We start from the raw sequence: 144,179 nt of genomic DNA, 5'->3' as shown, positions 1-144,179 counted from the left end.
ACTCAATTGAGTGTGATACACTCAATTGAGTGTGATACACTCAATCCATTAGTGTAATACAAGGACCTACCTTCATCCCATAGAATCAACATTTTTACACATAGGTTAGAAAAAATAGAAAAGGGTTTTTTCCAGGTTATACATGATAGAATTCTCAGAAAACTAATGTAATTTTTATTCCTATATATGATATAAATAATTTAATATAAATATATTTCAAATGATTTAAAGCCTAGAATAAAATTTAATGGAGGTAGGTATTAATTACTATTGTAATGGCTTCAAAAGATATACATTTATTTTTCCAGTACATGATTAGGGATATGAGAGAGCAAGGAATGACAGTGAAAATTAAGGCTCTCACTGATTGCACCTGAGGAAGAGTCCCCACAGTAATGTGCACGAGAACTACAAATCAAAACTATCCAACAAAGTGATGGATGCATTAAAGAAATTAATGTAATTTCCATCTGTTCCAAAATAGAAATATTTTCTTTATATTTGGAGATTCTTTCAAAAAGATTAACTATCAAAACAAGAACATTATATTCAAACTTCAAAGATAATATAAAGAAATATACATTCAGATATGTAAAACAAGGCACCAAGAAGGATGTTGACTATGGAGAAAGTAAGAGATAATTAGAATGGAGATTCTTGGAAAAAAAAATATGGAAATCGGTATCACCTGGAAGACATGTTCTGATTCTTCATACAGGAGTCTGAAGAACAATAGAAAAAAAAAAAGGAAATGTTTGGATTGTAATAGAACTAAATTTCTTTTTAAAGAAACAGGGTACTTTTCATATAGAAAGAGTCCTGTACCATGAAATACTAAATAAAACATGGGTGGGACAACCTCTAGGTTCATAAAAGTAATTTCTGAATTTGATAAAATACTAGCATTTCTGACCTCCTAATTTTTTCCTTAGAGAAGGTCTTTTATGGCCTCCCCGGTGGCGCAGGGGTTGAGCACTGGGTCGTGAAACTGCCCGCTGCTTCTGCAGTGCCGATTCCATTCCTGGCTACTCCCCGGCCACCGGAGGAGGGTCCCACATGGCGCGCAGACCTCTCCTGCCGCCCGTGCTCCCCTCAGCAGTGTACTTCGGTCCTTCTGCCTGTTCTGCTCCCTGCTCTGGCTCTGGTGAATTCTCTCACCCTCCCGTGCTTCTGACTGTACCCAGTGCTTGTATTTGAAAAAAAAAAAAAAAAAAAAATTAAAAAAAAAATAAAGTTGTAAAAAAAAATAGGTAATGTTATAAAAACATTTTTTGATACAAATGTCACTTTAAAAAAAAAATTTATTTAGGGGCCTCCCCGGTGGCGCAGCGGTTGAGCGCTGGGTTGTGAAGCTGCCTGTAGCCTCTGCAGTGCTGGTTCCATCCCTGGCTGCTCCCTGGCCACCGGAGGAGGGTCCCACATGGCGCGCAGACCTCTCCTGCCGCCCTCTGCTCCCCTCAGCAGTGTACCTCGGTCCTTCTGCCTGCTCTGCTCCCTGCTCTGGCTCTGGTGAATTCTCTCACCCTCCTGCACTTCTGACTGTACCCAGTGCTTGTATAAATAAATAAATAAATCTAAATAAATAAATAATTAATTAATTACAAAACTCTCAAACTCTAAAAAAAAAAGGTCTTTTATATTTTTGAGAAAAGGATGACTACGCAATGAAATTATTTCAGTACCACTGGTAAAATACTCTCCCAGGACTACTACAATACTGATTATTTGGTAAGCAAGAACATAGACTCAGACATAAGTGAAATTTGCTTAGTAAGGAATCTAGATCATGTCACTCTTGCTGAGATTTAATAAAACTGAGACCACTATTTTCAGAAAATTCTCTGAGACAGTTAAAGTTCTGCATTGTCATCTGTTTCGTAGGCTTTTCCTGTGCCACCTCCAATATTGTGTGGGATGAAAATTTTTATGTTTAAAATTTTGTGGCAGAAACTTAACAGTAATTTCGCAAGGCATTTTCTCCACTGGGAGTTGGATGTCTCAATGAGTGGGTTCCAGACATTGGAATATAAGCTGAAACCTGGTATGAAACACCCCAACCAATTCTAGCAAACTCTCTGACAAATGACCTTCCATATGCCTCCCAGTGCAGTTCACTGGATAGATGGGACCACAGTGATTTAGTGATCAGATGTTACAGATATCAGAATCATGGGATGGAAGAGTCTAAGTATCTGAATTAGCACTTGGAAAAGATCTGTGGGCTGATGAAGAATGACTGTTTTTGGAATTTTCACAAATAAGAACTAAGTTTCTACCCTATCTGAGTCATTATAAATGTTTGACCATGTTACAGCATTTCTTATCATCTGAACCAAAATGGGTGTGTGTAGTGTCATGTCTGTGCCTAAGTTTTTGTCTAGTTTGAAAGTCATGGGGGTGATTCTTAATTTATTCATAATTCATGTATTCATAAATGTTCAACAAATTAGGAGCCCAGTTAATCATTCTTGTTTTTGACATAAGAATAATGTATTAATCAATAGATTTCCTTTGTATTTATAATAAATCCATTTGTTAATAATGTGATAGAAAAAATAATGAATCAGCCCACATTATGCAGCAGAAACAGGCTTTGAGGATGATCATACCTCCACAATAAAAACATACAAGGATTTTTCCCACAGCTGAAGTACTTTTCAACATAACAGTCTTGGGTGAAAACAGAACTGACAGAGTATTTTACTTTAGATCAGCTATGTCCTAAAATCAAGGAAGAGTGTACCATTAAGCAAGTAGCAAAGCTGTCTATTTTCTCCAGGACTATTTAAATATGGTAGTTACCATGTGAAAAGTTAATTTAACTTAGTATTATAAAAAGTAAAAACACTAAACTGAGAAACTGTGTTAATCAAAAGCAGCCTCAAACAAAAAAGCCATCAACAGAAATGAAATAAGGATTTCTTATGAGTATTATGCATATAAAGAATAATTACATAGTACATACTTTAATGATCAAACAAATAAATGAGGTAAATTATAAAGTCATTGAAACAAACAAACTTTACCCACCTAAAGTGTTATGCTGCCATTGCTTCTGTTTCAAACTATAACGTAATCTAACATCGAACAACAGTATACTTTGAATTTTACTTTCTTGATCCCCTGTTGAGATAGTAAAGGGGAAATGTGTAACAAAATATTATCTGAATATAAATTATCAACATCAAATATCTTGTAATTGCCATTTTGTGTATGCACAGGGGAAATGTTGTAAAAACTAGGAAAAAAATGAAAATAGACTGATCAAATTTTTAAATTTCAGACTAATCCATGCTAATTCAGAAAAGAAAAAAATAAATAAAATACAGAAACAGATATAACTTGACATCCTTTCCAAATTCAATGTCAACTAAGTTGTAACTTTTAAACAAATCCACTACCTCTAAGGTAAAAAGAGGAAGGTGTAATCTCCTTTAAGCTTTTGTTTTCAAGTTTATGCTATGAAAAAAGGCTAACATTAGGTAGGACTGCAATGCTATTTAAAAAAAAAATCTAGAGTCTTTTACTTGTATTTATCTACTTTAGTTATTAGTAAGGGTTAAACAAAAAAATATCAAATTTACAAGTCCAGGCTAAGTAGGTATAGCCAGTTAATGAAATACATTAGATGAATCAGCTTAGGTCAAGAATTTTCTTCTATGTTGCCACTAATTATCTATGGCTACCTTTGGAATAGTATTTAAAAGATATTTATCATAACTACTGACAGCACTTTCTACAGTATATCAATTTCCATTTTTACTTTCTCTCTTGTCACTTAAATGCATTATTTTAACTGTCTGGTAGGTAATTTTAGTTTACAAATTCCTTGTTTCAATTTCTGAAGAGGTGATTTTAACACATAAAACTGCCAATCCTGAGATGATAATGGTGATGTTATTAGAGAAAACTAAAACCCAGATGATTTTTTTTTTAAGATTTTATTTATTTATTTATACAAGCACCGGGTACAGTCAGAAGTGCGGGTACAGACAGAGCAGGGAACAGAACAGGCAGACTGATGAAGTACACTGCTGAAGGGAGCAGCGGGCATGGCAGAGGAGGTCTGCGCACCATGTGGGACCCTTGCTAGTGGCCAGGGATAGAACCGGCGCTGCAGAGGCTGTGGGCAGCTTCACAGCCCAGTGCTCAACCTCTGCGCCACAAGGGGAGGCCCTAAAACCCAGGTGATTTTTCACTCAAATTTCTGTTTTAGCTTTATCTGGAAGATGGCTGGCAAAATAGAAAGAACAGCCAAAATCATTAGGACAAATACTGAGTTCCAGGAAACAGCTTCCCCTGCTGTTATAAGCTGGTAGAGTGTGCTTCCTGCCTTAATTGCTACAAAAGAAGGAGGTGCAACACCTAGAAAAGTGCCCCAAAAAAAAAAAAAAACTTTCAGTGGCACATTTATAATAGGAGATATAATATTAATAAACCAATTAGGCAGAAATGGTGTTATCCTCAAAAATATAATGTAGTTAATGAGATGTTCTGTATGACGTTTGACCTGTTGTGACCATTTTTCTGCTTTCTCTCTTAAGTATTTGTGTACAACGGGCCTCCCAACTAAATGGGAGAGCATGTAGCAGAATGAGGCACCAAGTCCAGAACACAAACAAACAAGAAATAAAGCTAGTGGAAAGGGAAAAAGAAACCCTGAGAGAATGCTGAGAAATATGGAGCCCGGAATAGCAAATGTTTGCAAGAAAATATATGTAGCAAAATAAGCTAAGAGTACTTGTACATAAAAGGTGTCCTTATATTTGGATAAAACTTTTCCTAGAGCCTTGGCATCGTCCATATCTCTGGGAACCTTCATATTCACTCTTTCTTCTTCACTAAGCTGAGGAAAATTTTTATATACCAAAAACATAACAAAAGCTGCACATAAAGAAAATGGACACCAATACAAGAAGTGACTTTCTTGCTGACCCAGCTTCTGCACGGGCTTTTTTCTTCAAGCGGTCTCTGCTGTCTGGCACCATAGGACCTGGCATCCCCGCTGCCCTGTCCCCCACAGGGGTCGTATAGGGTGCCGCCTGCTGTGGTCACTTGTCACCTATGGCTGCAGAGAAGGGGAGCAGGAACACTGTTAATCATTCTAAAGGCATTCTATAGAGCATAGGCTACAACACTTGTTGTAAAGTTTTTCAATTGTTCTAGCAAAAAATATCAATTTGAATGAAATTTTTCAGTGTAATAGTTACTTAACAAACATTGGTTGCAATGTCACTATGAATTAGAGGTGGCCATACCTAGGAATATTCAGAACTGTTTAATTTCCTCAGATTCCCTTAAAGTCCAGGGGACTAAAAGGTGATTTTGTAACCAAAAATTATAATTTTATAAAAAGTATGCAGTTGAAAGTATTTTAAATACATTTAAGGCAGAGTAAGAGAGAATTTCAGAAATAGAAGACTCAACTATACATATGACCCAAGTGGAAAAAAGAGACAAACAAGACTTAGGGAAAATGAAGAAATTCTATGAGAAATATGATACTCAATTAGAAGAGGAAACATAAGGATAATAGGTAGGTAGTCCAGAAGGTGAAAAGAGAAAGAAGTATATAGAAAACCTATTTAAATAAATAATTACTGAGGAATACCAGACATAAGGAGAGAAATAAGCATGGATGTCTAGGAAGCAGACTGAAGAGTTCCTAACTTAGTCTAAAATAAAAAAAAAATATATAGTCTATATGAAATGACATCTACTTTATATACTACCATAGCTTACTTAACAAAAAATAATAATCAAATATATCATCATATACTAACAAAGTTAAGTACCATTTTAACCTCCTTGCTCCCCACAGAAGTGCATAATCAGACACATTCATTTCTAGGATACCTGGGCACATGGACATGCATACTCCAAAACTGTGAACATTTCCTACTTACCTGCAGCATGAATAGATCACATTTCTTCAAAAGTGAAAGTGGGGTCTCCCTGGTGGCGTGAGGGGTTAAGCACAACACTGTGAAGCTATCTACAGCCTCTGCAGCAGGAGTTCAATCCCCAGCCAGTCAGGGAGCTACCCACATGGCGCAGCAGACCTCTCCTGTCTCGCCCACTGCTCCCCTCAATAGTGTATTTCAGTCAGGTTGCCTGTTCTGTTCCCCACTCTGTCTCATGTGAATCCTTTCACACTTCCCCTCCCCAGTACCTCTGGCCCGTTACCCAGTTCTTGTATGCATAAATAAATAAAATCTTTAAAAAATAAAAAAAAAGTATGCAGTAAACGTTCTGGTTGACAATCAGAGGGCCCTGTGTAGATGGGGGTTGTGAAATACAGTAGAAGCGAGTGTGGAGTGACACTCTGGGTGTTCGAGAGAGAGAAAGCAAAAACGTGGCCACTGCTTGAATCTAGGTATTAGGGAGAAGTGCTAAGGTCAGCTCTGGTTTGACACATGCTTGATGGTGTGTCATTAACCAAGATAGGGGGAGGGGAGGAGAAGCAAGTGGGCAAAGGATGGCAAGTCCAGCTCTGGGCAATGTGGATGAAGGAACCAGTGTAGACAAGTGTGAACCTGTTCAGTAGGCACCAGCTTATGGGTAGTGAGAATTTGGGAAAGAGTCAGACTTTGCTAGAATAAACCTGAGAGTGAAGCTGCAGGTATGGCTTTTGCCAAATCAGAAACAGATTGAGAGAAGGTGTGGGAACAATCATTAAGAATTATTCACAAATATATGATACCATATATTTGTAATTAAATATCAAGAAAGATGTGAAACAAAAAATATCTGTGCTTTGCAATTGGCATCACCTGAGTAGGTAGAAACCTGTGCTTGGGGTTCTTGTGTATTTCAAGAAATTCCAGATTGTGGACTTGGGGAAAGATGGACATTAAAAGAGGCACTTAGCATCTGAAAAAACTTGACCAATCTGATGCATCCTCCCTGTTAAAAACACCTCCCACTTCAGCAAATGAATGACCACATAGACAGGACAGGAATTGAATTTTAATCCACAAAAAGGCCAAAGACTCAAATGCTAGGGGCACAGGACACAGAGGAAAACGGAGGGGGTGATATAATAGATCTATGATGGAGAGATGCAGGCCTGAGCCAGAGCTTAGGATGTTTGTAAACTACTTTGAAGGATGAAGAAATCAAATGATGCGCACAAAGACACAGGCCTAAGGTGAACATCAGTCCCCCACCTTACCTGAGGAGAGCTCCAGGTTCTCTGCTAGGTAGCGGTCATTTTCACGAATATAATTAATAAAAATCCGGCATGCCCGGGGCCCTTTAGGACGGACATTGTTTATCAAAGCTCGAGCCTTATCCTTGCCAGTTTTATTTTCATCTCTTATTTTCTCCATCTCTTCCTGGTTCAGCACTTTTTTCTCTAAAAGTTCATCCAGCAAGCCGTTGATGGTGCCTGGGGACACTGAACGGACAAACTGTGTCCTCTTCTCCTGGAGGACCTGGTCTGTTTGAAGCATGAGAATTCTTCAAGTCAGGAAATCAGCCCCTTCCCCCTTCCCTCTCAGCAATGGGGAATAGCCTCCTCCAGATTTAATCAACAGAATGTCCCTCTCCACACAGCTCAGTAATCCTGATTCCGGCCTTGTGGGGGGTAATTCTTATTACCCGCGTGTGCTCAACGAGAGCCTGCTGTCTGAGATGTGCATCTCCATAGACCACCTGACAGCAGGCACCATACTAACATGCCCATGTTTATTGATCTCTGATAATGAACCCCCAGAGACCATTGCGTCTGGGGACAACAATCGCAGACCCCTGTCCTCTCTGACTGTGCCCCCTCCATACACTGAAGTTTATGCTACTGTAGAATACAGGGGAGACAGCACGATGACAGCAGATTACCCCGGAAACACCTCTCTGCCCCCAATGTTTCCTTTCTAAAGTGTGATAGTCTTCCGGGCCTGGCCTGTCTCTTTGCCGGCCCTCTGCCATCTCGACCCACTCCCTCTGTTCTGCTCAAGGAGACATTCACAGAATCAACTTAATGACTTTCAAAAAATCCTGCCCCTTCCCCAGCTGTTTCTTTTCCCAACGCATGTCCTTGGGGGTAAAACTCACCCGCCATGGCTTTTCGTTGTTAAGCTTAGTGTTCAGTATGAAACTGAAAGCAGGTTCACCCTCCTTTTCGCAGGGTGTGAGTGTTTAGAAACCACTAACTGCTCTTTGCATGTCCTTTCCCCCCAACTTAAAGGCTTATTTAGGTCTCTTAAAGTTAGAGTGTATCAGTTAGTGTATCCTTGGGAAATACCTTCACCAGCACTTGGATAAAGCGTGCTTAGAAAGGGAATGGGGCTTGAGAAGAAGAAAGACATTGACAATATGTGTACAGTTAAGGGATAATGAATCTCCCTTTCATTAGGAAGTGTCATTGGACAGTAACTCATCCTTTCTTTTCTTAGTGCATCCAGCCTCCTACAAGAAACCACCACAGCCAGACAGGACAGCTGATGACCAAGACAAATTCATTTCTCACAGCTTTGAAGACCTGGCTTCCAGTTGCTGAAGTGAGGGACAGCCCTTTTAGTGTTACAGACTGCTGGTTTCTCACTGTATCTTCACATGGTTGACAGGATCATGTGGATTTTGCACTCATCATTTACTCACATCCCAAATGTGCCGGGCCCTTACAGTGCCTTGGGAATTAGATTTTCAGCAGGATAGTTTAGAAAGCGAGACACAGATATTTGATCCCAAAAGGATTGGTAGAACAGAACTGCTGAGTCCTGTGTCCCATTCCCTAGCTCTGGACAGTATTCTAGGAGCTCTGAGTCCCTCTCAAGTGGTTTTGCTTTTAAGAACAGATGAAGCCTTTTCTCATCTATAACTCTTCTTTTTCAGATGGCTGTTTTGAAGGGAACACTTCTAGAAACTGAAGGTGAGAATCTGGGCTCACATCGTTGTGCTTAACTTTTTTTTCAAAGATTTATTTATGCATACAGGAGCTGGGGTACAGGCCAGAGATGTGGGGGGTGAGAGGATTCACCAAAGACAGAATGGGGAACAGAACAGGCAGATATACTGAAGTACATTGCTGAGGGGAGCAGTGGGCGAGTTAGGAGAGGTCTGCTGCGCCAAATGGACTGCTCCCAGGCTGGCCAGGGATCGAACTTGTGCTACAGAGGCTATGGATTGCTTCATAGTTTGGTGCTTAACCCCTTGTGCCACCAGGGAGACCTGGTTGTGCTTAACATTTCAACCACCCATTCTTGACAAGGTATTGAACATTTCATGCTTTGGTTCCCCTATGAAAGAAATAATTTCTTTAATAGCTCCGACCTACAGTTTTGAATATCAAGCACTAAACATGTGGAAACCACATAGAACCTGGCATGCACATGGAAAACACACACAGTAAGTGAGATGTTATTTTTATTTTTTAAGATGTATTTTATTTATTTATGTATAGAAGAGCTGAGATAGAGGCCGGAGGTGGGGGCAAGTGGTAGAGAGGTTTCACCAGAGATAGAGCGGGGAGCAGAACAGCAGACTGACTGAAATCCACTGTTGAGGGGAGCATCAGGCAAGGCAAGAATGGTCTGCTGCGCCATAAGCTAGCTCCCTGGCCTGGGATCCAACCCATACTGCAGTGGCTGTTGACAACACACAGTACTGAGACTTAACCACTTGTGCCACCAGGAGGGCACAGTGAGCTATTTTTTCTTTAATAGTATATTTATTTATTTATTTATCTATCTATCTATTTATTTACTTATTTACTTATACAAGCACTGGGTACAATCAGAAGCAAGGGAGGGTGAGAGAATTCACTAGAGCCAGAGCGGGGAGCAGAGCAGGCAGAAGGACAGAAGTACACTGCTGAGGGGAGCAGCGGGCGGCAGGAGAGGAATGTGCACCATGCGGGACCCTCCTCCGGTGGCCGGGAGCAGCCGGGGATTGAACTGGCAGTGCAGAGGCTGCAGGCAGCTTCCCAACCCAGTGCTCAACCACTGCGCCACTGGAGAGGCCCGTGAGCTATTATTTTTAATATAGTTATTTCAAACTACAAAAAATAGCAATGGCTAATCATGTACAGCTTATCGATAAGCTTACATTTGTGAGAATTCTCATGCGTCTTCATTTATTTGGCAGGTAGCAAGAGAAATAATCTCCTCCTTCTCCATGCCAAACACTGGTCTGGGTGTCAGGATATCAGTCATAAGTGAAAACTCCTCCTGCCATTATAGATAAATTTGAGGGGTTCAAGGCTTCAGTGGATGAAGTGTCTACAGGTTCAATGGAAACAGCAAAAGAACTAGAATTAGAAGTGTTGCCTGAAAATGTGACTGGATTGCTGCATTCTCATGATAATACATGAATCAGTCAATTAAGCAGTCTTCAGTGTTGTGTTATTTTAAGCAATTCCCACAGCCGCCCAGTCTTCAGTGACCACCACCCTGAGCTGGCAGCAGCCATCAACACTGAGGCAAGACCCTCCACTATCAAATGATGATGACTTGCTGAAGGTTGGGACTATGGTTAGTATTTTTTTTTTAGCTAGAAAATATTAATAAATTAGGATAACACTTCTTGTTGGCATAATGCTAGTATGTTTTGAAAGAATCCATTAAGGTATAAATGTAAATTTTATATGCATTGGAAGCAAAAATAATGATTTAGCATTCTTTATTGTTACATTTACTTCACTGTGGTGGGTAGGACACCTGGGCACAGTATCTCCAAGATGTGTTTCTATTCAATTAGAAATCTTTTTCTGTGCCATTCTAGACCCAGGGATTCTTTAGTGCACAGATGAAGAAATGGGCAATATGTAGTTCTGAGATCCAGATGGGCACTGTCTTCTTTCACCTTTTGAAGGCCGGTCACTTCACTCAGAGAAGTCAAGGTGCTATGTGAGACACACAGCTAGAAAAGACACTTAGCTTCCTCCACTTTATTTCCATTCCCACCATTTTCATTGAAACTCTCTTCTCTATTAGAGGACACATTTGTTCCATTTCATTTGTTTACATATGTTTTTGAAAATTTGAAAAAAGGCATCTATGACTGATGTACTGGTTCAATTTCTCATAGAGGATAAAGAGGGGCTGTAAAAAGAAAAAAGAAAAAAAAAAAGAGGGGCTGGAAAGCACATCCTTAAAGCACATCCGTAGACTCTGCACACATCTCATATTGTGAGTCTCCCATCCCTTTCCCTGAGCTTTCACCATGCCCCTTGGTTTCTCTCTGTGACCCTCTGTATCCACCAAAAAGTACTCCGGGTGACCTTCGTAAATCTAAGTTAGGTTATATCACATCTCTTCGAGTACTTGATGTGTACACTGTATCAATCAGGAAAACATGTCTAAAATCTTTACCTTGTGATCACCGAGGCCCATGTCATCAGGTTGTTCACCATTTTTCCGAAAATACTTCTGCCATTTCCCCCACTCTCCCATCTACTGCCTTTTTGCATTTTTTTAAACCTATTATGCACAGTTCTGCATCAGGGCATTTTCACATGCTGTTCCCTGTGCAAGGACACTTTCTCACAGAGAACCAGATGTCATACCACTACTCTCCACTTTGCTCTGATTTCACCATTTCAGTGAAACCTTTCCTAAATAATCTATAACACACTAACATTCATCATTTTGTGTCTCTATACCATCCTTTTGTCTTAGCTTTTTTTAAAAAAAAATTTTTGATCTATATGTATACAAGACCTGGGGTAGCAGACAGAGGTTTTGGGGGTGAGAGGATGCACCAGAGACCGAGTGGGGAACAGAACAGGCAGATCAACTGAAATACTCTGCTGAGGGGAGCAGAGGGTGAGTGAGGAGAGGTCTGCTGCACCATGTGGGTAGTTCCCTCTTAGCTCCCTGTTTTTTATCATTCTCATATACATGTTCTACATCATTGTTGTGAATTTTGAATCTGTATCCACTGAATAAAGGTTGAGCTTTCTGTAGCAAGCACTCTTTAAATATACCACTATTATATCCCACTCACCCAGAACAGAACCTGGAATGTACTAAGTGTATAATAATAATTAATCGAATAAAGACTTCAATCCATGAATGTGAGTCTGTTGGACTAATGCAGTTATAAAGCTGTTCTTTTGAAAAATCTATGAAATTATTCAACTGACGTCAGAAACCAGGGTCGAAAGATGAAGTGAGCAGATATTTTGAATGTTCAGAAAAGCACAACCAAATATAATTTCAAGTATGTTCCTGAGAAGGAAACCAATAACATGCTTAAATATGATATAAAGTTATAACAAATGAGTAAAATAATTGTTGATTCTAAACTCCTTGTTTACTTTTTTGACCAAGGAAAATCATTTGTACTAAGATAGAAGCTTGATAGAATTTCTGAGCCATAGGTGGGGCTCTTAGGGCATAATCCAAGTGTCCCATGAGCTACATGTGAGAACAGTCATAAAACAAGAATCTGTACACACAATACTATAAAAGATAAAATTCTTTATACCTGGTGCTGGTAGCTCATTGTCAGTAATGTGAATACTTGCATTAAGTGGAACATAGTTCTGCTCTCTTTTATTTTCTTTTTAGTTTTTTTCTTTAATTTTCTTTTTTATTTATATATTTTTACATCATTGTTCATTTTTGAATAATGTTTGCTCTCTCCCAACTGCATGTGTAGTCCCCGTATAATTTCCTTTGCCAATGCACTCCTGTACCATCACCACATTCCCCTGTGCTCCTCCATCCATCTATTGATCCCTCTCCCTCTTCCTCCCCTGCAGGATGTCTCTGGTTTATAGTTATCTGTTTTGGTTGTGTTGTGTTTTGTATTGTTATTAGTTTTCCCCTGATATCTTATTTGGTTCTCCTATATTCCTCCTACAGGTGAAACCATCCAATAATTTTGCTTTTTCCTTCTGACACATTTCACTGAGCTTTACTGTGGTTCCTGTGTCTTTTTTTTTTTTTTTCCTTCAGGTCTGGGTCATTATTTGGTAATCTGGGTGTGTGTTGTCTGTACAGGCAGAGAGAGAATCTAAGTAAGAACCAAAGCATAAGGAAATTTTTATTTTATAGGCTCAAGAACAAAAGAGGAGAAATTATAACAGACTCAGTAGAAATCAAAATTATAACAACTCAGGAGAAATTATAACAGACTCAGTAGAAATTATAACAGACTCAATGATCAGAGATTACTATGAACATTTATATGCAAACAAGTTCAATAATCTAGAAGATATGGACAAATTCCTAGCAAAATATAATCCTCCAAATCTAGATAAGAACAGAAAAAATAGAATACCAAAACAGACAAATTATAAGCAGTGAAACTGAAAGAATAATAAAACATCCACCAGAACAAAAGTCCAGAACCAGACACCTTCACAAATGAATTCTACCAAATGTTCAGAAATGAATTGGTGCCTATCCTACACACTCTTTCAAAAAAAATTGAGAAAGAAGGAATACCGTCAAAAAAGTTCTATTAAGCCAACATTACTAATACCAAACCCAAAGACAGATAACACACACACACACAAACTAGATGCCAGTCTCCCTAATGAACACTGATGCAAAAATCCTCAATAAAATCCTTGACAACAGAATCCAATAATATATAAAAAGAATAATACACCATGATCAAGTGGTATTTATTCCAATGGCACAAGGAAGGTGCAACATCTGAAAATCAATTAATATAATCCAACACATCAACAAAAAGAAAAATAAAAACCATATGATCACATCAATAGATGCTGAGAAAACATTTGACAAAGTTCAACACCCATTTATAATGAAGGCTCTCAATATTCTCAGGATAGAAGGAACATACGTTAACATGATAAAAGCCATATATGACAAACTCACAGCCATTATTATTCTCAATGGTGAAAAGCTGAAAGTCTTTCCTTTAAGATCAGTAACAAGACAAGGATGTCCTCTTTCACCATAGCTCTTCTAGCCCAAGCAATAAGACAAGAGAAACCAAAATAGGGAAAGAAGAAGTAAAACTATCACTATTTCCAGATTATATGAAAATGTACATAGAAAGCCCTAAACTCTCCACAGAAAAACTAATCAAAATAATCAACCAGTTTAGTAAAGTAGCAGGATAAAATAATCAACATATAAAAATCAGTAGCTTTCCTATATATAAACAATCAATCTGAAGAAGAAGAAATCTAGAAAACCATCCATTTATAATTCAAACAAAAAATGAAATACTTTGGAATAAACCTAACACAAGTGATAAAGGACCTATAGAAATAAAATTATAAAACATTGTTAAAAAAATAAAAGACACAAAGAAATGGCAAGACACCCTCTGATCATGGATTGGAAGAATTTTATTTATCAAAATGGCTATCCTACCAATAGCAATTTACAGATTCAATGCTATTCCAATAAAAATTTCAGAAACATTAATTCAAAAGGGCACCTTCACCCCTATGTTTATAGCAGCACTATTTACAACAGCTAAGCTATGGAAACAACCATAATGTCCAAAAATAGATGACTGGATCAAGAAGATGTGGTGTATATATACACAATGGAATACTACTCAGCAATCAAAAAAGATAAACTCAAGCAATTCACAGCAACATGGATGGAGTTGGAAGGGATCATGCTGAGCAAAATAAGCCAGAAGGAAAAAGAAAAATAATGGATGGTCATACTCATAGAGGAATTTAGAAAACCTAAATAAGGGACCAGATAAAAGACAATTATAATAAAGAGAAAATCAAAATCAACAAGCAACTATAAACCAGAGATACACCATAGGGAATAGGAGGGTAAGAGAGGAGGGATTAGGGTCAAAATAAGGGGGGTGGGAATGCATGAATGAAAAATGCATACATTGTGTAAAAATGAAAAATGGTGTAAAAAATACATAAAAATAAAATTAAAATTAAAATTAAAAAATATTTCAGTGACATTCATTAAAGAAATAGGACAAACTTTGGGTCCCCCTGGTGGCCTTGGGGTTAAATCTCAGCACTGTCACCACTATGGCCTGAGTTCAATCCCCAGCCAGGGAACTAACACACATATGGTGCAGCAGACCTCTGCTGTCTTGCCCACTGCTCCCCTCAGCAATGTATTTCAGTAGATTCACCTATTCTGCTCCCCATTCTGTCTCTGTGAATCCTCTCACCCCCACACCTCTGGCCTGCACCCCAGTTTTCGTATGCATAAATAAATAAAAATAAACAACTAACCACCAAACTTTATGAACAGAGAATACAGTTTGACAACCCTAGCAATCAGCAATCATTGCTTATTGGCCTTCACCACTAGTATCACTTTCCCAGTTATTTGGTACTTGACACTCACTATTTTCTTTCTTTTTTCTTTTTTTTTAAGATTTATTTATTTATACAAGAACCGGTTTACAGGCCAGATGCAAGGGAGGGTGAGAGACAAAGCGGGGAACAAAACAGGCAGACTGACGTTATACACTGCTCAGGGGAGCAGCGGGTGCAATAGGTGAGGTCTGCCGTGCCATGTGGGATCCTCGCCAGCTGGCCGCACTGCAGAGGCTGTGGACAGCTTCACAGCACCATGTTCAACCACCTGTGCTGCCAGGGGAGGCCCCCAATACTTTCTATTTTCAAATGCCAGGAAAGAAGTAGAAACATTTTGGCATATTTAGTCTTTCAATGGTGGGCATCTGGAATTGATCACATTGTTTTTCAAATGATTGTTGTACCTAAGAACATGAAAGTACTTTAAATGAGACCTACTTCTTATGCATTATCAGAAAACATTTTGTACCATAACCCTGATATATTTGTAAATGAAGGGTGCTTCTAGAGTGATGGGATCAAGCATTTGGACATTCTAACTCCCTGCCACTCTTACCTTATTTGGGAATATGGCTCATATCTCAAAATATATAGCACATGCCTACTCCATGACATTTCTCTTTTTTTAATTTATTCATTTGTATATGTTATACATCATTGTTCATTTTCAAACAGTGTTTACTTTTTATTTCCTCCAGATGTAGGCCTCATAGAATTTTATCCACCAATTCACCCGTGCACCATCACCATAGTCCCCTTCTACTCCCTCTCTCTCCCCATCCACTCCAGGATGTCTCTGGTTTGTAATTGTCTGTTTTTGTTTTGTTTTGTTTTGTATTAGTATTATTTTTTCCTCTGATATCTTATTTGGTTCCTCTATATTCCTCCTACAAGTGAAACCATCCAGTTTTTTTTATTTTTCCTTCTGACTTATTCCACTGAGCATAATCCCTTTTAGCTTTATCCCTGTTGCTGCAAATGGCATTAGTTTATGTTTTCGATTGCTGAATAGTATTCCATTATGTATATATATGATATCTTCTTGATCCAGTCATCTATTTTTGGGCATTTGGGTTGTTACCAGGTTTTAACTATTATAAATAGTGCTGCAATAAATATAGGGGTACAGGTATTCTTTTGAATCATTATTTTTGTTTCCTTTGGGTGGATCTCTAGGGGTGGAATTGCTGGGTCATTTGTTAGCTCCATTTTTAGTAGACTGAGGAAACTTCATACAGCTTTCCAGGGTGATTGGACCAGTTTGCTCTCTTACTAGAAATGTAGGAGAGTTCCTTTTCCACCAAATCCTCACCAATATTTGTTGTTGCTAGTTTTTTTTTGTTTTTTTTTTTTTTTTTGATATGGGCCATTCTTACTGGTGTAAGGTGGTATCTCATTGTGATTTTGATTTGCATTTCCCTGATTATCAGGAATGTTGAACAATTTTTCATATGCCTGTTGACCATTTGCATCTGCTCTTCAGAGAAGTGTCTTTTAAGTTTTCTGCCCATGTCTTGACTGGAGTGTTAACTTTGTTTTGTTGAGTCCTATGAGCTCTTTGTATATCTTTGTGATCAGTCCCTAATAGATTATTTTCCCAATCAGTAGGGTGTCTCTTTGTTTTGGTTAATGTCTCTTTTGTCTTACAGAAACTTTTCAGTTTGAAGTAACCCAGGTGTTTATCTTTTCCTTCACTTTCTTTGCTTTGGGTGATGAGTCTTTAAAGGTGTTACTGAGGTATATGTCTTGTAGTGTTTTACCTATATTTTATTCTACATATTTTTTATGTTTTAAAGTCTATGTCCAGATCTTTTATACATTTCAAATTGATTTTTGTGCATGGTGTGAGGTAGTAGAATGACCATTCAATCTATATTTCCTCTACTTTCCATTTCTCATCTATTGATCTAGGACATCCATTCTTAAGCATTTAATTTCAAAGATCCTCTAACTTTAATGCTGACCAAGCTTAAACACTCAATAAGGTTAAAATCTCAAGATCTTATTCTTAAAGACTTTAACACAACTCAAGTTATCATGCAGTCTTCTCCAACTCACTAAAGATAAATACTTCTTTCCCACAGGAATGCTATTTTCTAAAATTTTAAGTTTAAAAATATCCATACTTTCTCATGACCTTAAGACCAATTCATTTCTCCTTAAAAAAAAAAAATGCTTGTATTTATTCATGCATCCATTTATTCATTCTATCATTGAATATTAAATCCATGTGCTTCTATTTCCTTTTCTTTTAAAGATTTATTTATTTATTTATTTATTTGTTTGTTTATATATTTGTTTATTTATACAAGCACTGGGTACAGTCAGAAACATGGGAGGGTGAGAGAATTCACCAGAGCCAGAGTGGGGAACAGAACAGGCAGACTGATGAAATACAATGCTGAGGGGAGTAGCGGGCATGGCAGGAGAGGTCTGTTGCACCACGTGGGACCCTTGCCAGTGGCTGTGGATCAAAATGGCACTGCAGAGGCTGCGGGCAGCTTCACAGCCTAGTGCTAAACCACTGCGTCACCAGGGGAGGCCCTTCTATTTCCTTTTCAATAGTGTCTGTAAGTGGGCCTTCCTGGCAGTGCAGGGGTTATAGACACAGTGATATCAAGCTCCATCCAGGCTTTGTGGACTCCACATCCACTCCAGACCAAAACCATCAAGACACTGGGAATGACAAATCCCATCATCACCAAAGGGAGAGTTGCTGGGAACTAAGGGTGGAGTTACCCAGCCAGGTTTGGTATAAAACCAAACATGTGGGCCTTAGGGGTCTCTCTCTTGGCCTTACAGCTACGGTTCTTCGCTCTTTGCCAGCTCTCAGTGTGCCATTGGGATTCCAGGTCAGCGGAACTGGTAGGATACATGCACAAATTTATCTCCCTCTTTTTCTCCCTGAGATATTCATTTCCCCTTCTTTTGTAAATAAACCCTTTATTAACCTCTGTGTGTGCCCACAGTTGAGTATGAATAAGTCCCTTTTAAGCCTGCGGGTGAGGACCCACAGTAGGCAAATCATCTCATGTCAGGGTTGCCTGTGACACTATCACCAGCCACAGAAGCACCAATTCCCTCTTCAGCCGGGGAGCTAACCCACATGGCACAACAGGCCTTTTCTGTCTCACCTGTTGCTCCGCTCAGCAGTGTATTTCAGTAGATCTACCTGTTCTGTTCCCCACTCTGTTTCTGGTGAATCCTCTCATCCCTCGCACCTCTGGCCTGTACCCCAGCTCTTGTATGCATAAATAAATAAATCTTTAAAAAAATGGTGTCTGAGGGATTGAGCAAATCTCTGCCTTCATGAACTTTGCATTTGAGTGAGTGGAAAACAAGCAAAGCAAATATAATACTGAGTGGATGGTAAAGGAAAATAAGAAAAAGTAGGAAATAAAGAATGTCCTTCATTGGAAAAGGAGTGTCAAGTCGGGCCTCCCTGGTGGTCTCGGGCTTAAGTCTCAGCACTATCACTCCTATGGCCTGAGTTCAATCTTCGGGCCTATACCCCAGTACTTCTATGCAAAAATAAAAAGGAAAAAAAATCTTAAAAAAATAGATAAAACAAGGAGTATCAAGTGTTCCATCTGGGTCAATCCATTCAAAGAATGTCTTTGCTTGCATTCTCTGTCATGTGCTCTAGGTCTCATCTCATTGTTATGAATTCTGTCACAACTGTAATCACTCATCATGTGTTTAGTAGCCACTTCTGTCACAAGCATGCAAGTTCTAAGTGACCTCTGTCACAAATGCTTCATTTGCCCATATCACACCAGTTAATCTAATGTTACTAAATAGACCACTTACTACATATTTATTTTACAAATTAAGCCTTAAAATTTAATTCAAAATTCCTTTCATTATTCAAATTCTAAGAGTGTATAACCCATACCGTACAAGCTTATATTTTATATTGTTTTGTTCCATTTGAGCTCCCTCCATGGTGCATTGACATCTTTGTTTTCTAAATCAAATTGTAAACAATTTGATGACTTAAAACAGTTACCACTACTATACATTTGTATGCCTGACAAGTTCTGTCATTATCACTTGAAAGGCAAGTGATAGTAAAAATCCTGAACACAAAACAAATTGAAAAAAGAAACTGGAGTTCACCTTCTGAAATATTTCCAGTAGATGATAGCGGCAAGCATAATTTTGGAAGCATGTGATGAGTTCTGTGATGAATAAAGAAATTTTCCTGGGGTCTCTCCAGGATACAGTATCTATGAAGACAGAGAAAAGTAGGTCAGGTGACTTTATTTTGTTTCATGAGTGTGTGTATGAATCCATATCTATCTATCTATCTATCTATCTATCTATCTATCTATCTATCTATCGATCTATCAATCTATCGATCGATCAATCGTGTATCTTGACATGTTTTCAGGGAAGTACTTATAAACCTGCATTAACTCATTTTGCACAAAGGAAACAAAGAATCTGACAAAGGGTGAACTAATGGGACAGCTTATCAGAACTGCCAGAGATGGCACAGTGGTCACATTATAGAAATGTCTTTCTCCTGCTCAAGAGAGCATCATCGAGAAAAAGGACTTAGAGTTGATTTTTGAGAAACTGATAACAATACTCAAAATGTCAAATTAATTTAATAGAAAACTGAATCAATCATTCGTCTTTAAATGTTGTATGAGGCAGACCAGGCGTGCAGGGGAGCACGTCCCCGACACCGGCATTTTGCAGCAGGGACCTTTCTTGCTGGAGACTGTGTGAACACAGCAGAAGGCTCAACAAGGAGCCAGAGGTAACCTGGGAGGCTTGCCCATGCAGGGCGCCTTCTAGCCTGCAGTTCCAGACCAGAGGGGAGCAGCACCCACCACTGGGGCAGACCGGGGGTGCAGGGGAGCACGTTCCCGCATCACAATTTTGAAGCAGGGACCTTTCTTTGCTGGAGACTTGTTAACGCAGCAGAAGTTCCCCAGAGGAGCCAGTGGTGAGCTGGGAAGGTCGCCCAAGATGCCGGCCAGTACCAGCAACACAGTGTCACAAGGAATACAGCAAATTAGAAAACAGGCAGTAGGGAGTAGAAAAACCACATGCAACCCAGCAACTCCTCAGAAAAAAAGCACACCGCAAAAAGAAAACCATCTACCAGATTGCAAAGACAGTAACTTGGAAGAACTTCTGAGCCTTCCAGATAGAGAATTTAAAATTGCTGTGATTAAAAACTGACAGAAGTTATAAAGGAAAACAATGATAAGGGGAAAATAATTAATGACCAGAAGAATGAAATTGAGTCCCTAAAGAGGGAAGTAGAAGAAATGCAGGAGATCAAAGAATTAATGGAGACACTAAAGAATTCTGGGAAATGCAATGAAAGCAGAATAGATGAATTGGAAGAACGAATAAGTACTCTTGAAGACACAGAAATAAAAAGAACTAAAACAGAAAAGGAAGGAGAAGTACGAAGGAAAAAGACCGAAGAAAGACTTCGGGACCTATCTGACTCCATGAGGAAAGGAAATATAAGAGTTATAGGAATCCAGAAGGAGAGGAGAGAGATGTAGGAACAGAGAAAATATTCAAGAATATAATTGAAGAGACTTCCCAAACACGAAGAAGGAGCTGAAAATTGATATACAAGAAGCAAGAAGAACACCAAACTTCCATGACGAAAGAAAAAATACAGCATGACACATAATAGTAAAGCTCCCAAGAATCCAGGACAAGGAAAAAATAATGAAACTAATAAGAGGGAAGAAACAGGTAACATTCAAAGGAAAACCAATCAGACTGACATCAGACTTCTCTGAAGAAACACTATGGGCAAGGAGAGAGTGGAGGGACATAGTCAACAGACTCCAAGAAAACAGATGCCAACCAAGAATACTCTATCCCGCAAAGCTCTCCTTCCTCTTTGAAGAAAGAATAAGGACCTTCCCAGACAAACAGAAACTCTGGAATTTTATTACGACTAAACCCCCACTCCAAAAAATACTACAAGGAGTCCTAAAGCCAGAACCTCAGAGGGATGAATAACAACAAAAGAAGGCCAAAGAAAGTTATTAAAAGAATACATAAATAAAATCAAAGGAAAGACAAACACAATGGCAAATACAGATGCTAACATATCAATACTAACTCTAAATGTAAATGGACTAAACTCTTCAATAAAAAGACACAGAGATGCAGCATGGATTAGGAAACAAAACCCAACCATTTGCTGTCTCCAGGAAACACATTTAGCTGCAAAAGATATAAATAGACTCAAAGTTAAAGGATGGAAAACAATTCTACAAGCAAATGGACCAAAAAAGAAGGCAGGAACAGCTATACTCATATCAGATAAAACAGATTTCAAACTTAAAAAGATAAAAAGAGACCCCAGTGGTCATTACATTATGATCAAGGGGACAATACTTCAAGAAGAAATAACACTCATTAACATATATTCACCAAACGAAGGAGCACCAAAATATATCAGACAACTATTGGCATCTCTGAAAACAGACATCAGAGAAAACACATACGTAGTGGGAGACTTCAACACACCACTATCAACAATGGATAGATCAACAAGACAAAAAAAAAATAAAGACACTAAAGCTCTAAATAAGGATCTAGAGTGCTTGGGCTTAACAGACATCTAAAGAATACTAAACCCCAAAAAATCTGAGTACACATTTTTCTCAAGCGCACACGGATCATTCTCTAGGATCGATCATATACTGGGGCACAAGACAAACATCAAGAGATACACCAAGATTGAAATCATACCAACCATCTTTTCTGACCATGAAGGCATCAAACTAGAAATAAACCATAAAAAGAAGGCAAGGCACTCTCCTACCTCGTGGAGATTGAAATCCACACTACTGGAAGTCCATTGGACTAATGAGGAGATCAAAGGAGAAATTAAAAAATTCTTTGAATTGAATGACAAGGAGGACAAGAATTTCCTAAATGTATGGGATGCAGCAAAATCAGTAATAAGAGGAAAATATACAGCAATAGATGCTCACATCAAGAAACAAGAAAGAACTCAAAGAAACAACCTAATCTCGAAGCTCAAAGATCTAGAAAAAAAACAAAAACAAAAACAAAAAAACCCAAAACCAGTAGAAGAAAAGAAATAATAAATACCAAAGCAGAAATAAATGAAATCGAAACTAAAAAAAGCAATCCTAAATATCAATGAAACGAAGAGCTGGTTCTTCGAAAAAATAAATAAAATAGATAAACCCCTAGCCAGGCTCACAAGGGCAAAAAGGGAGAAAGCACAAATAAATAGGATAATAAATGAAAGAGGAGAAATCACAACGGACACAGCAGAAATCAAAAGAATAATTAATAACTACTATGAACAGTTATATGGAAACAAGTTCAACAATCTAGAGGAGATGGACAAATTCCTACAACTCTACAATCACACAAAGCTAGATAAAGAAGAAATAGAACACCTAAACAGACCAATTACAATTAGCGAAATTGAAATGGTAATCAAAACCCTCCCCAAAAACAAAAGCCCAGGACCTGATGGATTTACAAATGAATTCTACCAAACATTCAGAGACGAATTGGTGCCTATCCTTCACAAACTCTTCCAAAAAATTGAGAAGGAAGGTATAATACCTAACATGTTCTATGAAGCCAACATTACACTAATACCAAAACCGAACAAGGACAACACAAAAAAAGAAAACTACAGGCCAATCTCCCTAATGAACACTGATGCAAAAATCCTCAATAAAATTTTAACTATCAGAATCCAACAGTGTATCCATAAGGTAATTCACCACGACCAAGTAGGATTCATTCCAGGGACACAAGGATGGTTCAACATCCGAAAATCAATCAACGTTATCCAACACATCAACAAAAAGAAATATAAAAAACATATGATAATATCAATAGATGCCGAGAAAGCTTTCGACAACGTGCAACACCCATTCATGATAAAAGCCCTTTAAATTCTTGGGATACAAGGAACATACCTCAACATCATAAAGGCCATATACGAGAAGCCAACAGCCAGTATCATTCTCAATGGTGAAAAGCTGAGAGCATTTCCATTAAGATCTGGAACAAGACAAGGATGTCCACTCTCACCACTGCTTTTCAATATAATACTGGAAGTCCTAGCCAGAGCAATAAGACAAGAGAAAGACATACAAGGAATACAAATAGGAAAAGAAGAAGTCAAACTGTCACTATTTGCAGATGATATGATAATATACATAGAGAACCCCAAAAACTCCATAGAAAAACTAATTGAACTCATCAATCAGTTCAGCAAAGTGGCAGGATACAAAATCAACATGCAAAAGTCAGAAGCCTTTTTACACACTAACAATAAATCTGAAGAAGAAGAAATGAAAAAAACCATCCCCTTTATTATCGAAACAAAAAAAAATCAAATACTTGGGAATAAATCTAACAAAAGCGGTAAAGGACCTATACAAAGAAAACTATAAAACACTGTTAAAAGAAATAGAAGAAGATACAAAGAAATGGAAAGACATCACCTGCTCATGGATTGGAAGAATAAACATTATTAAAATGGCCATCCTACCAAAAGCAATATACCCATTCAATGCTATTCCAATAAAAATTTCAATGTTATTCTTCAAAGGAGTAGAACAATTATTAATGAAATTCATATGGAATCACCAAATACCCTGAAGAGCCAAAGCTCTCCTGAAAAAAAAAAAAAGAAGGGAATGGAGGCATCACACTCCCAGATTTCAGGCTATACTACAAAGCCATAATCATCAAAACTGCATGGTATTGGAACAAGAACAGACACACTGACCAATGAAATAGAATAGAAAATCCAGAAATAAACCCACAGATTTATGGTCAACTAATATTTGACAAAGGAGTAAAGAATATGCATTGGAGCAAAGAAAGTCTGTTCAATAAATGGTGCTGGGAAAACTGGGCCGCTACATGCAAAAGAATGAAGCTTGACTACTACCGCACCATACACAAAAACCATCTCAAAATAGATTAAAGAACTAGACATAAAACCTGAAACCATACAATACATAGATGGAAATACAGGCGAAATAATACGTGATTTGCACATCAAAGACATCTTTACAGACACATCACCCAAAGCAGTGATAGTGAAGGCAAAGATAAACAGCTGGGACTACATCAAATTAAAGAGCTTCTGCACAGCAAAAGAGACAATAACAAAAACAAAGAGAAACCCCACCAACTGGGAGAACATTTTTGCACACAACACTAATGATAAAGGATTGATCACAAAAATCTGCAAAGAGCTGATGAGACTCAACAACAACAGAGAAAATAATCCAGTCAAAAAATGGGCAGAAGAGCTAAAAAGAAACTTCTCTGAAGAGGAAAAGCAAATGGCCAACAGGCATATGAAAAAATGTTCAACATCACTTGTAATCAGGGAAATGCAAACCAAACTACCATGAGATACCATCTTACACCAGTGAGAATGGCACATATTAGAAAAACTAGCAACAACAAATGTTGGCGAGGGTGTGGAGAAAAAGGAACTCTTCTGCACTGTTGGTGGGAGTGCAAACTGGTCCAACCACTATGGAGAGCTGTGTGGAGATTTCTGGACCTACTAAACATAGAGCTTCCACAGGATCCAGTAATTCCACTCCTAGGTATTTACCCAAAGGACATAGAAACATCAATTCCAAAGAACACCTGCACCCCTATGTTTATAGCAGCACTATTTAAAATAGCTAAGCTTTGGAAACAGCCCAAATGCTCAAAAATAGATGACTGGATCAAGAAGATGTTGTACATATATACCATGGAATATTACTCAGCATTCAAAAAAGATAAACACAAGCAATTTGCAGCAACATGGATGGCGCTGGAAGGGATCATGCTCAGCAAAATAAGCCAGAAAGAAAAAGAAAAATACCGGATTGTCTCACTCATAGCAGGAATCTAGAAAACTTAAATAAGGGACCAGGAAAATGAATAACTATAAGAAAGTGAAAATCAAAATCAACAAAAAACTATGAACCAGAGACACTTTTTGGGGGGTGGGGGGCGGGAGGGGAGGGATTGGGGTCAGAATGGGGGGGTTGTAATTGTATGGGGAATATAAAAATAAAATTTATTATAAAAAAATAAAAGTAATGCTGGAATAAACATGGAGATGCATATAAAAAAATGTTGTATGATAAGATGGTTCCCTGTATTAGGTTGTTTGAGTCCATCTTACAGTTAAAAAGATCATAAATCCTTTAAAAAATGTGAACAAATAAATGCACAAAGTCAGATATTTGCATTTTCTCATGGGATAGAAAAGAGAATGAAATCTGTGTGAAGTCTCATGATTCCTCCTTGCTTAAAGCATCTCTGAAAAAGACCACCCCCAACCCCACCACCAGTTATTCCTTCTCTATCAATGTGTTATTAGTGAAACAATTGTTTTTCTTTCTCTACTTCATGACAGAACACATTGTCTCTCCTGCCCTTTTCTCACTCATTCTTAGGAATTCCCCATGAGGACAAAGCTTCATGGCTTCTATAGATTTCACTGATTCAGGTGACCCGGCCATGAGCTCTGGAGAAACTGCAGGATACATACATAATAAAAATTACCACAGCAGCTTCTCTGATTATTAACCCAATGAGCAGATAAGAATATTAACAGAAAGGGAAATTCTGGAATGAAGATTTCTTAACATGTAGGGCTGTAGTTGTAGCTGATTTATAGTACAAGAAGAAATGTACCATGTTTAGGAAAGCAGGGAGAAGTGTCTATAGAGAAAGCAGAAATAGCCCCCAAAAGAAAAATGTAATATCGCCAAAATGCAATCATAGATTCTGATATTTCTAAGGACAAAAACTTTGATGACACGGGGTTTAATAGAAACTTTTCATAGCAGAAAGTTTTTTTTTATAAGATTTATTTATTTATTTATTTATTTATTTGTTTGTTTATTTATTTATTTATACATACATGCATGCATACATACAAGCACCGGGTACAGTCAGAAGTGCGGGAGGGTGAGAGAATTCACCAGAGCCAGAGCAGGGAGCAGAGCAGGAGGAAGAACAAAGTACACTGCTGAGGGGAGCAGCGGGTGGCAGGAGAGGTCTGCGCACCATGCGGGACCCTCCTACGGTGGCCGGGGAGCAGCTGGGGATCGAACTGGCTCTGCAGAAGCTGTGGGCAACTTCGCAACCCAGCGCGCTCAATCGCTGCACCACCTGGGAGGCCCCTAGCAGGAAGTTTTATTTGTCCAGTAATTTTACTCTAGAATACTCACTCACCCATATGGACTTCCTGTTGTCTCTGAGCAAAAGTATACTGAATAAATAATTGTCATTAGAAATATAATTGAGACATATTTTAAACTCTATTATTTTTGAAAGACTTATTCATTTATACATACAAGCACTGGGGTACAGGACAGAAGTGTGCTGTGTAAGGGTGAAGGGATTCAACAGAGACAGAGCGGGGAACAGAATAGTCAGACTGACGAAATACACTACTGAGGGGAGGCGCAGGTGAGACAGGAGAGGTCTGCTGCACCATGAGGGTAGCTCCCTGGCAGTCTGGGGGAAAAATCTCCTGCTGCAGAGGCTTCTGATAGCTTCATAGTGCTGTGCTTAACCCCTTGAGCCACAAGGGAGGCCCCTACTTTAAATTTGAAATTGTCTTATGTCCCCATAAAAAGAAAACAAACAAATAATATTAATGTAATCATGTATTTGTTCTACATGATACATCAAATATTATGTTAATACCCCCCATATGTTAATAGCCCCAATTCAAGTACTTAATAGTCATACTGGCTACCCAATTGTGATTCCTAATTCACACAACACATCAGATACAAACACCAACACTAATACTGAATCCTACACAAACCAGCGATTCTATTTTTAGCAACCTCAGCCTGAACTGTAACCTTCCCACAAGAGATGAACTTCCCTGTGTCTTCATCCTGTGGGGCAGTGAGCTATGTAAAGGAGAAACACTGTCTAGTAACCAGAGCTCACTACCCTCGGTGAAAGGGACACTTTCATTTCAGAGACTCTTAACATACTCCGAAGTCCTTGTCCCAAATTGCTGAACAAACAGCCATATTTTCAACCCTTGTTTAAAATTTGAGGAAATAATTTCTCCCTCTTGGAAAAGTTTTCTTCTGATGCATCCTGACCTAATCATTAGATAAATGTATGAGTATCCGGCAGGGGCTGTCCTCATCTGACTGAGGTTGTGCAAGAGAGGGGGAAAGCCCAGAGCCCTCCCTTGGAGGAGGAGGAGGAAGTCACAAGTAGAAATTGAAAAATGATTGTACCAAGAGCGAATGAAACCAAAGTTTTGTTCATGAGAAGAAACCAAAATGTGCAGTTACAATATTATCCTATATAAAAGTTTGTTCCTATAGTTCATAGTTCTCTACTTATTTATTCCCATGTGTTTTTAAATAATGCTTTTTTTAATAAGTGACTTTCTAAAAAGTGATGCTAAGAGCATGAAACCTAAAAGCTGTACAGATGCAGGAAAATTTGAAGCTTTAAGATACCACCATTTCTGAATATTTCTTTTTATTGATTATATTGTGACCATGATTTCCCATCTCATTCCAGAAGATACTGCCAGCATGAAGCAATACAGGATCCTGGAACACTCCTGGCCAGAGTAATGTGTTCCAACTGAAAGTCTCTCCTTTCTTTGCGGCTTTTGCTATTGGTGAACTCTAAAATTTAACAAATATTTTCTCCTAGTACATTATAAATATAGTGTTTGCAGATAAAATGGAAAATACAATAGGATTCTTCTCTTATATCTGAAAGTAAAATTAGCATGAACATGAATTCTTAAATTTTAAGGCAATTAATATGGTACAGCTTGCTGGCCTACAGGAACTCCTATTAGCCTGGTAGCGCATCAGAAAGAAGTAAGAGAATCAGGAATGTACATAAAAATTTTGGTACCTGAGTCTTAACTGTTAGGTAATGAAATGATCAGGAAAACCCTTAAATGGATACAAAAGCTAATGATTGACCTGGGAGAAGGCAGAGTCCTCTCACCTGAATTCAAGTGGTTAGCTCTCTCACTAAGTAGCATCAGCCAGCACAGAGTATACATAGAGATGCAAGTTTGTTAAGATAAGCAAATACCTTTGATGACTGCCCACCCCATTCAGTGCACATGATGTTCTAAACTCTCACAAGTATATTCACATCAAAGGCCTGGCCAGGTGTTTTCATATTCTACTGACCAGCACACCCCACTTCCTGGCCTCCTGGCCCACAATCATGTTGGTGTCCTTGGGTCACTCTGGAGGGTACATGTGCAAGCAGAGCTGAGGGAGCCACTGGACACATTCCAGAATGTCTGCCATGATTCTGTAGCCGGCTAGGATATTTCAGTTTAGTTCAATGTTTGTGCTGATTAGTGGGGTTATTAAAGCTTTGAAGTTCCCACTATTTCAGTTCTGATTACCATATGCTGAATTATTTCTGACTTAAAAATGATCCAATTTTCCCCACCTCCATTCAAAAGTAAGAGAAAGCATTAAGGGGCCTCCCTGGTGGTGCAAGGAGGTGAGTTTCTGCTCTAGGTAGCCATCCACAACTACCACAGCAAGAGTTCAATCCCCAGTGAGGGAGGTGACCCACATGGCGCAGCAGACCTCTCCTGTCTTGCCTGCTGCTCCCCTCAGCAGTGTATTTCAGTCAATCTGCCTGTTCTGCTCCCCGCTCTGTCTCTGGTGAATCTTCTCACCCCCTTACCTATGGCCTGTATCCCAGGTCTTGTGTGCATAAATAAATAAACCTTAAAAAAAAAAGATAGATGGAGAGAAAACAATAAACCTGAAAAAGGACCAATGTAAATGTTCATGAGAAACAGCCTAGGCCACAATTTTGAAAATGTATTAGATTAGCATGAGTATCTTCTGGTGGGTATATTCCTTTTCATAGGGAAGGGGCTTTTTGGAAAGCTTATTTGACATGCTGAGGTTACCATTTACTCATTATTGCTTATTGTCTGTTACCTTTCGTTCATTATTGCTTATTATTATGATAAACTAATTTTATGGGCCCGAGAATATTTAAGTCTAGTCTTTTTAAGTCTAATTCAATCTGAGTCAGAAATTTTGGAAGATTTTAATTTATTGGTCACTTTCTAGGTGTCCTCCAATCATATTTCATAAGCCACAGAAATGAGTAAGTTTTGGAAAGTTCTTAATACGGGAAGCTGAAAGCCAATTATGATTACTGATATTTATTGCATACAATTTTTAATTTTTTTTTTTTTGTTTATACAATAGCTGGGTACAGGCCAGAGGCACAGGAGGGTGAGAGGATTCACCAGAGACAGAGTGCGGAGCAGAACAGGCAGATGGACTGAAAATAGTGCTGAGGGGAGCAACGGGCAAGACACGAGGGGCCTGCCATGCCATGTGGGAATCTCCCTGGCTGGCCGGGAATCAAACCAGCACTGCAGAGGCTGCAACAGCTTCACAGCACTGTGCTCAATGAACCCACTGGCCACCGGGGAGGTCCTGCGTCTATGTTTTTCATTTATCCATTCTGTGTTATTTGCCTGCAGTTGCCTTGGACTTTGCTAAGAGCTGTTATGTTCAGATAAAGCATATGGTTATGCTCTGTATTAAGAAACCTAATAGAGTACATTCCCTCTAGATAGAAAGGGGGTAAAAAAATATGGAATAAATGTGCTGTTGGGAATTAGTGATTTTACTGTTGTGACATCAGGTGTAAATGCAGAATAGGCACTAGAGGTAACTGGAGTCAGAGAATTCTGGCTGAGATCTAAAATCGAGGGAGTTAGCAGAGTATACCTGCCATTATGTACTTAGCCTTACAAAGTCTGGAAGAAGTTATAGGAATTGCCCTATTTCTCAAATGCTGAAACTGATGCCTGGGAACTTTTTTTAAAAAAAAATTTGTTTATTTATACAAGAGCTGGAGTACAGGCCAGAGGCATGGGAGGGTCAGAGAATTCACTAGAGACAGAGCAGAGAGCAGAACAGGCAGACAGACCAAAGACACTGCCGAGAGTAGCAGCGGGTGAGGCAGGAGAGGTCTGCTGCGCCAGGGGTTTCTCCCTGGCCGGCTGGGAATTGAACCGGTGCTGCAGAGGCTGTGGACAGCTTAGCAGGGTGGTGCTCAACCGCTGTGCCACCAGGGAGGCCCTGCCTGGGGAACTTAAGAATGAAGTCACATACATCCAAGTGATAGAGGCTGGGTTCAACTTCAGGAATCCCTTACTACCAAGTCTTTTCAGTTAGGTCTTCCTGTGTAACCTAAAAGAGAAGGCCTCAGTTTCTTAGCTTCTTGAACATTGGATCTCATCCCATTAAAAGGATAATGAAAGGTTTAGTAAAAATGGTCATTTGTAATAGAAGGAAGGGGGTTTATAAAGGACACCAGAGGGGCTATGGAGCTAAATGATACCAGGATATTTGAGAACATCATTGTGTTACCTTCTGTCCAGATGGAATTGTTGGCACATCGGATGATTTGTAGGAAGTCATTCTCTCCTCTGGGGTTGGTCTTGTATATTAAGTACAACTTGACCAAATTTCTGTCTGCAGGATTGGCCTCTACTAATTTCCTCCATGCATCTTTCTTTTTCTGAACATCTGTATTCTATGAATGATTGAATTTGCCCACATATTCATAACCCTCCAATAGATCTTTGAATTTTTTGGTTCCTGTGAGAAGTAAAATTATTACTTCACCTGTGGACACAACTTAGAGAGAATTTTGCTGTCGTAAGAGAACCCCCTGGAATGTGGAAGACCCAATACTTGCTAAATACTCAAATTATACACCAGTGGTTCCTCAGCTGAAGTAATAACTTCATATAACAAGTCTATTAATATTTGCATTATATAGAAATGTAAATAGACAGGTGAAGTAATTGACCCAAATTTTGTGTATAGTATACAGTGGGTATAGTAAGTAAGTAAGTAGGGGAAGGGATTCAAATTCAGGGGTTCAGAATCCAGACCCTCCCATCCCATCTTAAATCATCTGACATTATTACATGTTACTTTATGAAGAGTCATTAACAGAATAAAAGTGTTTCAGGGACTGAGATAAGACTTGGGCAGATTCATAGCCTCACTTATCTGATTGTGGGGGCAATGTTTATGGCCCTGATGACTAATTTGGACACAAAAAGAAGCAGAGAAGATTTCAGAATGCATTTGGAAACTCCCAGATTTGTCTCTGACACAAACAACTTGCATTATTTGTGTTTACCCTCACTTTCATTCCAGAAGCTGAAATGAAGGAATTAACGTTTCCTGACTCAGACATACCTGGAGCCCCGGCTCTCCCTCAGAAGCGGTAAAGGCAGGGCCTTCTGCTCGCATGCTACTGGTGCAGGAAAAGGGGAGAAAACTTAACAAGGAGGCATCACCAAACCAGAATCTGACTCACACAGGAGCTGGGGGTAGAAGGGATTCCCAGAGCCATGGACCCAGCTATTGGCACTGACAATCCTGATGCTCCAATGTTTAGGTCAGGAGACCCAGACCCAAGCACTGCTCAGACTTCTGTAGAGGGTGTCAGGAGCTCAGAGAGGCTGTGAGGGTGTGGAGATTGAGGGCCAATGTAGAATCACAAGTCCTTTTCAATTCTGCATAGTTACTCAAATTCAACAAATGCAAACCACCCCACAGAGATGAGCCCTTCCCCACTTAGAGAAGAGGATAAAACCTGAAGCTGTCCCCTCCACAGGGCAGTCTTCCTGCTCACTCCTGTCTACAAGTGTCCTTTTTCCTTCTCTCCTTTTTCATAATAAACCTCCCCTTTAGGATAACTAATGTCTATGAAACCTGAAGAAATTCATCTACGACATTCACCAATGCCGCTCAGCGGGGAGTTCTGGTGAAATTTTCCCAGAGTTAAGCCAAGGAGTCCACTCTCCAAACCCACAAATGTAAAAACAAACAAACAAACAAAAAAACAAAAAAAAAAACCCAGCAACTTCCTATCACCTCACCTCCCCTTTCCTTATTTCTGTCTATCCCAGACCTAACACCCAAGTCCTTGAACCCAGAGCAGATAGGAACCCCTACCCACGGGTTACAGATAACATTTTTGGTGCTTCCTGCTGGCAGAAACGCAGCACTTCAAAATGAAAGTTACTAGAACTTCCCTTACTTCAAGGGTGGAGCATCTAGTCCAGTGTAGAAAACTGGTTAGAAAACTGCTGACTCAATTTCAGGTACCCCCATGTACAGGAAATGGACTGTTCTGTACTGTGTGGTGAAACTTTTCTTCCTTTGTGAAATGCAAGTGGAAATGACAATCCATGCTCCAGTACTTTAGCACCTCGGCCTCCTTTCACTTGGTAGTGCCCTCACAACCCTCTCTCCGTCCTTCACTTGAGTGTTTCTACTTCTGCTTGCCTAAAAATGCAAATCAGGAGCAGTGAACACTGACAGGTGTTTTCAGTTCCAGACAAGGAGATGAGAATCACCCACATAGCTTGTTTCTGTACGAACTGAGTTTTGGTGGGATGATGCTTCCCCTTCTTGTCCCCTGACATTCAGTGTCATCTCATCCTGTCATCAGATAAGTTCTGGAGACACCTTAAGGCCATTCACCTACTGCTTTTCTTTCACTGCCTCACCCCACCTTAATATTTAATTTTCACTGAGGGGGACAGTTCCCTGTATTGATATCCAGTGAGCAGTGACTGATCATAGATGCAGTCTCAGGTGATAGTAGAATGAGTGCACGATTGTCCATGTCAGTGGACAAAAAATAAAAGAGACCTGTGACAGGTTCTCGTCTTTAAGGTTTCACAAAGACAGGGATTCACCTTCACTTTTACTGGGTTATGATTAGAAAGGGTTCTTGAGCCTGTTTCTCCCAGTGCTTTCTTTTCTAATGGTGCTGAGTGCTGGGTGTCTGGGTACAACTAGTTAATATTAACAACTAAGCCCCCATTATTTACCCAGCAGGCAGGTTTGGGATACATAAGAGAATGAATAAGGATGCCTTGGCAGAGAAGCACAGGCCAGACAGTCTCCTGTCTCAAGGGCCAGAGCCTGAGACCAGACATTCCCACAGAAAACTGGTGCAAACTGGAGCCCCAAGTCAGAAAGCCTGTGTAAACAGCATAAAAGAGAGCCTCAAATCCTCCCTAGTGCGCAGATTTCTCCTTTCTCACCAGCTTCTTTTATCAGTGTGTTTCAATCAATCCACCTGTTCTTTTCCTCACTCTCTCTCTTATGAATTCTTTCACCCTGATACCTCTGGCCTCACCCTGGTCTTCTCCCCACAACTCTGGGTTTCCCCCAAACTCAGCAGCACTGATGCACACAGGGACCTGATCTTCATGCAACATGCCCTGCCGTTCACAGGCGTCATGTGCTAATCGTTTCATGTTTGCTGACTGTGCTGTCCTGCCAAAAAGGCAGTAACAAATAGTTGCCTGGGATAAATAAAAATTATTTTGTTTCCCTGAAATGTTCTAGGAAGGATAGAAACACATCATTTCTGTCATATGGACTCTGGGATTTTGGATAAATCACTCAGCACATTATTGGCATCTTCTCTACTGAATCCAAATCCTTAGAAGTCAGGTGCCTGCTACAATTGGCATCTGAATCCCTGAAGCAGAGAGCCCTGAAAAAAGTTTCTTGAAAGGAAGGTGGTGTTGTCAGCCAGTTGAGCATTTATGGATAGAGACTAAGGACAACAAATCCATTGCCAATTCAACTCCACTCCTCACTTCCTAGACTAGTAAAGGAAAACCATGACAACCATGCATTTTTATTTCCTATTTATTGAAGCTTTGAAAAAAACTTCTCGTGCAGACACATTTCCAAAAGCAGGAACAGCACGACAGAACTCCTGACTCCCTAGAGGAAAAGGAAATGAAGCAAACAAAAATGAAATTGTGCACTAGAACAGTGAATGCTGTGAAATCACTGTCCATGGGGAGATGCACACTCCCTGAAAGGAAGGCATATCATCCCATGTCTACATGGTGCTCAGGTGAGGGGAAGGGGAGGAACACCTGACACTCACTGTCATCATCTCACAGCCGCCTCTCACTCCACGTCAGCTGACCCGGGTGGGTCCCAGAGCTCTGGAGAACTGGAGGCAGGCACCATGTGCTGGCAGCCTCCTCTAGTGTCCCTGCTCATTACTCAGGGACCTGGACACCTGGCACAGGTGAGACTCAGCGCTCCCCTCCCAACCTCACCACCCACCACGCACCTCTGTCCATAGACACTGCTATGACTTACTCATTTAGTGTCCTGGAAAGAGGTAGAAACGTCTTGTCAAAGTCACTCTTTCGGCGGTGGGCATCTGTGCCCTACTTGCTGGCTGCTCAAATGAGAATCGAACCTAGATGGGAAAGATAAGCTGTAGATTTTTTTTTTTCCTTGAGTGGAAGAATCTTCAGCTCAGCTAGAAAGACTATACAGAGTATACAGAAGAGTAAATAATGAAAGCCAAAGGGCCATACGGCTGTTAAAATCATAGCGATGTGCATGTGAAAATATGGACTGAACTCCAGACTTCCAAATTCCTCTGCTGGACAGGACTGCTGTGGACACTGGCAAATTAGAGTCTACTTGCTTATTGATTCAGGGCAGGAGGGAAGTTAAAATAATGTTTTTTGGTTTTTTTAAAGGGTTGTTTATCAGATCATTATAGGTTGGATGTGTTTCTGGTTTGCCATCTTACCAAAGGGCATTTTTAGAGCTGCTCCCTATGTTTGTAGTTGCAATAGCCAAACATCCAGAGAAGTAGAAGAATCCAGATGCCTACCTTTCGAAAAATTTCCTCCAGATCATGGCACCAGGCGTATTCTTGAAAATGTTCGATGAGTCTCATAATAAAAAGAGAGCCATGGATGGGAGATCTCCAGGATACATTATCTGTGAATGAAGCATTTTGCAAATCTCATGTGAGCCTCTTGCCTGGCCATAGAGCTGGAGGCACTAGGGTTTCCACTCTAGCTGAGCAGACTGCTCATATTATGCTATGACTTGCTTTTTCTGTACACTACATACCTGCCATTTTTAATGAATATATCTAAGTGATTGCATTTGTAATGCTAGGCAACAATTTTATTTTTCTGAAACCTAACATTTTTTTTTTTTTAGAGTTAAGATTGGTTTACACCATTTTACTAAAAGTTATAGGATCACACTTCTTCACGTGTATGTCACCACAACACATCCACACCAAGGTACAAACAGTTTTCCACCACAGGTCAACGGGCCCCCTCCACACAATATTAAGTCCATGTGAAGGGTGCTTTATGTAATGCAGACATTAAGATGGATAGTCTCTGAGTTCAAGGAGGTATCCATATAGCAGAGAGGGAGAGAAGGAAGAACGGCGAAAGGGATTTGACCTGGCCTTGGGGAAGAAATATCTGATTCTGGATCCCTACAGTGCTACTTCCTGACTCTGATATAAGTTAATTTATACATACAGAATGCAATGTTCTCTAATACGAGAGTAGGTGAATAATTTCTGCAGCAAAGACATAAATGAAGATTAGCTATTACATTCCATGTGTCTAAGAAAATAGAAGATAGGTAATACCCAACTATACAGAGTAATTGACATGTTTTCAGCTTACATTCTTTATAAGAAATTTAGTTAAAATCAAATACTATTAATCACAGGCATTTAGACACAATGTTAACTAAATGTGAAAATGGCACCAAGAGTCAAAAAATGCAAACTTAGAATATGTTTAAAAAAGAAAGGTGGTGGGCCTCCCCCAGTGGCACAGCAGTTGAGTGCTGGGCTGCAAAGCTGCCCACAGCCTCTGCAGCGCTGGTTCGATCCCCGGCCACTGGTGAGGGTCCCACATGGCACGCAGATCTCTCCTGCCATGCCCACTGCTCCCCTCAGCAGTATATTTCATCAGTCTGCCTGTTCTGCTCCCTGCTCTGGCTCTGGTGAATTCTCTCACCCTCCTGTGCTTCTGACTATACCCAGCGCTTATATAAATAAATAAATAAATCTTTAAAAAAAAAAAGAAGAAAAAGAAAGGTGGCATTCCACTGGAAGACAAATCAGTCTTAACGAAGAGTAATATTAAAGAATATGACATTATATGAAATAGTAAAAACACAGAAGTCATGAAATCTTTTAAAATTATGCAAAGAAATAAGAAAAATGTGACATCAACCATTGTGCATTTAAGTATGCCTACATGTTTTAACCTAACTTTTCAGCCAGTAATCAGGGTCATTAAATAGATAATGTTAATAGATTGAAATTCTCCTTGAAACTGCAGAGTAAGACACAGGCAGATATCTCTCAAGTTCTTTTACATTTAAAAGACATAGATGTTTATTTTTCTTCAGGGAAGCACTATTGTGTAGCTGAGATTAACTTGGAGAATATGGTTTGCTATCAGAAACTGAAAATAACAAAGATCTTACATTGATGATGCTCACAGAGTTGTCCTGTGTAGACGAAGATTACCTGGTGTGGAAGAGCAGAAAGCAATAAAATCTTTCTCTACATGGGCTTTCTTAATAGCATCATCCTCAAAGTCTTCAAGAGACAGTGAACAGATTTCCTCAGAAGGTCCTGCTGAATCTTTTACCCAGGCCACTCCTTGTCCCTCTGGAAAGAAGATGCATATTCTTGTTACTACCAGCCACCAAGGGAACTACTTTCTCCATGACACCTCTATCCAGTCAAATTTATTGATTTATCTGTCACTCTTTTCCAACCATATGCACTTAGGCATATTTCAGAAAATTTCTTGTTAACAACTCTTGTCTTTCTCCATCCTCAAATGAGTCCCAACAATGCCCTAAAATATGAGTCTTAATAATTAACATGGTACTGTTTAGTTGAAAATGTAACAAGTATTTAAAAACAAGTCATAATTCACAGAAATTTGGGGGCAGTAGGTGTTATTTGATGTTGAGGAACAGACCCAAAGAAACTGAAAAATATTGGATGCATGAAATAAGGTCAAAACATGGCTATCTTGTATTCTAAGACATATCAGCACTCACCACCACGGCACGCCTGGATGATGATCACCTTGGGCTTATTCATCAAATTTGGACATTGATTAGCGTTTAAGGCTCGAAAGACGGTGTTGAGATCTAATACATCTGGGGATTCTTGAGAGCATTTTGTCCCACAAATGCCTTCCCGAACACCATGAGACATGAACACCACGAAAGTGCTGTCTGAGGTCCGGTGCTCTGGGCGAGCAGCAAAAGTCAACAACTCTGTCTTCATGTTCTGGAAGAGAGCAGATCACTGGTCTCCCATGTGACCCCTCGTCATGGCACTGTGGGCATCCAGTAGGGAGACACTTCAGGAATTCCTATCTCATTTCATATCAACGGAATGCAAAATAAAATTTAAACTTAAATTTGGATAAAGTGCAGAAAAGGGTTATTGGCTGCTATTCAGGGATTTTGAGTAGAGAGAAATGGACATTACTGAATGTTTTACCAGACTCTTGTCAAAACCCCGCATGCTTAAAAGAATGATGGTAGCAGAAGCCTCCTCCAAGGGAAAACTTCCATTTGAGACTATCAGAATATATATACTTATGAGGCTAAATGAGGATTTCTCAGATTCTTTAGACATAGGAAGGGTATGGCTCTGTCCCTACATTAGGATAGACCATACCGAAGCAGTGAGATTTTCTTTCACATCCACACTGTACCCCAGACTTTCCAGCAGTCTCTTCATGCCTTTGATGTCAACGTCAGCTCCATTTCTCTTGGAAAGATGGTCAAACTCTGTGTTGCAGATGATGAGGGCAAGACGTGTGCGGACTGACCTTTCCTTTATTGGATATATCTGTAGGAGATGCAGGGGGGATGAATAGTCTTGTTCTCTTTAATTCAGCCTTAATCTTGTGGGTTCAGAGCTCCTAACCCCTTAGTCCTACCCAGACACCACATCCCATGAACCAGAGATAAACACAGGGATGATGAGCGAGTCCTGCCCTAGGGCTGGGGATGGAGAGTATAAGCCCAATGACAGCCGCACACATGATGTAATGAGTTTTGACAGGACTGTGAGATGAAGAAACTTTGAACTAGAATGACTGAAATTTAAAACTAGTCCCCACTTACTGGTTAGTCTAAAGTATTTTATAATTGATGCCTTACTTTCATGATGTCTAACATGGGTTATTTTGGTCAGTAAAGGGGGTTATTAATTGCAACAGGCTTAAAATAGAATCTGACTTAGAGTTAGAATTCAATAGATGACATTGTAATTGTTCCCATTATTTTCTCAGATAATTGATCAGGCTGGGAACTCTTTACTAATCCTGGGAATCTACAAGATAGAAGCCCTTTGTCTAAGGTAAAAGTCAAATTTTTTTTCAGAGCCTCTCAAGGTCACTGGCATAAGCAAGCAATACAGCAATTGAGAGTCCTTTCAAGATCTTTCACCCAGATCCTTGTGTCCACAGCACAGCACCTCTGCTTCCTTGTCTTTCATCATCTTTTCGGCGATTTCACGGGGGCAAAGCTTGAGGCTTTCTCCTGGACCTGAGGGTGTGAGTGTAGCTGGATAGTCTTGCATTACCTGCAGAGCTGCAAGAGACAAGAAAATTTCTGAACAGTAGAATTCCTGAGGATTCCTCTTGGTGCTCACACAGCATACCTGTGTCTGCAGCCGCAGAGGAGGGAATGCATCCTCAGAAGGACAGCTCTGGGCTGGACATTAACACTTTGACTGAGTCACTGCTAATGGAACAGTCTCACTCCAGAAGAGATTTTCATTGGTGTGATACAAGGACCTACCTTCATCTCATAGAATCAACATTTTTACACAAAGTTTAGATTAAAAATAGAAAGGTTTTTTCTTCCAAGGTTATACCTGATAAAATTTCTCAGAAAAAATATAATTTTATTGATTATATTTGATATATATCTTTTCATATAAATATATTTCAAATGATTAAAATCTAGAATAAAATTTAATGGAGGTAGGTATTAATTACTATTGTAATATTTTCAAAAGATATGTGTTTATTTTTTAAGTATATGATTAGGGATATGAGAGAGCAAGGAATGACAGTGATAATCAAGGTTCTCACTCATTGCACAGATACGTAAGGAAGAGTCCCCACAGTAGGGTGCATGAGAACAGACAAGTCAACATTCTCCAACAATGTGATGGATTCATTAAAGAAATTAATGTAATTTCCATCTGTTCCAAGATAGAAAAGTTTTCTTCATATTTGGAGATTCCTTCAAAAAGCTCAACTATCCTAACAAGAATATCATATTCAATCTTGAAGAACATTAAAGAAAATATATATTCAAATATGTAAACCAAGGCACCGTGAAGTATGTTGACTATGGAGAAAGTAAGAGATAATTAGAATGGAGATATTTGGAAAAAAACTATAGAAATCTTCATCATATAGAAGAAACTATGTTTCTTCATACAGGAGTCTGAAGAACAATAGAAAAAATATGAAAGGCAATGTTTAGATTTTAATAGAACTAATTTTCTCTTAGTAAGAAAATAGACATTTAACTATATAGTCAGTGTCCTGTACCATGAAATAGTAAATAAGACATGGGTGGGACAACCTCTAGATTCATAAGAGTAATTTCTGAATTTGATAAAATACTAGCATTTCTGAACTCCTAATTTTTTTTCCGTAGAGAAGGTCTTTTTTATTTTGAGAAAAGAATGACTACACAATGAAATTATTCCAGTGCCACTGATGAAATACTCTCCCAGGATTACTACAATACTGATTATTTGGTAAGCAAGAATATAGACTAACACAAAAGTGAAATTTGCTTAGTAAGGAATCTAGAGCATGTCATGTGTTTAGATTCAATAAAATTAAGACCACCATATTCAGAAAATTCTCTGAGACAGTTAATGATCTGCCTTGTCACCTGTGACCTAGGCTTTTCCTGTGCCACCTCCAATATCGTGTGGGATGAAAATTTTTATGTTTAAAATTTTGTGGCAGAAACATGCCAGAATTTTCACAAGGCACTTTCTCCACTGGGAGTTGGTTGTTTCAGTGAGTGGGTTCCAGACATTGGAATATAAGCTGAAACCTGGTATGAAACATCCCAACCAATCTAGCAAACTCTCTCACAAATGACCTCCCATATTCCCCCCAATGCAGTTCATTGCACAGATAGGACCATAGTAATTTTGGGATCAGATGTTACAGATATCAGAGTCACGGGATGGAAGAGTCTAAGTATCTGAATTAGCACTTGGAGAAGATCTGTGGGCTGATGAAGAATGACCGTTTTTGGAATTTTCATGAATGAGAACTAAGTTTCTACCCTATCTGAGTAATTATAAATGCTTGACCTTGCTACAGCATTTCTTATCATCTGTGTGTAGTGTCATTCTCATGCCTAAGTTTTTGTCTAGTTTGAAAGTCATGGGGGCGATTCTTAATTTATTCATAATTCATGTAGTCATAAAAGTTCAACAAAATTAGGAAACTTGTTAATTATTCCTTTTTTTTTTGGTAATTAAAGAGCAGGTTTATTAGAGAAAGGGACAGAAGAGTAAAAGACACAAGTGGGCAGGAAGAGCTGCCCTGAAAGGGAGAGGTTTGCTGAGAGAGGCCTGCATGGTCGCAGGTGGGCAGCCTTGAAGAGAGCGGCCTCCACTGAGGGAGGTCAGTGAGGAGAAGTCCTGGCGTGTACAGGTCACAGACAGGCAGGAGGCTGCTGCCCTGCGGAGGGAGAGAGTTGGTGCAAGGAAGCACCTGCATAGTCATAGGTGGGCAGAATGACTGCTTGTTAATTATTCTTAAGGAATTCTATAGAGCATAGCCTATAACATTGTTTTGCAAAGTTTTTCTAATGTCCTAGCAAAAAATAGTAATTTGAATAAAATTTTTCAGTGAAATAGTTTCTTAACAAATGTTGGTCTATGAATTAGAGGTAGTCATACCTAGGAATATTCAGACCTGTTTAATTTCCCCAGAAACTTTTAAAGTCCAGGGGGACTAAAAGGTGATTTTGTAAAAAAAAAAAAAAAAAAAATACAGTGAAGGTATGAGTGACAATCATAGGACCCTGTGTAGATAGGGGTTGTGAAATACAGCAGAAGTGAGTGTGGAGTGACCTTCTGGGTATTTGAGAGAGAGAAAGCAAAAACGTAGCCACTGCTTGAATGTCAGTTAATCGAGAGAAGTGTCTAAGGTCAGCTCTGGTTTGACACCTGCTTGACGGTGTGTCACTAACCAAAATAGGGGGAGAGGAAGAGAAGCAAGTGGGCAAAAGATGGCTAGTCCAGCTCTAGCAATGTATGAAGGAATCAGACGGAGACGATAGTGAACCTGTTCAGTGGGCGCCAGCTTACAAGTTCTTAGTGAGGGTTCGGGAAAGAGTCAGACTGTGTTAGAAAATCTGAGAGCAAAGCTGTAGGAATGTCTTTTGCCAAATCAGAAATAGATTGAGAGAAGGCGTGGAATCAGTCATAAAGAATTATTCACAGACCCTCTCCCCTCTCCCACAAATATAATCAATACAAATCTGGCACGCCCGGGGCCCTTTCTGAAGAACAGAGTCCAGCAAAACTCGAGCCTTATCCATGACGGTAGCATTTTCAGCCATTGTAATTAAATATCAGGAAAGATGTGAAACAAAAAATATTCATGTTTTGCAATTGGCATCACCTGGGTAAGTAGAAACCTGTGCTTGGGGTCCTTGTATATTTTGAGAATTTCCGGATTGTGGACCTGAGGAAAGATGGACATTGAAAGAGGCACTTAGCATCTGAAGAAACTTGACCAGTCTGTTAAATCCTCCCTGTTAAAAATACCGCCCACTTCAACAAATGAATGGCCACATAGTCAGGACAAGAATTGAACTTTAATCAAAAGAAAGGCCAAAGGCACTTAGGCAAAAGGCACAGGACACAGAGGAAAACAGAGGGGGTCATATAATAGGTCTGTGATGGAGAGATGCTGACCTGAGCCAGAGCTTTGGATGTGTCTGTGAACTACATTGACGGATGAAGATATCAAATGATGGGCACTGTGGTGCCAAGAAGGGCACAGGACAGATTTTCTATGATTGGAGCAGATGGGTAAAGGAGAGTCCTGGAGCCCTAAGTGGGTTTTTCAGGGTTTCATTGGGATTTTATCAGGTACATGGCAGGAATGGGCAATGGAGGGGTCAGGAGGCTGGCAGACCTCCCAGCCCCCAGCAAGTCTTCACTCTTTCCTCTTTCCAGGCTCTAGGCAGTTCACTCTGGTTTTTTGTTTTTTTTTTTTTTCTTTGCCTCTGCTTCACTTGGCTAATATAAATACTGCAGCCATGGCCCACAGAAATAAACACCACCACTGAATATAACAATGTAACAAAATGCAAATGCCCGAATTCTGGCATGCAATCCTAATAGTCGAGGGCAGAAAAGCCTGAAAATCATTTACCCTACAGGCACAAAGACACAGGCCTAGGTGAATATCAGTCCCCCACCTTACCTGAGGAGAGCCCCAGGGTCCCTGCCAGGTGGGAGTCATCTTCACAAATAAAATCAATGCAAATCTGGCACGCCCCGGGCCCTTTCCGAAGGACAGAGTCCATCAAAGCTCGAGCCTTATCCATGACGGTTGCATTTTCAACTTTTATTTTCTCCATCTCTTCCTGGTTCAGCACTCTTTTCTCTAGAAGTTCATCCAGCAAGCCGTTGATGGTACCTGAGCCCACTGAACGGACAAACTGTTTCCTCTTCTCCCGGAGGACCTGGTCTGTTTAAAGCCCGAGAATATAAGTCATGAAAACATCCTCCATTCCCTCTCAGCAACAGGAAATAGCTCCTCCAGACTTACTCAACAGAATGTCCCTCTCTACACAGCTCAGTAATCCTGATTCTGGCCGTGTGTGGGGAGGGGGGGTATTCCTTATTACCCGCGTGTGCTCACCAAGAGCTTGCCGTCTGAGACGTGCATCTCCATAGACCACCTGACAGCAGGCACCATACTAACATGCCCATGTTTATTGATCTCTGATAATGAACCCAGAGAGACCATTGCCTCTGGGGACAACAGTCGCAGACCCCTGTCCTCTCTGATTGTGCCCCCTCCATGCACTGAAGTTTATGCTACTGTAGAATTCAGGGGAGGCAGCACCTCTCTGGCCCTGTGTTTCCTTTTTAAAGTCTGATAGTCTTCCGGGCCTGGCCTGTCTCTTTGCCGGCCCTCTGCCATCTCGTCCCACTCCCTCTGTTCTGCTCAAAGAGACATTCACAGAATCAACTTAATGACTTTCAAAAAATCCTGCCCCTTCCCCAACTATTTATTTTCCAACATATGTCCTTGGTGGTAAAACTCACCCGCCATGGCTTTTCGTTGTCAAGCTTGGTGTGCCAATGTGAAACTGAAAGCAGTTTCCACCTTCCTTTTCAGCAGGGTGTGTGAGTGTTGAGAAACACCTACCGCTGTTACATATGCATGTCCTTTTTTTTTCCCCCCTCAAAGGCTTAATTAGGTCTCTTAAAGTTGGGGTGTATCAGTTTGTGTATCCTTGGGAAATTTCCTCACCAGCAATTGGATCAAGTGTGGGTAGAAAGTGAATGGGCACAAGAATAAGAAACACTTTGAAAATATGTGTACAATTAAAGAATAATGAGTCTCCCATTCGTTAGGAAGTGTCCCTGGACAATAACTCATCCTTTGTTTGCTTAGTGCATTCAGCCTCCTACAAGAAACCACCACAGCCAGGATGGCTGTTGAGCAAGATAAATTCTGTTTCTCACAGTTTTGAATACCTGGATTCCAGTAATGCTGAAGTGAGGGGATTCCAGTAATGCTGAAGTGAGCCCTTTTAGGGGTACAGCCTGCTGATTTCTCACTGTGTCTTCACACAGTTGACAGGACATGAGATCTCCCCAGAGACTCTTTTGGCACAAATAATTGTCATGTGGATTTTGCCCTCATCATCTACTCACATACCAAATGCGCAGCCCCTAGTAGCGCCTTGGGCATTAGGTTTTCAACAGGAGTGTTTGGAAAGTGAGACATAGACATTTGATCCCAAAAGCACTGGGAGAACAGAACTGCCTAGTCCTGTGTCCCATTCCCTGGTTCTGAACTGTAATCTAGGAGCTCTGAGTCCCTGCAAAGCGGTTCTGCTTTTAGGAACATATGAAATCTTTTCTCATCTAAAATTCTTCCTTTTCAGATGGCTGTTTTGAATGGGACGCCCTTAGAGACTGAAGCTTAGGCTCTTGGCTCACAATGTTGGACTTAGCACTTAAATCACCCATTCTTGGGCAAGGTATTGAACTTTTCATGCTTTGGTTCCCCCTATGTAAGAAATAATTTCATTATAGCTGGGCCTACAATTTTGAACACCAAGCATTGACAATGTGGAAACCACATAGTATGTGGCCTGGGCACATGGCAAGCACAATGAGTGTGCTATTATTTTTAATATAATTATTTTATACTACAGAAGGTAGCAAGCCTAATATTATGCAGATTTATGACTTAAGCTTTCTTTTGTGAGAATGGTCATGCATCTTCATTCATTGGGCTGGCAGATTAGTGGATTAACAATCTTCTCCAAGCCAACTGCTGTTCTGGGTGTCAGGGTTTCAGTGAAAACTGATATGGCCTCCTGTCCTCAGGACTTCACCCTTCAAGAGTATAGGCAGACATGAAAATCAGTATTTAATTGGGATATTCAGAATGTAAAATGTGGTAAGTACTAAAGAGAAGAATTTAAATAAATGAAATAGTGGAGGACTCATTAAAACTGAAAAGAGAGGAGTCTAGGAAGACTCCAGAGACGTCACTGCATTTTGTAAGCACGTGTTTAGTTTTTTTGTCCCACAAGTAAATTTGGTGCAGCCAATTTGTTTTAAAGATGTATTTGATCGATGATGCACTAATAACAAAATGCAGATATTAGCCCTTCAGTTATCAGTTTATTTACTGTAAATACCATGGGAATTATTTCCTTATTATCTTGGAGAATAAGTGTTACTAAAATGTATGTGTGAACCTGTGCCTGTTTGGGCACAGGCACGCATGGGTGAAGCCTCTAAATTAAATGTTGGCAGCTGTATTATGATTGTTTTAAAACTCTTTACAATTAGGAACAGCTTACCTTTTTATGGGCAAACCACTAGTTTTGCTTCCTGGGCTTGAGACTGGGTGTCAAGTATATTTAAATTACAATAAAATTCGCTCTGTAGGTTTCAATCTCAGGGTGGAGCTGAATGAGGAGTGGTTAAGGATTCGTAATATCTGAGACAGAAGGTAACTAACTGATTGAAACATTTCTGCATTCTAGGTACTGAGATAGGTCCTTTTGCCCAGTCAGCCATGTTGTGGTTGCAACAGGGTGGTCCCCAGGAAAGGGGGAGGTTCCCTGCCCCCCCAAGGGAGGGTGGAGCTGAGCAGGAAGGGGAGAAGCTGAAGAAGAGACTAAGGAAGGAAGCAGGATGGAGCCAGGAGACCTGGAGGAGGCGCATGGAGCCTAGAGACAGGTAAAGAAACTGTGCTTGTCTTTTGGTCGTGGACTGGGTGACACAGATGTGGGTGAGACCTGTGGAGAGGTGACAATGGCAGCTTTTATCTTGATGTTGATTTTGCTCTTTTCCTTCCGGGCTTGTCCAGTTGTTTGTGACCCTTTTCTGTGGGTCCCCACTGGAAGATGCTTTAGACTTGTAGCAGGCTTTGGGGCCTTGTTCTGGGCCGATCCCATATGGATGGACTTTTACCCACGAGGGGATGGGTAACTTTGGGTGCTTCATTTAGAAACTAGACTCTTTGCCTTACCTGTATTGTTTCCTAGTTTTATTAAAGATCCTTCCCATTAGTCTCATGTGTTTTGTGTTGATGCGGCGGATGGCCGAACCCATTTAGAATAGGCAGGTTTGCGGGGTTTGGGCTGCCCCTCTCCCTGTCCTATAACAGTCAGCCATGTTGTGGTGACTGATTTTCTGATTTTAAATTTATCCAATTTTATGTATTTTATTTATTTTTTAAAGATTTATTTATCTATGCATACAAGAACTGGGTTATAGGCCAGAGGTGTGGGGGTGAAAGGATTCATCAGAAACAGAGTGGGGAACAGAATAGGCAGACTGACTGAAATACACTGCTGAGGGGAGCAGCGGGCGAGTCAGGAGAGGTCTGCTGTGCCATTTTAGTAGCTCCCTGGCCAGGGATTGAACTCGTGCTGCAGTGGCTATGAATAGCTTTATAGGTTGTATCTAAACCCCTTGCGCCACCAGGAAGGCCCAAATTTACCCAATTTTAAAAATCAGGATACTGAGGTTCTGATTGGATGTCTTTCTCACTAGACTACAAAATGTAATCTGACTACTTTCCCCTAAAATCATTATTATTTTTTTTAATCTAAAGAGTAGAGTTGTCAGAGCAGAACAATTCTGTGAGGAGAATGAATAAAATTCCTAGGGCAGATTCATGGGAAAGAAGGAGAAATCATAACTATTTTTGTTTGGATCAAAGTGTATTTGGCACATAAGTTGGAGCCCACGGTGTGCCAATGCGTCCTTATACTATCCTGTGCCCACATGTCTCCACATGGCCTGACTGACTTAATTTGTTCCCTGCCAAACCTGTTGGGTATTTACATTTATGTCCTCTTCTGGGGTGATTAAAGGTCAGACTTTGGACTTAGCCATTCTTAATCATATCAACACTTTACACTGGTATAATAACTGGTGTGATAATTTGCCACTACAAGTTTCAATTTCCTTGTCTGTAAACACCTACCTTAGATAAGATGGTGGATTAAGATGCTTGAAAACCACCTTTGAAATGCAAACATACAGTAATCGTAATTACTACCTTAATATATTTCTTCAGGATCTATAGTGCTGGTAGTCATAAGCAGTGTCATAAGAAACGTTTGCAAGAGAGAAAAACAACAGATTTTTTGCAAGGAATTCAAACAAGTGAGCAGCTACATCCATTTCAAGCACTTGGGGGAGGGTGGAGTGATATGGAGATTATGCTGCTGGAAAAAGACATCGAAAGCACTAGTGTGTACTTAGGAAACATAAGTTTCCTAAGAAATGTAATATGTGATGTTAATTTGTCTCATGTGCAATGGCCCTCCAGCTGCCTGATTGAAGCCTGCTGTGATGGGTCTCTGCCTGTAGTCATGTCCCACATCATCCCCTGGGCTCTGCTCCCTGGAGATGACCACTAGTGCTGAGAACAGCTTGGCTGTGAGCAAGATCAGTGTTGGGAAGTTAGGGGCCACCGCTGTGAACAAACTTCAACCATTGGTATACAGTAGTCAGCTGATAAATGACCCCCAGTCCCTCATCTTTGAGCAGGTTCTGCAGAATTCCAGAGGATAGGATCCACCAGGAGGATGGAAACCCTGTTGCTCAGAACAGTGATGAACTCACTAATGCAACTTTTTTCTGTGTGGTTTTCAACCTTTCATCTCCCTTCTCCTCACCAGTGTTTCCTGGGAAATCACCTGACCTGCTTGATATTCTCTTGCTCTTCCTGGTTGCACAGGCATCCAGCTGAGACAATCTTCTGCTGTTCCTCTTTCCACATGGAAACACTGTTCTTAATTTCCTTCAAATATTAGCTCATGTAATCCTTACTATACTATGAGATTGGTGATATTAACTCTCCTCACAGAGAAAAATGATTAATTACTCATACAGTCACATATCTAATAAGAAGAATGAGGCAAGGTGGACTGAAATACATAGATTAGTTTAGCTCCCAAAGTTTAATCTAAACGGAGTATTAGATTCATTTATTTTTAATAGTCCATGCATCACAGTACAACCTTATTTTAGCCTTTAAAGCCTCAAATTATATCCCTTATATCTCTTATCAGATTTATCCCCCACTGAACGCCACAATATTCATTCATTAACTTTATTTTTTTTAAAGATTTATTTATTTGTGCATACAAAACCTGGGGTAAAGGCCAGAGATGCATGGGGGTGAGAGGATTCATCAGAGACAGAGTGGGGAACAGAACAGGCAGACTGACTGAAATACACTGCTGAGGGGAGCAGCGGGTGAGTCAGGAGAGGTCTGCTGCGTCATGTGGGTTGCTCTCTGGCCAGCCGGGGATCGAATTCATGCTGCAGAGGCTTCAGACTGCTTCATAGTGCAGTGCTTAACCCCTTGTGACACAGGGAGGCCCCATTTATTAACTTTAGGCAAAACAAGCTGCTTACATTATAAGCTTTTATTTACATATATATACATATATATACACATACATATATATGTATATATATATATATATATATATATATATATAAAACCATCTCTCTAGCATTTTTTTTTTAAGTGAAGTAACTTTGGTTTACAACACTGTATTATTCAGAGGTGTAGAATCATATCTTACCAGGTGTGTGTCACCACACCACACCCACCACCGAGTCCAACACTAGTCCATTGGGCCCTCTCGCACTTTGCTCTCCTCCCCTCTACTAGCCTCAGTTTTATAGTCACTTCTGGGGTCTGTTATTGTTTTGATTCTGACTGACCCTTTGTCTCTATTACTACACATGTACATGACAGCATTCAGTGTGTTCTCCTCCTGACTTATTCCACTTAGCATTTTCCCCTCCAGTTCCATCCATGCTTTTTTGTCCAAGTGATCGCCACATATTCCTCCGTAATTCTCTCACTGTTCCTTAAAGAATTCATTGAATGACATTCATACAGCATGTGATAGACATACGTAGACTTATTTTCTGTGGATAATTAGAATCTGAGATGGAACACGGAGGGATATGAACTTCCTCCTTTAGTTCTACACTTAGTATGCTTCTACTTCAACTTTTGGATTTATTGAAGCTTGAGTATTAAGTTCAACTCATAAAATCTTTCTAGATAACCACTTCCTTGAGATTACAGGGTAGAAAGTAAAACAATATTTTTATCATGGGCTTTGTTAATGGTACACAGTAGAATAGTAATCCCAAGTAGTGACTTATTCACCCACACATGCTCTTTCCAGAACAGATTATTTGTATTGTTTATTAGTCATGGAAAAGAATCAAGAAAGTTTCAATATAGTCGTGTTATTTTTTTTTTTCTCATCATCCCCTTTCGTCTCCACCATCATCTCCCTTCTCCTCTACTTCCCGCCTCTGTTCTTCCCTTCTCTCCCTCCCCTACATTCCTGCCTCTTCTTCCTTCCCTCCCTCCCTTTCTTTTTTATTTTAAATATTTATTTATTTTTGCATACAAAAACTGGGGTGCAGGCCAGAGGTGTGGGGGGCTGAGAGGATTCACCAGAGACAGACTGGGACTGAAATACACTGCTGAGGGGAGCAACGGGCAAGTCAGGAGAGGTCTGCTGCGCCATGTGGTTTTCTCCCTGGCAGGGATCAAACCCTTGCTGCAGTGGTTGCTGGTAACTTCATAGGTTGTGTCTTAATCTCTCGCACCACCAGGGAGGCCCTCCTTTCCTTTCTTTCTCATACACAGTTTACTCACAATCTCTTTTACCACCCTCCTACAAACAGCCAAGCTTATATCATACTTTTCCTTTAAAAAGGGTTTGAAAAAAGATAAAGCATTGTCCAGCAGTGACACTTGGACAAAATGTCATTGCACAAAAATGTCATTGTCAAGTTGTGTCTTAGGGCAAGTTAGGGATAATTAGGCAGCTTCAGGGACAGTGTAGGCAGGGACTTCTGGAGAGTTAAGGAGGGCTCCAGAGATAAGGGCAACAAATTCCAAAGGGAACTAATCAAACACCCCAGGTACTAGGAGCAACAGGACAATTCTGGACAAGGACGATAAAGAAAAAGGACTCTAAGATAAGGGCTGGGACACAGAGACTTAGTTCTGGGCACAGAGACATTTAGGCAGTGAGTGAGACAACTGAGAACTACCAATCATAGAGAGACTGGTGGGACTTTAGAATAATCAGGAAAGAAGGTGTATATTCCCTGAGGCACGACTCCACTTCAGCTTCCTTGTCCCTCCCTGGCCTGGTTCCCCTAGCCTGGGAGTTCCATTTTATTTCTGTTCCTTTTCTCCTTAATAAACTTTTTTCTTTATATAAACAAATTTGCCCTTTCTCCTTGTTTGCCTGAATGTCAGCCAAATTCCTGCTGCAGCTTCATGAGACATCAACCTGTGGTGGTCTGGTGGCTAGGACTCAGCACTGCCCCTACAGCCTGGGATCTGTTCCTGGCTGGGAGACTAGACCCGGACACCTGAAATTATGGTATCAAAGTTACTCACTTGATAGAAAGGTAAATACAGCAAGAAGTTCTCAAAACACCACAAGGCACTAGCCACATTTTTTGTCTTTCATAGGCTGCAAAGTATCCTTGAATGCATTGAAAAACCACTGATGACAATGAGAAATTAGGCGGTTCTGCTTTTTCTGAAAAAAGCAATACAACAAAAGCAATACAACACTCATGCAACAGTAAACTGAGATGGTGACCTTCTGTTTGTCCTTAAAATTGGACATAGTTCATTATTTGAAGATGTCTCTTATTTGGAAGATGGTGTTGCAATCACATTGAGCAGCCACTGGACGCCTTTACTCAAAGTTCACCCTTACTCCAGGAGTACTGGAATTACCTAAAACTCATGAGAAATGCAGAATCTCAGGCCCCAGTTAGATCAAGGTAGGTGGTTGATTTGTACATTTCAGTTTGAGAACATGTTACAGGTCAACCCCGATATAAAATGGGTCGCCTGACTGTGGGGTTGCCCTGTAACAAACACTGCCCTAAATGTTTCTTCCCTCTAACAACCTCTGAGATACCACAAGATAAATAACCTAAGATCAAATAAACATAAGAAAAAATACCAACCCTAACATAAGAGTCTGGTTAGGCAGCAAAAACTTTTAACACTGAAGTCATATCTTGAAAAGATTCTGGAGCCACTGCAAAAATTGGGTGACTTAGTAATTGTGAGTTCATTTCAAAACATAATTTTAAGCCTACTGGTAATTAAAATTCTACTAAAATGTATGCAAGTTTCAAAAACTTTTAACACTGAAGTCATATCTTGAAAAGATTCTGGAGCCACTGCAAAAATTGGGTGACTTAGTAATTGTGAGTTCATTTCAAAACATAATTTTAAGCCTACTGGTAATTAAAATTCTACTAAAATGTATGCAAGTTTCTCAGATATAATGAAAGTTTCTTAGATATAATGATTGCTACTGATATCCATTCATGACATTTTTTTCTGAAATGAAAGTACCTATTCGAAAAGATTTGACAGCAGAGAGTTTTGGCTATTATCATGAGAAATTGAGGAAGTATTTGAGCAGTAAATTAGTGCACTATTAACACGAAAAATTGAAGCCTCTGCATTAAGCCTGATCTAAATGGGTGAAGTTACTCAGAGGAATCTATTTAGAAATCAGGAGGATCAGAGATCACAGAAGTGCTAAAAGCCATAAAGCCATTTACTCTGTTTTGGGAAGAGATGGCTAAGAGAAATGTCTCCTTCATCCCAGAGTAATAAATATTTTTGCAGATAAATAAAATTACAAATACCTAAAACATACTCAAAAAAATTTTTTTCAAGACTTAGTAAAGTGTCTTTGATATAGCAGGTACTATTTTATCAGTGAGGCTAAATTGGTGAAACAAACTGACAAGGCAGCCAATAAACTTATGGGTATGGAGATGGATATAGTTAAGAGAGAAATATATTTAATCACATTAAAATAAAAAAAAACCTTTTAAAAATATTCTTATAAACTTTTTAAAAAGATTTATTTATTTATACAAGAACTGGGGTATAGGCCAGAGGCGAGGGAGGGTGAGAGAATGTACCAGAGACAGAGCGGGGAGCAGAACAGGCAGACTAAGGAAAACACTGCTGAGGAGAACAGCGGGCGAGACAGGAGAGGTCTGTTTCTCCATGTGCGTTTGTCCCTGGCCGGCCAGGAATTGAACCGGAGCTGCTGAGGCTGCTGACAGCTTCACAGTGCCGCAATCAACCCACTGCACCACGAAGGAAGCCCCTTGTAAACTTTTATTAAAAAAAATGAACACCATCAACCTGAACATATGCTATGGTCATGCACCATTTGGGCTGTGTATTGCTGGGTTTGAGAGAACAATCTTGAGACTCTCGGCCTTTTCATTTATTAACCTTGTAGGATTGAACAAATTACCTCTGAAATATGAGATAATAATTGTTGTAAGTTTGTAAGCTTTGTGAGACAAATAAATGAGAGGACACTAAATGGCAAAAAATAAAGACCCTGAAAATGCCAGTTATTCTTGAAAGAACAGCAGAGAAAAGGGATCTATCAGTCAGGGCCATTGAATGATTTCATGGAGAAGTGACCACTTACATGTAAAAGGTAGACAAAGGGATAGGACAGAGGGATCACATTTTGGTGAGAGGAGAGGGTGTGTGTCCAGGAAGCACAGCTGAACTGAGGGAAAATTGTGGCTAGAGGACTTAGCACAAAGGCTAATGACTAGTCTTGGCACAAAGGCTAATGACTAGTCTGGGTGGGTAATGGGGCCAGGGAGAGAGGAACTCTTGTGGGTTGTGTTAGAGGCCAAGCTGTAGTGTGCTGGTGTGTTTTAAGTAGGGTAGCTGGCATATTTCCCAAAGAATGTTCTGACTTCAGGCTTCCCTGTTGGTGCAAGGGTTTAAGCACTGTGGTTTAAGCACAGGGTTTAAGCACAGGTTTACAGCACTGTGAAGCTATCTGCAGCCTCTGCAGCATGCCCACTCTATCTCTGGTGATTCCTCTCACCTCCCCATACCTCTGGCCTGCACTCCAGTTCTTCTTTCAAAAAAAAAAAAAAAAGAATGTTCTGACTGCTACAGTGGGGCTCTAAAACACTTATGAAGGATGAGTTTATAGATGGTCATCTGGTTGAAGAAATGGGGGTCAGAAGAGCTAAAGGACTTGTTCTGAAGTGTGTTTTCTTAGATTCTACTGTTTGATTTACATATATGTTAACTTGAGGTTTACTGAGAGTAAATTTTGTTGAGCTACTTCTGGACTTCAGTGGTTATGTCACGCTGGGCAGTGAAGGGAAAGCTAGGGACAGCATCTATAAATCCTCCCTTTTGGGGACTATTATAAACAGCACTGCTGGTTGGCTCCTGTAGCCTCACATGAATGCCAAGGCCTAGAGGCACTTATTAGCTCTACAGGTTTCTCTGAAGGTGGCATGCTCTTGATGGGATGCTCTTGAGTCACTATAGTTTACGGGTTTACTGTCTTTTTTAAAAAGATTTATTTATGCATGCATGCAAGAACTGGGGTGTAAGCCAGAGATGCAGGAAGTGGGGGTGGGTGAGAGGATTCACCAGAGAGAGTGGGAAGCAGAACAGGCAGATCTACTGAAATACACTGCTGAGGGGAGCAGCAGACAAGTCAGGAGAGGTCTGCTGTGCCATGTGGGTTGCTCCCTGGATGGCCTGGGATTGAACTCGTGCTGCAGTGTCTGGCGATAGCTTGATAGCACTGTCTTTAACCACTGTGCCACCAGGGAGGCCCTAACAGGTTTACAGGTTTACAGGTTTACTGTCTTATTTTGTTTATGTATAAGTTTTGCAATTTACATGGGTTTAAGAAAAACTATTTGTGGTATCTACATGCATTTCATAATATATTTTTTAAAGATTTTATTTTGGGGGGGCCTCCCTGGCAGTACAGCAGGTTGAGCGCAGCACTGTGAAGCTGTCCGCAGCCTCTGAAGTGCAGGTTCGATTCCGGCCAGCTAGCGAGAATCCCACATGGCACAGCAGACTTCTCCTGTGTTGCCCACTGATCCCCTCAGCAGTGTATTTTATCGGTCTGCCTATTCTGCTCCCTGCTCTGTCTCTGGTGAATCCTCTTACCCTCCTGCACCTCTGGCCTGTACCCCAGCTCTTGCATAAAAATAAATAAATCTTTAAAAAAAAAAGAAAAATTTTATTTTTTCTCTATTTATGCAATAGCTGCGGTACAGGCCAGAGGCATGGGAGGGTGAGAGGATTCACCAGAGACAGAGTGGGGAGTAGAACAGGCACACTCACTGAAATACACTTCTGAGGGGAGCAGCAGGCAAGACAGGAGAAGTCTGCAGAGCCATGTGGGAATCTCCCTGGCGGGCTGGGAATCAAATTGCACTGCAGAGGCTGTGGACAGCTCCACAGCCCTGTGCTCAACCCACTGTGCCACTGGGGAGGCCCTCATAATTTTTTTTAAGATTGATTTATTTATGCATACAAAAGCTGGGGTGCCAGCCAAACATGCCGGGGGTGAGAGGATTCACTAAAGACAGAGTGGGGAACAGAACAGGAAGAGACAGAGTGGGGAACAGAACAGGCAGATTGATGGAAAATACACTGCTGAGGGGAACAGCAGGAGAGACAGGAGAGGTCTGCTGTGCCACATGGGTAGCTCCCTGGCCGGGGAGCAGAGGCTGTGGACAGCCACATAGCACTGCACTCAACCACCTGCGCCACCAGGGAGACCCATTTTATAATTCTTATTTATGTACTTTCTATCTCATATCTCACATATTTCATATTTACCTTATGGTGATTCTGTGTCTCTGTGAACAAAAATAATGAGTATGGTGACTATACTTACATGCAATGTTTACCACCTGTACACTCAGTGGGCTTAGCCCTTTCAAGCTTATTTAGTTCTTTAATGGACTTTATGGGATGGTATTGTTCATTCCATACTAGGAATGAGGAAAGTAGACCTCAGAAATGTTCACCAACTTTAAAAGTGATCACCACGCTATGAAGATGTGTCTTCCCCTCAGCCCAGTGCTCGTGGCCACTGGGCACACTGCCAGACCATCCTGAGAGTGTTATTCCATCATCAAAGTGCAGTTCAAAGAAACTATCTGATCACATATGGAGTCCTGACCCAACCTCTGCTATCTTGCAGACAGATATAAACTTCCTGTCAACATGATACACCTTCTTTATAAAGAAAGCCATTGATAACCTTCACCTACTGTTCCTGGCGTCAACCCACAGTGTTGTTGTTGTTTTTTTTTTTTTCTTTTTTTCCCCTCAAGGACCAACAAGTTAAAAGATGGAAAAAAAACAAAACAAAAAACTTACTCATAAAGTTTTATTTTTACTTAATAAAATGCTTACCAAATCAAAACAAACCTGAAAAATCCAGTAAGTGTTTTGGCTTTAGTTCCTGGCACCCACATAACCTGTGCTAGCAATTTTAGGAATTTGACACAAGATAACCAGTTTGGAACCCTCCCAGGTTTTCTGGAAGATAATACTTCATTGTTTATGACTGTAATCATGAGGAAAACACACCGTCAGCAAAACTAATGTCTATTTCCCAGCTCTGAGTGGTGTGGAGCTGTGGTGTATCACTGTGTGGTGTATCACTGTGCTGTGCTGACCTCACACGTCCACTTCTCAGGCAGTGAGTTTCTTCCTACCCATTTGGACTGGAAATGCTGCCTTCGCTATCAGTACTTTTATGAACATTTTTTTTTTTTGAGGAAATTTGATTTCTGGCAATGGAGTATCTGTCCATGGGTCTTCTCTTGTGCTCTCCTAGTAAAGACGGTTTGTATATGACATTGAACAGTTGTCACCAACCTGGCTCTGAAAAAGACCAGCAAGTCGACAAGTGGAACTGACCCATGTTTCCTATCACAGCAGAACCCAGGTGCTAAACACCTCAAAATGTGTTATAGGTGTGCCCACAGGACTACAAGGGAATTGAATGAAAAGCAAAGAGAAAGGGGAGGGATTTTGCAATCAGATTGCAGTCACAGATGGCCAACTTCATGGTTTCTGATGGTTGGGATGGGTGCAGGAAAATGAGAAACAAAAGCGGTAGTGCAGTGAGGATTTTATTTCACATTGATGACCACTGAAGCATGAGTCAGTTTTGACAGATACAGACTTTTACTATTACAGTGACATGTCCTTTTGAAATGCCTAATCCTTTTCCTGGATTCCTGGTCATCCTATGAAACTAGAGATTGGTATCTGCCAAGAGCTTAAAGAGACATACATTCCTATACCTGTGTGGCTATCTGGAGTTCTTTCTATAGTTACCTTACTTCTATAGATTAGGCCTTTATATTTCAGCTGCCTCAACATCCCTCAATTTTAAAAAGAAAAATTTCCTAGATTTATTTTCTTACATTGTTCTTCATTTTTATACACTAATTAATTTCTCCCTTCAGATGTAGTCTTTGTAGTTTTCACACCACCACATCACCCATGAACCATCACTAACCCTCCATGTTATAAACCTCTCGCTCGCTCCTGGGCCATATGCCCTCAGATCTATGGTCAGCATGCAAATTTTGTCCTTTTCTTGACCTTTTGTTCGGTTTCTTTACATTCCACATATAACTGAAACCATCTGATATTTACCTTTTTCCTTCTGATTTATTTCACTTAATATAATCCCTTCCATCTCCATCTATGTTGCCACAATTGCATAGATTTATCTTTTTGATGGCCAAGTAGTATTCCATTGTATAAATATACCACAACTTTTTGACCCATTTGTCTGTTTTGGGGCATTTAGTTTGTTACCATATTTTGGCTAGTGTAAATAGTGCTGCAATAAACTTAAGGATAAAAGTTTACTTTTGATTTTCTTTGGGTAAATTCCTAGGAGTGAAATCATTGGATCATATAGTAGAACCACTTTAAGTGTTCTGAGGAAACTTCACACAGATTTCCATAATGGTTGGACCAGTTTACATTCCACCAGCAGTATAAGAAAATTCCATTTTCTCCACATCCTGGCCAGCATTTGTTGTTTCCAGTTTTTTTTTTTTTTTTTGCTTGTTTTTAATATGGGCCAGTCTCACTGGTGTGAGGTAGTATCTTATTGTGGTTTTTGATTTGCATTTATTTTATAATAAGTGAAGTTGAACTTTTTTTTTTTAATATACCTGTTAGCAATTTGCATTTCCTCTTTGAAAAGCATCTTTTTCTTTTGCCCAACTTTTGACTGGGTTGTTTGCTTTGTTTTTGTTGAGTTGTGTAAGCTCTCTGTAGAACTTTGATCTCAGTCCTTTATCCATTGTATGCTGTGCAGATATTTTCTCCTATTCTGTAGGATTTCTTTTTGTTTCGGTTACTTTTTGTCTGTACAGAAGCTTTTATAGGTGGTTGTAGTCCCAGCTCTTAATCTTCTCCTTTGCTTATGCTGCCACAAGTGCATGAATTTATCTTTTTTGATGGCCAAGTAGTATTCCATTATATAAATATACCACAACTTTTTGACCCATTTGTCTATTTGGGGGCATTCAGGTTGCTTCTATATTTTGACTATCTTAATCTTCTAAATCCTCTTAATCCTCTTAATCAAAGGAGATGAGTCTCAAAGATGTTTCTGAGGCTTATGTCAAGCCACACACATATGATCAACTAATCTATGACAAAGAATATACACTACAAAGAATATATATATATATATGCAAAGCCCCTTCAATAAGTGGTGTTGGGAAGACTGGACAGCCACATGCAAAAGAATGAAAATGACTACTACCTCACACCATACACCAAAATGAACTCAAAATGGATAATAGATTTCAAGGATTTATTTGGGTTGGATTTTGTCTGTCCTTTTCTAACCAAATCAGTGAAATTATCCAGAATTTGTGTATTTATCTTTCTCCTTCTTTCATATTTCATTTAGCGTAATCCCATTTTCACAAATGATAAGATTTCATCTTTTATTATAGCTTTGTGATATTCCATTATGTAAATATACCACATCTTCCTAATCCACTTGTCCTTAGGCACTTAGATTGTTTCCATAGCTTGGCTATTATAAATAGTGCTGCAATGAACACAGGAGTGCATGTCTCTCTTTGAATTAGTGTTTTTGTATTCTTCAGACAGATACCAAGGAGTGAATTTGCTGGATCATAATGTAGATCTATTTTTAATATTTTGAGAAATCTTCATACTGTTTTCCATAGGAGCTGGATCAGTCTACATCCCCACCAAGAGTTATGTAAGAGGGTTAGTTTCTCTCTTCACCCTCACCAACACTAGGTCTACCTTTTTGAAATGGGCTATTCTCTCTGGTATGAGGTGGAATCTCATTGAGGTTTTTATTTACAATTCCCTGATAAGTGATGAGCATTTTCATGTGCCTGTGTGCCATCTGTATGTTTTCTCTAGAGAAGTGCACATATTGGGTGTGTGTTAATTTGTTATATTGTTGAGTTGTATGAGATTTATTTTTCTTTTTTTTTGATCTTAGATATTATCTTAGCCCCTTGTCGGAAGTATGATGTACAAATATTTTCTCCCATTTGCTAGGATGTCTTTTTTTTAAAAAATATTTTTAATGAGGTAATCTTGGGGCACCACCATCAGTTTTACCACCATAGTGCACACACCACAACTCATCATATTCTACCACCACAGACCATTGTCCTTCCTTCCCTCTTTGTTCTTTCCCTCCCCACCCCTTCCTCCCGATGTCTCACTTCAGTGGTCAGCTATCAAGGGTTAGTTTTTAAGCTTGTCTTTATCTGACTATTAATTTAGTTACTTTATATACCCATATATTAGTGACATCATCATTATTTATCTTTCTGTTTTAAAAATAGTTTCCTTGGCTGTGCAGAAACTTTTTAATTTCATGTAGTCCCATTTGTTTACTTTTGCTTTTGTTTCCCTCGTTGTTGGAGTTAAATGCCAAAAGATATCACTGAGACCAAAGTTAGTGTGTTTCACTGTTTCTTCTGTGTCTTTCATGGTTGCCAGTCTTACCTTCAAGTCTTCCATCTATTTTGAAATCATTTTTCTCTATCATATAAGACAATTGTCTAGTTTCATTATTTTGCACATGGCTGTCCAATTTTCTCAACATCAGTTGTTACATCAACTCTCCTTTCTCTATTATATACTTTTAGCTCTGTTTTTAGTAAATTAACTCAATATTCCTAAATTCTGATCTGTCTCTCCTCAGCTGAGTGAGACCATTATATTTTGCTTGTTATGCCTTCTGGACTAAATACCAGCAGGTTTGTTCTGTTATAAAACTGTGTATGGTGTAGGCATAATTGTACAATTTATCTCATTTTTGAATAATTTATGGCATAAGGCAATACTAATACCAGTTTCCATCTATGACTAAAACACATTTTTTGATAGATATTAGAAGGAGAGAGAAACAAAACAACAAATAGGAAATAGAATGTTGCCCACTGAGGGCACAGCCTGTGCTACTCTCTCTTAAACACTAGTCCTTTCCCTGATTTGCTAACATCTGTAGGTAGTTAATAATTTTAGTTGCCTGGGAAGAGGTAAAAATGTCTGGTCATAGTTGATCTTTCAATTGTGGGCATTTGGACTTTAAACTCTGGTTCCTCAAATGATTTTTGAACCTGAAAATAAAAAGACAGTTCTGGGTTCAATTCCTTGTACATAAACAGAGTCCACTGCTTTAACAAATAGTTTATTTTTACATGTGTTTATGCAATGTCCTTGAACCCCTTGTTGAAAACATTCTTTTCTCCACTGAATTGAATGCATAAATGTTACCCTCAAATTAGTTGTCTCTACATGTTTGAATCTATTTCTGGACTTCCCAGCCATGTGTCACTTAACAAATGGGATATATTCTGAGAAATGTATCATTAAGCAAATTTGTTATTGTGCGGATGCACCCTTAGTGTTGGATTTTATAAGTTTGGGGCCGTGATTAACAAAGTAAGAGACTAAGTCAAGTACAGTGGAAAATTATATTGTCAAGATTGATGCTGACTGAAATGTCATTATGTGGCTTGTGCCTAAGTATATTTTTCAACCACACAGAAAACGTGAATAACTAGTAAGTGAACAGTATGTAGCCCTCAAGTTGCTAACATTTTCTTGGGTTTGCTTTATCCCTACATCTTGGTCCTGTTTTTCCTGTGTAGCCACTCTCCTTGTCATTGTGTGGACTGCCACCAGCTTTAATCTTGCCATGTGCCAGAATCTGTGCTAGGGGATAACTATGGAACATCTCATTAAACCCGAATCTCAAGTCTATATTTCCATTTTTTAAGAAGATACTTAAGTGTAGTGATGTCTCATTCCTGATATTAAATGATAAACATTCAGTCTTTTGCTATCAAACTTGTTTATTATCATGCTTTTTTAGACATTTTTATCAAAAAAAAAAAGTTGTTCTTGTAGATTGCTGAGAGTCATTTATAAGGAAGGAATGTTAGGTTTTGGTAAATGCTTGTTATGCGGCCATAAAATGGTCATATGAATTTCCCTCAGTCACCTCATCTCCCCCTCTCATTTGTGATTATGAGGAATTACAGGGACTGATTTTTTGAAATGTTAAGCAAATAAGTATTGCTGGGATAAACTAAGTCATTTTGATTTATATTGTTGAATTTGTTTGATAAATCTTTGTCAGGAATTTTGCATCTGTGTTCATGAGGAATATTTTGTATTTTGTCACCCTTTTAATGTTTTTATTAGATATCATTAGCAGCAAAAGACTGACCCCCAAAAATGAGTTATGAGATATTTCCTAATTTTTAATTATTTGGATGAGTATATACAGAGCTGATATCACTTCTTTCTTAAATGTTTATTCAGTTTCACAACTCAGTTCATCTGGACCTAGAATTTTTTTGTGGGAATGTTTTTAAGTGCAAATTTATTTGGTATAATTTATATAGGGCTATTTTAGTTATGTTTTACTTTTTTTTTTAAAAAGATTTATTTATCCATGCATACAAGAAAACTGTTGCTTAATGTACCTCCTGGTCTGTTCTTGTCCTTCAGTTTGTATTAGACTGGTGAGTAAATGTCGTCTTTGTTAGGCTGTCTTTGTTGGAAGCATGAGTCTATGATCCTACATAGTAACTAGAAAGTTGCCCTCAAGGTTTATGATGCACTAGAGTTCTTAAACTTGGCATTCACTCCTTTAATCCGTATCAGGGCATGATCCTCTCGTTCCTTAGCATACCCTCATGGCCTTCTCCCTTAGCATACCCTCATGGCCTTCTCCCTCCCATGTCTCACAGATCAATAAGGACAATGTAGACTAGTCAAAAACACACACAAAGTACCCTATTCCAACAAGCTTTTACAGATAATTTTCTATATAACATCTGTATTCTCCATTTCTTTTGCTTCCTCATCTCATATATCTTGAATACAGAATTTCAGTGTGCATTAATTTTCTTTGCCTACCAGAGGTTAATACTTTGGAAATAATTAAAAAGCAAAGTAGATTTTGAAATCTTGTTGACTCCGGCGGCGGGCGTGGCGCGGCGTCACGGAGAGCTGCCCACGGGCTTCTTCTCGCGGAGCTTCCTCGGGCCCCAGCATGTCCGCCGCTGGCCCCGTGGCCGAGGCCGAGAAGGAGCCCGAAATGCCGGACCCCAAAGAGGAAAGTGAGGATGACGACAAGGAGGAGGACGATGAGGAGGAAGAAAAAGAAAAGAGTCTCATTGTGGAAGGCAAGAGGGAAAAGAAGAAAGTAGAAAGGTTGACAATGCAAGTCTCTTCTTTACAGAGAGAGCCATTTACAATTGCCCAAGGAAAGGGGCAAAAACTTTGTGAAATTGAAAGGATACATTTCTTTCTCAGTAAAAAGAAAACAGATGAACTTAGAAATCTGCATAAACTGCTTTACAACAGATCGGGCACAGTGTCCTCATTAAAGAAGAATGTGGGTCAGTTCAGTGGCTTTCCATTTGAAAAAGGAAGTATCCAGTATAAAAAGAAGGAAGAAATGTTGAAAAAATTTAGAAATGCCATGTTAAAGAGCATCTGCGAAGTTCTTGATTTGGAGCGATCAGGTGTAAATAGTGAATTGGTGAAGAGGATCTTGAAATTCTTAATGCATCCAAACCCTTCTGGCAAACCATTACCAAAATCTAAAAAAACTTCTAGCAAAAGCAACAAAAAGGAATGGAACAGTTCTGGAATGGCAAGGAAAACTAAACGAACCAAATGTCCTGAAATTTTGTCAGATGAATCTAGCAGTGATGAAGATGAAGAGAAAACCAAGGAAGAGTCTTCAGATGATGAAGATAAAGAAAGTGAAGAGGAGCCACCAAAAAAGACATCTAAAAAGGAGACACCTAAACAGAAAGCCACTCCAAAAAGTAAAAAAAATCTGTAAAAACTGCTAATGTAAAGAAGGCGGAGAGCAGCACCACCAAGAAGAATCAAAACAGTTCCAAAAAAGAAAGTGAATCTGAGGATAGTTCAGATGATGAGCCTTTAATTAAAAATTGAAGAAACCTCCTACAGAAGAAGAGTTGAAAGAAACAGTAAAGAAATTACTGGCCAATGCTAACTTGGAGGAAGTCACAATGAAGCAGATTTGCAAAGAGGTTTATGAAAATTATCCTGCCTATGATTTAACTGAAAGAAAAGATTTCATAAAAACAACTGTTAAAGAGCTAATTTCTTGAGAGAGAGGATAGATGACTGTTCCGTGAATTTAAGGATCTGATTTATACCATTATACCAGCAGAGAGAATGTATTTCCTTTATTTTTTTAATTAATAAATTTTATTTTTATAGTCCCCATACAATTGCAATCCCCCCATTCTGACCCCAATCCCTCCCCTCCCGCCCCCCACCCCCCAAAAAGTGTCTCTGGTTCATAGTTTTTGTTGATTTTGATTTTCAATTTCTTATAGTTATTCATTTTCCTGGTCCCTTATTTAAGTATTCTAGATTCCTGCTATGAGTGAGACCATCCGGTATTTTTCTTTTTCTTTTTGGCTTATTTCACTGAGCATGATCCCTTCCAGCGCCATCCATGTAGCTGCAAATTGCATGTGTTTATCTTTTGTTGAATGCTGAGTAATATTCCATGGTATATATGTACCACATCTTCTTGATCCAGTCATCTATTTTTGGGCATTTGGGCTGTTTCCAAAGCTTAGCTATTGTAAATAGTGCTGCTATAAACATAGGGGTGCAGGTGTTCTTTGGAATTGATGTTTCTGTGTTCTTTGGGTAAATACCTAGGAGTGGAATTGCTGGATCCTGTGGAAGCTCTATGTTTAGTAGGTCCAGAAATCTCCACACAGCTCTCCATAGTGGTTGGACCAGTTTGCACTCCCACCAACAGTGCAGAAGAGTTCCTTTTTCTCCACAACCTCGCCAACATTTGTTGTTGCTAGTTTTTTTTAATATGTGCCATTCTCACTGGTGTAAGATGGTATCTCATGGTAGTTTTGATTTGCATTTCCCTGATTGCAAGTGATGTTGAACATTTTTTCATATGCCTGTTGGCCATTCGCATTTCCTCTTCAGAGAAGTTTCTTTTTAGCTCCTCTGTCCATTTTTTTACTGGATTTTTTTCTTTGTTTTTGTTGAGTCTCATCAGCTCTTTGCAGATTTTTGTATTCAGTCCTTTATCATTAGTGTTGTGTGCAAAAATTTTCTCCCAGTTGGTGGGGTTTCTCTTTGTTTTTGTTATTGTCTCTTTTGCTGTGCAGAAGCTCTTTAATTTGATGTAGTCCCAGCTGTTTATCTTTGCCTTCACTATCACTGCTTTGGGTGATGTGTCTGTAAGATGTCTTTGATATGCAAATCACGTAGTGTTTCGCCTATATTTCCTTCTATGTATTTTATGGTTTCAGGTCTTATGTCTAGTTCTTTAATCCATTTTGAGTTGATTTTTGTATATGGTGTGAGGTAGTGGTCAAGCTTCATTCTTTTTTTTTTTTTTTAAATAAGTAAGATTTTTCTTTTTTTTTTCCTTTTTTAAAGATTTATTTATTTATTTATACAAGCACTGGGTACAGTCAGAAGCACAGGAGGGTGAGAGAATTCACCAGAGCGAGAGTGGGGAGCAGAGCAGGCAGAAGGACCGAAGCACACTGCTGAGGGAAGCAGCGGGTGGCAGGAGAGGTCTGCGCGCCATGTGGGACCCTCCTCCGGTGGCCGGGGAGCAGCCAGGGATCGAACAGGTGCCGCAGAGGCTGCGGTCAGCTTCTCAACCCAGCGCTCAACCGCTGCGCCACCGGGGAGGCCAAGCTTCATTCTTTTGCATGTAGAGACCCAGTTTTCCCAGCACCATTTATTGAACAAACTTTCTTTGCTCCAATGCATAGTCTTTGCTCCTTTGTCAAATATTAGTTGACCATAAATCGTGGGTTTATTTCTGGATTTTCTATTCGATTCCATTGGTCTGTATGTCTGTTCTTGTTCCAATACCATGCAGTTTTGATGATTGTGGCTTTGTAGTAGAGTTTGAAGTCTGGGAGTGTGATGCCTCCATTCCCTTCTTTTTTTTTCAGGAGAGCTTTGGCTATTCGGGGTTTTTTGTGATTCCATATGAATTTCATCAATAATTGTTCTATTTCTTTGAAGAATGACATTGAAATTTTGATTGGAATAGCATTGAATCTGTATATTGCTTTTGGTAGGATGGCCATTTTAATAATGTTTATTCTCCCAATCCATGAGCAGGGGATGTCTTTCCATTTCTTTGTGTCTTCTTCTATTTCTTTTAACAGTGTTTTATAGTTTTCTTTGTATAGGTCCTTTACCTCTTTTGTTAGATTTATTCCCAAATATTTGATTTTTTTTTTGTTTCAATAATAAAAGGGATGTTTTTTTTGATTTCTTCTTCTTAGATTTATTGTTTGTATATACGAAGGCTACTGACTTTTGCGTGTTGATTTTGTATCCTGCCACTTTACTGTACTGATTGATGAGTTGAATTAGTTTTTCTGTGGAGTTTTTGGGGTTCTCTATGTATATTATCATATCATCTGCAAAGAGTGATAGTTTGACTTCTTCTTTTCCTATTTGGATTCCTTGGATGTCTTTCTCTTGTCTTATTGCTCTGGCTAGGACTTCCAGTATTATATTGAAAAGCAGTGGTGAAAGTGGACATCCTTGTCTTGTTCCCGATCTTAATGGAATTGCTTTCAGCTTTTCACCATTGAGAATGATACTGGCTGTTGGCTTGTCATATATGGCCTTTATGATGTTGAGGTACGTTCCTTGTATCCCAAGAATTTCAAGGGCTTTTATCATGAATGGGTGTTGCACTTTGTCGAAAGCTTTCTCAGCATCTATTGATATTATCATATGGTTTTTATATTTCTTTTTGTTGATGTGTTGGATAACGTTGATTGATTTTCGGATGTTGAACCATCCTTGTGTCCCTGGAATGAATCCTACTTGGTCGTGGTGAATTACCTTATGGATACACTGTTGGATTCTGATAGCTAAAATTTTATTGAGGATTTTTGCATCAGTGTTCATTAGGGAGATTGGCCTATAGTTTTCTTTTTTTGTGTTGTCCTTGTTCGGTTTTTGTATTATTGTAATGTTGGCTTCATAAAACGTGTTAGGTATTATACCTTCCTTCTCAATTTTTTGGAAGAGTTTGTGAAGGATAGGCACCAATTCGTCTCTGAATGTTTGGTAGAATTCATTTGTAAATCCATCAGGTCCTGGGCTTTTGTTTTTGGGGAGGTTTTTGATTACCATTTCAATTTCGCTAATTGTAATTGGTCTGTTTAGGTGTTCTATTTCTTCTTTATTTAGCTTTGGGTGATTGTAGAATTATAGGAATTTGTCCATCTCCTCTAGATTGTTGAACTTGTTTCCATATAACTGTTCATAGTAGTTATTAATTATTCTTTTGATTTCTGCTGTGTCCGTTGTGATTTCTCCTCTTTCATTTATTATCCTATTTATTTGTGCTTTCTCCCTTTTTGCCCTTTTGAGCCTGGCTAGGGGTTTATCTATTTCATTTATTTTTTCAAAGAACCAGCTCTTGGTTTCATTGATCTTTTGGACTGTTTTTTTAGTTTCGATTTCATTTATTTCTGCTTTGGCTTTATTATTTCTTTTCTTCTACTGGTTTTGGGGTTTTTTTGTTGTTCTTTTTCTAGATCTTTGAGCTTCGAGATTAGGTTGTTTCTTTGAGTTCTTTCTTGTTTCTTGATGTGAGCATCTATTGCTATATATTTTCCTCTTATTACTGCTTTTGCTGCATCCCATACATTTAGGAAATTGGTGTCCTCCTTGTCGTTCAATTCAAAGAATTTTTTAATTTCTTCTTTTATCTTCTCGTTAGTCCAGTGGACTTCCAGTAGTGTGGGTTTCAATCTCCACGAGGTAGGAGAGTACCTTGCCTTCTTATTATGGTTTATTTCTAGTTTGATGCCTTCATGGTCAGAAAAGATGGTTGGTATGATTTCAATCTTGGTGTATCTGTTGATGTTTGTCTTGATCCCCAGTATATGATCGATCCTAGAGAATGATCCATGTGTGCTTGAGAAAAATGTATACTCAGATTTTTTTGGGTTTAGTGTTCTATATATGTCTGTTAAGCCCAAGCACTCTAGATCCTTATTTAGAGCTTTAGTGTCTTTACTTATTTTTTGTCTTGTTGATCTATCCATTGTTGATAGTGGTGTGTTGAAGTCTCCCACTATGTATGTGTTTTCTCTGATGTCTGTTCAGAGATGCCAATAGTTGTCTGATATATTTTGGTGCTCCTTCGTTTGGTGAATATATGTTAATGAGTGTTATTTCTTCTTGAAGTATTGTCCCCTTGATCATAATGTAATGACCACTGGGGTCTCTTTTTATCTTTTTAAGTTTGAAATCTGTTTTATCTGATAAGAGTATAGCTGTTCCTGCCTTCTTTTTTGGTCCATTTGCTTGTAGAATTGTTTTCCATCCTTTAACTTTGAGTCTATTTTTATCTTTTGCAGCTAAATGTGTTTCTTGGAGACAGCAAAAGGTTGGGTTTTGTTTCTTAATGCAGCCTGCAACTCTGTGTCTTTTATTGGAGAGTTTAGTCCATTTACATTTAGAGTTAGTATTGATATGTTAGCATCTGTATTTGCCATTGTGTTTGTCTTTCCTTTGATTTTATCTATTTATCCTTTTAATAACTTTCTTTGGCCTTCTTTTGTTGTTATTCGTCCCTCTGAGGTTCTGGCTTTAGGATTCCTTGTAGTATTTTTTGGAGTGGGGGTTTAGTTGTAATAAAATTTCAGAGTTTCTGTTTGTCTGGGAAGGTCCTTATTCTTCCTTCAAAGAGGAAGGAGAGCTTTGCGGGATATAGTATTCTTGGTTGGCATCTGTTTTCTTGCAGTCTGTTGACTATGTCCCTCCACTCTCTCCTTGCCCGTAGTGTTTCTTCAGAGAAGTCTGATGTCAGTCTGATTGGTTTCCCTTTGAATGTTATCTGTTTCTTCCCTCTTGTTAGTTTCATTATTTTTTCCTTGTCCTGGATTCTTGGGAGATTTACTATTATGTGTCTTGCTGTATTTTTCCTTTCGTCATGGAAGTTTGGTGTTCTTCTTGCTTCTTGTATATCAATTTTCAGCTCCTTCTTCACATTTGGGAAATTCTCTTCAATTATCTCCTGGAATATTTTCTCTGTTCCTACATCTCTCTCCTCTCCCTCTGGGATTCCTATAACTCTTATATTTCCTTTCCTCATGGAGTCAGATAGTTCCCGAAGTCTTTCTTCAGTCTTTTTCCTTCGTACTTCTCCTTCCTTTTCTGTTTTAGTTCTTTTTATTTCTGTGTCTTCAAGAGTACTTATTTGTTCTTCCATTTCATCTATTCTGCTTTCATTGCTTTTCCCAGAGTTCTTTAGCGTCTCCATTAATTCTTTGATCTCCTGCATTTCTTTTACTTCCCTCTTTAGGGACTCAATTTCATTCTTCTGGTCATTAATTATTTTCCCCTTATCATTGTTTTCCTTTATGACTTCTGTCAGTTTTCTAATCACAGCAATTTTAAATTCTCTATCTGGAAGGCTCAGAAGTTCTTCCAAGTTACTGTCGTTGCAATCTGGTAGATGGTTTTCTTTTTGCGGTGTGCTTTTTTGCTGAGGAGTTGCTGGGTTGCATGTGGTTTTTCTACTCCCTACTGCCTGTTTTCTAATTTGCCGTATTCCTTGTGACACTGTGTTGCTGGTACTGGCCGGCATCTTGGGCGACCTTCCCAGCTCACCACTGGCTCCTCTGGGGAACTTCTGCTGGGTTCACAAATCTCCAGCAAAGAAAGGTCCCTCTGTCTCCTCGGTGAGCCTTCTGCTGGGTTCACACAGTCTCCAGCAAGAAAGGTCCCTGCTGCAAAATTCCAGTGCAGGGGACGCGCTCCCCTGCACGCCTGGTCTGCCCCAGCGGTGGTTGCTGCTCTCCTCTGGGCTGGAACTGCAGGCTAGAAGGTGCCCGGCATGGGCAAGCCTCCCAGCTTACCTCTGTCTCCTCCGTGAGCCTTCTGCTGTGTTCACACAGTCTCCAGCAAGAAAGGTACCTGCTGCAAAATGGCGATGCGGGAATGTGCTCCCCTGCACGCCCGGTCTGCCCCAGCGGTGGGTGCTGCTCCCCTCTGGGCTGGAACTGCAGGCTAGAAGGCGCCCAGCATGGGCAAGCCTCCCAGCTTACCTCTGTCTCCTAGGTGAGCCTTCTGCTGGGTTCACACAGTCTCCAGCAAGAAAGGTCCCTGCTGCAAAATCGTATTTCCTTTTTTTAAATCTTTGCAAGCATTGTGTTGGTTGAGCTTACTGGGGACCTTTTTTATCTTGAGTGTTATGTAAATTTGAGTTTGCCTTTTAAAATTGCTTATCTATGCAGTTTTTAGTTTAAAATTTTGCATGGCAGTAATTGTTCCTTGCTTTTATAGTCATATTTTGTACATTTCAGATTTCTTTATATAAGGTCATAGATTATTGAACTGTTGTAGTTTTTAGTGCACTTAATATTAGCTAAAGACATATTTTTAATCAAGTAGTACACAAACTATTGTAACTTGGCATTTATACATGCAGAGATTATCGCAGTATTTAGTATATGAAATATTTTGAATACACAAGGCGGTGTGTTCATCATGTTTAAAATAGCTAGGCTTCAGCTGCCCAGATGACTAAATTGGAACTTTTCTCCTGCATGTGTATATATGTCAAATTGTCAGCATGTCAAAAGTGACAGATGTTATTTTTGTATTTTTAAAAACAAATTTGTTGTATATAAAGTTTTTTAATTTATTTTGTGCAGATCAATTTTTAAACTCACAGCTAGGATACCTTTACAGTTATAAACCATGACATATCAGTGTTCAGCCAGAAGGTGTGACAGACAGAGCAGCAAAAGTCAGGATTCAGTGAAGGAAACACTGACAGAACATTTCTCTGCTTTGCTTCGAAAGTGTCAATCTATAGTTTTAGTGATTAACTCTGCAACATTGTCTGTAGATAACATTTTGCATTTAAGGTAGACTAAAATCAACACATCAAAAAGTACATGTTTTTGGAGTGGGATTAAATATAAGCACATTTGGCTTATGAGAAGTGAATTGATTTTTATTAACTGCTTTTACCCATGTAAAATGCTGATGTTTATAGAAAACTTGGCCACCTTTGTAATGATAAAAGTAGCCAGTGTAATTGCAGAAGATATGTGGGCAATAATGGGTGTCTCTGACAAAATATTTCTTAAAAATGATAATATACTTGTAACATTGAAGAAATTTAATGTGTTTCTGGAATTGGGGCTGTTGGGGTTTAAATTACGGCCAATCAGGACTCTAGGTGATCAGCATACGGATGGACCACTCCTTCCTGAGCATAATTCTGTCTTTTACATTGTCTTAATCAGTTTATTAAATAATCTGAATTTTAAAATAAAACATGCAGCTTATGAGAATATTAGGCTTTTGATAAACCAGTTGGGTGCTTAAAATATCTTTGCATCATAGAACAGAAATACAAAAATGAGATAAATGTTGACTGTTAGAAATTTTCACAGGTTTGACTTGTTTCTTGATTTCAGGTTAAGACCTTAGAGTTATATTACAGACTAAGCAACTAAGAAAGAACTAGAAATTGGCCTATGATTTTAAGTACATAATTTGTTCTTATAAACCTTGTCAATAAAAGTAATAAATCAAAAAAAAAGCAAAGTATGTCACCATGTCATTAATATCTTATCAATATGCAGGTGAGTAATTGTATACATTTGTTTTGGCTTATATGAATGAAATGAAGCCAATAATTTGGTACTTACCTTCAAAAATATTTCTATTAGATGACAACACCAAGAATAGTTTTGAACATAATTTATGAGTTGATTGATGAAGAGAGAACCACTTGCACTTCTCCAAGAAACATTATCTGTTCATAAAGGAAATGATGCATCTTGAGTTACAGCTTTCATGTTTAAAAAAAAAAAGCCATAGATTGTAAATAAGTAAGAAAGTGAATACTCAGCTATATATGTAAATGTATACATGTGTATAAAGAATATATAAAAGAATATATAACTAACTTATAACTTTTGCTTGAGTACTTTAGAAAGTCTGCCTGCCTTTGTGCAAGCCTGGGAATTCTCTTCTCTGTACCAATCTGTCTTATTTTTTAAATTGTCTCACTTTAAATATGATGGGTTTTGAAATTGATCCTGTAAAGCTCTTTACTACTCCTTAGATTATAATCTCACATTACCAGTTGCTGCTATTTATTTGATGATCTTTTGGCAATATTTTATATCTACATTCCTTAGTTACCAAGTTTTAAAGATACACATTCTTAAAAGGAGGTCACTACCCAATTCAGATGCAGGCTTACTGACTGCGCTACCTATGCAGAGGATATGGAAGACCAGTATCTTGAGTTTTGCCTTCCAGAACAAAGCTGGGTAACCATACAGAAACTACAAAAGAAGACTTCTCCCCATTCCCTCAAAAATGCCTTGCAAAGACTTTTAGCTTGTGTTCTTTCCTAGGACAGTGAGCAGGCCTCATTCCCACCCATTTTTGCCTACAAATGAAAGACATATACGTGGGGTTGAGGAGCAGAAAGCCACAAAATCCTTTTCCACGTGGGTCTTGTGGACGCCATCATCTGTTAGGCCTTCTAGAGACCAAATAGAGCCATCTTCTGACATGGCTGGAAGGTCACGGACATACAGCATCCCACTGTTCCCTGAGGGGACACAATATAACAATACTGTTATCTTTTTAACACTCATCCCCTTTTAGCAATCATTTGATAACTAAATAAATCTGACTCTTTAATGAAGGTCCACACATAATACAAACAAAATTGGCCCAATAGCAATTTATTTCTTCTCACATCTAAATGGTTATGAACAATGAACAACAACTACCACTTGGGCCTGGAAGGTACCTCCTGATCAGGGCCAGTAAGGATGTTAAAGTCTACTATTGAATGTTGCTACGTAAGCAGCTTGGGTTTAATGACAGTAAAATAACCACAGTACAAGTGAAGCCAAAGTTTGTTGCTCTAGTCTGCCACAGCTAAAAACAATCTCTGCATTCCCTTTCTTTTTCCATTGCTGCTGTTTCCTTCTAAGCCATTTTCCAGCTGATATAATTATATTGATATTTGAAGTGCAATATTTATAGTAGAAAGCAATGCCATGATGATTTGATTTGGTTTGCCGAGGTAGTCTTTACATACAATAATATTCACCCTTTTTAGTTGTACATTTAACTAAATTTGATAAACCTCCAAATATAGAAAATCTCTCCCATCCACCACTTCTAGCAGTCATTAGCCTACTTTTGTCCTATCCATTTTCTTTTTATCTAAATCCACATAAATGGAGACTTTGGGGTTTGGCTTCTTTCACTTAGTTATGCATTAAAGTTTGATCCCTCACAATGATGTGAAATACTTCTCATGTCAGCTATAAAATTGTTATTAGCAAATATTGACATTAAAGCTATTTAATGCCATAATTTTAATTATTCTATGAAAATATAATTTAGAACTAACATGAACATCATCATGTTATCCTATACTGAGAGGATCTGAAATTTATATTTAAGCTATCCCCATTTTATCTATTGTCTCCCTTTAAAGATTCTTTCCAAAGAAATCTATTGGGTATAATTGAACTGAGGTGATGCACAGGGTCTTTTTCACTATAAATACTGTGTATTTCACATATACACAGTACACCCCTCAGCCTGCACAACACACCTCCCTGACCTCTGGACTCCCTTAGAACTCACCGCCTCTGCAGGCCTGGATGATGATGACCTTGGGTTTATCCTTTAGATAGAGGCAGTTGCGGGTATTGAAAATCTGGAAGATGGTGTCATAAGGTAAGACATCTGGCTTTTCATCACTGTGCATAGTTCCACAAATTTTATCCAGGATTCCATGAGACATAAACACCAAGAATGTGCTATCTGAAGTTATGTGCTCGCGGCAGGCCGCAAATCTTCTTAGCACTAAGGCCATGCCCTAAAAGAGAGTAAACCTTTTAGCATCAGACTATAACTCCTACCATTTCTGCAGTCATGCTTTGAACATAAGAAATAATAAATGTAATGTGCATGGCACTTTACAGCATGTGGTATATAAAGGTACTTGGAATTGAAATTTTGTTACTTTGTTGTTGTCTGATAATGTGAAAATATCTCATACATAACAATATCTTTTTAACCACTTGTAAATGTATAATTCAGTGTCATTAAATGTATTCTCAGTGTTGTATAATTTCTCATATTTACTAGGAATTTGTAACTCTAATATAGCTGTAATATTACAAGGCATTTGGTTACCTATATTGTTCTCAAATATTTTCTGATTTATATATGACCAATTTAGAAATAAACAACTTGGTAAAATCTCTAGATTCTCCTAATTAGTGCAAAATTATTACCTGCTATTTGTTTTCTGAAAGAAAGAACAAAAGTACTCTTTAAACAGATTCAGTTCCTATTAGTATTTTTTTCTTGGCCCACTAACTTCTGCGCCCTGGTCCCCAATCTATGAGGGATTACCACAGTTCTACTCTGTGCACTATCCTGGAATACTTCCTTTTGGGTAGAATATGTTTTTCATATTCTAAATTTGGTAGAATGTTTTGCAGCAAAGCTGTAGAGAGAGGTGTGTTCAGAAAAGTCTGGGTACCAGTCAGGGGTCTCACAAAGTGTCAGAATCTGAATATACTTGATGAAACCAAATATTTCCCATCCAAAAAACCCTCTGTGGAGTTATTGGTCTCTTCCTAGATAAAGATTTGCATTACCATCTTGTTACAGAAAAAAATAATGCAAGCAATCACTGATCCCCACTGCTGAGTGTCAGGGAAAAGTGGCACCACCCCTAGCTCTTCCCTGATCTTGTAACTTGGTGCTGCAAGTCTCCCTAGGTTGTTACCATGATTGTTCTTTCCCCATCTGTAAGCAGATGAAGCCAAATTGTGAAAACAGATCTTGGAGAGACCCAGTGAGGCTAGCAGGTGCCAGATAAGCAAATGGGAAAACCTCAGATTTGGCCAGGAATCTCTACATTGGCTGCCCAAGGCTGTAAGTAGTAACGGTCTTAGCGGTGCTTGATTTGATTGGGTAGGAAGTAGTGTGCCAAAGCTATTGTTTTCTGACAGTGAGAAGCCATTCTTAACTCAAACCAACATTCAAAAGAACTTATGGCAGGCAGATTTTGTTGGCATTATAGACACACATCTAAAAAAAAGCTGTTGATTGAGGTACTTATGGGAATGAAGTTTAAATATATTTGTAACTTTTTACCCTCTCATTAGTTTTTATTTTTATTTTTATTATTATTTTTAAAAGAATTATTTCCTTATGCATACAAGAATTGGGGTACAGGCCAGAGGTGCAGGGGGTGAGAGGATTTACCAGAGACAGAGTGGTGAACAGAACAGGCAGCCTGAGGAAATATACTGCTGAGGGGAGCAGTTGGCAAGACAGGAGAGGTCTGCTGTGCTATGTGGGTAGCTCCCTGGCCAGCTTGTATCGAACTCATGCTGCAGAGGCTGCAGATAGCTTCACAGTGCTGTGCTTAACCCCTTATGCCACCAGGGAGGCCCTCATTGCTTTTTATTGATTAAAAGTGTGGTTGGACTTTACTATGATTCTTTCAGGAGAAAAGTAACTCTTGTATTTATATTGAAGTGTTTTTCTAGCTACACATTCTTTAGTGCAAAGATTTATCAAATGTCCATTACTTTGAAGAAATATGAAGTTTTGTAGAAACTGTGAAATGTCAGAGAAAAGTAAGTTATTACTTGAAAACAAAAAATAAACACTATGATGGCATAGTGGTTTATAGAGAAAATAAATAGATTGGGCCTCCCTGGTGATGCAGGTGATTGAGAGCCACACTGTGAAGCTGTCCACAACCTCTGCAGTGCGGGTTTGATCCTGGCCAGCCTGGGAGAAACCCACATGGCTCAGAAGACCTCTCCCGTCTGGCCCACTGCTCCCCCCAGCAGTGTATTTAGTCAGTCTGCCAGTTCTGTTCCCCACTCTGTCTCTGGTGAATCCCCTCACCCCCCACACATCTGGCCTGTACCCCAGGTCTTGTATGCATAAATAAATCTTCTTTAAAAAAGAAAATAAATAAATGAACTATACAAACAAAATTCAACTTTTGGATTATAAGACCTACTAGTGATTATCAGAAGAAAAGTGGGAAGGGGATGGGTATCAAGAAAAAGGGGTCAATGGCATGGTGAAAATCAATTTGAGGGGGTGATGTCACCAACATACCAGTGAAGGGATGCTAAAGCTAACAGTCAGTTCTCCAGGAAAAAAAAAAAAAGAAAAAAAAACAATAAGGGGAGAAATTGCAATAAGATCCTGGCAGGACCCAGATGTTTTAGACAAAGTTGGTGACCCAGAAGAAGCAGGGAGAGGGCAAGAGCCACAGGGTAAGGGAGGAAAAGGAGATATCAATCAGGACCTTTTCTCCCCTCCCCCATTCACAAACCCAAACACTTTGTCCAGGAAAAGAAAAGGAGATAAAGTTTGGCAGCAAAGCAAAAACACTGAGCTATCTAAGAATCTCAGAAGGTGAAACAAACAAAAGTCAGTAGGAGCACATGTGGAGGGGAATGGGGCTACCACTAGTCCCAAGCCTGTGATTTAGAACTGAACTGAGCCCCACCTGGCAGGGCTGAGATGGGAACTGCAGGTACTGAGAGTGTGCAACTCCAAAGGGAAGCTAGGGACTCCACCACTCCCCTCTGAAATGGAGAGAGGGTGTGCCCCATGAACAAAGAAGTCTGGCAGGACCATGCAAGCAGAGGGCAGTGGGGCTCTGGTGGGTCCCAAGCCAGTGATTTGGAGCTGAATTGAGCCCCCAAACACCCGGCCAAGCTGGGGCGGATTGCACCTGCACTCCGAGAATGCAGCCCCTACATCACTGTGGGAAGCTAGGGCTCCTACCAACCCCCCCAAAATGGAGTAAATACAGAGCGAGGAGACCATAAGAGACAGCACCCATCAACATATCTACAATACCACTACCCTTGTGGAGTTTTGGTGCAATAGTGCTGGATACAGTCTGACTACCAATTATTGACATCCCATAAGGATCACCCTGAATAGATGCCCACCAGTACCAGTGGCACAGTGTTCCAATGCTTAGAACACATTAGAAAAAAGACAAAATGGAGAAGAAAAAATATAAACAAACAAGCAAGCCCTTAGGGGACAGACACACAACAAAAAGAAAACCAACCACCAGAACACAAAAACAATGATCCAGAAGAACTTCTCAGCTGACTTCTCAGAGAATTTAAAATTGCATGATTAAAAAACTAAAAGAAGATGAAAAGGAAAAGAATGATAAGAGAAAAATAATTAATCATCAGATGAATGTAATTGAGTCCCTAAAGAAGGAAGTAAAAGAAACACAGAAGAATCAAAGATTAATGGAGGAGCTAAAGAAGTCTGGGAAAAATAATGAAAACAGAATAGTTGAAATGGAAGAACAAATCTGTATTCTCAAAGACACAGTAGTAAAAATAACCAAAACAGAAAAGGAAAGAGAAGTACAAAGAAAAAAGAATGAAGAAAGACTTCAGGAACTATCTGACTCCATGAGGAAAGGAAATAAGAGTTACAGGAATCCCAGAAGGAGAGGAGAAAGACATAGGAACAGAGAAAATATTCAAGGAGATAATCAAAGAGAACTTACAAGGAGATGAAAACAGACATACAAGAAGCGAGAACATCAAACTTCCATGATGAAAGGGAAAATACAGCAAGACACATAACAGTAAAGCTCCCAAGGATCCAAGACAAGGAAAAAATAGTGAAGCTGACAAGAGAGAAGAAACAGATAACATACAAAGGAAAACCAATCAGGCTGACATCAGACTTCCCCCAAGAAACACTACGGGCAAGGAGAGAGTGGAGGGACATAGTCAATAAACTCCAATATAATAAATGCCAACCAAGAATCCTTTATCCTGCAAAGCTTTCCTTCCTCTATGAAGAAAGAACAAGGGCCTTTTCAGACAAACAGAAACTCCAGAATTTCATTACAACTAAACCCCTACTCCAAAAAAATTATAAGAAATCCTAAACCAAAACCAACAGAGGAATGAATAATAAGAACAAAACAAGGAATAAAATCACAAAAAGACAAACAAAATGGCAAATACAGATGCCAATGTGTCAATAGTAACTCTGAATGCAAATGGACTAAACTCATCAATAAGACAGAATCGCAGGCTAGATAAAAAAAGAGAACCCAACCTTTTGCTGTCTTCATGAAACATATTTAACTACAAAAGATAAAATTAGACTAAAAGTAAAAGGATGGAAAACAATCCTAAAGCAAATGGACCAAAAAAGATGACAGGAACAGCTGTACTTATATCAGATAAAATCGACTACAAACTAAAAAAGGTAAAAAGAGACACAGATGGTCACTACATTATGATTAAGGAGACAATACACCAAGAAGATATAACATTCATCAACATATACTCATCAAATGAAGGAACACCAAAATATATCAGACAATTATTATTATCTCTGAAAATAGACATTAGAGAAAATATGTATGTAATAGGAGACTTCAATACATCACTCTCAACAATAGATAGATCAACGAGACAAAAAATAAGCAAGGGCACTAAAGCTCATAACAAGGACCTAGACCTCATGGGATTAACAGACATCTATAGAACACTGCACCCAAAAAAATCTGAATACACATTTTTCTCAATTGCACATGGATATTCTCCAGGATTGACCATATACTGGGCCAGAAGACAAACATCAACAGGCACACTAAGATCAGAATCATACCAACTATCTTCTCTGACCATGAAGGATCAGACTAGAAATAAACCATGAAAAGAAGGCAACAAATCCCCCAACCTCATGGAGATTGAAACTCACACTACTGGAAGACCATTGGATCAATGAGCAAATCAAAGAAGAAATTAAAAAAAAATGCCTTGAGATGAATGATAATGAGGACACAATTCTCCAGAACATATGGGACACAGCAAAAACATTTATAAGAGAAAAATATATAGCAATACAGGTTCACATCAAAAGAACAAATTAATCTCCATCTTAAAGAACTGGAAAAAGAACAACAACAACAACAACAAAAAATACCCAAAAGCAAGTTGAATGAAGAAAGAAAATAGTAAAAATCAAAGCAGAAATCAATGAAATTGAAGTTAAGAAAAGAATCCAGAAGATCAATGAAAATGAAAGTTGATTCTTTGAAAAAATAAACAAATAGACATACCCGTAGCCAGGCTCACAAAGAGAAAATGGAAGAAAGCACAAATAAATAGGATCATAAATGAAAGAGGAGACAACAAAACAGACACAGCAGAAATCAAAAGAATAATCAGAGACTATGAAAACAAGTTATATGCAAACAAGTTCAGCAATCTAGAAGAGTTGGACAAATTCCTACAACTTTATAATCATCCAAAGTGAGATAAAGAAAAAATAGAGCAATTATAGACTAAACCTAAACAGACCAATTACAAGCAGTGAAAGTGAAACAGATATCAAAACTCTCCTCAAAAACAAAGCCCAGGACCAAATGGATTTACAGATGAATTCTACCAAACGTTCATAAATGAACTAGTGCCTATCCTACACAAACTCTTTCAAAAAATTGATAAGGAAGGGATAATACCACACATGTTTTATGAGGCCAATACTACACTAATACTAAAATTGAACAAGGACATCACATAAAAAGAAAACTACAGGCCAATCTCTCTAATGAATACTGATGCAAAAATCCTCAATAAAATCTTAGCCAACAGAATCCAACAACGCATCAATAAGATAATTCACCAAAACCAAGTAGGATTTATTCCAGGGACACAAGGATGGTTCAATATCTGAAAATCAATCAATGTAATCAATCAATGTGTATAATCCAACACATCAACAAAAAGAAAAATAAAAACCATATAATCATATTAATTGATGCTGAGAAAGCATTTGACAAAGTTCAACATCGATGTATGATAAAGGCCCTCAAAATTCTCTGGATAGAAGGAACATACCTCAAGGCCATATATGGGCCATCATATGGCCTCAAGGCCATCATAAAGGCCATATATGACAAGACCATAGTAAATATCATTCTCAGTGGTGAAAAGCTTTGAAAGCCTTTCCCTTAAGATCTGGAACAAGACAAGGATGTCCACTCTCACCACTGCTTTTTAATACAATACTGAAAGTCCTAGCCAGAGCAATAAGACAAGAGAAAAACATACAAGGAATCCAAAAAGGGAAAGAAGAATTAAAATTATAATTATTTGCAGATGACATGATAATATAAATAGAGAAACCCAAAACCTCCACAGAAAAGCTAATCAAAATAATCAACCAGTTAGTAAAGAAGCAGGATACAAAATCAGCATGCAGAAATCAGTAGTTTTCCTATATACAAACAATAAATATGAAGGAAAAAAATCAAGAAAAACCATCCCTTTTATTATTGAAATAAAAAAATCAAATAAATGGGAATAAACCTAACAAAAGAGGTAAAGGACCTATAAAAACTATAAAACTATAAAGAAATAAAACTATACAATATTGTTAAAAGAAATAAAAGAAGGCACAAAGAAATAGAAAGATATCCCCTGCTCATGGATTGTAAGAATTAACATTATCAAAATGGTTATCCTACTAAGGGCTATTTACAGAATCAATGCTATTCCAATTAAAATTTCAATGATATTCTTCAAAGAAATAGAACAAATATTTTTAAAGATATATTTATTTATTTATACAAGCACTGGATACAGTCAGAAGTGCAGGAGGGTGAGAGAATTCACCAGAGCCAGAGCAGGGAACATAACAGGCAGACTGACAAAATACACTGTTGAGGGGAGCAGCGGGCAAGGCAAGAGAGGTCTGTCAGGCCATGTGGAAACCTTGCCGGCAGCCAGGGATCGAACTGGTGCTGCAGAGGTGCTACTGGGCAGCTACCTGAGCTGCCTGGTGCTGCCGGGCAGTTTTGCAGCCCAGTGCTCAACCCACTAGGGGAGGCCCGAAATAGAACAAATATTGATGAAATTCACATGGAGCCAAAAATATCCTCTAATAGCCAAAGCTCTCCTGACTGAAAAGGAAGGTAATGGAGGTATCACACTCCAAGACTTCAAACTATACTACAAAGCCATAATAATCAAAAATCTATTGTTCTGGAACAAGAACAGATACACAGACCAATGGAATTGAATAGAAAGTCATGAAATAAACCCACATATTTATGGGCAACTAATCTTTGACAAAGGAGCAAAGGATATGCAATGGAACAAAGAAAGCTTGTTCAATAAATAGTGCTGGAAAAAACTGGGCTTCTACATGCAAAAAAATGAGCTAGACTACTACCTCACACCACACACAAAGACCAACTCAAAATGGATTAAAAAACTAGACATAAGACCTGAAACCATAAAATATGTAGAAGAAAAAATAGGTGAAACACTACAAGACATATACCTCAGTAATATCTTTAAAAACACATCACCCAGTGCAAAGATAGTAAAGGAAAGAATAAACAGCTGGGATTACATCAAATCAAAAAGCTTCTGTACAACAAAAGAGACATTAACCAAAACAAAGAGACACCCCACTGACTGGGAGAAAATTTTTGCACACAATGCTAGTGATAAGGGACTTATCACAAAGATTACAAAAAGCTGACAAACTCAACAAAAACAAAGTAAACAACCCAGTCATAAAATGGGAAGAAGAGCTAAAAAAACACTTTTCCAAAGAGGAAATACAAATGGCCAACAGGCATATGAAAATATGTTCAACATCATTCACAATCTGGGAAATGCAAATCAAAACCACAATGAGATGCCATCTTACACTACTGAGAATGGCACATATCACAAAAAAAAAAAAAAAAAAAAACTAGCAACAACAGATGTTGGTGAGGATGTGGGGAAAAAGAACTCTCCTACACTGCTGGTGGGAATGAGAATTTGTCCAACCACTTTGGAAAGCTGTGTGAAGTTTCTTCAAACTACTGAAAATGGAGCTTCCATATGATCAAGCAATTCCACTCTTAGATATCTACCCAAAGGACTCAAAAATATTAATTCAAAAGGACACCTGCACCCCTATGTTTATTGCAGCACTATTTATAATAAGTAAGCTATGGAAACAACCCAAATGCCCAAAAACAGATGTGGTATATATACACAATGGAATATTACCCAGCCATCAAAACAGCTAAACTCATGCCATTCACAGCAACATGGATGGAACTGGAAGGGATCATCCTCAATGAAATAAGCCAGAATGAAAAAGAAAATAGTGGATGGCTTCACTTATAGGAGGGATGTAGAGTATCCAAATAAGGGATCAGGGAAAAAAGTAATTATAACAAAGTAAAAATGAAAATCAACAGGCAACTGTAAACCAGAGACATTCTGCGGGGTGGGGGGGGGAAACGAGTAGGATCAAAGCAGGGGTGGGAAGAGCCCAAGAGACTATGGTGATGGTACATGGGTGAATGGGTGATGGGAATTTCACAGGACTGTAACTGAGATGAGAAAGTGTACATTGTGCAAAAATGAAGAATGATGTAAAAAATATATAAAATATTTTTTTTAAATTAAAAAAAAATTGGACGTTCAGCACTGAACTTAATGCAATGTATACATATTGACTCTATTTATTTATTTACTTAGATATTGATATTATTTATTTATTTTCAAGATTTTATTTTTACATAGAAGAACTAGGGTATAGGGCAGAGGTGCAGAGAGTGACAGGATACACCAAAGACAGAGTGGGGAGCAGAATAGGCAGACTGACTGAAATAAACTGTTGAGAGGAGCAGCGGGCAAGACAGGGCAGGTCTGCTGTGCCATGTGGGTAGCTCCCTGGCCCAGGATTGAACTCATGCTGCAGTGGCTGCTGATATATTCATAGTGCTGAGACCTAACACTTGTGCCACCAGAGAGAACCTATATATATTGATTTTAATGATGCACATTTAAACTTTTATGAATGTAGGTATATACGCATGTATGTTAGAATGCAGTGTTACCTAAGAAAGAAAACAAATACAATTATCAGGAGACTGACCCATTGCAGTTCTGGTAGCATTACTGGTATGTCCCAACTGTGCCTATGACACGGCCTTGACTGTGGTGTCAGCTGCTGCAACACGAAGGTCCTCCATCAAGATTACTTTCTCCCAGTTTTTTTGTCCAGCCTCTTAATTAGTCCTGTGAGCACCCTTGCCATTTCTATAAATTCTCCACCTAGGTTAAAAAAATGTCTAGGATTTGTGTATCTATATTCACAATGAATATTTTCTGTTCTTATTGTGACTTTATCTAAGTTTACAATCATAGCCTCAATATAAGTTAACAAGTACTCCCACTTTCTCAATATTTTAAAGGATAGGTGGAATTGATGAAGGAAGACATTGGTATAGGACTTTTCTTTGTTGTGAGATTTTTATTACCAATTCAATTTCCTTACTAATGTAGGTTTAGTATATATATATATATATATATATATATATATATATATTATTTTAATTTTATTTTTTTATTCCCCATACAATTGCAACCTCCTCAATCTGACCCCAAGCCCTCCCCTCCCGCCACCCACCCACCAAAAAGTATCTCTGGTTCATAGTTTTTTGTTGATTTTGATTTTGACTTTTTTATAGTTATACATTTTCCTGGTCCCTTATTTAAGTTCTCTAGATTCCTGCTATGAGTGAGACCATCCTGTATTTTTTTTTCTTTCTGGCTTATTTCACTGAGCATGATCCCTTCCAGTGCCATCCATGTTACCGCAAATTGCATGTGTTTATCTTTTTTGAATGCTGAGTAATATTCCATGGCATATATGTACCACATCTTCTTGATCCAGTCATTTATTTTTGGGCATTTGGGCTGTTTTCAAACCTTAGCTATTGTAAATAGTGCTGCTATAAACATAGGGGTGCAGGTGTTCTTTGGAATTGATGTTTCTGTGTCCTTTGGGTAAATACCTAGGAGTGGAATTGCTGGATCATATGGAAGCTCTATGTTTAGTAGGTGCAGAAATCTCCACACAGCTCTCCATAGTGGTTGGACCAGTTTGCACTCCCATCAACAGTGCAGAAGAGTTCCTTTTTCTCCACACCCTCGCCAACATTTGTTGTTGCTAGTTTTTTTAATATGTGCCATTCTCACTGGTGTAAGATGGTATCTCATGGTAGTTTTGATTTGCATTTCCCTGATTGCAAGTGATGTTGAACATTTTTTCATATGCCTGTTGGCCATTTGCATTTCCTCTTCAGAGAAGTTTCTTTTTAGCTTTTCTGCCCATTTTTTGACTGGATTATTTTCTTTGTTGTTGTTGAGTCTCATCAGCTCTTTGCAGATTTTTGAGATCAGTCCTTTATCGTTAGTGTTGTGTGCAAAAATGTTCTCCCACTTGGTGGGGTTTCTCTTTGTTTTTGTTATTGTCTCTTTTGCTGTGCAGAAGCTCTTTAATTTGATGTAGTCCCAGCTGTTTATCTTTGCCTTCACTATCACTGCTTTGGGTGATGTGTCTGTAAAGATGTCTTTGATGTGCAAATCACATAGTGTTTCGCCTATATTTCCTTCTATGTATTTTATGGTTTCAGGTCTTATGTCTAGTTCTTTAATTCATTTTGAGTTGATTTTTGTGTATGGTGTGAGGTAGTGGTCAAGCTTCATTCTTTTGCATGTAGCAACCCAGTTTTTCCAGCACCATTTATTGAACAAACTTTCTTTGCTCCAATGCATAGTCTTTGCTCCTTTGTCAAATATTAGTTGACCATAAATCGTGGGTTTATTTCTGGATTTTCTATTCGATTCCATTGGTCTGTATGTCTGTTCTTGTTCCAATACCATGCAGTTTTGATGATTGTGGCTTTGTAGTAGAGTTTGAAGTCTGGGAGTGTGATGCCTCCATTCCCTTCTTTTTGTTTTTCAGGAGGGCTTTTGCTATTTGGGGTTTTTTGTGGTTCCATATGAATTTCATCAGTAATTGTTCTATTTCTTTGAAGAATGACATTGAAATTTTGATTGGAATAGCATTGACTCTGTAGATTGCTTTTGGTAGGATGGCCATATTAATAATGTTTATTCTCCCAATCCATGAGCAGAAATGGATGTTTTTCCATTTCTTTGTGTCTTCTTCTATTTCTTTTAACAGTGTTTTATAGTTTTCTTTGTATAGGTCCTTTACCTCTTTTGTTATATTTATTCCCAAATATTTGATTTATTTTGTTTCAATCATAAAAGGGATAGTTTTTTTGATTTCTTCTTCTTCAGATTTATAGTTTGTGTAGAGGAAGGCTACTGACTTCTGCATGTTGATTTTGTATCCTGCCACTTTACTGAACTGATTGATGGGTTGAATTATTTTTTCTGTGGAGTTTTTGGGGTTCTCTATGTATATTATCATGTCATCTGCAAATAGTGATAGTTTGACTTCTTCTTTTCCTATTTGGATTCCTTGGATGTCTTTCTCTTGTCTTATTGCTCTGGCTAGGACTTCCAGTATTATATTGAAAAGCAGTGGTGAGAGTGGACATCCTTGTCTTGTTCCACATCTTAATGGAATTGCTTTCAGCTTTTCACCATTGAGAATGATATTGGCTGTTGGCTTGTCGTATATGGCCTTTATGATGTTGAGGTATGTTCTTTGTATCCCAGGATTTTCAAGGGCTTTTATCATGAATGGGTGTTGCACTTTGTCTAAAGTTTCTCAGCATCTATTGATATTATCATATGGTTTTTATATTTCATTTTGTTGATGTGTTGGATAACGTTGATTGATTTTCGGATGTTAAACCATCCTTGTGTCCCTGGAATGAATCCTACTTGGTCGTGGTGAATTATATTTGGATACATTGTTGGATTCTGATAGCTAAAATTTTATTGAGGATTTTTGCATCAGTGTTCATTAGGGAGATTGGCCTGTAGTTTTCCTTTTTTGTGTTGTCCTTGTTTGGTTTTGGTATTAGTGTAATGTTGGCTTCATAGAACGTGTTTGGTATTGCCCTTCCTTCTCATTTTTTTGGAAGAGTTTGTGAAGGATAGGCACTAATTCGTCTCTGAATGTTTGGTAGAATTCATTTGTAAATCCATTAGGTCCTGGGCTATTGTTTTTGGGGAGGTTTTTGATTACCATTTCAATTTCGCTGCTTATAATTGGTCTGTTTAGGTGTTCTATTTCTTCTTTATTTAGCTTTGGGTGATTGTAGAGTTGTAGGACTTTGTCCATCTTCTCTAGATTGTTGAACTTGTTTCCATATAACTGTTCATAGTAGTTACTGATTATTCTTTTGATTTCTGCTGTGTACGTTGTGATTTCTCCTCTTTCATTGATGATCCTGTGTATTTGTGCTTTCTCCCTTTTTTCCTTTGTGAGCCTGGCTAGGGGTTTGTCTATTTTATTGATTTTTTTCAAAGAACCAGCTCTTGGTTTCATTAATCTTTTGGATTATTTTTTTTAATTTCAATTTCATTTATTTCTGCTTTGGTTTTTATTATTTCTTTTCTTCTATTGGTTTTGGGTTTTTTTGTTGTTCTTTTTCTAGATCTTTGAGCTTCGAGATCAGGTTGTTTCTTTGAGTTCTTTCTTGTTTCTTGATGTGAGCTTCTATTGCTATATATTTTCCTCTTATTACTGCTTTTGCTGCATCCCATACATTTAGGATATTGGTGTCCTCCTTGTTCAATTCAAAGAATTTTTTCATTTCTTCTTTGATCTCCTCATTAGTCCAGTGGTCTTCCAGTAGTGTGGTTTTTAATCTCCATGAGGTAGGAAAGTTCCTTGCCTTCTTTTTATGGTTTATTTCTAGTTTGATGCCTTCATGATCAGAAAAGATGGTTTGTATGATTTCAATCTTGGTGTATCTGTTGATATTTGTCTTGTGCCCCAGTATGTGATCGATCCCGGAGAATGATCCATGTGCGCTTGAGAAAAATGTGTACTCCATTTTTTTGGGGTTTAGTGCTCTATAGATGTCTGTTAAGCCCAAATGCTCTAGGTCCTTATTTAGAGCTTTAGTTTCTTTACTTATTTTTTGTCTTATTGATCTATCCATTGTTGAATATGGTGTGTTGAAGTCTCCCACTACGTATGTGTTTTCTCTGATGTCTGTTTTCAGAGAGGACAACAGTTGTCTGATATATTTTGGTGCTCCTTCATTTGGTGAATATATGTTAATGAGTGTTATTTCTTCTTGAAGTATTCTCCCCTTGATCATAATGTAGTGACCATTGGGGTCTCTTTTTATTTTTTTGAGTTTGAAGTCTGTTTTATCTGATATAAGTATAGCTGTTCCTGCTTTCTTTTTTGGTCCATTTGCTTGTAGGATTGCTTTCCATCCTTTAACTTTGAGTCTATTTTTAACTTTTGTAGCTAAATGTATTTCCTGGAGACAGCAAAAGGTTGGGTTTTGTTTCTTAATCCAGGCTGCAACTCTATGTCTTTTTATTGAAGAGTTTAGTCCATTTACATTTAGAGTTAATATTGATATGTTAGCATCTGTATTTGCCATTGTGTTTGTCTTTCCTTTGATTTTATTTATTTATTCTTTTAATAACTTTTTTTTTGGCCTTCTTTCATTGTTATTTGTCCCTCTGAGGTTCTGGCTTTAGGATTCCTTGTAGTATTTTTTGGAGTGGGGGTTTAGTCGTAATGAAATTCTGGAGTTTCTGTTTGTCTGGGAAGGTCCTTATTCTTTCTTCATAGAGGAAGGAGAGCTTTGCGGGATAGAGTATTCTTGGTTGGCATCTGTTTTCTTGGAGTCTGTTGACTATGTCCCTCCACTCTCTCCTTGCCCGTAGTGTTTCTTCGGCGAAGTCTGATGTCAGCCTGATTGGTTTTCCTTTGAATGTTATCTGTTTCTTCCCTCTTGTCAGCTTCATTATTTTTTCCTTGTCCTGGATTCTTGGGAGCTTTACTATTATGTGTCTTGCTGTATTTTCCCTTTCGTCATGGAAGTTTGGTGTTCTTCTTGCTTCTTGTATATCAATTTTCAGCTCCTTCTTCACATTTGGGAAATTCTCTTCAATTATCTCCTGGAATATTTTCTCTGTTCCTATATCTCTCTCCTCTCCTTCTGGAATTCCTATAACTCTTATATTTCCTTTCCTCATGGAGTCAGATAGTTCCCAAAGTCTCTCTTCGTTCTTTTTCCTTCGTACTTCTCTTTCCTTTTCTGTTTTGGTTCTTTTTATTTCTGTGTCTTCAAGAGTACTTATTCGTTCTTCCATTTCATCTATTCTGCTTTCATTGCTTTTCCCAGAGTTCTTTAGTTCCTCCATTAATTCTTTGATCTCCTGCGTTTCTTTTACTTCCCTCTTTAGGGACTCAATTTCATTCTTCTGACCATTGTTTTCCCTCTTTAGGGACTCAATTTCCTTCTTCTGATCATTGTTTTCCTTTATGAGTTCTGTCATTTTTTTAATCATGGCCATTTTAAATTCTCTTTCTGGAAGGCTCAGAAGTTCTTCCAAGTTACTGTCGTTGCAATCTGGGGGGTGGTTTTCTTTTTGTGGTATGCTTTTTACCTGAGGAGTTGTTAGGTTGCGTGTGGTTCTTCTACTCCCTACTGTCTGTTTTCTAATTTGTCATATGCATTGGGACACTGTGTTGCTGGGACTGGCCAGCATCTTGGGTGAGCTTCTCTGCTCCCCTCTGGCTCCTCCAGGAGCCATCTGTCAGTTTCAAGCAGTCTTTACTGAAGAAAGGTCCCTGTTCTAAAATGCCGATGTGGGGACACACACCCCTGTGTGCTTGGTCTGCCCCGGCGGTGGGTTCCGGCTCCCCCTCTGGGTTCGGACTGCAGGCCAGAAGGGGCCTGGCATGGGCGAGCTTCCCCGCTCACCTCTGGCTCCTGAGGGAGCCTTCTACATTCATTCTTTCCTGAAGAAATATCCCTGTTCTAAAATGGTGATGCGGGATGCACTCCCTGCGCGTCCGGTCTCAGGCACACTCTTCTGCGTGCCCGGTCTGCCCCGGCTGTGGGTGCCCGCTCCCCCTGTGGGCTCAGACTGCTGGTCTGAACGGGCCTGGGGTGGGCTAACTTCCCAGCTGGCCATGGGTTCCTCCAGGAGCCTTCTGCAGTTTTCAAGAAAGGTCCCTGTTCTATGGGGCGTTAGTGACTTTTTTTCTGGTCGCTAGGTGGCACCAGAGATCTCTCCTAGTCCGTGGGGGGGCTGTTTTTCTTCACCCTGTGGGACAAGGAACAGAGTGGGAATGGTAGGGAAAACCTCAACGGCTTTGGGGTGCTGTGTCTGCCTTGTGCCCCACCGACGTGGAGGACCCACGCTTTGAATTTCGTGCCCCGGGTCTCAGTTCCAAAGCCCTCAGATCCAGGACGCGAGCTGTAGCCCAGTTCAGAGGCTGCAGGAATGGCGCCTTTTGCACCCCGCTCCCGTGCCTGGACGCCTGGTTCCTGATTACTCAGGGAGGGACTTTCACCCCAGTGAGGGCCTCCACGCGTCTCCCCACAAACCTAGGTCGCAGGCGCGGGGACCTGGGCTCCTGTGATCTGCGTTTGCTTTTCAAGGCGCTGCTTTTCTGCACAAGCTTACCGGCCGGCCTGGGGCTGTGTGCACGTCTCCAGAGTCTCTTTGTTCTCTAATGGCGCCCGGAGCCGTTCGCTCACCTCCGGGGAGAATCCTGCAGGGTTCTCCACAGCTCCAGTTCACGGGGTGTGGTGGCTGAAATAGTTCCTTTCCACTCACAGTCCCGCCTGATGCATAGTTCGTTCTTGTTGGTCGTTTTAGTTTGTTGTTATCCTCCTCTCTGTTGGTCGGAGAGTGCTGACTTTGTGGGTGGGGTAGGGGAGCATGGTTCTGCGCTTTCCTCCCTTCTAGTCCTCTTTTATGGCAACTTTCTTCTTCAGGTAGTTTGCTGGAGTCGTCCGTTTATCTTCCTTGTCCCAGTTCTCACTGGGACCTGCCGCTTTTCCTCCCTATTAACTTTTTTTAATGGGAGATCTTACTCGCAGCCTCTCCTCGCCGCCATGTTGCTCCGCCCTCTAGTCTATATATTTTTAACTTCATCACATAGTCATATTATGTTTCTAAGAATGTTTATAAGGATCCATCCATTTCATCTAAGTTATCCAATTTGTTGGCATGTAGTTGTTTAAAGTATTCTATTACAATCATTTTTTTAAATCTATGTAAGGACTTAAAATGACTCCACATGCATTTCTGGTGTTGGTTGTTAGTATATTCTGTTTTTCTTTGTTGTGTTGTTTAAGTAAAGATGTGTCATATTTGTTGATCTTTTCAAAGAACTAAGTTTGGTTTCCTTGATTTTCTCTCTTCTATCCTACTGACTTATCACCAGAATTTCTTGATGGTTCTTTTTTCATTCTCTCTCTCACTCTGTGGCTGTCCTCATGTTGCTCATCTATCTTATTCTTGTGTTTGCCCATGTCTTCCTTTAGTTTCTGAGCATCTTTAAGACTTTTGTCTAAGGTTGTCCCTCTGGATTTCCTCAGGGATGGTTTCTTTCATTTATTTTATTCCTCTGAATGGTTCATACTGTTTCTTCTGTGCTTTATGAAATTTTTGTAAAAAACTGGATATTTGAGTTTGATCTTAGATTCTCTCTTTACCCCAAGGATTGTGGTTATTGTTTTAGTGCATCTCTGTGCCAGAGCTCAGCCTGCAGTGAAAGTTTAAGGTAATCTCAGGCACTATTTGAGCTTGAGCATAAATTGTGGCTTCTTGAATGTCCTGTATTTGAAGTCGTTCTGAATGATAACACACACACACACACACACACACACTCCAGCAACACAGATGCAGGTCCTTTGTGTATCTTGGAAGCTACTTCAGTAGGTGGGGACTGAAACATGGCATGCAGCTCCTATGCCCACAGCAATCCAGCAGGGCTCCCCAGCCAGAACAAGGCACCCTGACATTGGGAGTACAAGTTGCTTATTGCCCACTTTGCATCCTTAAGTGGCACCATAAGTGCAGACTGCTGCTCCCACAGCTGCCTGCCATGGAATGAGGGTGGGGATTGGGTAGCCAGCACAACATGCAGATTGAAATTAACTGAAATTAACTACAATTTACCAGCCAGCTCTTCTCTGGGAGTATTCAAATAATACTGGGAGTATTCAAATAAACCCCCGAGTTCTAAAATAGTCACTTCAGACTTTTTCTAGTCAGACAGTTGTTCTCCAGGTGGAGAGAGAGATGGAGTCCTAGTGTTCTCTACTCCTTCTTCACTGACTTCACTCTGTGGTGCTGGCTATTTTTCACTAGGGATCCCCAGACACATGCTCTGCTCTTCTGTGGTTCTATGAATCAGACTCATTGGGCACTTTGGTCAACAAGCTTCAAATTGTGTTTGGTCAAGAGGAAGCACTAGCAGGAGATCAAAGGGATCAGAGAGCAGTGGAAGGATGGATTTAGGATACTCTACTCCTTCACCCTCTCATACCCCAGTGTTGCCACAGTTCTGTCAGTGGCTGTGTTCCCTGTTACTACAGTGCACTCTGGGTGATCCTCTACCCCAGCCCTCACCATATCACCACATTTTGGAACAGTGTGTGGGGAGAGGTGTGTGTGCGTGTATGTGTATGTGTTTGTGTGTGTGTGTGTGTTTTCCTAAGTAAAACAAAGGCAGCAGTTTCCACTTCAAAAATAACTGTGTGGTTGGGGCAAGATGTAAACAGAGTGGAGACCCTGGGCTCAGGTATGCTAGTACCCACAGCTAGATTGTAGCAATGTAAAGCCAGTACCTTCTAAAAGAAAAACAAATTATAGCACTCACTGAAGGTAACATGAGAAGTGGGGGCTTAACAGTAATGAAAAGGGCTAAGCAGGTAGCTCCTCCTGATAGGTGAGGTGAGCCCCACCAGCCCAGTGGGCCCTGTAAGCTGCAGAGTGGAGCTTGCAAGGCCCTTACACAGTAACCCTCAGCAGATCTCAGCGAGGCCCAGGACTGAGTTGGAAGCAGACCTGCCATAGTACTCTCCTGCTGACCTGGCCACAGACCTGTGGGAACACCAGGGCTAGTCCTGGAGGCAGCTGCACAAGCAGTAGCCCTTGGCAAACTTCAGCAAGCTCCTCCAGGGAAGGTCCAGGAAGAAGCTCCACTGGCAGAAGGCCACCCACAGAACTCAGTGAACCCCAGGAAGGTTGTGGAAGGAGTCTGTGACCCTGAAAGCTCCAGTAGAACTCAGTGAGCTCCAGGATGGGAACATGAGGCAGACCTAACCCATTAGGCCCCAACAGATCCCTAAATCTTTGGGGCAGATTCCAGCAGTAACCCAGACCCAGTAGATCCTGGTATGGGGAGCAGACATGACAGGCCCTGGCGTAGTCAACTGCAAAGCCTGGTCAGCACAGGCTGCAACTCTTAAAGCCCAGCGAGCCAGAGGGAAACTATTTGGACAGACAATCTCTCATATAGGAGTGGGACTGATTATCCTTTGGCCAGCATGTTCACAGACACCCAGGAACTCTTACATGTAAAATTTAACTAGCAGTTCACTTAGCAGTCACAGCACGTATGATCACATCCACCAAATCAAACCAATAAGATGACGTATATTTAATTTAGATCCTTACTCTCAAGTGAGAAAGCAGTTACTGGATCACCCAGAAGCTTCTAGAAATTTAGAGTCTCGTTTCCTACTTCCTAAATCAGAACTTTCACTTTTAACAAGATCCCCAGGTGAGGCAAGTGCCCCTAAAGTTAGAGAAGCTCTGCAGAAGCCCAGAATGTACATCTCTGTCATCCTTAAAAGCTACACAAATGGAACTATATCAAACTAAGCAGCTTCTGTGCAGTGAAAGAAACAATCATTGAAACACAGAAATACCCTACTGAATAGGAGGAAATATTTGCACATCATACAATAAGGGGTTAATATCCAAGATCTACAAAGAACTCACAGCTCAACAGAAAGAAAACAACCCAGTCAAAAAATGGGCAGAAGAGCCAAGTACCAGTTTTCCAAAGAAGATATAGAGAGGGTCAATAGGTACATGAAAAAATGTTCAACGTCACTTATTATCAGAGAAATGCAAATCAAAATGATGATGAGATGCCACCTAACACCTGCGAAAATGGCCCATATCAAAAACCCAGCAACAACAAGTATTGCCAGGGTGTGGAGAAAAAGGAACACTCATACACTGTTGGAAGGAATGTAGATTTATCCAGCTACTGTGGAAAACAGTATGGAGATTTATCAAAATACTAAAAATAGACCACCATCTGATCCAGTAGGTCTATTCCTAGATATCTAACTGAAGAATACAAATTCGTGAATTGATATCAGTGCTGTTCATTGCAGCACTATGCTATTTACAATAGCCAAGATACGGGAACAAGTTAAATGCCCATTGACAAGATGTGGGATGTATACACAATAGAATACTGCAGTGCCTCCCTGGTGGCGTAGGTGGTTGAGTGCCGCACTGCAGAGGCTGTTTGCAGCCTCTGCAGTGCAGGTTCGATCCCAGCCAGCCGGTATGAATCCCACATGGCACAGCAGACCTCTCCTTTCTCGCCTGCTGCTCCCCTCAGCAGTGTACTTCAGTCAGTCTGCCTATTCTGTTCCCTGCTCTATCTCTGGTGGATCCTCTCACCCTCCTGCACATCTGACCTATAGGCTGGTTCTTTTATAAATAAATAAATCTTTTAAAAAAATACTACTCTGGGCCTCCTCTGGTGGTGCAGTGGTTGAGTGCTGGGCTGCGAAGCGGCCCACAGACTCTGCAGCACCGGTTCAATCCCCGGCCACTGGCAAGGGTCCCACATGGTATGACAGACCTCTCCTGGCGCACCCACTGCTCCCCTCAGCAGTGTATTTCGTTGGTCTGCCTGTTCCGCTCTGGCTCTGCTGAATTCTCTCATCCTCCCGCGCTTCTGACTGTACCCAGTGCTTGTATAAATAAATAAATAAATCTTAAAAAAATAAAAATAATAAAATAAAATGTACTACTCAGCTATTATAAAAGATAAATTCTTGCCATTTGCAGCATCATCGATGGAACCAACAGCGGATAATGCTCAGTGAAATAAGTACAAAGAAAAATACCTGATAACTTCACTTTCAAAGAGAGAAAAAAAAAAAAAATCAAAGGAACAGGCCAAACTAAACCAAAACAAAAACCTACAAATATGACTCCAGAATTGGGGCTGCTAGGCGTGACACTTGGTATGGGGTGGGAACAAAAGAAGCAGTAGGTTAAATGGCCCAGGATAAAGGACTCTGGGTGCTTTGATGGTGGTGTGGTTTGGGGACATATATTTAAGGAGGTGTGAATCTGTTCCCTTAAATCATGTACAGTGTTGTAAACAAGTGTTACCTCAACAAGGAAGGAAACGAACTCCAAGAAAAAGTAACTATCACATGTCATAATACATATGTGTGAATGCACACAAACATACATGTGTATATATGTTTGCATAACATTGCTCAAAAGGTGTATAGGTGGGTCTAGAGAAATGAAATAAATTGCTCTAATTACAAAGCTGATGAGTCATTTGACCTACGTAGGGAGGTGCAGGAGGCTGGCAGGGGCATTCTTACCCTGGCTGTGAGATTCTCTTCCACTTGGACATTGTAGCCCAGGTCTTCAAGTAGACCCTTCATCCCAGTGATGTCATGGTTGGATCCAGTGCGTCTGGGAAGATTTTTAAACTCTGTGTTACAAATGATGAGAGCCAGGCGAGTGCGGTTCCCTTTCTCTCGTATTGGATAAATCTGCAGAAGAAAGACAGCTTAGGGGCACTTTTTTTTTTTTTTTTCCCACATATTCAGTGTGGTCAGAGTTGCACTGTCAAGGATATAATAGCCATTTTCTTGTCTTCTCACTTTTGCTAGAACTGTTTCTTTACTCTCTTCTACTAATGGATTATAGGAGGACTTCTGAAAGGAAGCAGAAGGAATGGGGAATGATCTCAAATCCAGGATATGAATAATAAAGCAAACCCCCAGAGTGATGAACAAGAATGTTTTATGAACTGGATTAGAATATTTTCTCTCTTTCTTCCTTCTGTTTAGCCAAGCAATATCTAATATTCAAGATTCTATTCATATTTTAACATTAGAGACATTCTCCAGGTACTTCAATCTACATTGACTATAACTCAACCTTGATGCTCATTATAGGAGCATTGATTTTTGTAGCATCTCTTTATATATTCAGCATCTATACATAATGGGTTGCTGTATTATTTCACTTTTGCATATCCAACTTTCCTAATAGAATGGAAATATCTACCCATAATTATTTTGTAACCCTTATAATGCCTAAAGATTCATTAAATAATACATTCTCTCTTTCAGCACCTCTGGAAATTTTATATCTAGGTAACCTTTCTACTTTAATTTTACCCTCCATTCCATTCATTGATGAACTCACATTTCCAGCCTTTTTTCTGCATAGTTCCAGGAAGTCTTCATGGGGACAAAGCTTGAGCTTGCCTGTGTGTTCTGTGGCTGCTGCCCCTGTTGCAAGAGTTTCTACAAGAGTTTCAAATTATTTAACATAGAGTTGTGGTATCTGGTAATCTGCTCTCTCACTGGGCCCTAGGCCATGTATCAATCAAGAAACCATCACAGAAGACTCTCATTATTTTGGAAGATGGAAGAAAACTTTGTAAGTCGACATCTTAGCTTGGGGAGTTGTTCTTCTGTCCAATATTAACAGAGATGAATTACAGTCAGGCAAGAGAAACAGCTTCAATTTGCGGAAAGTTATCTGACTATCAGAATTACCCAAAATGTAGCAGCACATGTATGTGATTCCTTGGTGAAGAATGGGAGGAAGTGAATAAGGCTCTGCTGATGTACCTCAGCTCATAAGGACTGGCTAGTTCCTGAGAACAATTCGGAGAAGTGATTTTTATTTTATCTTTTTCAATATAAACTGATTTAAACCTCTGGTTCTTTATTTCTTGATTTTCAGGAGTCATTATAAAAGCCTACCTCCAACAGTAGAGACCTCCTCCCTTGGACCCGCTCCTGCCATCAGGAGTCTTTCTTGCAATGAACCTAAGCTTGCTAACTGTCAGTCTGGTGTGCTGGTGATTATACCTCAATTACTGGAACATAAGAACTCAGCCAATGGCAACAAGGAAAGATTCAATTTGTTGTTTTTCTTTCCCCACATAACTGTGGAGTGTCTTGGGTGACAGGGAAGCATTTGGCCTCTGTGGTGCTGGGCAGGGGAGGTGTCCTTCCTGAAGACCCAGAGTTCAGAGTGGGGTAAATCTTCTGGAGCAAGTGTGTTGGGAAATGCCAAGAGGAAAGGTTCAGGCTGAAGACTGCAGATGATCATTTCTCCCCTATCTAGTCTTCTGCTTACAAAAATTTGAGGGTTTGATCCCTCAAACTCCCAAATGAGCCTCCAGAAAAGGAACTTAAGGGAAGGGGGTCCGTTGGTTTTATTTACTATAAACCAAATGCCTATCAACAGATGAGTGGATTAAGATAATATACTTACACAATGGAATACTACTCAGTTATAAGACAAAGATAAAATCTTGCCATTTATAACAATATGGCTGAAATTGGAAGGGATGATGCTAGGTGAAGTAAGTCAGAAGGAGAAAGACAAATACAGGAGAGTAACATATATGTGAAATATGGAGAAATATAGAGAAACAAATGAAAGGATCAGATAAAACCAAAATAGTAACAAACTGTAGAAATATGACTGTAGAAATCTGACTGGGGATGGGGGCAGAGAAAAGTGAGTGGAGGACATAGTGCATTATGGTGGAGGCTATGGGGGCCTTGGTGGTAGGTGGGGTGAGGTAACACATACCTGAAGGGTGTGATCCGGTGCCTCTAAATCGTACACAGCACTGTAAACCACTGTTGCCTCAATTAAAAACAGAGTCCAATATAAAATTAAATAAAGCAAACAAAACATAAAACTACTGGAGGGGCAGCTTTTGTGTCAGGATAATGGGAGCACAAACTTAGAGAAAGTGATTATATTATGCACTATGTTTTATACCCTGTTACCCTGACCATTGCCATTAGTATTTAGTATCTTTCACGAAACAAAAACAGTTGGATTTGGCACAGTGAAGTCTGTCAGAAGCATCCCTAAGATTTCTATTTGTAAAAAAAATGTATGAAAAAATGGTGTTTTGTTTACACAGAATGCACAGTGTTGGTTCTATATTTATTAAAGCTTGCGCTACATATTTTGGGGAGTAGAAACATGTTGCCAGACAAATAGCTTAAAAATACGTCTAAATCAAGCAAATAGAAAAGGAGGGGGAGACAAATGTTGTTCCAGTTTTTCTTGTAGACCCTTCATGAACCTTAAGCACCTACTGTCAATGAGCAAAGTCAAGGTCTTTATTTATTTACCTGGAGAGGGTAGAATACAGTCTTTTAGATTATTGCTGCAGAACTAAATTATTCTCTTCTAATATAAAACTACTTTAAACAGAGAAATACATGGTCAAGACCTGAAGCAGAAAACCTGAAGAGTATGTTACTAGGATAAAGCAAAGGAGAGCAGGGAGAGAAGTTCAGCATGATGTGTGTGTGTGGTATGTTATATGCATGGGAGCTTCAGGGTGAGTAGATGTCAACAGCGAATGAATCATCTTTTATCTGCAAAGTGAGTAAGAAAGAAAACATTGGGGGTATATATTGAAAAGCAAGTGCAGACATCCCTCATGCAGAACTGAGGACTCTTACTTGAAGAAAATCCCAGCTTGTCAGCAAGGGTGGAGTCACTCTTGCAGATGCAGTCAATCAGTGTTTGGCTGGCAGGGGACCCCTTCTGAATCACAAAGTCAGCCAAGCAATGTGCCTTAGCTATAGTAGTAAGATTTCTCTTTTTCACTATTTCGATCTCCTCTGGATTCAGTATCTTCTCACTTGATATAACATCCAACAAGTCATTAAGGGTATCTTCAGATACTGACTTAACAAATATTTGCCTTTTTCCCATTAGTCTCTTATTTGTTAGAAGCAGAAAAATAGTAGAACTTTACAAACACCTTAAGTTACCATACTCTATCACCTCATTAGCCAGAACTCTCTTTTTTTCTCTATGTTTTCTCTTAATTGGTTAAGTGTCCCAAGGAGTGGATCCAACATTCCCCCCATTCTTTCTTAGCTAATGCACACCCATTCCAAGAATCCCAATCCATCTGAGTCAAAACAAAACTATACTTACACAGACTGTTCTCTGTGATGTATTCTGCTTTGGTGAATGGCAGGACCCAAGGAACCTAGCCTGAGCTATTGCTTTTGTGATTATTAGCTCTAACTTCCACAGACTTAATGGTCACATTCTTGTTATTTCAATTTCTCTTACTTAAGGACAACAGCGTGTGGTGAGTCTGTCTTACAGATTTAAACTTCAGTCATGTTTGGACATTTGACATTTAAGTAAGATCCACAAAACAACCTCAGTAAATGAGGTTACAGACCTTCCCAGCATTTACTTTTTTTCTCTGAAATGGAAGGAAAACTTAGCTGAGTAGCTGGCTTACCATTCCCCATACCTCATAGCCTGGCATCAAGGAATAAGTCTCCTTCCTTTATTCTCTAAATACTACTCACCAAACTATACAAAATTCAGTGAACAACAACACTTTGAGTCAATGTATCTCAGATCTCTCTCCTAAAAACACAACTTGATCAGACAAACAAACAAACAAACAAACAAACAAACAAACTTACCAGCCATGACCTTCGTGGCTCTCCTCTTGTGAAGCACAGGACAACTAAGTAACCAATGCTGAGAGTGTTCATGGTATTCCTCATGGGCGGGGCATGGTCACATGTCCAGACACAGCTGCTTCACTGCACCTGTGGATGCTTGTATATGCAGGTATGGATGAGTGAAGCTTTTCTTGTTTTTATTTTTTAAAGACGTATTTATTTATGCCTACAAGAACTGGAGTACAGGCCAGACATGTGGGAGATGCGAGGATTCACCAGAGAGAAAGTGGGGAACAGAAAAGGCAGATTGACCGAAATACACTGCTGAGGGGAGCAGCAGGCAAGTCAGGAGAGGTCTGCTGAGCCAAGTGGGTAACTCCGTGACCAGGGATTGAACTCGTGCTTCAGTGGCTGTGGATAGCTTCATAGTGCTGCATCTTAACCCCTTGCGCCACCTGGCAGACCCCTTTCCTTATTTTTAATGAGACCCTGATTTTACATCTCAGGATTTATTCTCACAGAATATTGTGATATTATATCTATTTATGTACATAGTGAGTACCATATATATTATATAAAATCATGACATTTACATCTTAAACTTATACAATGTTGAATTTCAATTATATCTCAAAGCTGGCAACTTGGATCATGGCAACTTCTAAACTTAAATCAATCAAGTGTATTGTAAGCTTCCCAGCCTATACTCAACTCCTCCCAGCCCTGGCTGGTCAGCTACTGGCAAACTACCACAAAGAGAAAAAGTTGATGGCAAGTAACACCTGCACAAGTTATTTCTGCTCCCAACCCCATCCAAACTAAAGCCTCTTCCAGAGGATTCATTTTTCCTCAGAAGAAGAAAGACTCCAATGACTTTTTCTACCCAATCTTCATTTTGATGTATCATATGCATCAAAGGTTTGATGTGTCATATAGGGTCCCATGAAACAGATTCTGCTGCTCATCACTAGTAACAGATGTTCTACTTTTTTGAGGAAGTAAATTCCATAGTGTCACCTCACACATTTAAATTAATATTCTTCCTTTCCTCCAGCCTGTATTTTACAGATAACATCAAAACAATTAGGAAAAGGACTAAAGATGAGAAATTTCACAAGTCTGGTTCCCAGTACTTCAAACGACTAGAAATGTCTATTAGAGTTTCTTCTGTAGACAGAAGTGTTTCATATTTCCAAAGAGTGCTTGTAACAAGATGTCTAGTCTAATAACTGTTTGTTATTAGTCACAGCTTTTCTTTAATACAGCCCATGTTTTACATGCAAAATTTCTTAGTTAACAAGCTCATGCTGATAGAGAATAAGAAAATGTCATTGATCAATAAATTATAAGATTTCTGTATTCTAACCCTAGTTTTTCTACTTTCTAGCTCTGTGACATGGACAAATAACTGAACCCATCTGAGTTGCATTTGCCTCACTCTAAATAGGAGCAGACCCCTTGGACCTCGACTTTGCTTGCCTCACCTTCCTGTTATTGAGCCTCCAGACTAATAGGAATTCAGCCAACCACCAGGAGAAATAGAACTTCCACCCTACAGAGGTTTCCTGCTTTTGAGCAATGGTTCTAAACAAGTTGAATCCTGACTGTCATGCAGATGCAGATGGAAAAAGACTTTACCTAGAAGTGACCTAATTCTCATTAGCATGCTAAGACACACAGCCCTGGGTGGATGCTAATGAGACACACAATGTATGACTACCCTGCACATACCCCAAAGTATCCTAAAAGACTCAAGGATGCAACTCGCAGCTTCCCCACCTGTTGACCCCATAAAATCATGACCTACTCTCAGGTCCCTGGGAGTGGTTAAAAGCACTTTTCCAGGGCCTCCTCGGTAGTGCAGCGGATTGTGCACAGTGCTGTGAAGTTGTCCGCATCCTCTGCAGCACGGATTCAATTCCCAGCCAGCCAGGGAGATACCCACATGGTGCAGCAGACCTCTCCTGTCGTGCCCACTGTTCCCCTCATCAGTGCTTTCAGTTGTCTGCCTGTTCTGCTCCTTGCTCCATCTCTGGTGAATTCTCTCACCCTCCCACACCTCTGGCCTATAGCCAAGGCCTTGTATAAATAAAATAAATCTTTTTTTTTTTTTAAAGGCACTTTCCACACTTTTCCTATTATGTGATCCACAATAAAAGTTCCTCACTTGAAATGCACTGGCCCTTTCAAAATTTGTAGAGAATTTGAACCCATGAAAGTCATACAAAACCCTTCATGTACCATTAATTCATGGAATTTTGTTATCATACCATGACCCCAAGAACAGGGAAATGCAATATAGGGACTAAGTTGTTACTCTAAACAGTTTCTCAGCTTATCTTGCCGACCAGGTTCCTATTGCCTCTATCTGGCCTGGGCATTCCAATAAAGAAAGAAGGAGCCGGAGAATGTGGGGTCAATCCTTGTCCCGACCCGCGGGATTCGGAGGCACGAAAAGAGAAGGGCTGAGGATTGAAATGAGGGGCTTGACAACTTGACGCTAGCATTTGCTTCTTTATTTTTCCTTTTTCCTTTTCCTACTTTTACATGTTTTTTCCTTTCCCTGTCCTACTACCTTCCCTGGCTTTCTCTATGCTCCTCTCTCAGTACGTTTCTCAGTATCCTCTCTCAAAGTCTCTACACAGTATCCTTTCCACAGTCTCCCTCTCGAGGTCTCCTCACCTCATCCTCTACGCAGTCTCTCTCCTTCTCCTCTACGCAGTCTCTCTCCCTATCCTCCACGCAGTCTCTCTCCTTCTCCTCCACACAGTCTCTCTCCTTCTCCTCTACGCAGTCTCTCTCCTTATCCTCCACGCAGTCTCTCTCCTTATCCTCCACGCAGTCTCTCTCCTTCTCCTCTACGCAGTCTCTCTCTTCTCTCCCCTAGTTCCCTTATCCCCCCTCGCTCCTCTCCTCGTACCTCCCAGTCCCACGTGATTTTCCGGAAGCGCAGTGGTTTCTCTGAAGGCGAAACAGAAACCGAAACCTAACTTGCGCGCATGCGCAACACGGCGCATGCTCCATGCGGCTCCGGACATTTGCGAGCATGCGCAACACGGTGCATGCTCCATGCGGCTCCGGACATCTCCCCCTTTTTTCTTTTAAATGAGATACCTGGCCTGTCTTAGGTTGGCATATCCCGTAACCAGCCTAACCCGTCTTTGCTAATCCGGCGCACTTGGTCCGGACCGCTGTCTTAGGCTGGTCTGGATGGGCTACGCTCTTACCCGTCTTTGGCTCACAGGTTCTCTAAGGCTAAGTTGACCCATCCGGATGCCACTGGGGAGTCCTGGTCAAGTACCATGGCGCCAAGTACTTGCCTGACCACAATAGCCGTTTTTTGTTTCGCTTCCGTAGCCGACGGAGAAACCATATGCCGAATGCACAAACTGCAACTCTGGGAGGAGTCCTCTAAACCAGGCAATGAGACCCTTACTCGAAACAGGGTAACCTGAGTGTTGTTAACAGTTATGAGCTGTCTCGCCAGTTGAGAGGTCAGGTTCAGGAGCTGGTGGTTCTAAGGTCCTCTGATTACACTATTTAACCTATTTTCTTCCATAAACATATTTTTCACCATAATAGGAATTACACAAATAAAACTGTACAAAAAGTTACAATGCATGTGAGTGGTTAACAAAAGTGTGTCTATCTCTTCTTACATGAGGTAACTGCTGACTAAGCATAAAAAATCCATTCTGCAAATGTCCATTCATATATTATTGTGTTGACAACGCAGAAGCAACACCGACAGCTAAATTGTCCATAGTGTCCGTATTTACAGCAGCTTAAGTGACAGCAACGGCGGCAGCAGCCGCAGCCGCGGCCTCTGCTATTGAAACGGCAACAATAGCTGCAGTGATGCTAAAATCACGTCTCCTCCTAGGTAGAACAGGGGAAAGGTGTGCAGAAACATCCACGGGCATGACTAAAATAGAAGGTAGACAACGATCATCGCTCTCTCCGCACTCCGGGCCCAGGAGGCAGAGAGGGGGCAAGTCTCCGCTGAACAGCTCAACCCAGTGGCATCTCCTGCATTATTGGGGAGGACAAAAAAGAAAGGAGGGGGCAGACAGACAGCAGCAGACAAACTCTATAATCTATTATTCTGAATACTAACAAATTATTCAATGGTAGAACTAATGTTTACAGAATAAATGCCATTAACTAATTTCACCTCACCCTGGCCCAACGGGGCACTATCCAATGGCTTGGAAGCCAGACCAATAGTAAGATTAGTGGCAAATACTTGCGGAAAAGTGGAATCATGATGATCAATGAGGAGCAAAAACGGCAGCTGATGCACAATCGCCCATCGTACTAACATCTGGGACGCTTGTGTCATCAATGTTAGCAGGGTCAGGTATATTGACAAACCAAACCAATCGAGCAGGAACCCATCGGGGTGCTTCTGCATCCTGTGGGAAAAGACAAATGCTGCCTGGCAGCTGTATTAATACTGGCGCGGGTGGTTGCCACTCATTATTAACTGGGTCCTTCCATCTCGCTTGCAGCATCGTGACCTGCCGAGGGTCTGGCGACCAGTGCCGATCAGCAGCTGACCGCCCCTGAGTATCTAGGGTCAAAAAATTAAGGGTAAAGAGAGCTGTAGTCAAACGGTCCCTGGGGGAGTGTTCTCGGAGGTGGCGCAGGAGGTGGCTCCCCAGGAGTTTTCCATCTCCTTTTACGCTTCCTTGGCTTATAACAACTGAGGCCTTTCTCATCCTGTTCCTCCTCTCCTCCCAACTCATGGGTAGAATAATCTAGGGGAAGGGCTGTTGGTATTTTTTAAGTAGAGGAAGGGGGACTTACCGATGTAGAACTCTTAATGGAACTTCTATCTTCTTCCTCCGTTTGTCTCGCTGTCCTGACGGCCTCAGTGGCTAACTGAGTGGCAACAGTGCCACCGGCATTAAGAGCATCTCCCACCACTCTCCAGACCGTCAAAGTAGTGCCAGGAAGAGACTCAAGGCCATATAATTGCTGATGCAAGACAATATCTCCTTTCACCTTATTCCAATTGTCACTATCGACCTGATCCTGCTTCAGAAACCATTTACTAGTGATACTAAGGGTCTCTACAAATCCTTTAAGAATTTTTCTACTGAGAGGAACCCCAAACTCTTTTAGAAGAGCTTCCAGGGAAATAACTAACTGCCCCTTGGACATTGAATTGCCCATGATCCCAGCTACCTTACCTTACTTTACTTTACTTGCCGGCTCACCACAGCTGGTCCTTCAGCGGTTCCTTCTTTCTTTTTCGTGCCCCGCGCTGGGCGCTACCTGTCCCGACCCGCGGGATTCGGAGGCACGAAAAGAGAAGGGCTGAGGATTGAAATGAGGGGCTTGACAACTTGACGCTAGCATTTGCTTCTTTATTTTTCCTTTTTCCTTTTCCTACTTTTACATGTTTTTTCCTTTCCCTGTCCTACTACCTTCCCTGGCCTTCTCTATACTCCTCTCTCAGTACGTTTCTCAGTATCCTCTTTCAAAGTCTCTACACAGTATCCTTTCCACAGTCTCCCTCTCGAGGTCTCCTCGCCTCATCCTCTATGCAGTCTCTCTCCTTCTCCTCTACGCAGTCTCTCTCCCTATCCTCCACGCAGTCTCTCTCCTTCTCCTCTACGCAGTCTCTCTCTTGTCTCCCCTATTTCCCTTCTTATCCCCCCTCGCTCCTCTCCTCGTACCTCCCAGTCCCACATGATTTTCCGGAAGCGCAGTGGTTTCTCCGAAGGCGAAACAGAAACCAAAACCTAACTTGCGCGCATGCGCAACACGGCGCATGCTCCATGCGGCTCCGGACAAATCCTGAAAGAACTGAGGATGCTAAAAGCCTCATTAGTATGCAGAAATCTCTGCCCAGAGAGGCGCTAAACCACCATTTTCTGAATACACTGTTAATGCGCAGAATGAGGGATAACGGGGGCCCCCAAACCTGCCTGCTTCTAAATGAGTCCTGCCATCTACCAAATCAAGACAAAACATAATCTAGTGCATAAGACCTACGATACAAAATAACTTTAATACAATTGGTACGCAATAATTAGTAGGCAACAGACACAAGAGAAAGAATATAGCTTCCAAATCAAGGGCACAATGTTACCCATTCCCTCATGGGCAAATGCACAGTCAATCAAGGTTGGCCTGGACCACTGAGGCCCAAAAACTTGCCACAAGCCTAAGCTACCTTCTGGTGGGGACCCATAAGTAAAGGCTGCCATTGTCAGCCTCCCTACGGGTCTCTCAACCATGTCTGTTTCTTTCAAGCATCTCTTTCCATGTCTCCCAAGTCCCTGGTACAAATTCAAAGCCAAGAAGCAAGTGCAATTTCTTCTTCACACGAATTTCTGCTCCATGTGCCTCCTCCAGTATTCTTCTAGCTCTCTCCACTTCTGCTGCTGCTCTTTTTCCCCCCCGAGTCCCTTTTTTAGTTTCACCCTGTTACAATTCCTACCTTCATCTTCCTGCTTAGCTCCATTCTTCCCTAGGGTGGGGCAGGGAACTTATACTGTTACGACACCACATATGTTAAAGTGTGTTCTGCCTCCTCCGTCTTTGCAGACACACTAGTAGCCCCCAGTATTACAGCACCGAGACACAAAATACTTCTACTTCTGTTTCTCTTTTAAAAATGCTTTTGATCCCCTACTCAAGAAGACAGACTTTAGAGATCTATCTCCCTGGTTCCTTACTTGTCACAAGTAATAAAACTGCTATTTCTTTGACAAACTTGAGTTTGATCTTTGCATGTCACTCCCAAATGACAAAGCTGTGTTTGGAAAGTTTTTGTGAAGAGATGATGACATTCTTGCTAGCAAGATTTAGCAAATAAAGACACGACTCCCAGTTGAATATGTCCTAACTATTACATGGGGCATGTTTATATAATCATTTGGGGTTTGTTTATAGCAAAATGTTGTGTACTGTTAAAATGAAATGAAGGGCCTCCCTGGTGGTGCAAGGGGTTAGCAGCATGAGTTTGATCCCTGGCCCGCCAGGGAGCAACCCACATGGTGCAGCAAATCTCTCCTGACTTGCCCGCTGCTCCCCTCAGCAGTGTACTTCAGTCAGTCTGCCTATTCTGTTCCCCACTTTGTCTCTGGTGAATCCTCTTACCCCCCACACCTCTGGTGAATCCTCTCACCCCCCACACCTCTAGCCTGTACCCCAGCTCTTGTATGCATAAATAAATAAACACTTAAAAATGAAATGCAAATTTAACTGGTATACAGTAATTTACTTTGCAGCACTATTAACATTTTGGGCCAGAAAATTCTTTGTTGTAGGGGAGTGTCCTGTAGACTGTGGGATGTTCAACAGCATGATTTACTTCTATCTACTAGATGCTAATAACAGTTACCCCACTTCAATTGTGAAAACCAAAAATAACCTCAGACATTGCCACGATGTTGCCCCCCACTACTTGTCCCACATTGAGCTTCTCTTGTTTTCAGTTAGACAGAAGGCGAAGGTTCCTGCTCTCTTGTTTTTGAGCTGTGTCACCACGGAATAAGCTTCTATTCCTTGAACTATACAAAGGGAAGAGTAGTAATATAAGAATTGCCATGTGGATTAAATGACAAAGTATACTTAGTAAACATTCATTTTAGTTATATGTGCACATACACTTCAATGATTTGTTCACTTAACATACACAATGATCCTATGAGGGGGATAACATTATTATACCCATATTTCAGATGAGAAACAAAAGCACAGAGAGGTCACACAACAAGTCCATGGTCAATGGAGAATTCAAACCCAGGGGGTCTGGTGGCAGAATCTGATGTTTCATCATCATGCTGGAATACCTCTACCATCTGGCAGGTGTCTGAACACAGTAGAGCTTAGTACAATTGTACTGATTGTTATATATTACTGTCATGACTTTAGATAGCCCTGACAGCAGGTGCTGTGTCATATATTTCCTTTAGTACATTTTTTTAAAGATTTATTTATTTATTCATACAAGAGCTGGGGTACAGGCCAGAGATGCAGGGGGTGAGAGGATTCACCAGGACAGAGTGTGTCCAAATCTACAAAAAAAATGGTTGCCATTGGGGGGCTATCAATCTGTAAGTATAAATGTTTTAGAGTATAAGGTAGCATCAATGTCAAACATAGCAAATTAGGGAGTGAAAATAACAGATATATTTGATAGATTTACTTGAAAGTAAGTTTTAAGTAATTTTAAACTAATTTAAAATGCAAAATTAAATCATTAAGAAAAACTTAGGAAAGATAAATATAAATTACTGAATGTAATCATAATGTATCCCCACATTTATTTCCATTCATTAAATATATATTTACAGAATGTCTAACAAATGTCAGGCAGTGAATTAGGATCTAAGAATTCAAAACAAGAATAAAGTATTATACTTGTCCTCAAGGGATTTTATGGACTACTGTGGAACGCAGTGTGATTTAATCATTGGCATTAAAATTTAAAATATGCACAAGGTAGGCAGAACATGCATGTAATCAATTACTCCACTGCTGGATGAACACATTTGTCATGGTTTTTGTGGAGAGGAAAATCCTGAAATTTTCAATATAATCTTAAACATGATTTTATATATTTGCTAGGTTGTGCAAAAGGCTGGCAGCTAAGGCAGCTAGTTATGGTCATTTGTGACATCTATATGTCATTTCTATATACTGTTTGACCCTAAAAGCCATAAGTGATCCTTAGAGAAACAGCTGATGCTAGGTCAGATGCAGGGAATATATCAAAGTGTGGGTTACTGTCTTAAACCAGAATGTTCTCATGCGGTCATGCAAATAGGACATGGGCAGCAAACTTAGGCTACTCTAGCTGACAAAGGTGGAGTTATTTTTGCTTGAAAAAATGCCTTAATGTGATTTAAAAAAAAAAACAGATTATGTGAAAAACACTGCACTGATTTTCTTCGTGAATTAGGAGAAACAAAAAGGAACTTTCCATTATGGGTAAAACTACTAGGGTACTCATTAATTACTCTGAAATGTGATAATTCAAGGAAAATGAATTAAACCTTTACTTTCTTTTCCTATATGAGTTGTATTTCAGGGGAACCAAATTATACCTAGTACATGAGAGTAATAATGATGGAAAATCATATTTCACAACTGATAAAAAAATAGGATGTGGGGCCTCCCCTGGTGGCACAGGCAGTTGAGTGCCGTGCTATGAAGCTGTTCACAGCCTCTGCAGCGTAGGTTCGATCCCGGATGGCTGGCACAAGGGTCCCACATGGCATGGCAGACCTCTCCTATTGCTCCCGCTGCTCCCCTTAGCAGTGTACTTCGGTCCTTCAGCCTGCTCTTCTCCCCACTCTGGCTCTGGTGAATTCTCTCACCCTCCAGCGCTTCTGAACTGTACCCAGTGCATGTATAAACAAAACAAACAAATAAATAAATAACTTGCCTCTATTAAAAAAAAATAAGTGTTAACCTGATTTGGATTGCAATTTAGGTAAACCCAAGTATAAAAATTCATTTTTCAAAATAAAAAATGAACTAGACTCATAACCCAGAACTTAAATAAATATAATCTATAATAATTTAAATGAATGAATAAATAGAAAAATGTAAGAGAAAGGGCAAATTTTCCTTATAGAGCAACCCAAATAATATATGTAAATAATACTCTTTCTTTAAGGAAGTGGGGAGTATGGAAAATGGAAAGTTTACAGTGGAGAAATACAGCATATACCGCTGTCTGCACACACATATATATCTACATATCAACAAATATGTGCATGTGTGCACAGGTTTATATGCATATACATATGTGTATATATCTATGTATAGCTATGTTTTCTTTTTTTGTATTTTTTTAATTGAAGTAACATTGGATTGCATCACTGTATATGATTTAGGGGAATAAATTCGCACCTTGGGAAACATTATCTTACAGTTATCACAACATTGTTTTACATATACATACACACATACATAAACACACACATACGTATACAATCAATGGAATATGACTTAGCTATTAAAAATGATGAAACAGTGCTTTTTGAGGCAGGATGGTTGGATCCTGAGGTGATTATGCAAAGTGAAGTAAGTCAGAAAAAGAAAGTTACCAGATGTATTCATGCATTTTGAAACATAAATGATCAAAAGAAACAGACAGGCAAACCAAAGAAAAAGTAATACGTAGACTCTGTGAAATATATAATGGTTAGCAGAGAACTCAATGGGGGAAAAAGGGGTAGGGATGAAAGGTGATAAGATACTAGTATTGGATTTTTGGTAGTGAAAAAGTGAGCCAAGTTCACATATGGAGGTAGGAAGTATTACCAAAATGAAATAGTTATGTAAATGACAAATTAATATAGCTTTAGTGAAAAATATACTGTGAAAGATAAAATAACGGTACGGTATTGGAATTAAACAAAGAGATCAACAGAACAGAATTGACAACCTAGCAATAAACCCACACTTATATGAGTTAATTTATGACAAAAAAGCCCAGAGCATACAATGGAAAAAGGCAAATCTTTTCAACAAATGGTGTTAGAGAAACTAACAGCCACATGTAAAAGAATGTAGCTAAACCTGATTCTCACACTACACACACAAAATTAACTCAAAATGGACCAAAGGCTTGTATGTAACACCAGAAACCCATAAAATATTGATATATAAGCAAAAACGTAAGCAAAACACCCCATGACACTTGCTTCAGTGATGTCTTTGGGGACTGAATTCCAATGGCAGGAAAAATTATACCAAATAAAAATAAATGGGACTGCATCAAATTTAAAAGTTTACCTCAAAGTTATAAAAACTGTAATTAAAATGAAAAAGACACCCTACTGAATGGGAGAAAATATTTGTGCATTATATATCTGACAAGGGGCTAATAACCCAAGACCAACAAAGAGCTCATACAATTCAAGAAAAAGAAAATGAAGAACCCTATCAAAAAATGGGCAGAAGATCAAAAGAGACATTTTACCAAAGAAGACCTACAGATGGTCAACACACACATGAAAAAATGTTCAACATCACTTACCATGAGGGAAATGCAAATCTAAACCATAGTGAGACACCACCTCACACCTGTGAAAATAGCTCATATCAAAAAGACCAGAAACAGTGTTGGTGAGAAAGTGGAGAAAAAGGAATCCTCATATATTGTTGGTGGGAATGCAGACTGGACCAGGCCCTATGGAAAAAAGTATAGAGATTTCTCAAAATGTTAAAATTAAACCTACCATATGATTCAGCAATTCCACTTGTATTTACTCAAAAAATGTAAAAACACTAATTCAAAGGGATAGCTGCACTCCTATGTTCATTGCAGCACTATTTACAATAGCAAAGCCATGAAAACCTAAATGCCCAATGAGAGATGGGTAGATTACAAAAATGTGGTATATTGGGGCCTCCGTTGTGGCACAGGCAGTTGAGCACTGCACTGTGAAGCTATCTGCAGCCTCTGCAATGCTGGTTCAATCCTGGCCGGCCGGCGAGAATCCCACATGGCATGGCAGAACTTTCCTGTCTCGCCCCCTGCTCCCCTCAGCAGTATATTTTGTCAGTCTGCCTGTTCTGTTCCCTGCTCTGCCTCTGGTGAATCCTCTCACCCTACTACACATCTGGCCTGTACCCAGGTTCTTGTATGAATAAATAAATCTTAAAAAAAAAAAAGATGTGGTACCACTGCACAATGAAATACTACTCAGCTATGGAAAAAGATAAGCTCTTGCCACTTGTGGCAATTTAGATGGAACTGGAGGGGATTATGTTAAGCAAAGTAAACCTTACCATGGTAATAATATTAGAAGACCAGGGATTATGGTTGGGCTCCCTTGTCTGATTTGGCCTTCTTTATTCTTCAGGTGAGATAAAGTGGGGGAGATAGATAAGCAGTGGTCAATTTATCCTAACATATGGATAAAATTCCTCCAGAAATAACTCTCAGTTTCTTGATTTTCTTAATCAACAGTCACTCTCTTCACTGACATTCATCACAATGACTAAAATGAAGCCCTACTGGTGCCAGTTTTCCTTCTTATTACACTGCTGAAGCAATATACATGACAAACCAGGGGACAGATTAATGGAGAAAGGACAAATGCAGTCACTGATATGAGAGGCCCATGAACTGGGTCAGGACTGACTGGAAGTAAGTGGGCTATGCAGAGCAAGTCCAATGCAGTGTATGTGAATGAAGCTTTATTGGCTCTGTCTCTCTTGTGAAGTCTCTAAGGCAGTGTCCTATAGGTGTCCTGTCAAGAGTTGAGTGGGAAGCTGAATTATTTTTCCACCACTGTCTTTCTTTTATGCAAACTTACACCACCAAGGGGGGGGGGATACTTTAAACTGATAAACTAGATTTTTTTTTTTTTTTTTGCATTGAAGAACCAGAGTGTAGGCCAGAGATGCGGCGGAGGGGTGAGGGTTCACCAGAGACAGAGTGGGGAGCAGACCAGGCAGATCTACTGAAATACACTGCTGAGGGGGGCAGGGGGTGAGACAGGAGACATCTGCTGCACCATTTGGGTTGACTCCCTGGCTGGGGATTGAACTCAGGCTATAGAGGTGATAGCCCTGTGTTAACAGATTATCTTGTTAGTGCCACCATTATTTGTCAAGAGATCACAGGATATATTAGTATGGTATGTTCCCTTCCATACTTGGGACCCTGAAGGCAAGAACAGTGCTGGAGGAGGTGGTTTCTGACATGCTAGGAGTCAGCACAAGCTCAATTCAAGCTGTCACTGCTGTGTGTTTTTTCCATTTCAAACTCAATCCTAAACTATAAATTAAACCTCAAGGTCAATGAAGTAGTAGTTCTCAGATTACTTGAAGGTGAATTATAAATGACCACAAGTGGTCCTTTATTATTTTCTCCTTTGGTTCTAAAACCCTCGAATGCAATTCAGAAAATGATGAGAATATAATAATCTGTAACAAAGTACGTGTCATGTTGGATCATGGTGCTGAAATCAGCTGTCAACTCTCACTTAACATGGAAGGGAAGGGGCTAGGTGGGAGTTCTGCCTCTTCCTAGCAAGATGACACTGTAAAGCACACAGCATTCCTGAGGACACACATTCAGCTGCTGAGTCACCGAGCATCACAACTGTTAAGTGTTGCAGAGCTGATAAGTTGGCATTTTAGAGATCCCATCTTACTTCATCTTATTGTGGCTTAAAATGACTTGTTTCAGATCTCCCTGATTGTGCAGGGTTTAAGTCTCAGCATTATCACAACTGAGGACTGAGTTGGATCTCTAAACTACATATGGTTTAGCAGACCTCGCCTGTCTCACCCACTGCTACCCTTAGCAGTGTATTTCAGTAAAATCTGCCTGTTCTGCTCGCTCCTCTCACCCTCCGCACCTCTGGCTCATACCCCAGTTCTCCTATGCATAAATAAATAAATCTTCTAATAAAAAGATGAATTGTTTTAACTTATGTCAACTAGCCTTCTTCCTACACTGAAAGAACAGAGTAAGGAAGAGGGTAATATTTTATTCTTTTTAAGTATACCAACCAGACAAGGCAACCATAACTTTGCTTATTTGCTTTTGTGAAAAATCTAATAATTAAAAATATATATTTGCAAAAGCCAATCTGCATGAGAACAGGAAGGAAAACAAACAAGAAAATACAGACTTAAAGCTGGATTGACATGGGACCAAATGCAGATTCTGTTACTGTTCATGACTATGAGATGGCCATTGGGGTAATAACTGCAGTCTCTTTCACAGCCCAGGACAAGGCTGGCACATTTATCCCTGGAAACCTGAAACGATAGTAGGATATTAGGTGGCTGTCTCATCCAAAGAGATCTTCCTATTAACTCTGATTATGTCAGTTCTGGCACCATTTTCATTCTGTAAGAATTGATAACCTTTTCCTGACTTACCATTTGTCCTTGTGTCCTCCTGGGTTAGCATGTATTTTCACTCTCAAAAGCATTTCAGGGCCTCCCCGGTGGCGCAGTAGTTGAGCGCTGGGTTGCGAATCTGCCCGCAGCCTCTGCAGCGCCGGTTTGATTCCCGGCAGCTCCCTGGCCACCTGAGGAGGGTCCCACATGGCGCGCAGACCTCTCCTGCCGCCCGCTGCTCCCCTCAGCAGTGTGCTTTGGTCCTTCTGCCTGCTCTGCTCCCCGCTCTGGCTCTGGTGAATTCTCTCAACACCCCCCCTCACTTCTGACTGTACCCAGTACTTGTATAAATAAATAAATAAATCTTAAAAAAAAAAAGGCATTTCAATTTGGCATACAAATGATGTGGTTATACCTGCCCCTTTACTCCTACGCTCCCACCTCCACCTTCAAAATCTGTAAAGGAAGGCAAGGCTGACCATTTGTAGGCGGGACTCCTGAAATACAATTTCAGATCTTACCAGAGAATCCTGACCTTCTTGCCAACAGATAATTTCATTTACAGAGGACAAAAATCAGAAGTCCCTGCCCACTGCAGTAGATATTATAAAACCCCTTAAATAAATTGTCCTTGAATTATAAAAATTGGCCATTTTTAATGGTAAGATATTAAACTGTTGATTAAACTGTTAAGTTAGGTTAAATCTTGTTAAGTATAAGGCTTAAACTATTGTAACTGTTGCTCTTCTTTCAAATCACAGTATGGTTCCTTTCTTTCTGACATCTATACTCAGTGTTGAATCTGTGAATTGTCATTCAGCCTATGTGAAATTTAATTACTCCCAAACTAGATGGTGGCAAACATTTAACTTTGGCAGTTTGTTTCTTTCCAACCTTGCCATTACTACAGTACCACTATTCCCTGGAAAGTTTACAGAACTAACTACCATAGTTAGGAAAAACCCTTAAAACTATTGAAAGCTATTTGATTAAGAGTTGAACACCCATTCTGGCCCAAAGTAATTAACCCTCTAAAGTACTTTGCATATAAAGGACCCATGGTGACCTAAATAACCTCAGATCCATTAATAACCATTTACATAATAAAATCCCACCCAAAGGGATGTTTGGCCACCATTTTCTGAATTACAACCCCTGTAGAAAAATGATGGGTTATGAAACTATGTTGCAACTGCACAGTCAAGATTCCAGACATTCCATCCTGCCCCCACCCTGCCCCAATAACAATAATTCTATAAAAACCTTAACTCTTTTAGGAAGGGAGACAGTGCTTTGAGAGCAATCCTGATGTCCCCTTACTTGATTGAAGTAATAAAACTCTTTGCCATGAATCTTCATGGTTCATGAATAGAGATGAATCTTTTGTGTTCAGTAACACCATCAATTTAGCCTTTTAACTTCACCATCACTGAAAGGCTTGACTCACACTTTAGGAGTCAGATTAGGAAAAAAAAAAAAGTGTAAGGAATGTAACTGGGAAACTAAAAGGAAAGGCTGATATGTCTTCTCCCTCCTCAAATGTAGCTAATGAAAATGTGGTCATAGGCCCCTTCCCTCCCCAGGCTATTGAGTACTCCAACATGAGGACTTTGAAATATTTTCAAGACTTGAAAATAGGAGAAAGAACATTGAGCAGGAAAAGGGACATGAGAGGCATGTGGCAAGTATAAGGACATGGAACATCTTGCCCCAGGTCTGAGGCCAGGAGCTAGGATCTGAGAGTAAGGGCCTCTGTGTTAACCTGGACTACTGAATGGTCTGTGAGTTGACAAACAGAGTATGGAAAGGGCATGGTAAGACGTGAGTCTGGCACACTGTAGGTGATGAATATTTGACCAATTATTTGATTTCCAAGTGATAGTGTCGATCAGAGGTCAAGGCAAGCCCCTCGCTGTTTCTTTTCATCCCCCCACCCTTTTCCATCTCGTGATTCAGCATACTGACCTCCAACAAGTTGTTGATTATATCCTTGCCTGGTAACTCAATAACAAAGACCCGATTGGCTAAAAACAGTAAATTGTCCTAAGTTGTGAATTCCACCCCCTTCCTTGCTTTCCTTCCTGAGGACTCCTATTTCCCTGTTTTCTAAAGCTGACAGAATTGTGCAGCTGTGTTTATAGGAATGTGTGCAATCCTCAACTAGGTCTCCCTGGGTGAGTCATCTGACTCCTCCTTAAAGATACAGCACCCACATTTCCACTTCAGAGAGAGTCCTCAGTTCATAAGAACTAGTCCTGATCTGCCAGGGATGCTGAGTAAATCCTCTAAGCCTTTCCAAAAGCGACAAATTTCCCTTGGTCTCTTCCCATGAAAATACGGTGATGTCAGTCCAATTTGGTCAATCGAGAAATCAGAGAAGACACACAAAGGAAACATAATTCATTAATAAAGATCCAGATCCTTCTGAACTTGGACTTGGCCATCTTCTTTCAAAAATCCAGAGGGATACCCCATTCTTCAGTAGCCAAAGGAAGCAGAACCTTCAACGTCCTAGGGGAAAAAAAATGTAGAGCAAATCCAGGCTACTTGTGAGAATGATTTCCTTCTTCCTTATCATTATTACTATTTCCCTCCTTCTTTCCAGCTCTATCAACTTAGCAAGAATAATGAAAATTTTGAAAACATATCTTTCCTGACAATATCTCAAATATCAGCACTTTGAGAGGGTAAAGACGTACCATTTATGGCACTGCCCACTTGATTCTTTAAAAAGTAATGGAAAATATCTGAAGAAGAAATGCAAATGGCTAACAGGCTTATGAAAAAATGTTCATCATCACTTGTAATCAGGGAAATGCAAATCAAAACTACAACGAGATACCATCTCACACCAGTGAGAATGGCACATATTAAAAAAAAAAACAAAAAACTAGCAACAACAAATGTTGGAGAGGTTGTGGAGAAAAAGGAACTCTCCTGCACTGCTGGTGGGAGTGCAAACTGGTCCAACCACTATGGAGAACTGTGCAGAGATTTCTTGAACTACTAAATATAGAGCTTCCATATGACCCAGCAATTCCACTCCTAGGTATTTACCCAAATGACACAGAAACAGTAATTCAAAAGGGCACCTGCTCCCCTGTGTTTATAGAAGCACTATTTACAATAGCTAAGCTATGGAAGCAACCCAAATGCCCAAAAAAAGATGACTGGATCAAGAAGATGTGGTACATATACACAATGGAATGTTACTCAGCAATCTAAAAAGATAAACATATGCAGTTTGCAGCAACATGGATGGAGCTAGAAGGGATCATGCTCAGCGAAATAAGTCAGAAAGAAAAAGAAAAATACCGGATGGTCTCACTCATAGTAGGAATTTAGAAAACCTAAATAAGAGACCAGGAAAAAGACTAATCAATACAAAGTAAAAATCAAAATCAATAAGCAACTATAAACCTGAGACACACTATTGCGGGGGTAGGGAGGACCGGGGAAAGGAAGGACTAGAGTCAAAATAAGTGGGGAGATGCAATTGTATGGGGAATATAACCAAAATGAAAATGCATACATTGTGCAAAGATGAAAAAAGATGTAAGAATTATATAAAATAAAATATTTAAATAAAATTAATTAATTAATTAATTAATTAATTTTAAAAAGTAAAGGAAAATAAAAGCATACTGTTTTTTTTTTTTTTTTCCCCCATCAGGGTGCTTATCTGCTGTTTAACTCTTCTATTACTCTCAAGGCATAGAAATTAAACAAATTTTTAGCAACTTCCTAATTACATCCAACATGTTCCTTTTGCTTTCCCCAAGCAAAATCTTACCTAAGATAAGGTTACCCTTTGAAAAGAACAAAGAAGCTTTGCACATTTGCAAAAAAGAAACTTCTTCAGATGGACAGCTTTCTAGAGGCACTTCCCCTGATATTTGTATAAGGTGGGGAAAGAAGAGCACTGTTCTTCCAATGAGACACAAGAGAATATGAGGAAAACATACAGTCTGGGGGCCATCATTATAAATTGATGCTTGGGAGAAACTTAGTCGCAAGCTGCAGAGGTAGGAAACTATCTTGTTTTTTGTTTGTTTGTTTGTTTGTTTGTTATGCAGAAAGAAAGAGCCTATATCTCTGAATCATATACAGTGTTTGTAAACCAATGTAACCTTAATAAATAAAAATACTATTTTTAAAAAAATGAACCAGATTTCATGGTAAACCAGTACATCTCAGAAGATAGATGGTTTGAATTTAGCAAATATGAAAAATCTGGTCTGCTGAAGGATAAGTCTGGGAAATACTTAGAAATTTCCTCTTTGCTTTGGCAGGTAAGAGGTGTTAAATCTTAAGATTAATGAGAAAATGAAGACTTGGACATTGCCCATGGTTTTCAATGGCCACAATTATCTTGTAGACACCTAAATGCAACTTTATTCAATTGAGAACATAAGAATTCAGGCTGTAGATGTGGGAGGAAAATTGGTCTGAAAGGCTATTAATTCTGCAGAAAAAAATAGTTAAATCTGTTTGATTGTAAAATCTGCACCACTAGCACTCCTTTGTATTACAAAAATACAAATCTTTATTCATCTCAGCTTAACGTAAATTGAGATGTTGATAGTTTTTTTCCAAGAAAATAAATGAGTCATGTTAAACCTTTTCCAGTATGAGGATGAATGTGGAGTACATAATCATTATTTGGACAGGATGTTCCTTTAAAAAGCAATTGAGATTGCACATCTGAAAGCTGTTTGGATGGCAACTTCACAGCGTGTCTAGCAAGGAGATTTTGTTCCTTTCTGCTTCTAAGTGATACAGAGGTCAGGAAATTAAATCCTTTGGGTGACAAATACCTGTCCTTGCTTCCTCTGCTTAGATGTACTGACCAAACTCTTAATCTTTTTACCACTGCCTGAGTTACTGGGTATAATATGCTTTAACCTTCTGCAGTGTGATTTATACAAAGATATTTCAGAGTAGAAAAAGCCTATTATAGAAAGTTATAAATAGATATGAACTGCTTTTAAATTTCATTGTTGTGTGTGTAAATTCACTCCTAGCTGTGTTAATTATAGTAAATCTTCTCTAGTGAGAATTCTAGGGGGATGAAAGTAGTATGCAACCTGTCTACAAGCAAACACATTCCATCTCTAATGGACATGTTGAGACTGCTGGGTAAAAAAATTAAACAGTGTGACACAGAAATTGGGTAAGTAGAAAGAAACAGGAGTCATCAGTTGATCATGACAATACTCAGCATGGAGGGTCCCACTTGGCAACCTTCCATCTGGAGATGTTTCCCCACCGATCAATGGCAGATGAACTTGAGAACAATCCAAAAAGTTTAACAACAAATGACAAACTCAGACCAGTTCCCTGCCTGTGCCTTCCAAGCTCCCTTCTGCCCTGATCCTGCTGGTGCACATCTGGGACTGCCCCCTGATTATGATACCTACTCTCCTGTAAATGTCTTCCTGATTTTATTAAAACCTGATAATTTTTCTCTCAGATTGACAATAGTATGATGAAGTTATTTTTATTACCTTAAAACAATTTTCCAGAATGGAAAATTTGAAAACAATGGAAAAGCTTTAAATAGAAGAGAAAAACCATTTTCATTCCCACTACACACACACACACACACACACTCTCTCTCTCTCTCTCACTGTATTTCTGTATTTCTATTTCCTCTACAAAACCACACCAAGATAGAATGATTTTCTTTATTTTTTTTTTTTTTTTACTATTAGGACTGCTACACCCTTTTTGCATTAATGCTAAGTGCATTTGGACAGAATTTCCCAAATTAGAAACTACTGAAACTTTCAATTGGCTCAAAACATCATTGTACACAGTGTTCCTCCTCTGAGGTTGAATAAGGAAAAGCATCCAGGGGCAGAGCATTCAGTAAGCAATGATAAGATATGCTGAAAGCATCAGCACTATTTACAATAGCCAAGATATGGAAACCACCTAAATGACTAAGTGGATCAACCTGACCTAAATGGATCAAGAAGATGTGGGGTGTGTGTGTGTGTGTATGTGTGTGTGTATGTATGCACATAAATATGCATATAATGGAACACTACTTAGTGACCAATAAAGATAAACTCATGACATCTACAGAGACATGGATGGAGCTGGAAGGGATAATGCTAAGTGAAATAAGCCAGAAGGAGAAAGATAAAAACTGGATGGTATCACTTACAAGTGGAATATATAAAATGAAACAAAACGTCAAAGACAAACTGTAAAACCAACCCTTGAAAACTGACCATAGATCTGCAGTTTTCAGAGGGAGAGAAGAAGAGGAGAGACTGAGGAATGGGGGAAAGAGCACAGCTGACTTTAGTGGGTGTTTGGTGGTGGGAATACTACAGTGATTACTCCTGAGGGGGAAAATCCTATATTGTCAAAACAGTGGCAAGGATGTGAATAATGACATTTCAATAACAATAAATGATTGAAAAAATCAGAAAAAAATACATGCTATAAGCATAACTTCATAGAATTTTTCTTAAAAAGAGTGGAAGACAAACAAAATAGAACCACAGTTGTTATTTCTTCAGTAATTCAGGTTGTACTTTCAATTTCTCTGTTTTCCTTTCCTCATAAGTTAAATTAGCCATCTGTCTGCCACAAAGTTTTTGTGTAAGAACCACCTAAAAATTGTAAATCTTTTTTCAGTTGCTAAAGCAAAGGATATTAAAAAGTATCATAATGCCTCTAAGCCATGTTGACTTTATATGAACTGAAGTTAGTGTCCTAGATTTTCTTCTTTCATTTCTGTACCTTCTAATCTGATTGGAGTATTATGTGTTACTTTTTATGAAAAGACAAAGGTGCGTTTAAATTTTTCTGCTTGTAGAAAAAATGAAACAAACAGAAGGAACTCCCATAAGTATAACAAACGTTTGACAGAACTAACAAGAAGGGAAAAAATCAATAATTCTACAATTAGGACCCACCGATATATAGCTGTTTATTTAATATGTTGTCCTTTGAATTGTATCTCCATAACTCACTGGAAAAATGGATTGGTCTCTATCACATAACTACAGCATCATGCTAACACTTTGCATATCCTTGTCTTCCATATTTGTAATGTGGTTTGGTCAGACTCTAAAAGAAGTACTACTTGGGCCTCCCCGGTGGCGCAGCGGTTGAGCGCTGGGTTGCGAAGCTGCGCGCAGCCTCTGCGGCGCCGGTTCGATCCCCGGCTGCTCCCTGGCCACCGGAGGAGGGTCCCACATGGCGTGCAGACCTCTCCTGCCGCCCGCTGCTCCCCTCAGCAGTGTACTTCGGTCCTTCTGCCTGCTCTGCTCCCCGCTCTGGCTCTGGTGAATTCTCTCACCCTCCCTCCCGCACTTCTGACTGTACCCAGTGCATGTATAAACAGACCAGCAAACAAATAAATAAAGCATGCCTCTAAAAAAAAAAAAAAAAAAAAAAATTAAAAAAAAAAAAAAAAAAAAAGAAGTACTACAAATCAAAAAGGAAATGTTAACTGCAGAAATAGGAAAGATTTCAAATAAATATCATAAAAAACATATGCCATTAGTCAGAGAAATTGACAGGTGTACTTATTTATTATTTATTTTTGTGGGACCCTCACCGGTGGCTGGGTATCAAACTGGCGCTGCAGAGGCTGCGGGCAGCCTCGCAACCCCATGCTCAACTGGTGCGCCACCAGAGGAGGCCTGATAGGTGTATTGTAAAACTAAGGGAAGAAAGAAACTCAGAGCTGGACAGAACAGGAAAAAAAAATATCAAGCACTTACAAGAGAGACATAGGGTAGAAATAATATTTTTAAACTAGTTTAAAAAGAGAAAATTACAATCACATTCAAAGATAACCTCTTCCATCCTGTTATTATTATTATGCAAGTAAGTAATGGCATCTGATAAACAAAATTACAGATTTACTTATGCTTTGTCCAACCAAATATTCTATAAACACATCAAATTGTAATTATAATATAATACAAAAAACATGCAGAGTTAAGCAATAAAGGAAAATGTCAAAGTGTTCTCTAAACCAAAAATAAACAAACAAACAAACAAATAAATAAATAAATAAAACCCCCTTATTATAAGTGATGTAGAGCATATTTTTTCCATATAACAGTTGGACATCTTTATTTTCTCCTTGGAGAAGTATCTTTTTAGCTCTTCTGCCTGTATTTTGACTGAATTATTTGCTTTGATTTTGTTGAGTCATGTTAGCTCTTTGTAGATTTTGGAAATCCAAAATCCTTACCAGTTGTGTGGAGTACAAATACCTTCTCCCAATCAGTAGGGTATTTCTTTGTTTTGGTTACTCTCTTTTGCCATACAGAAGATTTTTAGTTTGATATAATCCCAGCTGTTTATCTTTTCCTTCACTTTCTTTGTTTCTGGGATGAGTCCTCAAAGATGTTTATGAGATCTATGTCATGGAGTGTTTTACCTATTCAATATTTTCTTCTATGATTTCATGTCTTATGTTCAAGTATTTTATCCATTTTGAGTTGGTTTTTTTGCATGGTGTAAGGTAGTAGTCTAGTTTCATTTTTTTGCATGTGGTGTTACAGTTTTTTGCATGTGGTGGTACAGTTTTTTGCATGTGGTGGTACTGTTTTCTCAGCATCATTTTTTAAGGAGACTATCATTTTTCCATTGCATATTTGTTGTTCTTTGTCATAAATTAGTTGTCCATATATGTGTGACTTTATTACTGGGTTTTCAATTTGATTCCATTGGCCTCTATGTCTGTTTTTGTTCTAGTACCATACTTCCTTACTGTTTTAATTATCGTGACTTTGTAGTATAGTTTAAAGTCTGGGAGTGTGATGCCTCCATTCTCCTTCTTTTTTAGTCAGGAGAGTTTTGGTTATTCAAGGTTTGTTTGTTTGTGATTCTATATGAATTTCATCAATATTTCTTTGATTTATTTGAAAAATGCCATTGAAATTTTCATAGGAATTGCATTGAATCTGTACATTGCTTTCTGGAGGGTGGCCATTTTGATAATGTTAATTCTTCCAATCTATGAGCAGGGGACATATTTCCATTTCTTTTTGTCTTATTCTATTTCCTTTAACAATGTTTTATAATTCCCTTTGTATAGGGAAATACAGATCAAAACCACAATGAGATATACCTCACAGAGTGAGAATGGTCCATGTTAAAAAAAAACTGGCAACAACAAATGCTGGTGAGGATGTGGAGAAAAAGGAACCCTCTTCCACTGCTGGTAGAAATGCAAACTGGGGCCTCGTGTGGTGGCGCAGGCGGCTGAGCACCATGCTGTGAAGCTGTCCAAAGCTTCTGCAACATCGGTTCAATCCTGGCCAGCGGGTGAGGGTGCCACATAGTATGGCAGACCTCTCCTGTCATGTCTGCTGCTCCCCTCAGCAGTATATTCATCAGTCTGCCTGTTCTGTTCCCTGCTCTATCTCTGGTGAATCCTCTCACCCTCCTGTGCATCTGGCCTGTACCCTGGTTCTTATATAAAATAAATAAATAAATCTTTAAAAAAAAGGAAATGCAAACTGGTCCAAACGCTATGGAAAGCTATGTAGAGGCTCATCAAATTACTAAAAGTTGATATGACCCAGCAATTCCACTCCTAGGGATCTAACCAAAGGACACAAAAACACTGATTCAAAAGAACACCTGTACCCCTATGTTTATTGAAGCATTTTTTACAATAGGTAAAACCTGGAAACAATCCAAATGCTCAAAAATAGATGACTGGATCAAGAAGATGTGGTATATACACACAATGAAATACTATTCAGCAAACAAAAAAAGAAAAAAGAAAAAACTCATGCAATTTTCAGCAACATGGATGGAACTATTAAGGATTATTTTCAGTGAAATAAGTCAGAAGGATAAAGAAAAATATTGGATGGCTTCACTTATCGGAGGAATATAGGGAAACCAAGCAAGGGGTCAGGAAAAAAAAAGACAAAACTAACAGGCAAGATATAAATTGGGGAGATACAGAAAGGGAGGAGAAGAGAGAGACATTAAAATAGGGGTAGGAAGAGCACAAGAGACTAGATGGTTCACAGGTGACTTGGTGGTGGGGAATTTTTTTCTAATGATTTATCCATTTATTTATACAAGCACTGGGTACAGTCAGAAGCGCAAGAGGGCGAGAGAACTCACCAGAGCCAGAGTGGGGAACAGAACAGGCAGACTAATGAAACACACTGCTGAGGGGAGCAGCAGGTGTGGCAGGAGAGGTCTGTCGCGCCATGTGGGGCCCTCGCTGGCGGCCAGGATCCAACTGGTGCTGCAGAGGTTGCAGGCAGCTTTGCAGCCCAGTGCTCAACAACTGCACCACCAGGAGAGGCCTGGTGGTGGGAATTTTATGGGAACTAAACTGAGAGGAAACATCAAACTGTACAAAAATGAACAAATATCTGTGTGTGTGTGTATGTGTGTATGTGTGTGCCCATCTCAGAAAATAAAGAATATGTGTCAAAAAGAAACTGGAGTTAGCTTTAGAACTGACATCTCTCCTTTTGAGGACCCGGATGCCAGCACTGACTTTAGCATCTTGAAAACCATCATATATGAAGTGGAAAGAGCAAAGGTAACAAGGGTGGACCAAAACCCTGTTCTGCAAAGAAGAGCTGCGTCCCTTTCAAAAAATTACCATACATGGAAACAAGAATTACGGTGTCTCAAAAGAAGCTTTAAGTAGCCAAATTGTTTAAAATTTCTTATGCTTTGCAACCCCATGCTTTACAACCTTTTTTTAATTTTTCTATTTTTTTTGCTGTTTTGTACAACCTGTTTCTTTTGCAACCAATTACATAAATGCACACAGATGAAATTATAACATGAGAAGCCATCTGAGGACAAGCTGGATGATGTTTTTTTCATGAGCACTGAGCTCACACCCAGCTTCAAATTTCATTTGACCTTCCATTCTCTGAGCCTCTTTATTTCTTTTGTACAACTACTCTGCATAGTAGCTGTATTGAGTTTATTCAACCATGTCATTGGACATGTTTAATATACTATCCTTCCCATTACAGATATAAAAACAGTTTTCTTTAGAAAACCATTGCAATAGTTCTAAAGATGAAGAGGAAGATCTCTTTATTTAAACACTTTCAACATCCCTATTACTTTCCCTCCAAATCTCAGCCTAACAAAGCTTTATGTGAAGAGTGATGTTCTGTAAGAATTCCTGTTTTTAGTTAATCACAGTCGATGATGTTGAAAGTTGCTGAAGCTCTAATCTCCAGATAAGTGAAATGCTACTGTAGCTTTTCTAGGAACTCCTTTTTGGTATAAAGTCAGGGCCCAATTTGTAGATGGGAAGAAGGAAAGTGGTGTGAGAAGGAAGATGTCACTGAACATGGGTGTCTCCCTTTATATTATTCCCTATTCTATTATGCATTCTTCTTTGGTTACAGAACATTCATCACAGTTCAATGTAGTGCTTACTGTGTCATAATTCGGAGAGAAAGTTTTATGCCAGCACATAATTAGCACACATGCATGTTTGTTGAATAAATGGCTACATGAACCGAAGGTTCATATTAATTAATTACTCAGTTACTTGGTTAGTAAGAGGAAACAGATATTCTTTCCTATTAGCTTTTCCAGCTCACTTTCAACAGACTCACCCTTTGTTGCTATAACTAAACGTCAATTTTTTTAAAGATTTATTTATTTTTATACAGGAACTGGGGTGCAGGCCAGATGCACGGGAGGGTGAGAGGATTCACCAGAGACAGAGCAGGGAACAGAATAGGCAGACTGAAGAAATACACTGCTGAGGGGAGCAGCAGGCGAGACAGGAGAGATCTGGTTCACCATGTGGGATTCTCGCTGGCCGGCCAAGATCGAACCTGCACTGCAGAGGTTGCAGACAGCTTCACAGTGCGGTGCTCAACCTCCTGTGCCACCAGGGAGGCCCCTAAAAGTCAAAATTTTAACCCTGCTCCTTCTCAGTAATAAAAAGTATCTGGATCCCTAGAGCAGGCAGTTACTCCTTTAAAGTTCTCAATTTTAATAAATAGATAATGTTCATTAAATATATTAAAAACAGGGCCTCCCCGGTGGCGCAGCGGTTGAGCGCTGGGTTGCGAAGCTGCCCGCAGCCTCTGTGGTGCCGGTTTGATCCCCGGCTGCTCCTCGGCCTCCGGAGGAGGGTCCCACATGGCGCGCAGACCTCTCCTGCCGCCCGCTGCTCCCCTCAGCAGTGTACTTCGGTCCTTCTGCCTGCTCTGCTCCCTGCTCTGGCTCTGGTGAATTCTCTCACCCTCCCGCGCTTCTGACTGTACCCAGTGCATGTATAAACGAAACAAACAAACAAATAAAAAAACAAATAAATAAATAAAGCATGCCTCTATTAAAAAAAAAAAATTAAAAAAAAAAAAATAAATATATTAAAAACACAAGTAATTACCATTTTGAAAGCCCTAAGTAGCACCTTAATTTTTATCTTAATCTTTATTCACTAGGTCTGTTTAAGAAGCAGTGTCACAGATCACAAGACAGATGAAGTAAGTAGCTTTTCTTTGCCAGAAAAGGACAATCTGAACTGTAGGCAGTTTTTAGCAGCACTTAATGCTTTCCTCATCTTCCATCTATTTAACAGGAGTTAAAAAAAAATAGTGACAAGCAAGTACTGCTCTGACTGAAATTATTATGGAAAGCAAATGTTTCATGCTATTGACCTTATAGGTGAAGAGGTGACCAGAATTTCCCACTGCCTGGAACTCATCACATGCCTGAAATCATAAGCCACAAGATTTCAGAAACACAGCAGGCAGAGGGCAACTTAGATCAGAAGGATCAGTGTGAGGAAGATGTAAAATTTATAAAATTTAAAGAACTGCTCACAATTATTTGAATACAACTATGGAGAATGTGGAGAATATTTTTTTTCTTCTCCTTAAAAAGAAAATCACAAGGCCTGCTTGAAATATTCAAAGATAAATGTAATTCTAAAATCAATTTCTGTTTTGGTCAGATAAATATTTGACCTAGTAATAGATATCTTACAATACTAAAATGATTTCCTCCAAATTTATTAAAATAAAGGTGCTCAAGGATGGATTTCACCAGCTGGGGCATCCACAATGGTAATGAACATTGTAGTGACTATGTTACTGGAACCCAGTTGTCTCATCAGCAGGATCCAGCAGCAACAGTGGTGTTCTCTCCCTCTGCTGTTCCACCACGATTCAATTGTGGCAGCTGCTCCTTAGAACCTAGCAACAGCCCTTTTGTCAATTGTGGCAGTTGCTTCTCAGAGCCGTTTTATGCAACTGTATAGTTCCTAGGTTGGGGGATGGACCAATCAGGTGTGAGCCATGAGCTGATTGGTGCTAAATGGTCCAATCAGGCACAGGATTAAAAAAATAGGCCAATCAGATTTTGGTGGGGCATCCTGAAAGAGGGTGTAAGCCAGAGTCAGAGGAAGCTAAAGAGAGAAGTTTCCAGCCTCTGAAGAAAGAAGGGGAAGACTCTGTTCCTGGCCTCCAAAGAAAGAAGAGCCAGAAGTTGAAAGAAGAAGGAAGAAACATCAGCTGACCTCTGAGGAGGGAAGAGAAGCCAAAGACCTCTGTCAGAAACTGGGTCTCCAGTTTGTCTCTGACATGGCCTGAGGCCAGCGCCAAAGGCCCAGGGCCTGGTGTCTCAAGTAGCTGTTTACTGTTGGTACAGCCCAACAACTCACAAAGAGCTGTTAACACTTGGTGTCTCTGACACCATCTTTGGAGGACCAGTGGTGAAATCACTGACACTATATGAGTGAGATAGCTAGGCATTTGTGTAAGTTCTTTTTTCCCCTGCTTGTAAAATAAACCCCATGGTGGTTATTCCTGGAGACTGAGGTCTCCTGCAGTGGTGTACATGATGAGGACACACAGACAGTGACTAGCCCTCTTACCGGGCACTGTCCTTTGTTCAGCTATAGCCCATAGGCCTCTATGGGTATTGTATTGCTATAGCCCTTGGTTTTTGTTTTTGGCCTTTTAGCTTTTTGGTGGGGCTATTGTCTTAGAGCCCAAGCAGGTAGATAGGCCATTTTGACCTATCCTGGCATCCCATCCTACCAATGTCTTCCTTCTCTGATATCAAATGCACTTTGGTAATGAAACAGAAAACATGTTCTTTCTGACCTCTCTATTGTGTGATGGGGGTGGGATAGGAAGACACCATTGGCAAAAGTGGAGATATCACAACTTCTTGACATTTTTAATAAAAATGGATCTTTCATCCTGAGATTTAATCTTTAAAAAAAAAATTCCTCTGCTTTGTCAGCCACAGAACTCTTTGTCTCATATTTTCTCTCATTTGTTCTGTCTCATTTTTATTCCTCTTCAATAGGAGGGTAGACAGATACACAAAAGCTTGGTTGACCAAATGTCCTGATTTGCCTTATTGCCCCAGAGTAATTATTAGAAACTTTGTCTTAAATGTTCAAGTGTCCCTATTTGAGTGACAAGTTATATGTCACCCCAGTCATTGAGGTGATATCACTTTGTTTCTAGAAGCATATTCTTGGCTTCTGCAACCAGTCTTCTAAGGAAACAGAAATATTAAAAAATAGATTGGATATACATCTGTACCTTGATTTTGTTCCAAGGCTATAGACTTACCACTAGTCTACAACAAGGGAAAGTGCTCCCTGGAGCTATGACAGCCTGGTAAAGAGGGTAGAGTCACCTCACCAGGAATAAGTAGTAGATTGGAATCTATAGGGATTATGATATGTTTGCCTCCCTTGATATATCCCTGATAGTGCCTATAAATAGATTTCAAAATATCTAAGAGATTAAACAAGTAGTCTGGGCTCATCTCCTTGGCTAGTGAGTCTACAACCAGCACACACTTTCCTATTGCCAATTATACATTAATAAGAAATTGGTTAAATGGAATGTTATCTTTATTTTGCTTTTCAATATTTTTATTATCATGTCTTACTACCCTGGGTTTTTTTTTAGCAATATTAGACTCTACCTGATAAGTAAGTAGATAAGAAAGTATAATGACATTTAAATTATATAGAAAATCATGGTAGGGAGAATGAGGTAAGGAGGAAACTCACTGAACAGTTTTAAGCAGGAACTAGGAAATAACTAGGAAATAACCTAAGGAAATGCAAAGGTCATATGTGAAAATTAGTGATCAATGAAGCTAGGGGATACAGAGCAAATTAGAAGGAAATGGTTGAAATGACCATTAAATAATCTTGTTGAACATATATTTTAAATAATCTCTTAGAATATTTAAAAAATTATTTATAGGCAGTATAAGGGTATTATGTCAAGGGATGCAAACATACCATAACCCCTATAGATTCCAATATAAATGAAGCAGCTTTTAATATACTTTCAATGGAAGGTAATTTATTACACTGATGAAAAATACCTTTTTGAACTAGAATCCACTTACACAGTTAATTGGGAAAAACCATATATATTGAAAAAGACAAAGAGTCGTTCTGGTACTGTAATTCTGAAACCCCTACCTAATACAAAGAGGCAGGGAATGACAACAGGGAGAATAGCTAGTGGAAAGAAAAGATTGCTTTCTACTATTTCAGAAAACTTAAGAGCATCAGAGAAATTCACTTAAAACTTATTGCAAAAGAGGTTAACAAAATGGATATTTAAAAAATCACATTTTATATACTGCTGTTATATGCCACCTGTTAAATATATAGTAGGAAAAATGATCCCACTAACAACAAGAAAAGACCTATTGTACCATACTCAGGGATGGCCTACCATACCCAGGGATGACCTATATCCCATATCTTCATTCAGTAGAATATTATAAAATATTGCTTAAAGCAACAACATATCTTAATAAATTCAGTGGGAGCTTGTCACATTACTTATTGGAAATTATAAATACTATGTGTCCATGGGAACATTGTCTGTTATAGAAAATCAATAGAAATTAGCTATATGTCAATAAAATATAGTCCTTTTATATAATTGATAAAATGAATGCACTATAGTTTTGCAAGTCAAATACAACATTGAGAAAATAAAGTTCATAGGTATAAAAAGGACATTTGTAGTAAAAAAAATAATGTTTAATCCAATTGTTTTTAGTATAGTCACAATGTTGAACAGTATCAACTGTAGGATATTTTGATCATAAACACAGAACTCTGAACCATTACAAAGTCACTTAGGTAATCAATAGCTTACTTTCTGCTTAAACGATTTCTCTTTTACTGGACATTTGCTATAAATAGAATCATACAATATGTGGACTTTGCTATGTGCTTCTTTCACTAGCATATTTTTAAATTTCATTCATGTTGTAGCAAGATGTATCAATCACTATGTCATTCCTTTTTGGCCATATAAATTCCATTGTTTAATATAACCACATTTCATTTACGGTTCATCTCTTGGTGGAAACAGATTTGGATTGTTTCCCCTTTTTGGCTATAATGTATAACACTGCAGTGAATACTGCACAATTTTTCTGAGGTTATATTTTTCCACTTGTCTTAGGTCCCTGTGGATTATTAAGCTGGTGTGTACATGGATATACACACACGTATATATATTGAATAGGCTTGCCTATGTTTCCAAAAAATATAGTAAAGATGTTAATTCCTCCCAAATTGATATTAAGAATTGCTGCAGTTCTGATAATACTCCAGATGAAAGGCAGGATAATAAAGTAAATCTAGATTTCATCCAGAAGAGAAAAAATTTAAAAAAATAGAAAAAAAGTGTTGGGAGCCTCCCCTGGTGGTGCAGCGGTTGAGCGCTGGGCTGCGAAGCTGCCTGCAGCCTCTGCAGCGCCGGTTTGATCCCCGGCCGCCGGCAAGGGTCCCACATGGCACTACAGTCCTCTTCTGCCTCACGCACTGCTCCCCAATGTATTTCGTCAGTCTGTCTGTTCTGGTGAATTCTCTCATCCTCCCGCGCTTCTGACTGTACCCAGTGGTTGTGTAAATAAATAAATAAATCTTAAAAAAAAAAGTGTTGGGATGATTTTAATTAAACTATCAAAAAGATTAGAAAACTATAATAATCAAAGATTTATACTATAAAAATTAATGACATGGAAAATTTAGACTAGATATGTAATTTGTCATAAGTAAACTTTTACTGGCAAAGGAAAACTAAGTAAATGGGCTGAGATTATTGGTTTTGTGATTTCTCTATTTTAAATCGGATTGCCAAAATCACAAAATAGGTAGAATTTTAAATACATATATGTATACGTGTGTGTGTGTGTGTGTGTGTATGTGTGTGTGTATAAAACATTTTAATAAAAGGAAGGCAGGAAGGAAGGGAGAGAGGGAATAAGAAACAACAAAAGGTATCTCACTATTAGGTTTTTTTTTTTAATTTCATAGGCAATGCTATTCCATGAGATTTATAGTGTTTCTCTAATAGTTATAGACATTTTAGTTTCCTTAGACCTATCTTTAAACACTCGTTTTCAAAATTTTAAAAGGAAACTTGAAGAAAATACTTATAAAAGTGCCGAAATAATCAACAGAATAAGACAAACCACACACTGGGGAAAATATTTACAGAAGATATATCTGAAATAGAACGTTTATCCAAAATAGGGCCTCCCCGGTGGCGCAGCGGTTGAGCACTGGGCTGAGAAGCTGCCCGCATCCTCTGAAGCGCCGGTTCGATCCCCAGCCGCCAGCGAGGGTCCCACATGGCACGCAGACCTCTCCTTCCGTGCCTGCTGCTCCCCTCAGCAGTGTATTTCCTCATTCTGCCTGTTCTGTTCTCTGCTCTGGCTCTGGTGAATTCTCTCACCCTCCCCCACTTCTGACTGTCCCCAGTGCTTGTGTAAATAAATAAATCTTTTTTTAAAAAAACAAAAGAATGTTTATCCAAAATATTGATGAACAATCTGATTCAAAAATGGTCCAAAAACTTAAACAGACATCTCACCAAAGAAGACATACAAATAAAAAGCTTATGAAAAGATGCTCAAACACCATATGTCAAATTAAATTGAAACATTAAAATAAGACATTGTGATGCTTATTAGAATGGTAAAAATCCAAAGCACTGAGTACAAAATGCTGACAAAGATTAATGCAAAAGGAACTCCCATTCATCGCTGGTGGGAATGCAAATGATACTGCCAGACTGGCAAATTCATAGAAAACCAACCATGTTCTCACAGTACAATCCCAGCTATCATATTCTTTGATATTAATCCAAAGGTATTAATACCTTGTTAAACAATACAACGATTCAGTTATGCAAGATGAGGAAGTTCCAGTTATGCAAGATGAGGAAGTTCCAGAAAACTAATATATATATAATATATAATATATATATATATATTTTTTTTTTTCTTTTTGTGGGACCCTCGCCGGTGGCCAGGGATCTAACTGGCGCTGCAGAGGCTATGGGCAGCCTCGCAACCCAGCGCTCAACCGCTGTGCCACCAGGGGAGTCCCAGAATAGAGACTATATTTAACAGTACTGTTTGTATAAAATTTGTCAAGAAAACTGATCTTGAGTTCTCACCACTACTCACAACAAACCAGACCCCCTCCACACAATTATATGAGTATGGATGTGTTAATTAGTTTGATTGTGGTAATAACTTCATAATGACTCTATGTATAAAAATATTAAGTTGCATCCCTTAAATATATACAGTTTTTATTTGTCAATTACATCATTAAAACTGAACAAAAAAGAGAGCTCACAACCATGCAAACACGTGAACTCAGATGTGTATAGCAGCTTTATTCCTAACTGCCAGAACTTAGAGCAAAACAATGTCCTTCAATAAGTGATTGCTGAAATCCACTGTGGTCCCACCCAGACAATGACATATTCTACTGAAAAGGAACTAGCATCCTGCCATAAACAAACATGGAGGAACCCTAAATATGAATTACCAAGTGAAAGAAGCCAATCTGAAAAGGCTACATACTGTACAATTCCAACACTATGATATTTTATAAGAGTAAAAGCTATGGAAATAGTAAAAAGAATAGTGATTCTCAGAAGTTAGGGGGTAGAGAGAGATAATGGCAGAGAGGAATTTGGGGGCAGAAATAACTGTATGTGATATTGTGACGGCAGATCCATGCCTGTATTTGTCAAAACTCATCATGTGCAACAAGAGAGAACACTTATGTAAAGTATGCGCTTTGTGTGATGATGATGTGTCATTGTGGGCTCAAGGATTGTAACGAATGTAGGATGCTGGTGAGAATGTTGGATTTTGGTAGTGGGGAAGGCTGTGGATGTGTTGGGGTAAGGAGTAGAGGGGAATTCTGCTTTCTGTTTAATTATATTGTGAACCTAAAAGTGCTCTAAAAATAAAATCTTTTTTTTTTTTTTTTAATAAGACAATGTAATGGTGAATGTTCTCCAGGGTATCATGACTAGTGGTTCTATATTTTCTTCAAAACTGATGAGTTGATCTCACCCTTATACCAATTCTTTCAAGTTCTTTTTTAAAACTTGTCTCAATTATTGAGCTATGAAGACATTTTAATTTCAAGTGATAGCTATCCTGAGAAATTGCCCTTACATTTTGGACATATTGGTGTCACATGTTGTGACACAAAAAATTTTTTAAAGTGAACTGTGTAAAATTGTACCTAGATATTGAGCTGGAACAATCCTGTATATGCAAGAAAATGTAAAAATCTCAAACATAGGCTGTCAGCTTATATATAGAAGCCACTGTAAGCAAAATGGCTTTGAAAACCATAGAAGAAAATCTTCTATGCTTCTTATGTAAGGAATAGAAATGAGGACTCATAAGAACTGAAATTATTTTATTACAAAAAATAGCAAAGTTGAAAACCTGTCCATTCAGGAAGCACTGTGTATTGTCAAAACACTGCTAACCCCCACTTCCTGAAAACAGGTTAACATAATTGGTCTATGGATAGCTACAGCACATTTATTTTTTCATGTTCTTCAAAGGTTTTTACCATTTTTTTTCTGAAGTCTGGGTTAAAAAGTGACTTTTCCACCAGTGTCTGTTCTAAATTTAAGGAAAAACTATTCAAAACTTTCTTTTTAACTCTTCTCCATTCAATTCTGTTAACTAAATGATATCTATTAACAGACAGCAGTACTTGTTATGTTTGTACAATGACCCCATCCATGCATCTAGAACCAAGTAAGGATGTCTTACCTAGCCAAACTTTGTTCCCTTTATTCTTGGGCTTTATGTGCTAGTCATCATTTTCTCCTTACAGAAGATATGCATATGATTTGGTCATTGATCAAAAAGTTTGGGGAATCTGAAGTCAATCGAAGTATTTTTTTGTTCACTGCATATATTGGATACTTGAACATGTTAATATTTTTTGTGATTCTTGAAGCTGAATTACAATGTACAATGCTTCCAAACTGGGCCTCCCTGGTGATGCAAGAGTTAAGATGCAGCCTGTGAAGCTGTCCGCAGCCTCTGCAGCACAAGTTCGGTACCCGGCCGGCCAGGGAGCTACCCACATGGCACAGCAGACCTCTCCTGACTCGGCTGCTGTTCCTCTCAGCAGTGTATTTCAGTCAATTCGCCTGTTCTGTTCCCCACTCTGTCTCTGGTGAATCCTCTTACCCCACACACACATCTCTGGCCTGTACCCCAGTTCTTATGCATAAATAAATGAATCTTACAAAAAAATGCTTCCAAACCACTTTTATTTTGGAAAGCACATTTTAAAACTTTTTTATTCTGAAGTTATTATAGATTCACAGAAGTTGCTAAATTAATATGGCACACATAATCATAGTAAAGGATTAAAGTCAGGAAACTGAATTGGCACAGAGTAAGCACATATTTTGAAGTCAGTTCATCATCTATGTAGATTCCTGTAACCAACACAGAAATCAAGATACACAAGTTGATCACCACAAAGAGCTCCCTCAAGATACCCTTTCCAAGCTGCACTTACCCCACCTACCCCCATTATCCTTAAGTCCTGGAAAACACTAATCTATTCAATATTACTATATTTTTTTCATTTAAAGAAAGTTATGTAAATGAAAATACACAGTATATGATCTGTTGAGATAGAATTTTTTTTTTTTTTACAGCCAGCCTAATATATTTGAGATCTATCCAAACCACTGCACAACTCAAAGTTCTGTTCTTTGCACTGCTGAATAACTTTGGAACACAGTGGTAACACAGATGTCAGAATTATCTAACAAGGATTTATTCTATATTTTTCTTTTTATTTTTGCAAAAAACATTTGTTCACAGTATACTTCAGCCTCACTCCTCCTAGATATCACCATACCCACCACCAGAACACACACATTCCTCCATCTAAAATTGTCGGGTTGTCTTTCCCCCTTGTTCCGAGCCTACACTTCCTTTCTAGTAGCCTCTATTCTGCAGTAATATTTCTAGGCTTTGTTTTGGTTTAGGTTAGTCAGTCCCCTTATTTCTTCTGACACTGACCAGTGGGAGAGGATCACTGTCTTGGTTTTTCCTTTGTGGTACTGGAAATCCAGGATCGTCAACCCAACTAGTTTCCACTGACTGTTGGGGAAGAGCACATTTACTTTATTTACTGGTGAGGATGGAATTTTTAGGTTCTCCATTAGGTTTCAATGATATCAACCTGGTTGGTGAGAGGAGGGCACCTTGTTACTGTTTCCCATACGACTTTCACTTCCAGGGCAGTGAGTGGTGGCTGCTAATTGGTGCTGAAAGGCACCATTCTAGTAGCTTTCCTCACAACATACAGAGATGAGGGTGCCTCAGGAAGGTCAGGTTTCCCACTGGGTCCCACTGATAACATGTTGGAATGTGGCCCTTAACTATCTGGCAGGTATAAAAGTCCCTTCTCTTCATTCTACCTTCCTCAACACCATCCTTGGTGAGCGGAGACATCTATCACCACTCCACACAAAATTCTAGGTTTTCCACTGGGCCTTTTCTAGAGGGGTTAGGAGTGTTTTCTCTAGTGTCCGTCAGGAGTAGAATGACTATTGTCTGAAAGTGTGGTGTTTTATCCATCTGTCCAATTCCTAGTACTGACCTTTTAGAGAACAAGCTCTGCTTAAGATTATTTTTGATTGTGTCTAGTGATATTTCTGAATTTCCACTTTTTCTCATGCCTAGACTAGAATGTGTAAGGGCTTAAAAAATGGTATTTCCTATCATTCCCTTCATGACTGTATTCATGAAAAAAAAAAACAATTTGTAATTTCTTCAAAAACTTGAATATAAGGAGGAAAATTCAAAACTTTATTGCTAAGTGAAACACACAGAATTTTTAGGGTCATAAACCTTCTGTATGGCACAGTAAAAGTGGGAATATATCATTATGCATTTGTCAAAACCCAAAAATTTGCACTATCAAAAATGTATGCTAATTGTGGAATTTTGGTAATAAAGAGGTATCAATGTAGGCTCATCTCATTAAGTGTTACAAATGTACTGCTTTTGTGAGGTAAAGAACACTGGTAGGAGAGGCTACACATCAATGGGGCACAAAGCATATGGGAAATCTGTGTATTTTTCTTTCATTTTTGCTGTGAACATAAAACTGCCTTAAAAATAAAGTCTATTCTAGGGCCTCCCCTGGTGGTGCAGCCTCTGCAGCGCTGGTTCATTCCCCAGCCACTGGCGAGCGTCTCACACACACACAAAAATAATAATAATAATAAAAAAATTAAATTAAGTTTATTCTAAATGGAAAGATATCCACTGCTCATGGATTGGAAGAATTAACATTATTGAAATGTTCATCCTACTGAAGGTGATTTACAGGTTCAATGAAATCCTGATAAAAATCTCAGTGGAATTTGTCAAAGAAATGGAACAAAAAATGCAAAAATTCATATGGTCACAAAAAAATCTCAAATAATCAAAGCTCTTTTGACTGAAAAGAAAGTGCATGGAGGCATCACACACCCAAACTTCGAACTATACTACAAAGGCATAATAATTAAAACAGTATGATATGGGAACAAAAACAAACACACAGACCAAAAGAATCAAATTGAGAACCCAAAAATAAAGCCACACTATAATCTATGACAAAGGAGCAAATTTATTCAATGGAACAAGGATAGTCTGTTCAATAAATGGTGCTGGGAAAACTGGAACACCACATGCAAAAGAATGAAACTAGAATAATACCTCACACCATACACAACAAAAACTGAAAATGGATGAAAGACTTGAACATAAGACCTGAAATCATACAATATATAGAAGAAAACACTCCATGACATATACCTCAAAAATATCTTTCAGGACTCATCTCCAGAAGCAAAGAAAGTGAAGGAAAGAGTAAACAACTGTAATGACATCAAACTAAAAAGCTTCTGTATAGCAAATAAACAATAACCAAAACAAAGAGACATCCTACAGATTGGGAGAAAATATTTGCACTCCATGCAACTGATAAGGGACTGATTTCAAAGATCTGCAAAGATTTCACATGACTCAACAAAAATAAAGCAAACAATAGTGCCAAAAAATGGGTAGAAGAACTAAAAAGACAATTTTCCAAATAGGAAATGCAGGTGGCCAACAGTTAACATGAAAAAAAAATGCTCAATATTGTTTATAATGAGGGAAATACAAATCAAAACCGTAATGAGATACCACCTCACAACAGTGAGAAAGGCCCATATTAAAAAAAAAAAATGTAAACAACAGATGCTGGCAATGATGTGGAGAAAAAGGAACCCTCTTATACTGCTGGTGGGAATGGAAATTGATCCAACAACCATGGAAAGCTGTATGAAGGATCCTCAAACTACTAAAAATGGAGTTACTGTATTCCACTCCTAAGAATTCTACTCCTAAGAATCTACACAAAGGACACAAAAACATTAATTCAAAAGAAAACCTGCACTCCTATGTTTATTGCAGCGCTTTTTACAATAGCTAAGATATGGAAACAACCTAAATGTCCAAAATCAGATGACTGTATCAGAAGATGTGGTACATATACACAGTGGAATATTATTCAACAATCACAAAAGATAATGGAACTGGAAGTGATTATGCTCAGTGAAATAAGTCAGAAGGAAAAAGAAACATATTAGATGGTTTTACTTATAGGAAGAATATAGAGAAACCAAACAAAATGTCAGGAAAAAAAAAAGATAAAACTAACAGGTAAACTATAAATCAGAGACATGCAGCAGGGGATTGAGAGGGACCAAAACAAGAGAGGGAAAAGCCTAAGAGTGTGGTGATGGTTCACAGGTGACTTGGTGGTGGAAATTCTATGGAGATACACCTGAAAGGAGAAATCAAATATTGTACAAATACAGACAATGATGTAATATATATATATATATATATATATATATGTGTGTGTGTGTGTGTGTGTGTATACACACACACATAAATACACATGCATATTGATGCACACACATACAGACACACACACACACACACACACACACACATATATATATATATGAAATAAATAAAAATAAAGTCTGTTCCAAAGGAATATGATGAGGATTACTGGGGCTTTGGTGGTGATATAGACGTGTGAACCTATATATCCCTAAACACATACAGTTACCAATGTTACCTTGATAAAGATAATTAAAAATAAATACTTCAGGAAGACATTTTTAAAAAGGACTATTAAAACTAAAATATAAGAAACATTATGTAAACTGGCATTCCATTAAAAAATAACTCTGAAATCTTAAATCCAGAGTGGCTCTGGATTAAAAAGGACAAGTTAGATACAAGGTGGTGTAATTTGTTTTTAAATAGGATTTGATTACAAGAAATCTCCCAACTGCTGTAGTAATGAGTCCTCCTATCATGTCTATTGTTACTGGAAAAGTTATCTTGTTAGCCAAGCAGAGCCATCTGGACCTCACTATTTATTGGTAATATTAAGTAGTTTGCATGTATTTATAAAAATCAAGTGTGTAATGTTTCCCTCCTTGGTCTCTTGAGGAATGTTTTCTTGGCAGAGAGATTCATTTATATTGTTTTTGAAATGACTTCAAATTGAATCCAGCAGTTGAACTTCAGCAGAGAAAAAATTGTTAAATTACATCTTGAAACTGGAAACCGAAACGGAGATGTAAGTTTTATGATTTTTTTCTGAAGACTTGATGACATATATATATATATATATATATATATATATATATTTAGGTATCACGTAATGTTCGTATTGATGGCTTTCAGTTACAGGAGTTAGTGGTTTTAAAATTTAGCAAATGGAAACTACTGTGAAGATGGTGTAATGAATAGTTTGCATGTCAGGCTACAATTAGTGAGGAGTCTCAATTCTGTGGGGATTAGATCTTAAATTTTCCTTGAAAAGTTAAAAAAAAATACTAGGAGTCATAATCATCTTTGAATATCCTGTAAAATCCTGTCTGCAGAGCTAAACATGTATGACATAATGTCTATCTCCCTAGTGATTCTTATTCATTGTAAGACTGTGAAACAATAGAGTGGGGCTGAGATAAATAATAAAAGAAAGTACATATGTTGAGGTTTGGAGCCTGTTGTGATTCTGCCTTTAAGGCAATTCTCTGGCCCAAATGGAATGTATAGGCGAATGAGAAATTTTCCTCATTCTATATTACTATTAAAAAATAAATAACTTAAATAACTTTACTTATATGTATTTTACATCATTGTACATTTTTGTACAATATTTACTTTCTTCTCTCAGGCCTTTTTTAAAACTTTATCCTCTGACACAGTTCCATCATATCAACTATGTTTATTTCAGGGTTTTTTGCTCAGATCAAGTCAATAAAACATCAAGAAAATGATATAAATACCACATGGTACAACGAATGCATGACATTTTAAAGGCAGGAATATGACATTTTTTGGAATTTTTTTCATGACTTCCAAGAACATTCTAATGCCTTAGTGGAAACACAATTGTCTTAGGAATATATTATAATTTGCTTCATTCTTTCAAATTTCTATTTTTTTTTAATTTTTGAATTTATATATATTTTACATCATTGTTTATTTTTTACTTAAATAGTTTATTTTATATAATTCTTACATCTTTTTTCATCTTTGCACAATGTATGCATTTTCATTTTGGTTATATTCCCCAAACATTTGCACCCCCCTCCTTATTTTGACTCTAGTCCTTCCTTTCCCCACAACCCCCTCCCCCCCACCCATAGTGTGTCTCTGGTTTATAGTTGCTTGTTGATTTTGATTTTCCCTTTGTACTGATTAGTCTTTTTCCTGGTCTCTTATTTAGGTTTTCTAAATTCCTGCTATGAGTGAGACCATCATTGTTTATTTTTAAACAGTGTTTGCTTTTTTTTTTTTCCCATCAGGTATAGTCCCCATAGAATTTCCTTTACCAATGCCCCTGTGCACTCACTCCCTCCCCTCTGATCCCTTTCCCTCTTCCTCCCCTGCAGGATGTCTCTGGTTTATAATTGTCTGTCTTTGACATGAGAAAAAAAAAAAAAAGAATAAGGAAAAGTGTTTATCAAGCAATTTAAGTGTAAGTAAAACATATTTTGCCTTTTAAAAACAAAAGAAAACACAACTGTCAGTTCACACCTCAGGAGAAAAGACAGTGGAGTATGCATAGCAAAAGTTTCTGTGAGGCACAAGCAATGCAGATCTTTATTTGCAGCAAAAGCAAAAAATCAGCCCAGCTCCTGTTACCAAGAGGGGGCTCAAATGAATTGTCATAGGTGGGATTTAGGAGGCTACTTTTATCTGTTAGGGTTTTATTACTTTTTGATTTCTCTTTCAGGAGATAGACTAGGGGAAGCAGTGCATTTGTTTCTTTGGAACTCCTGTTTCTGGCCTTGATCTGTTGCTGCACTCTGAGTTTCCTGCCACCCTCTCCCTTCTGCCTCTGCTTCCCTATCTCCTCCAGCAGCTGTTTCCGGACCTTATTCATTCCCTTGCTCACTATGTAATGAATTCCCTGGTCAATTTTAAAAATGCTAAAAATCTGAACTCTGCATAGGGACACTTACATACTTAATTTTATGTCAGAGGACCACACTCCTTCTTTTTTACTCTTCCCTAAGTAACTTGCAATTGTGCATGTGTAAAGGACCTATTAAGATTGATGACAGCCATTCACTGGTAAATTACAAAATGTGTGAAGTGCACAACTATATGAACAAAGTGAAATTATGTATTGTTGAAAAGCAGCTTATATACTTCCAGTGATGTACTTCTGTAGGAGTAAAAATAAAGTGTCCCTTTTTAAAGTATTAATTAATATTTCAAGTTTAGGACCATAAAACAACCCAGAAGCAGCTGATTCCTTTTTTTTTTTTCAAAGTCCTTTGTCTTTGTTCAGCTAGTCCTACAAATAGTAAATTACTCACAGTACACATTTATCATATGCTAACTGTCTGCCCAGAATAACCTAGTTAGAAGAAAGTGGGCAGAAAAGGTAGGTCAAGAGCAGTTCAGGGGAATATTAGCAAAATAACATGCATTTCTTGTGTTTCTTAAATAATTAGTTATTAAAGTCACTTTCATCTCATTCAAATCTGTTTTAATCTTTTCTCAAATGTTTTGGAGTATGCATGTTTTATAAGTCAAATCAACAATATTTATAATAAGAATATATGATAATAGTTGAGCCAAAGTGTTATTTTAAAAAGTTTCCATTCAAGTGTTTGGCAGGATCCTTCTAGCCAAACAGAACTCCTCTGCTTCTCCTAACAATTGTATTTTCCTTTCTTCAGCATTATTGGTTGTCTTTAATTATACAAATAATCACATTTATGTGAACTACTAAAGAGAACTTTTCTCAAAATATTATTCCTGTATGAACTAAATTTTAATGATAATTAGAATTTATATGTACACTGTGCAAAGCATTTTTACTTAATCTCTATTCCATAGAGATTGTTTTATTGTTTAATTGTCAAAATCATCCTGTAAGAGTTATAGCTTCCATATCTTAATGTTAGAGGTAGGGAAATACAGTGTGAGCACAGAGGTATACATTTATTAAAGTTACGCAAACTACCAACTGGCAGAGCTAGAATTTGAATGCAGGACTGAAAGATGACTTCTTCACATTTGTATTTTCCTTCAAAGGGGTTATAGAAGTAAAAGTTAAGCTCTTACCTAAGTCTCACTTGAAAGGTATTTTATTAAGATTATTCATGGACTTTTACACAGATAGGACTAAGATAAGATTCATGGAAATTCCTCTGAATGCTTTGGCCTTGTGCCAACCCATGTCCCAGAAAAAATGTGAATGATTCATCCTGCGCCTTGTAACTGAGACCCAGAAATAGCTTTGAAAGTTACAAAGAACCAAAGCACATTCTTGGGTAGACAATGAACAACAATAAAATTTTAATGGGCCATATGTAAATTAAAAATTATGGAGTATTTTTAGCCTTTTTAAAAAGCTACAAACATGTTTTCAAAAATACCAATTATGTTTCTGCTTATTTATCATTATTCAGTGATCTATATAAAGCTCTTTATCATAAAGTCGATTTATTCTGATGCATCTTTCATGTTAAGGAAGAAAGGGATTTTCCAGTAGAAAAGCCATACATTCACTCATAACACAGGGAAGTAATATGAAGACTGTCTGATGGAGTTGTTAGGGATGTAGACTCATAGAAACATACATTTCTGCAACTTCTGAGCAAGAGCAACTGAAGACAACCAACAAGAAAATATTGTCAGGATCCTGGCATTATGGCAATTTATCAATGTGCTTCCTGGAAGTCATGTGACTGCAAACATGGGTGACAAACATCAGCTATTACTGTTTTCTGACTTCTGAGCAGACATGGAGGGACAAACCAAACTGTGCTGTTAGGATATGGACTGATTTTGAAATTGCTTTTGCAACAAAAATTTACTTTATGAAGACCTAATCTGATGTTAGTGCATACACACACACAAAAAGACGTGCATAAAAAGCACAATGATTTAGCTATCAGAACATTTATAGTTATGGGTTGTAGAAATTTGGATAATTAATTGCCTCACAAACATGATGAAATTCACAGAGCAGAAGTACCCAGTGTTGGAAGAATTTAAGAGACAGCTAAAGCTTACTAGAAATAACTGTGTCCTTTTGTTGATATGTTAGCATGGTGGGAAATTCCAGGACTTCAGTCTGGAACAAAAATTCAAAGATAAGAGAAAAATAGCAATAAAAAAATTCATATATTGGGGCCTGTCTGGTGGTGCAAGAAGTTGAGCACAGCCCTATGAAGCTGTCCGTAGCCTTGGCAGTTCCATCCCTGCCGACCTCGGCCTGGGAGTCACCCACATGGTGAGCAGACCTCTCCTGTCTTGCCCACCGCTCCCTTCAGCAGTGTATTTAGTCAGTCTGCCTGCTCTGTTCCCCTCTCTGTCTCTGGTGAATCCTCTCACCCTCCTGCGCATCTGACCTGTACCCCTGTTCTTGTACAAATAAAACAAATCTTAAAAAAAAAGAAACCTCATATAGCAAAATATGTTCTGAAATGTGTCTCTTTTCTGGAAAATGTCAATTTTTATTTGCACATCACTTGGGCTGAAAAGCAAACATGTAAGTGCTATATTAAAGCATCATTCCAGTGACAATTTATAATGTGAATGAGGGCGCTTTAGCAGTACTTTATGTTGTTACAGCATCAACAGACTCTGATAATCATCTTTACCTAACAGCTACAGGAAAAGGTATAGAAAAATTAATCACAGAATTCTCTTTTTTTCTCATACTGGAGTATGAAGATACAACATTATATTCTAGTTTTAAGTTCTATTAAGATTCTCAACAGCGCAGTTACTGTTATCTAAGCTTTATTAAAAGCACACTGAGAAAAAAAATCTGTTCTGAAGACAGAATAGGCACAGCTCTCATAATTCATGTAATTTTCAAGCATCCATTGAATAACCATTCAAGTGTTATTTCCATTTAGTACAATTTAACATTTATGAATCTCAGCCTAAAATTTTATGCCTATTTGTTTCAATTTTTATTTTTATTTTCTAGCAGATGCCATATTTTCTCAATTGTGGAAACCAGGGAAATGAAAATTTGCAGACATGACTACCACAACAATAGGTTACAACACAATGACATCTCTTTTTTAATAGAGTCAGTATACTAAAGAGCAATTAGTATACATTAGGCATTCAGTAAATTTGTATAGAGATACTTAAAAATGTTATTATATAAACTTGACACTAAAGATTTAAATATTCTGATTTATGAACTTCTCAATAACTTGTAAGAGTACTGTGGGATGATTCTTACTCATATTTCTTTTGTACATTGTTTCTCCTTATTCTGTAGTTTGAGAATTCATGTAATTTCTCTCTAACACAAATTTGCCTTTTTTATTCACACATTTTTCAAACAATAAGTTATAAACTCATTTCACACCTTTCTGTTAGTCTCTATCAATTCATTTCTCTATTAATTATCCTTTTTCTTTCTTGGTCTTGCGTACATATTTATCAACACACTTTTTTTTTTTAAGATTTATTTATTTATTCATACAAGCACTGGGTACAGTCAGAAGCGTGGGAGGGTGAGAGAATTCACCAGAGCCAGAGCGGGGAGCAGAGCAGGCAGAAGGACCGAAGTACACTGCTGAGGGGAGCAGTAGGCTGCAGGAGAGGTCTGCGCACCATGTGGGACCCTCCTCTGATGGCCGGGGAGCAGCCAGGGATTGAACCGGCGCTGCAGAGGCTGCGGGCAGCTTCCCAACCCAGCGCTCAACCGCTGCATCACTGGGGAGGCCCTATCAACACACTTTTAACCCCTCTTCATCACTGAAAAGTTGACTGATAAATTGGATTTGAGGAAAAAGATACATGCATGCATTTATTTCCCCAAAGTCTATGAGGAAATCCCGAAGGAAGAAGAGAGATGAAAAAGCATGAAACAAAGAAAAAACCAAGAAAGAAAGATGCATTTAGAAATAAAGCAGAGGGCAAATAGAATGAGCTAATTGGAGAAATGGAAGATAAACAATCATCAAGGGCAACTTTTAATTGATGTTTTCCAGAGCAATGAGGAAAATATCCATATCCTCTCTCATGTAAGCACACTTGAAGGGAATTTGTTTGCCAAGCAAAAGAAGAAGTAGATAATATTTTCTTACAGTTACACACTTGGATCCTCTGTGGACTGAATGATGACACTCCTTAAAAACAAAATGCCCACACCCTAATTCCAGGAACATGTAAATGTAATCTTATTTGGAAAAAAGAATGTTTAAAGATGTCACTAAATTAATGATTTTGTGATGAAATCATTCTTTTTTTATTATAAATTTTATTTTTATATTTCCCATACAATTGTGACCCCATTATTTTGACCCCAATTCCTCCCCTCACCGCCCCCCACCCCCCAAAGAGTGTCTCTGGTTCATAGCTGTTTGTTGATTTTGATTTTTAATTTCTTATAGTTATTCTTTTTCCTGGTCCCTTATTTAAGTTTTCTAGATTCCTGCTATGAGTGCGACCATCCGGTATTTTTCTTTTTCTTTCTGGCTTATTTCGCTGAGCATGATCCCTTCCAGCTCCATCCATGTTGCTGCAAATTGCATGTGTTTATCTTTTTTGAATGCTGAGTAATATTCCATGGTGTATATGTGCCACATCTTCTTGACCCAGTCATCTATTTTTGTGCATTTGGGTTGTTTCCAAAGCTTAGCTATTGTAAACAGTGATGCTATAAACATAGGGGTGCAGGTGCTCTTTGGAATTGATGTTTCTGTGTCCTTTGGGTAAATACCTAGGAGTAGAATTACTGGATCATATGGAAGCTCTATGATTAGTTGGTCCAGAAATCTCCACACAGCTCTCCATAGTGGTTGGACCAGTTTGCACTCCCACCAACAGTGCAGAAGAGTTCCTTTTTCTCCACAACCTCGCCAACATTTGTTGTTGCTAGTTTTTTTAATAGGTGCCATTCTCACTGGTGTAAGATGGTATTTCATGGTAGTTTTGATTTGCATTTCCCTGATTACAAGTGATGTTGAACATTTTCTCATATGTATGTTGGCCATTTGCATTTCCTCTTCAGAGAAGTTTCTTTTTAGCTCTTCTGACCATTTTTTGACTGGATTATTTTCTTTGTTTTTGTTGAATCTCATCAGCTCTTTGTAGATTTTTGTGATCAGTCCTTTATCATTCTGAATTACTCTGGTGACCCTATATCTAATGTCAAGAAGTCTTTAAGAGACAGAAGGTGTTGATGTGAGAGGAAAGCAGAGATTGGGTTATTCAATCACAAACCAAGGAATGCACAGTTACCAGAACTGGATGAGGCAGGAAGTCTTCCAGTCTAGGGCTTTTCCTGTAGAAAGAGCATGACCCTATTCTCCACCTTGATTTTATACTTTGGATTACAAAGCTATGAGAGAATATCTCTCTCTCTCTCTCTCTCTCTCTCTCTCTCTCTCTCTCTCTCTCTCTCTCTTAACTTTGTGGTTATTTGTTTCAGCATTCCTAGGAAACTAATACATTACCTAAACTGCTTTCTCTAGTGATGCAAAAAGTAAGAGTTTATGGAGACTGCAGAAGTTATGCAGGAGATATGCATAAACTAATAGCTTAATTTTTTCTTACTACCCACATTCCCATTGGAAAGATTTCTTGTTTTTGGAAGTTCCATTCACCAACACAGACACACACAGAGAGAAGAAAATAATGTTCCACAACAACGAAACAGCATAGAGACTGAGAAGGCATCTATAATACAAAATGTGGACATCACTACCTTATTTTTGAAAACTTTTTTATATATACCAATTTAAAAAAGCAACTTAGTGAAGATATCTTGTGATCTGTTAAATCTGAAGTTTCATTTATGAATGATGCATGGGTTCTCTACATACTAGAGTAAGTCACTTCATAAATTTCTGCTTGGAAAGGATTAAGAACATCATCGGTGCTATAAAAATGAGATGGTGAATTATACTTGAAATCATGAAGGCAGGAATAATAATACTTCCTTATATTCTCTTTGTTTCGGCAGCTAATTTCAAGGCAGTTGACAGGGATATTGCTCCATATGATGTGAGGCTGACAAAATATATTCTGGTATGCAGATTATATTTTTAAATTGAATAAAATTAGAGTTTTTGGTTTATAGTTGCTTGTTGATGTTGATTTTTACTTTATTATAATTAGTCTTTTTCCTGGTCCCTTATTTAGGTTTTGTAAATTCCTGCTATGAGTGAGACCTTCCAGTATTTTTCTTTTTCTTTCTGGCTTATTTCTCTGAGCATGATTCCTTCCAGCTCCATCCATGTTTATATTTTTTTGGGGGGGAGGTGGGGGAGAGGAGGAGGGAGCAAGGTCAAAATAAGGGGAGTGGGAATTGTATGGGGGATATAACCAAGATGAAAATGCATACTTTGTGCAAAAATGAAAATGGTGTAAAAATATATAAAATTAGATTAAATTAAAAAAAATGGAGTTTATAT

General features: G+C 39.0%; 4 protein-coding genes across 4 annotated transcripts; 1 reads left to right on the top strand and 3 right to left on the bottom strand.

Moving 5' to 3' along the window:
* Positions 1-4,026: 4,026 nt before the first annotated feature.
* Positions 4,027-8,062, bottom strand: LOC311181480 (transmembrane protein 41B-like; the record flags this gene model as incomplete). Its single annotated transcript, XM_084249948.1, is given in 5 exon segments — positions 4,027-4,894; positions 4,896-5,042; positions 6,774-6,835; positions 7,175-7,441; positions 8,056-8,062. Coding segments are annotated over 5 exon segments (1,182 nt in total). The 3' UTR covers positions 4,027-4,195.
* A 25,972-nt stretch (positions 8,063-34,034) lies between these two features.
* Positions 34,035-43,508, bottom strand: CASP1 (caspase 1; the record flags this gene model as incomplete). Its single annotated transcript, XM_084249947.1, has 9 exons — positions 34,035-34,065; positions 34,456-34,558; positions 34,985-35,094; positions 36,665-36,808; positions 37,210-37,444; positions 37,841-38,014; positions 38,645-38,760; positions 42,651-42,917; positions 43,502-43,508. 8 exons carry the CDS (start codon positions 43,506-43,508, stop codon positions 34,460-34,462), a joined length of 1,152 nt encoding a protein of 383 aa, XP_084106073.1. The 3' UTR covers positions 34,035-34,065; positions 34,456-34,459.
* A 15,881-nt stretch (positions 43,509-59,389) lies between these two features.
* Positions 59,390-97,113, bottom strand: LOC311181478 (caspase-4-like; the record flags this gene model as incomplete). The annotated part of the gene is made up of 10 exons (XM_084249946.1): positions 59,390-59,488; positions 70,121-70,227; positions 70,894-71,037; positions 72,093-72,327; positions 92,914-93,087; positions 93,199-93,252; positions 93,749-93,849; positions 95,156-95,212; positions 96,049-96,310; positions 97,042-97,113. 10 exons carry the CDS (start codon positions 97,111-97,113, stop codon positions 59,390-59,392), a joined length of 1,305 nt encoding a protein of 434 aa, XP_084106072.1.
* Positions 61,476-62,530, top strand: LOC311181925 (protein DEK-like; the record flags this gene model as incomplete). Its single annotated transcript, XM_084250407.1, is given in 3 exon segments — positions 61,476-62,220; positions 62,223-62,340; positions 62,343-62,530. Coding segments are annotated over 3 exon segments (1,047 nt in total). The 5' UTR covers positions 61,476-61,479.
* Positions 97,114-144,179: the final 47,066 nt, after the last annotated feature.

This window comes from Talpa europaea (assembly GCF_964194135.1).
Source record: "Talpa europaea genome assembly, chromosome: 12".
NCBI lineage: Eukaryota > Metazoa > Chordata > Mammalia > Eulipotyphla > Talpidae > Talpa > Talpa europaea.
This window is presented reverse-complemented; position numbering and strand designations above follow the sequence as displayed.